At 39.7% G+C, this 124,258-nt stretch overlaps 2 protein-coding genes across 7 annotated transcripts; one reads left to right on the top strand and one right to left on the bottom strand.

The window, feature by feature from the left end:
- Positions 1 to 4,018: 4,018 nt before the first annotated feature.
- FGD6 (FYVE, RhoGEF and PH domain containing 6) lies at positions 4,019 to 75,863 on the bottom strand. 2 transcript variants are annotated; one of them, XM_054988221.1, is made up of 21 exons: positions 75,673 to 75,863; positions 54,781 to 57,127; positions 41,112 to 41,268; positions 38,044 to 38,111; positions 37,925 to 37,955; positions 30,383 to 30,534; positions 29,869 to 30,025; positions 27,831 to 27,918; positions 22,735 to 22,785; positions 22,151 to 22,209; positions 21,453 to 21,524; positions 20,552 to 20,620; positions 19,832 to 19,915; positions 18,261 to 18,340; positions 17,980 to 18,082; positions 16,744 to 16,890; positions 15,507 to 15,624; positions 14,293 to 14,423; positions 9,975 to 10,103; positions 5,152 to 5,300; positions 4,019 to 4,304 (listed from the first exon to the last, which is right to left on the bottom strand). In XM_054988221.1, the coding sequence occupies exons 1-21, from the start codon at positions 75,683 to 75,685 to the stop codon at positions 4,268 to 4,270; spliced, it is 4,242 nt and encodes a 1,413-aa protein (XP_054844196.1). In that variant the 5' UTR covers positions 75,686 to 75,863; the 3' UTR covers positions 4,019 to 4,267. The 2 variants fall into 2 exon arrangements, with proteins under 2 accessions (XP_054844196.1, XP_054844197.1); XM_054988222.1 differs by having other exon boundaries at positions 15,522 to 15,624.
- Positions 75,864 to 76,097: 234 nt separating this feature from the next.
- On the top strand, positions 76,098 to 115,021 carry VEZT (vezatin, adherens junctions transmembrane protein). Of its 5 annotated transcripts, XM_054988260.1 has the most exons (13): positions 76,125 to 76,199; positions 85,458 to 85,565; positions 87,052 to 87,181; positions 92,419 to 92,508; positions 93,448 to 93,623; positions 95,104 to 95,379; positions 99,438 to 99,587; positions 101,963 to 102,110; positions 102,721 to 103,052; positions 106,448 to 106,641; positions 109,270 to 109,370; positions 110,522 to 110,729; positions 114,041 to 115,021. In XM_054988260.1, the coding sequence occupies exons 2-13, from the start codon at positions 85,516 to 85,518 to the stop codon at positions 114,601 to 114,603; spliced, it is 2,418 nt and encodes an 805-aa protein (XP_054844235.1). In that variant the 5' UTR covers positions 76,125 to 76,199; positions 85,458 to 85,515; the 3' UTR covers positions 114,604 to 115,021. The 5 variants fall into 5 exon arrangements, with proteins under 5 accessions (XP_054844238.1, XP_054844237.1, XP_054844239.1 ...); XM_054988263.1 differs by lacking the exon at positions 87,052 to 87,181 and having other exon boundaries at positions 76,098 to 76,199; positions 85,431 to 85,565; positions 99,450 to 99,587; XM_054988262.1 differs by lacking the exon at positions 87,052 to 87,181 and having other exon boundaries at positions 76,098 to 76,199; positions 85,431 to 85,565.
- The last annotated feature ends 9,237 nt before the right edge of the window (positions 115,022 to 124,258 follow it).

Here is a 124,258-nt window from a genome sequence, read left to right as displayed (position 1 = left end):
TCCCGCGGCGCCCCGGATCCAGGCTCCCTCACTGGGAGTCCTGGGGGTTAACCCTCGCCGGTCAACTGCCCGGTCAGGCTGCTCAGACGGTTCCCCCCGGACCTGCGGAGAGGCGCGTCCAACATGGCCGGGAAAACGAAACCGAATCAACCTTGAGCCGGCTACCTGAACCCGGCTTCCACCAGGATCGAACTCAGGTTGTGAGCAGAGCTTGGGCTGCAGTACTGCAGCTTACCACTCTGTACCACAGGGCTCTTTTTTTCATCTATTTAATTACAATTGTGAAGTACTGGTTGAATATTCCTTTCTAAATGAGTCACATTAAGGATTTACTTGACAGGGAAGAACATGCTGAAACTCAGCATCTCAACGTGTTAGAACTTCCCTCAAAACAAAACCATGAAAATTATACAGACTGCAGTCCAGAAGCTACATAGCGACATCCACATGCACAGCATGGAAGCCTTAACTTACCAAACCTCTCTTGTAACATTTCAAAATGGTTCCTGATTCAGCACAAGAAGTTTCTATTAAGGGTTAAGCCCCAGAATTTTTCCACGTGCCTAAAAGGACTTCCTGGATTGCAGTCACTTTAGGGGGAATATTTTGCTCCTTAAATTAGCAATTCTCATTATTGAACTGCTTCATTTCAAATATACTTTTTTTTTTTATTAAATTTTTATTGTTATTGTAACATTAGATGTAACTAATAACCTTCAAGTAACAAACAACATTTCAAATTTGAATGAAACAAAAACCAATATACAATACGCAGTTAGACTTACATCCTTAATAGTTAACATAGAGAAAAAGTAATTCCATGTAATTACACAGTTATACTATCAGCTTAATAGAAGGAGAGGTATCCATTGTTTGTTACAACTTGTAGTATTTTCGAGTTGGGCTGCATATTGTTCTTTTCTATGTATTCCAGAAATGGGAGCCACTTTTCAATAAAATTAGTATTTTCTGTGAGTTGTACTGCATTTTGCATATCATTGCTTACTTTTTCTAGAATGAAATGATTCCAAACTTTAGAGAACCAGTTTTTGATTGTTGGTAATTTTTTTGATTTCCATACTGTCGCTATGGCACTCTTAGCTGCTACAAAAAAAGAGGCAATGAGCTCCTTTCTGATTTTGGGGACGTGTGAGTTTTCCCACAAGTCTAAAAAAATCATTTTTGGGTCAAAGGGGATTTCAAATATACTTAAGTAAATTAAGTATTGCCACCTTAATATATATAGTCTCATAATCATAACATTCTATTCACTATTAAAATATTTACATACCAACTTTTGGTCACTTTCCCATTTGGATTTTGGAAGAGAGTACTTTTGTTTTAAAGACCACGATGTAGCAGCTCTTTGTGCTTTTGTTTCCTGCAAGTGTTGAATGTATTCCGTATAAAGGAAACTGGGAAACATGTCCGTGTTTAAATGTTAAAAATCTCATTTATTCAATTTCATATATAAAATGATCAAATAAGTTGCTTACATCTGTTTAAATAGTAACAGTTCCTGCCCCCTCTATGTTCCGCTACAGTGCCAAGTGTATTGAAGAAGGTCTATGAGATCTGAAATAGCTGCTCATGTTACTGGGATACATTTTTTGCACAATTCCAATTCATATTAGTCAGGCATATACAGAAAATTTCCTGGTGGTCTGTGCCCTAGAAGTTGAACAATCACATGAAATAGAACATTTGTTTCTGATTTGACTCTGGCCACCAACTATTTTGGTTTATTTCACAGCAAGTCTATATAATCAAAACTATCATTAGTTTTCATCTTGGAAAAGCTTATTTTTTGTTACTGTTCAGAGACTCCATTTCTTCTGGAGTATGCTGAACCACAAAAGGTCCATCAGTCTTGGTACATTATATAGGCTCAGGTTGGTGCTAAAGATAACTTCGTAGAAAATCAGTTCTGGGATGAGGACAGATATATTTCGGGTTGACCACTGTACTAAAGTTTAACTATTTCTATATGCCACGAAGAAATAATTATACTTTTTAAAATTGCCTTTTAAAGCTTGGTGATGCCGGATATCTCTGGGGGAAAGTATGATAACAAAAGCTAGCAGTTTCAACCACTTCACTGGCTTCTTGCTTTCATCCTCATTTTAAAAAACCTTACCCAGGAGGAAAAATGAACTGTACAACTTAATCTGCTCATGAACAAATTTTCTTGACTAGGCTAAACAGGGGAGCGCCTTAATTCATTGAGACTTTTAAGTGCAGGTCAGACACAGCAAGTATATAACTTGCTCCTCAGTATTCAGTGAGAAAAATTCAAATACCTGGCATAGTCCTAAATAAAACAGAGAGTAGCAGCAGCATAAAACACAGAACTTTTCCCCACACAGTCCAGTCAGTATATTTATACAAACACAGTTCCAAAGAGAAAAGGCCATTTTTTGATTTTATGCTCATCTTTCGCAGCAGGACAGTTAGAATAACTAATAGGCTAATAGAACGTGTTGCTTTTGATCTTACCCTATTTGCGTTTGAAGGGAGCGGTGAAATACCATGATAGAATTATCCTCTCCCTGGGCTATATTCCTGCGCTGAAGTTGTTTAAAGTACTTCCATTTGTCTAACTGCAATCAAAGCTGAACCATAAACCCATATTTAATTGGCTGAAATTTAGGAAAAATTCAGTTACACTCTGGTTTTGACAAGATACTCAAGCACGTCACTAATCCTATTAAAACATCAGTGACAGAACTTTTTTTATCTAGGTGGAAAACAAAAATGCTAAAAGCTATTAAAGGTTAGTAAATACTTCCAGTGATTGATTATTGCCCTGTTACATACATCAAGACACACGAAGGACTTGTATAGCCTTTAAATCATTAACAAAGGATTTGAACTAGTAGACAGGGTTGAAAAACAGGGTAATCCTACTGTCAATGGGCATTGTGATATTTCAGGCTTAGGTACAATAATTATTAGTTGAATAGCCACACACTTTCCCACTGTTCTAAATGAATGTTTTCCTGATTTACTCCTATATTGTTGTAGAAAGAGTTTGTTTACTGTATAAAAATTTTCATACAAAAGCATCAAACTTCCAATAAATGCATGAAACAACCAATTGTGTGACTTTTCTCAGAGGTTAAGGGACCATATGCCAAAGACAGAAATACTGCTCAAGTAACTTATTGCAGTGTATAGCCCATCCAACTGAATGGGAAGCTAGAAGGCATGATATGCCTCATTGTTGTCATTTCCTTAAAACACTGCTTTCTTGACATGGCAATTCCAGTTTCAGCTCCTGTTATATAACAGGAAAATTTAAAGATTATTTGCTCACCACATTTTACATTGTGTATATACATTTCCTGTTGACTTCAACAGGAATGCATATTAAAGAAAACACACACTGAATTTCTTGCCTTCTTGCATGATGTTATTCATGCTTTAGAAGCGTACATGTTTGATCTCTTTTGTGCAATGTTACAGGGAAACTGGAACAATTATTCTTTCCATTTCCCATAAATAACGGAGTCATGCTAAGAAACTTCTATTTCTTCCTTATGGATTCTTACAATTTTAAGTCTGGGCTTCTTGTAAAACAGGATACCAAATTGAAAAAGAAGCACAAGCAACTTATTATTGGTATATTCCATTTTCCTTCAACAAGGCTCTACTAGTATAATCACAATCATAGTGCCATTGAGAATCTACTTGAGAAATAATTAAATGTCTACATATTGGAGTAAACAAGATGCGCCTGGCTTACGTGTTTTGCATTGACAGAGATCGTGCAGCATTTCAGTCAAATGGCTGCCAGATTATCACAAACAAGGCCTATGAAACCAGTGAAAGATATCTTGCTCCTTTAACTTTACAAGAGCAACATTAGCAGCAGAAACTCTGAAACTGGGCTGACAATAATGCTGCAGCAATCGGAGGACAAATAGTTCATTACAGCTTTCTGACAAAACAAGACTCTCGTCTTAAGGTCAAAGACACTTTGGAAATTAACAATGAATTTCAGAAATGATTCTGACCATTAAGTAAAACAGTGGCAGAGTTTAATAAATAACACTTTTTGTATCACAAAAAAGACAAGTACACACATTTCTTGCAAAGTATTCCGACTAAACAAAGAAGAGGCAATGTCTGCTAAATTTCATAAACAAGCCAACTTTGTTTAGATTGATGTTTGCAGAATTCTATCACTCTGATTAAAAAAAAGAATTGTAGTATTCACTTTGTCATTTGACATTTTTCCTTTCAACAATGGGCACCATCAGCCATGCTACAATACTGTTGCTTCTTGAAAAGCTTCTATCCACCTATTGGAAAAGAAAACATTAACTGTGAGCCAACTGAATGGTGTGTTCTAGACATGCATGACTGATACAATTTCACTAAAATGTTGCATTATTCAAATCAGTTGGTCATAGCAAAAACACCCTTCAGATTTTCACTGATTTTCAGAAAAGTACAAGTTGTCTTTGTACTATAATGCAGCCAATTTCACTGATGGAGAATAGATGCTTTACTTGTTAGGATTTGAGCACTAGTTTAGTAAGAGGGAGCTTAAGACATTTTAGATTTTTTGGAAACTTATTTTGTTATAGTCTGTAAATTAGTGCCAGGGATAATTAAATACATCTTGTATATTGCAAGTTGACTGAACATCTCTGCAAAGAAAAAAAACCCCAAATAGTGATACTGACAACAAAAGCATAACCCCGTTAAATATAGCTAGTATATCCTGTTATCACCAGATTTGCACCTTAGAAAAAGTACGCTGTATTCATCCTGTCTTGTTTTCTCTGTGAGCTACAGAGAATTCCAGTTCTCTACAGAAAAGGGTCAGATTCTCTGTTTCTTCCTAAGCTTTTGATGCAGTGGTGGCAAAGTATTGCTCAGGCTTTCTGTGAATACACAGAGAGTAAACAGTGAAAATATCTTTCCCCTGATATTTTATAGTTGACAAAGAACTCAGGAAGGATGCTGCTCAGGTACATAGGACAAGGAGAGGGACTCTTATGCTGCGAGTGGGTTTATACTCTGAATACCCAAATTATACTACTATAGTACATATCTTACAGCAGAGCCTGTAGAGTATACTTGAGTTTCTTATTAGTATATTAGATTAGATCAATAGATTAGATCAATACAATGGCCACTTACTTTTGTGTTGCATGGGTGTCATCTGCTTTGAACATGTAAAATAAGGTATTTTTGTGCAACAAATGGAATTCTTTAGATTCTACGTTTTCATCTCTGACTTCAGCAACTGTAAATCCCAGTAAAGGCTGACTTTCCAAAGCAGCTACATCCTAAGTTTACAAAGAAATCTTGAATGAGACATGGCTTTCTTATAAATTTTATCTCGTTTCTCAGACATTTAAAAAATAATCAGAAGTCTCAATGGCATACAATATGCAGATGGCATCTTTTAAAATTCTCCAAATCATTGTTTTTAGTCAGTTATTTTGTTTTTGGTTTTACACTCATCTCTGTTGTGCAATTCCTACCATAGAGAACACTACAATTCTTGGTTTTCAGATGACTCTTAATCAACAACTTGTTAGGCACAGTCTAATATCTCACAGTAAGGTAGCTCTTAAAGAGACCAACCCTGGCAATTAATATTAACAAGCATTAACAAGGTTTCCCTGAAAGACAGATAAAGATAGACTGAATACAGGTATCAGAAAACACCGCCCAAGGGACATACCTGGGGAGCTGGTTGTAGGCCATGGGGAGAGGAGGCCAAGGCGCATAGCAGCCACCATGTTTTCAGGGGTGGTGAGGCTCCTTCCAGCCTCAGTGGGTTGTCTCATGCTGCTGCAGTTCAAATACCAGGCCAGCCAATCAGGGCAGGCTGGCCTGGGCTGTGGAGGGCCGGGAAAGGGTGATGGACCTGAGAGTCCAAGTCCCCTTTTAGGTCTGCCACCAGTCCTTATTAGTGTTTGTTGGCCCCATTCCTCAGCACTTGGTTTGTGGCCAACTTGGAAATCAGGCATGGCTGGGAGAGCCAAGCGAGGCAGCAGCGGTGATGGCAAACTGTGCAGTGGTGCAAGGAGACCACTAGTACTGGGCAACACCCTGCGGTGACTTCGCAGTGGTGGCACCAGTGGAATTGATGGTGGCAGGCCCGGGTCCTGTTATACCTCTCCTGGGGCACCTCATGGGTGGGCTGGTCAGCCTGCGGGCAGGTGCATTTGATCTCCTCTCTGAGCAAGTTGAGCACTGGGGGCCTCTAGGCCTGGTTCACTGGCCACTTTTCTGGAGCCTGTTGACAGCCTCCACCATGGAGATGGTAAGGCTGCCAGGGCTGGGGAACCAGCCCGTGGGCATCAGCAAGCTTCCTCTCCCTCCAGCAGTTCCAACAGTTCGACCTGCCTGGAGTGGGAAGTGTGGCCCGCCAGAAGAGGGTCATGAAAGGATGATACCTCAGACTGCGAGGGAACTTCAAGTGAGCCCTCTTCGGAGGGCAGGTCTGGGGATGAGGAGGAGGAATATTGGGGAGTAGTTGCCTGTGTTCCAGAGCCTACTGGCCTGGGCACTGTGGAGGAAGTCTGGGGCGGAGTGGAAGGGAATGCCCCCTGGGAAGTCTGGGCTGCCAGCCACACCAGTGGTAGCTTAGACAACATCCCATCCTTCACGGATGATGAAGACCCTCCTGGCATTCACCTGGCTCACAAGGTCTGGGAGTGAATACCAAACAGGTATTATTGTGGACATTTTCACATTGATCAAGCCTGAAGTGGAGAACAGGATGTGTGCCCCCCACCATCCAAGAGGGCTAGAAAGGGGTGCAAAAAAAGAGGTGGCTGAGTGTACCTTTAGTAACTGGACGGAAGGTTATTTATGGGAGTGGTTTAGCCGGCCTACCCTAAGAGGGGCTGGCACCTAACCAATCACATGAGTAATGATTTGAGGGGCCAGGCCCTTGCTGGGGATGGAGTATGATGAGGCCTTTTGAAGGAGAACTTCTCATAACCCTCGGGTCAGTTGGGACCTCATCAGCCACAACCTGTGGCTCTGACTGGGGGGCCTCAACATTAGAGGCAGATTCAATGCCCTCAGAACTGGAAAATGGCTTGGAAGGTGTGAACAGGTGAAAAGCTTGTGTTAGGAATCAGGGAAATGACAGCACCCCTGCTGTCGATTTGATCACATTTGTGATGGCTGTTTTGGCCCCCATCTCAGGCCCTATTGGCCCCACAGCTTGGGTGCTCCGCAGCCCTTTCAAGCTGGCTGCCCTCCCACTGGCAGCTCCCAGAAGGAGGGAGGGTCCAGTGGTCCCTATTTTCTGATCATGGGTCTACAGGGTAGCTCACCTTGCTCCAATCATTTGGGAATCTTCCAGGCCCTGGCCCAGGACCTGGGGGGTCCCCCTTCACTTGGGAAAAAGCTGAGGGGTCAGCTACCAGGCTGATGTACCTCAGGATTGAGCTGGGTTCAGTATGGGGACAGTCCCGCCTCCCCCAGGACAAGCTACAGGCATTTTCCTGGCAAAAGTGCACCCTTAAGGAGCTCCAGTCTACCATAGGTCATGTAAATTTTGCATGCAGAGTGGTATCTGTGGGAAGGCCCTTCTGCAATCGCCTGGCTAGGGCCACGGGTAGGGCCTTTGCTCCCCACCACCACATTCATCTCACCAAAGGTGTTAAGGAAGACCTGGGGGTTTGTTCATATTTCTTACCGGCTTTAATGGGGTTTTGCTGTGGCAGTACCTGTGGGACTTAGGGCCTGACCTGCAGCTACATTCTGACACAGCGGGCAACATGGGTGGCCCAATGCTTGGGTTAGGTCTAACATCCTTAGGGACCTCACATTCCTGGTGCTCTCTCTCTCATCTTGGTGGCAGGAGTGGCTCAGGGATAAGCAGGTCAGGTTTTAGTGCAACAATCAGGTTGTGGTATGCACTTTTCTTGCTTTGAGCACATCATGCACTTTATGTGCAGATTTGTACTGCTCTAGCTCTCTGCTAACATCTTGTTTTCAGCCCATTATGTAGCAGGTGTGGATAACATCAGTGTCTCGATTCCAGATGGAGAGGTTCTTCAGCCTGGCCGTAGTTGCTCATTGTACTCTGGATCAATTTCCAGACGATCTGTGGGATCTTTGGAACATACCATAATGCACGGAGTACTCAACTCTGTCATCCCTTCCACTGTCCAGTCCTACTCCACTGCCACTTTCAAGTTCTTGGCATTTGACACCAATGCTGGCAGTTCACCTCACTGGGGCCATGATCCTTCGCTACTTGGCATGTTTGAAAGCACGTGGCCTAGTCCCCAAGACCATGGGGACCCATCTGGCAGTCATATTCTTTTTCAGCAAGGCCCATGGCTACCCAGACCCACGTGACTCCTTTATGGCTTGAAGAGCTCTGGTGGGCTGAAGGCAGTCAGCTCCAGCTGCCTTGGACACCCACCATCCCATAACTGTGGCAATTCTGTGGCAGCTCCCAGATATATGCTGTTCATCTTTCAAGGCACAGCTATTTCAGACAGCCTTCTTGCTGGTCTTTTACTGGGCATTTTGAGTGGGGGAGCTGGTCTTTAACTCTTGCTGGGATACTTCCAGGCATGCTATTGCAGACCGGGACATGGGACTGTCGGCAGCTGTGGTTCACATCCTCCTACAGAGATCCAAGACCAATCAGAGGGGTATGGGGGTGTGCATTTCCCTGATCGCTACTTTGGATACATCACTGTGCTCATTCCAGGCCACTAGGGCCTACCTTGCCACAGCATGCTGGTCCCTTCCTAATACATGAGAACCACTCCTCTCTGACTCAGTTTCAGTTCGCTTCCATCCTTGGGTCCTGTCTCGCAGCAGCTGGCTTGCTAGCCTCGGAGTTTTGAACTCACTCCTTTAGGATCAGGGCTGCTACACTGGTAGATGACCTCAGCCTTGCATTATCCCACATCCAGGCCATAGGGAGATGGAGGCCAGGAGCTTACAGGGTCTACATTCATCTGGGTAATGGAGCCACTAACTAGCGTGTTCTCTCTTGGAGGTCTCTGCAGGTCAGTGCAAGTTGGTCTGCATCTGCGTACACAGCATTGTGTACTGGGTTGGTTTCTATGTGTTTTTGTCTGGATGGGGCTTGCAGCTTGGCCTGGACGGCGTCATAGACATCGGCTGGATTGGCGTCAGGAGAATCTTATGAGACTTGCTACTGCTGTTGGTTCTTCACCATGCTGGTCGGTGGGGTCCCTCTGGGGCAGAATGACTTGGGTGGACAGCACGCCTTGGGCTTGAGGCACTCTGTCATGGCCAGTTTGGAACTTCTCCATGGCTGCTTTCCTTGGGCACACATTCTGTGGCTGGACTTGCTGGAATGTTGCTCATGGCACAGGTCTGCTGACACAGACAGGGTTGACCTGGCCAGGAAGATGGTCAGGAGTCGGACCTGTGGCTCTTGTGGTGGTTTGGGCATTGGGCGTGGATATCTTTGGGGGAAACTGGGCCTGTGAGTTCAGTTTCCCTATTATGGGGATCCCTTTAAGGGATCTGTGAATGAGACATGGCAGGTGCATACCCAGCTTGGGGGCTGTCAAGGCAGCCTCATTCCCAAGTGGCAGAGGATCCACACAGAGGCGTCCGTCCACGTGGTATCCCACTAACTGTCATCCATGGGTTCCCCTCCAGCAGGGGTCTGAGGGGACAAAGAGGATCGTTGGCTGGCAGGTGAGTCAGCCAGTGCTGGGATCTGTGTCTGATGCAGCATCAATGCTCTACAAGCTGTAAATCAATAAAGTTGTGGCCCCTGTCAACTCCATCACAGTTTCTGGTGTGTTCTGTTGCCGTGCCCCCTTGCCGCTTCTCCCTCATTGATGCTGGCCTGCAAACAAGGACTGTCCCTGGTAAGTCCACACAGTTGGAATATTTGGGTTAAAGTTACTTAACTGGACTTTTGGGTCCAACTCTAACATTCCACCACACCCTGTAATGTTCTACATGACTTGGCTTTTTAAGTTTTGATTTCTTACCTCACTAGCAGCATATGTGTATAGCACCTTATTTTTTATCACAAACCACAGGTGTTTCCAGGGCTTCTTGCTGCCCTTTGATCTATATAAATAGCCACTCATTGAAGAGTCTTCTGTACTTGCCGATACCTAAATTTAAAACAATCATGGTTATGTAAGAATGCATGAGAACGTAGCACAATTTGTCCAGTGATATGGAATTACCAGGCACTAATAGTCTTATATATTTCTGCTGAAAAGGGTCAAGAGTAAGCTTAAGATGTATATGAAGAAAAAATTAGTGCAACTTTTACCTACAGAGAAAACATTTAACTTCACATGAAGATAGTGTCAAGTGGGTAGTTCGTCTGCAGTAGAACAGCATGATTTGAGTCCAGTAGCACCTTAACAACCAACAAGATGCTCAGACTATACGTTTTCAAGAGTCAAAGATCCCTTCGTCATATACCTGGTATCTGACAAAGGGAGTGTTGACTCTTGAAAGCTTATAACCTGAGAAACTTCTTGGTCTTTAAGATGCTACTGGACTCAAATTGTGCCATTCAGCTTCACAGTAAGTCATCAAGTCCAACTATGATATTTTTAGCAAAGATCAAAGTAAGCAACCATGAGCTCTGCAGATTAAAGAGCGCCTTCCAGTTTCAATATAGCACTAAAAAAACCATGCCAGAAGCTCAGTGCATATTAGGCTCTAGTACCAAGTGGCCAGCAAGCCGACTGGTTTCCCTGCTGCCAACCCTTGCTCTCCCATCCTCCCTCTCAGCTGTTTCAAAAAGCTAAGAGTTTCCAGAGAAGGATCTCAGCACATCAGGGAGAGGAGAAAGAAAAATCAAAGGTATGCACCCAGAAAAGAAAAGAAAAAGTCCATCTCTAGCTGGTGAAGTCTAAAAAACCTTTTCCCACCTGGTAGAAAAAGAAACTAAAAGTAGGAGTACATGCCATCTCAGCAAATATTTTATTGTAGGGCAGGGACTTGAAGGGGAGAATGAAGCTGAATTTAACAGCAGCTTTGATGGGGATTTAGATTATTAAACACCGTCTTCCCCCAGCAATACTGTTTCAAGTCCAATACTCCACCCAAGTAAAAATTTAAAATCCCAAAGCATCATATCCATCCATAGATCTCCTGTATAACATGTAATTTGGTCTTTAGCTGGTTAGGGTTGGCACTACTTAGGCAAACTGGAAGTTTCAAATAGAGAACAATGTGCAATAAAAAAATGTACAGGGTCTCCTGATTAAGCACAAGAAAAAAAGTTATGTTTTACTAAATGTTCTCTAGATAGATTATGGTAAGAATTTTAAAACGTAGAAAGCAGCTTTAAAATATAACTTTAAACATAATTAAAGCTTTAAACTTTTCAGTATACATAAGCTTAGCATCGCAAGCATCAGACAATTTCAGCAAACATGATTAAAGATTATTAAAGCTAAGAGGTTTATATTCAACAGAAAAATCTACAGCACATATACACTATTCTAGAAAGGGATGTTTGTAACATGAACAATTAATCGGTATGTCATGCCAAAGAGTACACTGAATTCCCATGACAATGTTCTATGTTGAAAGTACTGCACGTAACATCTTTCTCAGGATACATTAAAAATTCAAATAACTCAGAACTACAGGGGGTGCTAAAACATTTTGCACAGCAACAATAATAGATAACGTGTTCATATATAAAACAAATTAAATTAGTACTTTGTGTCAGGATATTTTTTTGCTTTTCTGATTTTTCTGCCAACATGAATGCTCCATTTTAGATATTTCATGAACACATGTTTGCATATACAACTCTAAGAATATCTCCTTTTAATTGTACCTTCCACTTCTCTCACTTTTACAAAAATAACCAAAAGTCCCCTCTGGCCTCGTTAAAACTAATAAGATTTATTCTAGCTTAAGTTTTTCTTGATTTAAAGTGCTAATCTAAACAGAGTTATACCTTTTAAGTCTAGGGCTTTCAATGAGCTTAGAAAGGTGTAACTGCAGCTAGTGTGGTCCTGGAGAGCCCACTTTATCAGATGCAAGTAGTGGGTCTTCACTAGGCAGACAGTAGCATTGATGAAGTGGGCTTTAGTTAGGGTTGCCAACTCCATACTGGGAAATTTCTGGAGATTTTGGTGCTGGAGCCTCAGGAGGGCAGGACCTCAGCATAGTTACAATAATATAGAGCAGTGGTTCAATATGGTGTATCAGAAGTCCAAATTTACTTGGTACAGTGACTCATCTAGGTCAGGCCAAAGTTTTCTGGTGCCCTAGGTGAAGCATTCCATCATCTACTCCAGCATTTGATTGTCTACACTAGCAATCATATGCTTTTGATAAACCAACAAACATCACATCCTACTATGAACCTCAAGCAAGTGGCATTCCTTTGCATATGAGGCCTACAGTCGTGCCTTTTACTATGTTGTTCTTCTCCATTATTCTATATAATTCCCTTTAACATTCTAAGAAACCCATTCTAGTAATTATCAGGAGACATTTTACTTGATTCTTTATCAATCAACATGCATTTGCAGTGGGTCAGGTCTTAGTTTCCAAAATACAGGTCAAAGTCTTGCCTCAAATTAAGCAACGGACTTGGTTCTTACAGAAGCCACTTCACACATGATGACTGTCAGGCCCCACATGGGCCGGCTACACCTGTTGCCCTGCTGCCTGTCAGAGGCTTCAGGTAAGCAGACTGTCCCTGCCTCAGCTGGGGCGTAGCTGCACTTGGTCCCTCGGTGTCTTGCTGGGGCTTTAGGTAAGCGGCCTTGCGCCGCCACACGGGGCACTCTTGGGCCTGGCGGGTGCTTTGGAGAGACTGCCTTGAGGCTCGTTGTCAGCGTTGGGTTCATAGCCGGAGGGGGGGTATACATCACCCACGCACCCTCTCGTCCACTCCATCACCTTGACTGCTTGCTGCCTCCTTTCTCACTCCCTTCCATACACAGCTCCGTTCTTCTTCTTCTTCTTCTTCTTCTTCTTCTTCTCCTCCTCCTCCTCCTCCTCCTCCTCCTCCTCCCCCTCCTCCTCCTGCTTGTTCTCAACACCACACATTCGTGTCTCTCTCTATCCGCTCCTCAATTCTCCACCCCTTGCTCCCTGCTTATATAGGGCCTCCTGCTCTGCTCTCCTCCCTTCCTCTTCTGGGCTGATTGTTCCTGATCTTGGCCTCCAGGTGGCCCTCCCTGCTCTGATCTCCACCCTTCTTCTCCTGGGCTGAATGCTTCTGATCTGGGCCAGCTGGGGAGGCTCCCAGGTGTTTCTCCCCAGCTCCGGCCTCTCCCTTTTCCCTTATTCCTTACTTGGAGGATGGGGCTTGCAGGGCCTTTTCAGGCAAGGCAGCCTGGTAGTCGCCTCTCCAGGGGCGTCTGCGTGGCTAGACAGGTTCCCTGGGCAGGTGGTATTTCTATCTGCCTGACGCCCTGCTTGCCAGCTCCACCCAATGTGTGCCTGGGCGGGGGGATTTCCTGCCTGTCTATTTGGTTGTCTAGGCATGTGTTTTGCCCTTTTGTGCCTTGCGCCTGGGGAGAGGTCTGGGGCTTGTCTGCAGCTGGCTCCTGAGTCTCTTGGCACCTGCAGGCTGCCTTATTGCCCATCTGTGGCTCCCCCAGGTCCTGGCATCCCCCCGCTCTCTGCCTGCTGTGGCGGTGGTATGCCTCTTGTAGGCGCCGGGTGCTGTGGCTGTGTCATGTCCGGGGGGTGCGGACGGTTCATCCCCGGACAATGATTTTCCCTCAGAAATATTATTCTGCATAGGAAAATGTGTATAACTGTAAAGTTACTAGTTTCTGGATGGCTTCCCTCTCTCATTAATTGTCACAAACAGTGGGGGAAGCAAGAATGTGAAATGCTAGCACTGAGGAAGAAGAAAGAAAAAGAGCAATCCAAAGGGCAAGGGCAGCCATTAGGGAGTGCTGTCCTGTGATCCACTTTCAGAGGCTTCATGACCTACTTTTATGGTTTATAGTATAGTGGACCTCGGCCTGCTCTGCCTAACCTACCTCCAGGTAGGGCTCGGCTGGGGGTGGGGGGAAGAAACAATTATGATGAATGTGGGCCTGAGCTCCTTAGAAAAAACATGGGATAAAAATGTGACAGACAGAAAAACAGTCATAGTGGGGACAGATAAACTCAAGTGTCAAGGGCTGCACCTTGACTAACATAATTATAAGTAACACTACCATATCTGAATTTTGGTTCTAATCATGCCAGTGCTAAAGGAAATTTTAAAATATTATCATTGGTTTATCAGATTTTTAAAAAATTTACTGTGCCGTTTAATGAAACACACACAGCTGAATACCAATAAAGTGCCAGACATACTTCCTTGAGAGCTGCTGGGATCTTTTTCTGTTTTCTTCCAGATGGGATGCTGTGCAACACTGTAGACAAGGCACTGGATGGAGATTTGTGGTTTACTGGAGACCCGTTTTTAGAAGGAGTGCACAGATTATCTAAAATGCATAGTTTTAAACAGTTATTTTTATTTATTGCAGAATTTCTATTCCATCCTCTTTCAAAGCAATCTACAACAATATACAAAAAATAGAACAGTTATTGTTATCATTGGTTGTTGTGGATTTTCCGGGCTGTACAGCCCGGAAAATCCACAACAACCATCGTTCTCCGGCCGTGAAAGCCTTCGACAATATATTGTTATCACTGTTCTTCAGTCAAAACTAAGTTTTCTACTTTACGTAATTACAGCTTTGAACACAATGGAAACGGGACTGACAGTGTTACAGTAAGATGGACTGAATCTTTCATACACATTTTGCATCACCAACAAGCACACATCTTTTATTTTAAGTGTATTTGTCTATCCACAGTCTTTGTAGAATTGTTTCCTGTCTGGAACTGTCTGAAACATTTTCTCTTGCACTAACTGGAGAGGTGCATTGTGGGGCCTCCTACCACTTTCTGAAGATTACTGAATACTCAGATTGATTACTTTTAGGGACCTCAAAAAGTTACATACTCCTTTGCAATATTTTGGTATGTCCATTTTAAAAAAAATTTATGTTATTGTTAGAATTTGTCTACTGAAGTAGCTTCTTGCAAAGAGTAACTATGATTAATTATGAAGAACAGAACTGATATACTTATGCAAAAACATTTTCAAAACAGCAGATAGGAATTCATGGTATTGTTATACTCTCAATATTCCATCAGAAACTTTTGGTGACAGAAAACGTTAAAATCCAGATACATTTTGCTGTTCCACTTATATCATGCTTTTTTGCAGCACAGAGCTCATGGTGGCATACAGAGAGTTTTCAGGTGGTCTCCCAACCAGACACCAACCTGAGACCTGGGCTGAGACCTACTTTATAAGGCTGCTTTCCAACCATAATCAAGATTGTATGCTATGTGGTAATGCATTCGTACAGTCCTTTGAGGAATTCTGTTCCAATAATCAACCAACTGGGACAGCTTAAGTAGTCCTACTGAAATGAACACTGTCATGTCCTGGGAATCAGCAGCCCTGATCAGTAGTTTGAGACAAACAAATAAGCACAGGAAAATTAAAAACAGACCTGGGCCAAGCTTACTGTGCTTTTGCAGCTCTTTAAAGCAATGATCACATACTCTTGCAGGCTGATTTTTCATATAGTCCAATCCATGCTTATTTGATGAACAAGCTTGGCAGATTATCTGGGGGGGGAAAAGAAGTCTTTGATATATATATATGTGTATATATATATATACACATACTCACACCCGAGCTACACACGTCTCTTTTATGTTTATGTTTTAAGCAAACTCAGAGATATGCTTCAAAATAATCAAAATGCTTCAAAATAATCAAAAGCACTTTCCTAGAAGGACAAGCCAGAACTGATTTATTCTGGCTCAGTTTATGTAAATAAGATTCTTGAATATCTCTATTCATGTTGCAGTAAGAAAAGTCAGGAAAATGTGGAGAAAATACACATGAGCAGTTAAACAACAACTGACTTTACAAGAGCTTAACTTTGAAATTCCAATACATTGACAGAGCAAGAGCAAAATTCATCCTAGAGGAGCAGATACCCCTTTAGGGCATAACCAGGGATTTCATTCTTTCCATTTAGTTTGGTTCAAGTCTTATCATCTATAGTCAGTCCCCTCACCTAGGTAACATTTTGCTTATCAGCTAAACAAAGCAAACCACATATCAAGAAGCTACAACAGTTGGACAAACTGGTAATGGTATAAAAAACAGACAGCTCTGTCTTATCATTCTTTGTACCTTATTTTTTCCACTTTACTTTTCTCCAAGTCCCTTCCTTTTTTCCACAATTAAGCTGAAGCTCCAATATTCTTAAGGTTTAGATACCCAAATCAAGGGGGACAGTGAGGGACAAAGTCAGGAAAAAGTTTCATGACTTCACTTTTAAGTCAGGTAGTAATAACTATGACTTGAATTTAAAAAAAAAAATTCTGAGGACTCCAGTCTGCCACAAATTGTACTGATCAATTCATGTGTGACCATTTTAATTTTGGGGCTCATGCAAGTTTAAATGAATACTGTAACTCACATTGAACACTGTTAGATAAGAAATATTAGAATATTAGAAACCTTCAGCAGAGGTTTCTCCTTCACTCCTTGCAGTGACTTTTACTACAGTAGCAGATATTTATTACATGACTGTAGGCTGACTGGCACAGTTTGCCAACTACAGAAGGAATACTGCTTTTCCAGAGTATCGCTTTGTTGACAGGTTCCAGGAAGAGCCAAATCCAGTCCACTCACTGAGACAGATGCAAGATCAACTGTAAAACTTTCCCAACCTTTCCACATGCTCTACAGTGGTGCCTTCTCCACGTCAGTGTGAACTCGCTAGTACAGATCATACACATGGTAGCTCTTGTATCAGGAATCCAGATGGGAGCCTTTGACCCTAAAGGACTGTCATTTTCCTCTTTCTCTGGGTCTGACTAAGGAAGAAAGGGAAAGATACAAAAAGCATGACAATACCTTCACTATTTACATTGGCTATATTTATTTTTAAAAGCCACAATCTTTTTTGATTTTCTGTTTTGCTAATTAGTGCTGTATACATGCCAACTGTTCATCTATCAATGATATCAACATAATTCCTAGGACAGACTATGGATCCTGAGGCACAATTTCAGGTTTTGGGTGGGAGGAGAATGCTACCTAGGCTCTTAATTTTGGTCCTATGCCCTCTTCATATTCTAGCTTTGTTGTTGTCTTCTGCTTTATTGACTACATTTCCGTAACGGGTATGAACATGGCTTGTGGCCATACTCACTCACTCCACTTTGCCTCCTTTCTGCAGGGAGCTGATTACTACCATGTCCAAATGCAGGCATCTGGGCAGAGTGGAGTTTCCTCATCACAAACCATAGTTCTAAACTATAGCTTAACCCACTATAGAATTCCTAGTTTGCAAGGAGCAAACAAAACTGCAAGCTGCATCTAGATTTAGACCTTATGGCAAACTGGAGTTTGAATGCAGCCTTAAGAAACCAGGAAGTCTCTTATAAGGGACACGATATGGAGGTGGAGGGAGAGGGTCGAGGAAGGAGGGAGCACACAAACACAGGAGCAAACCATGTCTGTTCCTGTCACAAACAAAAGTTTGTCATAATATGTGAATGTAGCCTTAATTACTCAAATCTTTTAATGTTGTGTTTTCTGCTTTAGTCTATGTTTTAAAGATATTTTACGGCATCTAATGGTTTAGCTTTTAAAAAATATTTCGAACTGCATTGATTCTGTTCATTTAGTATTATCTTAATTGCTTGTTTTGGAAACTGCCATAGGCAAAAAAAATTGTAGCGTACAAATACCAAAATGTTTAAACAAGCAAACTACCTGGCTAGCTATAGAACTTTTATTTACTCATAAAGGAATAACTGATATAGGGAATCATTTAATAATTTATAAACAATAGTCACTCATCGTGTAGATCTAGAAATGCTCTGGAGAAATAAATCATGAGGTTTGAAACCAACTGGGATAGCATAGGGTTCCATATACTGGTGCAATAAAGAACCTACCTCTTCCAGACTTTTACTAGGGTTAAAGGTGATCCTTTTCTTTGTGTATTCTTCAATTGATCTTGAAATGGCTTCTAACCATGCATCTCTTTCTGTTGCAGAACTGTTGGTGTCAAAAACACAACATGGTTAAACTCCTAAGCAGCACTCCTGCTTATAAACACAACTTGACAGGGGTTTTTTTTTGCGTTTGTCTCAACATTTAGCTGCACATTAACACATATTTGGGGCAATATGCAGTACCTTTTGTGCTTAAGAAAACATGTGTGCCTGCGAGTTACCTGGCTGAAAGAATGAAAGATCGCTGTACACTTTCTATGTTCAGTTCATTCTGGTAAGCTTCATGGATTGGCTTTCTAACCTGAAAAAAAGCAGCAGAAAAACAATTCAAATGAATTTGTGTCAACTTCTCATCTCAAGAGGAGAAGCAAAGAGAAAACCGACTAGCACTGTACATTCAGAAGTTAGAAACTGCAAGACAAAGGAAAAGGGCAGTCATGACCAAAAAGTGGCTTTCAATCCAGGGTATTCCAGTAACAAACCAATGTAAATAGCAAACCTGTTAAGCATTATTTGCACTTTAAATACCTACATAGTGCCTCATCACTTGCTCGCTCCCTCAAAAACCATGCCTCCCCCAAAATCTTAGGCCTGATTTACACAAATGATTAAAAAAGAACTCACTTGGGGAACTTTGCACACATGCTGCAAACCCATGCAAAGCAGCTACGTATGATTGATTAGCATGCCAGCTCAACAACCATCTGGAGTACAGACCTCTAGCTTGCCAGCTAAGCATGCACAAGCAAACAGGGCAATTACGGGTTAATTGCTAATAACCAGACACTGACCCCTGTAATAAACACAATACTCAATCAATTATACACAATAACAATTCTAATAAAGTGCCAAAGGTAGGAACACTCTCCTATATGATTTCAAACCTCTAAATACATTTCATTATTCAAATACTATATTGTATCATTTCATCCTAATTGGAGCTGATAGAAATCCACAAGTTAACTGAATAACAGCTATAGCTTGATAACCAATACAGTAGTCTTGAATACAATAATGGTTATACAGAACTCATTATTCTAATTTCTCTAAGTTTCTGGAGGCAGGTGCTGGAGGTAGATGTCGCTCTTTCTTTGTAGCATATAGGCGGAAAAACTGACCGTTCATGTGATTCTCATCATAAATCCACTGAGTGTAGTGGTCACCGAAAGAACACCTCCTGAAAAATTGCCTTGTAGAAAGGGGACAACGTCAAACACCACACCTCGGGTGTGCCCCTTATTCAAAAATTCCCCGATAGGACTCCGGTTATTCTCCTGTTTCGTCACACTTCTTTCTCACGGAAAATCTTCATATTTAAATCACAGCACTTCCTATTTACGACCACAGCTGGTGCTTCTGGTCATTGGCATGGGTTGCAGCAGAGGTTAAATGAGCCTCCGGCCAAATGCAAAGTTCCTCAAACTAAAAAGCAGCTTCAGAACATGTAGCAGCATCAACACATATTCATCCTCATTAGCCTTGCCTCTGTTTACTCCCTTCTCATAGGTTGTAAGATCTTTAGGGCATGGAACTTCTTTATTTAGCTTATATTAAAGTACCATGTATATTATAGCACTTACTCCAATATCCATATATTTTAAAAGTCTTTCCTCTCTTATGAGCATTAAGTACTCAATTACCATGAGCTAATTTATTAGTGGAGCAAACCGTAACGAACATAATTATTTATATGTATATTAGAACATTTTCATATCTGTTACAGGTGAATTTGGCACAGAAGTCTAACCTATGTGTTATGAAACTCAATAGAACAAAAACGTCATTAACTCACTTTCATTCCAGCCAGTGACAGCATGTTGTTGAGTTTGTACATTCCAGACTGAACAGGAGTAGTGTATAGTAGAGCATCATTAAACTGCAATATAAATGTTTTAAAAAATGCAGTTGAAATTAGATTGCTTTAATCATACAGGAGAGGTATACATATCACATACCAAATAGAAAGGCTCACAGGAATGAGTTCAGAGGGCCACTCTGCCTTCCACTACATTGAGGATGTGCTAGGAACACAAAAATGCACAAAGGCAGACATGACCACTCAAGGTTCTCTGCTCTTGAGGGCAACCTGGATCCTATTCATCCTCCAACCCCTACATTCAGGCTGCTTAGCACAATGATTTCAGTAAACTCCATGCATGGAATGAAGCAAGAAAAGACTGTGGCTAACATTCATTGGAAGAGTGATATTAATTTAACAGTATTTGTCAATATGCTACAGACAGCAGTGTGAAATATACTAACGAAAACATTTTCTTTTTCTAGCAAAATTAATCTCAATTATGCTGGCTTTCTGAAGCTTAATCAAATTTGAATTTGCCAATTTTATTTTAGAAGTTACGGGCTTTTGTAGCTGCCATGTAAGTTAACCAAAGTACGTTGTAAGGTGTTGCACAAAGTAGTTAACCAAAGTAAGTTGGTAGCTGTTTGTAGTGGGACTGGCTGCATGGTTATGAAATTAGCCTAGCCTGCAAAAACGTCTGTGGCATCTTACCAAAAAAAACATTCGAGGCTGCATGATTTTCCTGGACAGCTTCATCAGTGTTCCTTCTTTCAAAAAGATCTGGAAATGCAAATAAATAAAGATCGCTGTTGAGTGTACAAACTGTCTCAAAAGGAGAAGAGGGAGTTTCTACCTTGAACTACAAGCCAAAAGCAAAACAAAAATAAGACACAGAAGGGCAGGAGAGAGTGCCAGAAAGGAGGTTAAACTATCACTATGGTTTGCGTGGCCAGAGCACTGATGTGGGAGACCAAGAATGAAAGAAGCTATACAATTTGTGGTATTAATCTAACAGCTAGTGTAATATGGGCTGGAAAGGGGGAGGGATGGAGGAGAAAATAATATAATAATATTTGATTTATATACAGAGTGGTTTACAAAGTGTGTTATTATTATCCTCCTGACAATCACCCTGTGAGGTGGGTGGGGCTGAGAGAGCTCTGAGAAGCTGTGACTGACCAAAGGTCACCCAGCTGGCTTCAAGCAGAGGAGTGGGGAATCAAACCCAGTTCTCCAGATTAGAGTCCTGCCGCTCTTAACCACTACATCAAACTGGCTCTCCAAAATGAACTGTCACAAACTGGTTCAACTAAGCTTGCTACTATGGGAGATGGGGTGGGCAGGTGGGGAGTAGCAAACTCTAGACTGAAGTGATCCATGGAGCAATACAGGGTGGGCTGTGACAGCATCACAGAACTCCTTTCTCCCCCCCCCCACCTTTCCCTTTGAAGAGCTCAGTTACCTCCACCACTGGCTGGTGTTGTGAGGCAAAGAAAACCTCAAGCTTTGTCCCTCTCTTGCACAGTTACAACCCACAGAGAGGCCACAATAATGACCTATAGTAACTGCCTTTTTTTTCTTTTCTTTTTTGTAGTCTCATTTCAAAACTTACCCTTCCTGGCTGTACAATCTCATGGTGACCGTTTAAACTGTACTGTATTTGCATAAGCTTCTGAAAGTTATCCTAGAGGGAGGAAGCATGAATACAGTTACTGTAAACAAATTAAGATCTGAGAATTTTCACAGACATTGGTGGCGGCGGGGGGGGGGGGGAGACAGACAATTCTTTCCAAGCACTGGAAAGTCACAATTATTGCTCAAACCAGCTGCAGGACTGTTCTGCCTTCTAAAAAATTCATCTTTTATCTTTCATATTCTATGGAATTAATCACCAGAAGCCAATTGTCAGAAGTGCAGACTGCAAGAAGATACAGGTCTTTAGGCTTAGAATTACAGGCATGGTTCCACATGCAGAGAACTTGTAATTTTTCTTTCATCCTCAATTAAGCTAGGTACATTTCTCCCTCAAACTTTCTGTAGCATCCACGGATACCATACTCGGAAGACTCAACAATTGGAAAGGTTGTAGGGTTTTTTTGCAAGAGGTTATTTACTGAATGTTGGTGATAGTATTGGAATCCATGAATGCTGAAACTTCAAATAAAACAGGAACACAACATGTCTGTGCTCAAAATGGCATTTGCACAATACAGACAGATTGAAACAATGTTACTGGCATAATTTTAAAAATATTTTGTCCTTAAATTACAGTTTTAAATTTGTATGTGCTTCCAAACTTGAGATACTTACTCCTTGTTTCATTATGTCATTTGCATGGTTGGCCACTTCTATGACAACAGCAAGAGCATCTTAAAAGTAAAAAACAACATTTGGTTGTACAGACTAGATGGTCAGTAATGAAACAAATACTGATTCTGGAAAAGTGGAGATATGAACCAACTGGATGCCTGACTGGGCTATTCCTGGACATGTCAAACTTGTACATAAATCATGAATCATAGAATTTAGGAAGCACTGGTATTGCTTTCTGGCTAGCTTTTTTAAAAACCAACTTTTTCATTGGGTTCTGCCCACTGACCTGCCCACACCCACCAGGCTCTGAGCTCTGCCCTGGCTACTCCATAAAGTCCTCACTGCGCCCATGAGCCCTGACCAATTTTTCTTTTAATTTCAATAGTTTGTAATGCTACATAACATTGCTGTGGCCAGCCAGTCTTGGAGCACAGGCAAATTTTTTTGGTCAAAAAAAATCTGCATACCTATTTGCATAAATTCATAATTGGGCTGATATTAACTGAATCAACACAAACTGAAATTATACATTACTAAGGAGAAGGTTTTCCATTAAAGGATAACTTTAAAAAGGCCATTACCCTGAGTATCTTTGAAATCAGCTGAATCTTCTAAAAGGTTCTTTAAATAATCTGGAGAAAGAAAGTATATTAAAGAAGAAAGCACAACGGAGAACGAGAATGAAACAATCACAATGTGAAGAATATCTACAGTACTCTACAAGAAACATTTGGACATGCACTTGATTTTGAAACTAGGAAGAAAAAGTCAGCAGCAGTCTGAACACACTTGAAGCTGTCTTGTATATCAAGGTCAGTATTGTCCACTTTCAACCGGCAACAGCTCCCTAGGGTTACAGGCAGAGCACCTGCTCCCTAATCCTTTCAACTGAAGATGTAGGGAACCAAACCTGGATTCGACTTTCTGCATTCGAGGCAGATGTTCTACTACTGAACCACAGCCCTTTTCCAGTTCTGAACAGAACGGTGTATAAAAAATTCTGCATTTCTTAGATCAAGAATTCAGCAGGGGATAAGATACGTTAAATAAATTATTCTACACAGGAAGGGCAAATCTACACAACATTAATTGGCTTTTTAGAGGTAAATTATTGATTTAAAGAAATGCTTCTTCTGATAGGAACCATTTGTTCCATTAAGATCTTTTGTAGAGGTGCTGCTGCAGCTTCAGAGGCCAAATGAGCAGCTGGTAGAGACAGGACCTTTCCTGGTGCAGGATCTTCTCCCTGGAACTTCCCTCTCACAGTGCTTGTCTGATGACCTGCTTATCAAGATTTAGGTGCCAAGTGAAGACTTTTCTGTCCTGTTCCTTCAGGCTTTTGACTCATTTTCTTTTATATGTTGCATTGTTTTCTTTCCTTGTTTTGGTTTTGTTTGTTGTCTACGCCATTGATGATTTTTTGCCTTTTCCACTTATTGCTTTATTAAATATCTGTTGTTATGTTTTATATGATTTTATGTAACTAGCCTGCTTACTTAATTATCTTTATTGGAAGCTGCTCCAGAAGCCATTCGACTGAGAATTTTTGCATGATATAAATCAAATAAATTCTACATAGGGACATTACTGAAAAATAATTAAAAGCTGGACGCAGTCCAATCAAAACTTTGGTTCCTGCTGGAAAAGAACATGCTTGGCTCCCACTGTACCTTCAGTAGGATGCCTAAAATACATATTCTAGTTATTTGGCTGAGTGCATCATGGATTTGATTTATACAAATCAAACAAGAACTATAACAGTGCAATCCTAAGAGTTACTCCAGTCTAAAGGTAAAGGTAGTCCCTGTGCAAGCACCTAGTCATTACTGACACATGAGGGGATGTCATATCACGATGTTTTCTTGGCAGACTTTTGTTACGGGGCGGTTTGCCATTTCCTTCCCCAGTCATCTACACTTTACCCCCCGGAAACTAGGTACTCATTTTACCGACCTCGGAAGGATGAAAGGCTGAGTTAACCTTGAGCCAGCTACCTGAACCCGGCTTCTGCCAGGATCGAACTCAGGTCATGAGCAGAGCTTGGGCTGCAGTACTGCAGCTTACCACTCTGCGCCACGGGGCTTCTTACTCCAGTCTAATCCCATTGAAATCAATGGGCTTAGACCAGAGTAACTTTGCTTAAGATTTCACTGTAAGTTTATTTGGTCTATGAATAATGTTGGATTTGGTCACTAGGTGGCCCAGTTGAACTACAAAAATCATCCTGTTATTTAGAAAGGGCTTAAACTTTTAAGAAAACTAAAATTAGACTGATTTTTTTCCCAAATCCATTTAGACCCATTGATTTCAATGCTTAACTTTACCTAAGTTGTGTTCTACATGATTAACATGCATTTGGCAACTGATCCTAGAGCATATGGAGATCAGATGATGTGCAAAAATGGAGCATTTTCCCACTGCTCCTGGGTAGCAAGAATCACAATAATGTATCATAGATGGAGTCTGAATAAGAGATTGTGTATGCTTAACAGCTATTAAAAATCTAGCTGAAAGCTATCCATAAAGTAGCATAGACTTGAAACATAGATAAGAGAGGCAGAAGCAGAACTGGGCCAAATAGACAGACTATATATCCTTTTAAATGAATAATCATTACATAAAGTCATCTAAAAATTATCCTCCTTCAAAAATGAAAACTGAAAACTAAAAATGTAGAGATAGCAGCAGACTATGATAGTTTATGCTCATGCAGATCTTAGATATAGGGACAGTGCTGACTGCTATTATTAACTGTGGTTCTCAGTGCTTATAGTACAGTATTAATTTCTGTCTTCTACATTCACAAGCACTAAAAATGACAAAGCAGAAAACTTAGAGCTAAGCTACAAGAGACAAATTACATGACGACACACACGTGAAGGGAGTCGTAATGTTAACTGGAAAGCTGAGTTTTAAAAGAGACAAGAATTTTAAGATTTAGCTAGAAATATTTTTTTCTTATTTCTTTTTAGCTTCACTGGTATGACAGTTAACATTTTACAACTTTTGGGGATAAGGACAATTTTAATGAACTAATTAATATATTCTAATCCTGCATGTCCAATAAATGGTTAACAATCATTCAGAGACAGTACGCACCTATCCTTTAATGGTTAATCATCAATGATGTCTCCTAGCCAATTCATAAACTGAAAGCAAAGGGGCAATCATGACCTTTCACTGTCCAACACATTTGGGTTGCTGTGTCTTAAGCAAGGCATTAACCAATACCGTTATGTTCCAAAGGACAAGATTCCTTCCACTTCTGAATAAAATGTGTGACATAAAACCGAACAATGAACACTTGCTTCCAAATCCTTCCTTTCAATTAATTCCAAGTGGGAAGTTTGTGTTTACAAGTCTCCTTGTGGCTAACAGATTAGGCCACAATCTTGCATCTGGTTATTATACAATATATTGCAATAATTTAAGTAGGGTAACAATAAGAGTATCTAGAAAAACATGATATATTCCAAGACACATTTCCTATTTTAATCAAGAAACCACTAAATGTGTTTACCAAAAGAACACATCCACATGGACCATCCTGCTAGATGGAAAGAGGAGTATGTTTGTGTGTACATGTGCATTTGCCACACACGTCCTCAGACCCATGGAAATGATCATCATACGTCTATAAATTATTCCTAGAAGAAGCTAAATATGTTTATCAACTAGTGTGTACACATCTGTCCTACTCAATTTTTGTAGCACAACCTTTTGTTTATTCATGTTTTGGGCATTGTATAAAGAGCCATTAAAAGAGTTCCAAGACCCATTAAAGAGCAATTGGGAAGTTATGAAATGTTTTCCTTCTTCATGTCACTTCATGGTCTCTTAAACTTTTCTGAAGACTAACAACATCAAAACTAACATCTGCATTTCTTGACTTGCCAGCACACTAGTGATTAAAAAAAAAAGATTAAGGAAGCCTGAGTAGCACAAAATTGACTAAATCAGCATAAATAATGTTCAGGGCACTTTGGCAAGCAATTTAACTTTTCTGCAGCAAATATCCAGAAATAAAAAGCAATGGAAAGTTTCACATTTCAGGAAGGCAGAAATCATTCGCCTCTATGATGAATAGAAGATCACAGCACTAGCAAGGCAGTCTTCTTCCTCCATCTCCTCCCACAGTTTGCACTACACAGCCAAAGAAAAGCACCAAAACAGAAGGATAACCATATCCTACTGAAGAATGTCCAACCTCCTTCCCCAAAGAAGGAGGTAGATTACTGTGTCTCCTCTCTATTACTAGGAGAAATAGCATCCCAGTTTTCCCTAGGTGCTTTCAAGATCTACTACCTCAAGGATCTCTAAGCACAGAGTTCATTCAATTACTAGAGCTTATTGCCATTGACAGATCTACCCTTTATGATCTTGCTTAATCCCGTTCAAGTCTTTTCAAAGTTATCTATTGTGTGGGATCCTACCTTACAGTCAAGATCTTCAAACAGTGCAGGAGAGCCATATGTTGCATCAACTCACAGGCTCTTAGTTGTTCCTTTTGATGCTCCCTAAATCTGACCTTGGGGCCAGGGAGGAGCTGAAACTGCCTATTGCATGTATAGTATCTTATGCAATGTTCCCTGCATGGGGACAGTTGCTGGATTTTTTTAGATATATTCTACCATGTATTATTGTCAATTACTCAGATCTTGCTAGAAAACCATTTAGAATGCTTACAGGTCCAAACAAGGATCACTTGTATATTTTTCTTGAGAAACAGGAATTAAAGAGAAAAAATATGGGTAGTCCAAAAAAATTAAATATTGATTATATTTAAAATATTTAATAGACGACCTCTCCCAACAAGATTGGGAGGCAGTTTACAATATGCAGATAGCAAAAAGCAATCAATAAACCCCAAATTCATAACCGCACAACAATTGATAGCTTATAAAAAGACACATCCTTCATACACAGATGTGTAAAGATTCTTCTAAGCTAAACTTCCTTAAGAGCTCTATGAAAAAGTGGCAAGGAGAGAACAGTTCCCACTTCTATTGGAAGCCTATTGCGGAACATCAGAGCAACCACTGACTGCATCTCCTTAAAGGGGGGGAAAGAAGAATGATCTGTATATAATGCATTAAATGTCTACTTCTCTATTCATTTAAGAAAAGGTGTCAGAAATTTGGGACGAACAGATATATTACTGTTGTTAGATATTATTTAGATATTATATATATATGTTAGATATTATATATATATATATATATATATATATATATATATAAATCTAACAGCAGTGAAGTTTTTAATATATATATATTCAAAGATCTGTAGTTAACCTTAGGAATGAGGTCAGAACTATAGAATATTCATGGTATAAGCATTTGGTATAGGACAAATATTTGTATTATATCAGTCTGCAAAGCCTCATTCTCTTTGAAATCAATACTGCTCTATTCCAAACAACACGACCAGGCTGAACAGCTGTGGAAACATAGTACAATATCACAGGCATGATGCTTATCACCATCAGCATTTCACAAACAGAAAATGAAATAGAATCAACAGCATATTTCCTGTGCATAGTTTATCAGCCCTAGAGTAGGAACCAGAAGAATTTTACCACACATCTGATTTTACCACACATCTGAATTCAGGTAAATAATAAGCAGCAATTGCTACATGGATGAAACAGTTTTTAGCTTGCCAACTTTATTCTTACCTGTCAAAAGCAACCTGTATTGAGGGATCCTCTGAACTGGCTTGAGCAAATAGTGTTTGAGTGCCAAGCTAGCACAGCGGGGGCTCATCTAAAATACAAAAAACACCTCAGGACACTAAGAGGAAAGCCAACATTTTTTTAATAGACCAAAGCACAATGACATGTCAAGCTGTTCACTCTTGCTACTGTGCATTGGAAAGGTAAGCACTGTACAACTGGCTCCAATTTAGTAGCCTTCTTTAACTCAGAGCAATCCTAAACAGATCTACTCAGATGTAAATCTAATGTTATTCAATAGGGCTTACCCCTAGGATTGCAGCCGCACTCAACTAAAATTTACCTAGCTAGTCAACATGCTTGGCCATTAGCAGCTTCATGCTACTGATCCTTCCTACCCAGGCCTCTCAGCCCAGATGCCAAGCAGAATTGCTTATAGTTCTATGCTACATGCTAGGCAGACAGGCAGCTGCAAAGCATTACAAAACACAACAATTTTCTGCCTAAAAAATTCAGGATCCCATGCCTCTCAGTCAATTTACGTTAATAACTCTACATAAAGTAAACTAGGCAACTTCTAATAAGAATGCACAGAGGCCTTGAATTTGCATTTTGGCAGAAGATTTAATTCCAAAGGAACACAGCATTAGCCAACAGCTTGACCTGCTTCTAACGTTCCATTAACTTCAAAATTGTGGATGCAGGACTTTCAGGCCAACACTTCCGAATGGGGAAAAAATGGCCTCTCCAGTGTACTTTTATTTTCTTTGTTTTTGTTGCACATTATTACTGTAGGCTTATAACTTGCCTTTCTGTTCCATAGGGACACCCAAGACAGCTAATAGTATTGATCAAACTTCCAATAACATAGTAATAAATGATTGACTCAGCTGTCAGAGTGCACTAGATGCACATATGGATACTCCAGAGTTACCCAGCTGTACCTGACATAATTCTACTTGCTAACGACACGGCCAGGCCCACTGTGATTAAAATATATATGTTTTCCATGTCAGTTTCAACAATTCATTAATACTGAAGGAAACAGAAGCTGTTCACTAGTGTCTTAACAGTTTTGATTCTGAGTTAATGTTTTGAACTTGTCTTGAATCAGCTTTCAAAGATGTTAAGATTTACTGTGTTCAAGAATCTGATTCAGAAATTTTCACATTAGGCTTTTTTAAAAAAAAATCTGAATTGGTATCCACCTCCATCCTGGAAGTTTAAGTGAAGTTACCAAATGTAAATAATATTAAATATACATATGTGTGCTTTGATTTATTATTTCCCATTTGTTAGCAAAGCATGGTATGTTTTTGCAAATGATAAACTCAATAACCAAAATGAATGATAATATCTATTTAATACACACAGGCTTGAATTTTGTAGTAAACCTCCACTGAGGAAAGGGATTTCCATCAGCAGAGTGGATCTTCCTCACTCCCCCTGCCTCAAAATGTTGCTTCTGGGAGATAGAGTACACCCGGGATTCATAAGAGGGAGGAGATGAAGATATGCAGCAAGTGGAGGAAGGGGGAGAAGCAGCAAACATTACACAGACAGGTTCCAAGAAAAGTTGCTTCTAATATTGGTCCTTTGAAAAGTTAATCATTCATAGTACTTTGCTTTAGTTTGAATTTTCACTGAATGGTTTTAGATTTCCCTCCTTTTCAGCTCTGTATTTCTCTAGTAGGCAACCTCATACTTGTAAGTCACCTTAAGGAGAGGGGAAATAAATATATAAAGATAATATTTTGGTTTTAACCTTACGTATGATATTAGAATGCAAGATATTCATGCTATTTATCAGATGCAAAGTACAAATACATTTTTTCTTGACCTCTCGTCCCTTAAAAAAATGAATTCCTACATGAGATGAACGAGGCCCCACTTCCTTACATTTTATAACAAGTGAAAAATGTTTATCCATACAAAGGCAGACATTGTACTCTGATACTGTACCCACATACATATCTTTTGTATAAAGCAACCCTTAGAAAGAGCTCTCTTTGAAATGCAAAACTACAAAGAATTTTATTACCTCAAAATCTCGAACGACTGCAGCAAAACTGGGGTTCTTCTTGCATTGTTCATCTAGAAGGGCTACATTCTTATCAAATTCTTTGATATAAGTTGAATACATCTTTAAGTAAGGTCCTTTTTTAACAAAAATATCAGCAATTCTCTGATGGTCAACCCTAGAATTTAATACAGTGAACAATTAAACTTGCACCTTACCCTCCATTTCTCTACTACTAGAAATCCGCCCCCCCGCCGCCAAGTAAGAAAGTTTATATCACAGTTCTGCAGAGAGAGAAACACTGTTGAGTACCAGTGCAAACACACGTGGATTCGCACAAACACACACTTCTGATGAAATATTCTAATTATGTAATGTGGTCATTTGTAAGATACCAGATGCCTCAGAAACTAAATTTGAAGTAAAAAATAAAATAAAAAAGAATATGCATTACTAGAGCTCTAGTTAATTTTAGGACAGATATTACACTTCAGCTTAAAAAATGAACAAGAATATATTTTTCATGTAGAACTACCAGTGTGCCAGCCGTTCTTCTAGTTCTTTCAAGAGATCCCGATTAAGCTCATACAGCTGAGGTAGGTAGTAAAGGATCTGATTCAGGATCCTGTCTTCAATTACTGGCTTTCCAAGTTGCCTGGAAGCATGTGCCACTGAATCTCGGAAATCCTATGACAATACAAATGGGAAACACACAAGTTCTCTAAGAAAATGACCTCGAAACAACAGTATTTCCCTGATATATATGCCGCATACCGATTTGTTAATTTCCCTATGACTGGACTAAGCCCAAGACTAAGATGGCTCTCTTCTGAACTTAGGAAAAGGGAAGTTCACATTGGATGATTTTATGCTTATCTGGAGACCATGGGCTCTACTTAGGGCTATGTCGACCTAGAAAAAACTGGCGCTAGCTAAGATCTGTTTTTCTTTTCTACTGAATAAACCTAGAGTTCTATTTCCACCTAGAATGTCTGTACTGATGTCTGTACTGGAGTGATGCGGAAGACTTAAAACAGAGACTGTCCATCTGAAGTGACCATTGTGTTTGGCACAAAAACAGCCAAAGCAACCGAGAGAAGTGTTGGGAACTACACATAGCTAAAGGCTTTAAGAGTTACCTGTGTCGTGCCTGGATGCTGCTATTCTGAGTAGATGGTGTAGCATTCACACAGATAATTAATTTGTTTTGGATATTTAGAGTTACCACATCCCCACAAATACACACAACACAGGAGAAAATGTGTGTATGCAAACAAATGCACATGTGACAGACAGTTTGTCCAATCGTTGCTCTCTGCCAAGCATATACCAACACATGCAGGGCTTTTTTTCTGGGAAAAGAGGTGGTAGAACTCAGTGGGTTGTCAGCACAGGGGGCAACTCTTGGTGGGAGATAGTGCTCCTGGTACCACATGCGCAAAGAGAGAGCATGCTCCCGGGACCGCTTAATGATGTCACTTTGGGTCAGCTGGAACAAGGGGGGAGTTTTTTAAAGTTTAAATCACCATCGGCGAAAATGGTCACATGGCTGGTGGCCCCGCCCCCTGATCTCCAGACAGAGGGGAGTTTAGATTGCCCTCCACACCGCTCAGCAGCACGGAGGTCAATCTAAACTCCCCTCTGTCTGGAGATCAGGGGGCAGGGCCACCAGCCATGTGACCATTTTCAAGAGGTGCCGGAACTCCGTTCCACCGCGTTCCAACTGAAAAAAAGCCCTGAACACATGTATTGGTAAACAAATGTATATTACTCTGATTAGTTCACAAGGCTCCTGATAATATATGTCCATGTCATATGTATACCAGGACTAACTGAGGAAGTCAGTAAGGCCCCCACACTTTTATCATTCCACAGAATGTACAAAACAATAATATTCAAAAAGGCATTTTAAAAAAGCAATTATAACTGTAGTAAAATAAAACAACTCAGAAGGGTATGATATATTGTCGAAGGAGGGTACCTTTACAATGGAAAAGAATTGTAGCCTTATTATAGTAGGCATCACCTTGCTTTTACTGCATTGTCTTGTAATCCACTTTCTGTATTGTTTATACTAATACACCCTTGCCATAATAGTTCGTTGGCCACACTGTTCTCTAATTCTGTAATCCTAGTCCTATTACATTGCTTATTAGTTGTTTATGCTGCCTGATTGCACTGCTTTATCCTTGATTCTCAGTAGGAAAGATAGGCTATAAATAAATAAATTCCTATGCAAATTAAAATCCAGCGAAAAGAAAGTACTGATGCATTAATACTCCTCTTCCCCTTTTTTGTTCACACAGTCCTAGGGCTGGAAAGAGGGAGAACATCTCTGTACACCAGATCAGAAAAGGTGGCATTCCCTTTGCACTTAAGAAAAGGCCTTTATTGCAACACAACCCCTGTTCCTTACATACATTCATTAAGGCAAATAAGCTGTTTTCGCGTTAGCCGAAAATGTTGTAAAGCTGTGTCATACAACTGTGTAGATACAACTGAGACACAGTTCTGTTAATGCTTGCACTGCTCTACTGCAATAGGGGTTCATATGCTAACCCCATTCACCTTCACCCCCTTGCCACCGGGGCAGGGAAAGCACATTTCAGTCCATGCTTTCTTATTTTCATGTACCTCTTTCAAGATTGTGTGACTTAAGGAGGTGGTTTTTGACACTGGAGACTTGCTGTGCTGGATTTCAGTGAATACAGATGGTGTCATTCATATGGAAATGCTATTTTATACTTTTTGAAACAACTGGTAACACAAAGCTTAACTACCATCTTTATATCCTGGGGTTTTGTGACCTTAAAACACTGCCTTCACACACCCAGAACTAAAGTCAAGGAATGACTATAGTTAATAGAGCCCAGATGGAACATAGCGGTTCTACAGAGGCACTTTAGGCAAAATACAACAATTTGAACAGAAGAACTATGCTGGGAATTTGTGCACACTTAACTTGCACAAGCCAAATCAGGATTTCTGCCCCAATTCTGAATATACTTATTCATGAGTACACAGCAGTTAAAAACTAAAAATGGAGAGCTCTCTTTGGCTTAAACCTTACAACTCTTTCTTTTCTTCCCTGCCAGAAACACCTCCCTCCCCACAAAGAAAACAAAAACAGGCAGTTGCTGCATACCATGTGAAACAGCAGAAGTTCCGTCTGAACAAGTGTAGATCAACTAATTGAATACTCCAAGGTTAGTAAGCCATACAACATGGGCTTTTCCTCAGAGTAAAATCAATTTATAATACAAGTAGGTGGGACACAGAATTTATGTGATAAGCTGCACTCAAGAGTGGACAACTTGTAACCACAGAGGTTTTTGATAATAAGTGGACTCTCACACTGATAAGATGTGCTAGAGGCTCAAAGACAAAGAGTCCTAGAAAATGTTGCACTGTTTTTTTAAAAATTATTACATATCTAGAGTGCCTTCTCTCTTTGAAAGAGCTTCAGCTGCCCATTTCTACACAGATGCAGAGGAGTTAGCCGTGTTAGTCTGTAGTAGCAAAATCAAAAAGAGTCCAGTAGCACCTTTAAGACTAACCAACTTTATTGTAGCATAAGCTTTCGAGAATCACAGTTCTCTGCCTTCACACAGATGCATCTGACGAAGAGAACTGTGATTCTCGAAAGCTTATGCTACAATAAATTTGGTTAATCTTAAAGGTGCTACTGGACTCTTTTTGATATCATTTCTACACACTAATCCTCTATTAAAAGGACAGGTCATTTTTTCTCCAAATCAGTTGGGAATCCTAATCAACAAGTGCACACAGGCCTGCATGCACACACACTCAAGCATGCATGCACACACATACAATGTAAGTTGCTTAGCTGGGTAAGAGGAAATTCTGGATGCAACTTGTATCAGCATTAAAAAGCACTTTTAATTGCTCTGTGTGTGTGTGTGTGTGTGTGTGTGTTGTGTTCTGTCAAGTTGCTTCCAACTTATAGCGACCCTATCAATTAATGTCCTCCAAAACATCCTATCATTAGCAGCCTTATACTTAATAAAAATACCTATCACAGGCAATTACTTCAAAAGAAGTTAATTACTTTCTTGCTTGAGTGATAAGCTGTTGATCTCTAGTAGTCACAGCTTAGTCACATCAAATTCTAATATGTACATATGGCTTTCAGGTAATTCCTAGGAAAGGCTTAATCACTCTAATAAATTTTAATGGTGTCCAGGTGCCTCATTCTTGAATTACAAACTATCAATGTACAGTTTCAGGTACTGCCTATTGAAAAAACAATTCTGTATCTCTTAAAATACATTAGAACTGTTTTGGTAAAATACAGCCTTTTTTTGTCTTTAAAAGTACTATTTATCAAAGGAAGTTTGCTTATATATACAAATACCTGACATCTTCCACCTACCCATACCTTTACCCATCATTTAAAAGTCCTTCTGCCCTCAGTCAGAAGAAGCCTTGTAATTTTAGAGGAATCAACCACTGTAATCAGTAACCAGGTTGACCTAGAGTCCATTTATCCCAGAGAAGACATTTCAGTCTATGACAAAGTTCTGAAGTAACAGGTCTATAGCTAACTTAGGCTAAAAGACCTGTTTCACCCATTCACATGTACATGTTGTAAAATGCTGCACATTTTGCAATTTCTGCCAGTAAGGCAGTAGTGTTAGATGGGTAACAAGGGAGACAAAGAAGACAGTGAATGGGAAAAATGTTAGGAAAAGTGTATGGAACAAAAAAAGTCTATGAAGTTGAAAACAGGTATCGTGAATAGAGATGGGCACGATCCACATTACGATCCAAAAAAACCCACGATAATGGCGATCGCGCAATCGTGACTCAGCGGATCGTGATCGGCCACGGCCAACGATCCAGCAATCGGGAGGGGGCTGGATCGGGGCTGGATCGTGCTTGGATCGGGAAGCCAGACACTCAGGCGCCAGTAATCTATTCCCAGGGCAACGGAGCCAGGGGAATGCCTGAGCTGTGTTCCCCCTCCTTCTGTCACCCTGGAAACCCGAATGGAAGCCCAGCTTTCCTTGATCAGCAGGGCTTCCTTCCAACCACGGAGCAGCAAAGCAGTCACCAGTTGGGAGAAGACACCCAGGGGAGGGAGGGGGAAGGGGGTGTTCTGTAGCCATGGGCACTCCAATCTCATCCCTGCAAACCCTGACAGGAAGCTCTGACAGCCAAACACAGTCGACCAAACACAAACACAGATGCTGCTGGTATCACCCACCGTTCTTTTTTCGCCAGCACGCTCCTTTTTGGCCTGGCGGGCGAGCACATGAGGGGTGCCACCAGCGAGCGGACAGACCCCCTGCCCCCTGAGGGGAGGCAGCTCATCACCGTCTCCCCGTGCCCGCCGTGCCCGGTGGCCACCGCCAACACCCACCTTCCCACATAGCTGGGAATAGCAGCACGCCCCGCTTTGGCCTCCACGATCCATGGATCGGGAACGGGAGATGATCGGTGTGGATCGTTTAGTTGGGATCGTCACCAGTGCCGATCCACGATCAGCTGGATCGGTAATTTTTTTTGGATCGTGCCCATCTCTAATCGTGAACCCAGGGCTGTTAATAGCCTCTTAGGAGTGGGGGGAATACAGTGTTCTGACCTTTGTAGTTTACAATGGTAGCCTAGTTAGTGACTTCTCTTATTCACATTACTTTCAAGACCAATAAAACTGGGGTTATCCAAGAAGCCACCCACCCAGCCACACCACCCTCTCCACAATTCCTAAAGCTGCCTTTTAATTTCATATGAGAATATGAACTTTGGAATCTTTGTTTTGATTTATATTCGTAAAATTGCACATGGTCAAACTTTAGAAATACACACAGTGAAACTGTGAAGCCCTCGTCTAAAAAGCAATCCTTAGCCTTTGAACTTTGGTTGCCAAAGAAATGGCAAAACCTGGTCAGATTCAAACTTGGCTGTCCAGTAAGTCAAACTCACATACTTTTTGTAATACTTGGAAACAAAACCAGAAAAAACTGTGTTCCGTTAAAGCCCAGCTAAATAGGAGCACACCCAAATAATTTGAGTATCGTTTTCCCTTACTTGGATGCTTTTCAAAGTACACAAATATAAGCCTTCACATTCTAAGCAAAGGTAAAGCATGTAACAAGAGTGAAAATGTCACCAGCTTGAAGCTGTAACAACTCTCATTTGTGTACAGCAATTTCTTTCGGTACCTCACAGAACAGTTTCTAAAAGGCGATGGTGTTCTTGTCCACCTCAGTTACTTAAAAGTATGTCACCGAGCAACATTTCAGTCATATAAAGCTGAGAGTGCACATTATTTTCTTTCCCAGCACAACAGGACATTGATGGTGACAGCCACAAACCAATTACATGTGTTATACCAGACTTCTATTTTCTTAGTTTGTGAAGTTTCACCTGTGTACACAGTGAAGAAATGGATGAAAAACAAACCACAAAAGGACACTCTCCTGCTCTACTGCATTCTGACTTATCTGGGAAAGTACATGAATTCCTAATGCGCAGTCTAGTGCTTAATTTCAGTGTTTCTCTCTCTATTGATACTGATCCAGGCCTACATAAGAAAGCTCAGTATATCTAGTCTGAAGCTTCCACTGAACCAAGTCAATTTTCCCTTCCATTTCAGCAAGAATATAGCCTCAAACATCACTCGCACTGTACATTATCATCAAAAGTTCAGAAGTTTGGAGCATTTTATTGCTGCTTAATTAGGTTATTAAGTTAATTAAGGTTATTAAGAGACCCATGGCGCAGAGTGGTAAGCTGCAGTACTGCAGCCCAAGCTCTGCTCACAACCTGAGTTTGATCCTGGCAGAAGCCATCCTGGCAGGTAGCCATCTCAAGGTTGACTCAGCCTTCCATCCTTCCGAGGTCAGTAAAATGAGTACCCAGTTTCCCGGGGGTAAAGTGTAGATGACTGGGGAAGGCAATGGCAAACCACCCTGTAAAAAGTGCCAAGAAAACGTTGTGATGCAACGTCCCCCCATAGGTCAGTAATGACTCGGTGTTTGCACCTTTACCTTTTAACCTTTAATTAGGTTATTAAGCTTATTTTAGAAGAAAACACTTGGGGTGTGCAATACAGAGCCAGGAACTGGCAAAAAAAGCTGGATTTATGCGATTCCAGCATAATCAAGCTATGCCAGTTCCCCATGACAAACCCTGGATCTGATCTGGATAGCAAGACTTCTGGGCTGAATTATTCAGCCATAGGCAGCCAACTGCAGGCAGCTGCAGCATTGCTGAGCAGCTCAGAGCAAGAAGGCAGTGGCGCAAATGGAGCCAAGTTCCTTGGATTGAATCCAAGCTCCAGGCCACTGCAAGAGGCCTGGCATAAGGCTGGTAGGGCATGAGTGACATGAGGCTGGTAGGGCTAGAGAGGAGGCAGCAGGGAGAGTGGATTCCCATCCCATTCTGCCCCTCCTCCTGCCTGAGCTCCAAAAGAACCCTTCAAGCTGCTTCCACCATTAGCTGCCTTTTAAACTCCATGGCTCAAAAAGCTTCCCTCTCCCCTTGCTTCAGTAAAAGGATTCTTGGGATTCTTTGATTTGACATTGGGGATTCTCACATCTGACATTGGTCCCCTTGCTATAGTTTGTTTCTGTTGGGTTTTGTTGGTGAAGCTTGCAAGGGAGTTAATGTCAAACCAGAGACAAGTGTGGGGGACAAGCTGCAGAGTTTAAAAGCCTTGGAAATGTTTCCTCCATTGAAAACAATGGAATGGCCAGGGACAGCTGGTTCAAGGGCCCATAGAATTAAACCCTGGAGTCCAATACTCCTGAAATTTGGGGGTTCTTTAATGGACAGTCAGGAGTAGGTTCCCTGTGCATTTTTAGTGGAGTTTGCTTTAAAAATACCTCCCCAGTCCCCATGACATTTTAAATTTGGGATTCTCTAACCCAGATCAGAGAATCTGACTCTGATTTCAAGGAATATCACTTTTTTAAATTCCTGAAACCCAGACCCAGATAATTCAGATCTTTTTTTTGGGGGGGGGTGCACACCCCTAGAAGACATTAACAACTTGATTTAATACAACTTCTGTAAGAAATTCTCAAACCAAGCATATGAACAGAATACTTACAATATGCAGGAGCTTCAGCACATCTACAAACCTGTTATAAAAAAAAGAGTAAACAGATGTTTTTTCAAATGTAATAAGAAATACATGCATAGATGAATTAATTCAGAATGGATACTTACACTTTCTCTGAGCTCATGATTTCTTTAGCAATATGGTGAACCTTTGTTTTTTTCCCAGCTGCTTTAACCTGCAAACAAAATTATAAACTTCATAGAATGAAACACAGACAAGAGATCATTTTAAAAAATAGTTTTGAAATCTTATTCATAAACTCTACTACAATACTATTTCATACACTTCTAACATCCATTTGTATTCAAGGGTTGAAAAAGCAAGCCGGCTCATGCTTAGACTATAATTAGGCAAAGTTCCATTTAAATGCTAATGTTGTGTTAATTGCCAGTTGCCTCCATTTCTACCTCCTTGGGAAAGCAGTGGAGCCTGCCTTAAAAATGGCATCTGTCATCTGTTGAAAGAAGTGGAGTTAGGATAATGTTATATGTTGGTTCTCCAATTATGGCTCAATAAGGAGAACACAGACATTCCTTTTTTGGTTTCTAAAAGCTGATTGGAAGACGACAAACACTGCTGACTCTTTCAAAGGCAGCTTTATCAGACAGGACATGCGAGGATACAAATCTTCAAATTATTTTATTGCATTTTTTTGCTTTTCAACAGGCAAAAGGAAATCTTGTATCCTCCCCTTTAACAAACAGAAATAAACCCTTACTATAAACTGAAGCATCAGAAGATGTTTGTAAAACCAAACCAATCTCCAAGATGTTTGTTAAACCAAAAAGGGGGGCAAAAAAATTCCAAATCCAAATAGTTAACCATCTATACATGGTTTTGATTTCCTCCGCAGCGGCAGATGGCTTTTTGTAAATGTTTAGGAAGGAGCAGATTGTTAGTATATTTGATCCACTCGCCTTGGATTCCAACTGCAGCAAGGGCTAGCTGAACAAGAGGAACAAAAGACTTTCCCCATGAATTCATGTAGTTGAATAGATGAGGCCTTGTGGGGAAATTGACCACTTTTGCTTTCTGGGGATGCTTTACAGAAACTAAAAAGAAAGAAACTTCTGATCATAGAAAATATAGGCTAGGTACAAAAGATAACCAACTTATGGAGGAATCTTTGATTTAAGGAAGGACTCTTTCTATGAGTGGAAGATAACTTTAAACACAGTTGATTAATTTTCAAATGAAATAGGCACCTGTCAAGGAAAGGGCCACTATCTTCAAAGAAGAGGTGGGTTGGTGACCAGAGAAAGGGCCTTTTCAGCGGTGGTGCACCTCACCTGTAGAATGCCCTCTCCCTTGAGGCTCTCCCAGCACCTATCCTATTCTCTTTTAGGCACCAGGCTAAAACATTTCTTTTTACCCAGGCAGTTAACTAGGGGTCAATCTTCCATATTGTTTTTTACAATCTATTTCCATCCTAAGGATTGTTAAGATTATTTTTTAGGCTGCTAGACTATTTTTTAGGCTGCTAAGATTATTTTTTAGGCTGCTGTTTTACAATCTGGATTTTTAATGTTTTGATTTCGATGTTTATGTTCTTGTGACTTTACCTTTTTTTCAATTTTGTGAGCCACCTTGAGCAGGTTTCCAAAGAGATGGCATATAAATGTTTTAAATAAACTCATTTAGTATTGTGGGATATTTATATAATATATGAAGCCTTTACAGGACGAGAATCAAGATACAAGTAGGCAAGAATGGGTCAAGAGAAAAAATGCAAAAAATAGTAAGAAATGTTAAAGCAGGAGCTAAGACAGTACAACTCAGCAGGGGAGGCAGGACGTGGGGCAAAACATTTAAACTGTAGCAAGTATATTTTTTAAAAAATAAGCTCTTTTAAAATAAAATCTGAATTTAATACAGACTTTAAAAGCCAACATCAAGTGGATAAACGTTCAGTGATTTAAATCAGGATGGGGCAGGATGATGAAAGAACACGAGAATACTAACATTCTTCTTAAGATATAGGTCTTACACATAGAATGCAGCCCCAGGGCTTGCAATCAGATTAGTTCCAAGGTTACCTCTGCCATTCCGAAGATGCAGACTAGTAGAAGTATTGGCTTGCTTCCAGACTAGTGTTTTTACAGGTGCAAGGATTCCCATTCACAAATTATGGCTTTCTTGTCTCCCCCGCTCCCATAGCAGCCTGAAATGTCCACTGAAATCCTGTGAGGGTGGGTGTGGGTGGGTGGGACCTCTTTTCCTTCTGGTGCAGGAGTTGGGGGGGCAGTTTGGATTGCTGTGGGAGGGGGAAGCTGAGAAAGTGGAACTCTTTGGACTGCACTGGATCCATGCCACTGTAACAGAATGACCACTAATCCCTTGATAAGGATCAGAACTGCACTCTATGAATTTTTAATGGCTAAGGAAAAAAGAAAACAAATAACTGGTTAAACCAAGGGCCTAGCCCCATCTCTGATTATGTTGGCTCACAGATCCATAATAATGCTGAGCTTTTTGTTACCAGTATATAAGTAAACTGTGCACTGTATTAAATGAACAGACACATCTGCAAGTAGATATGTTACAGGGACATCAAACATGTGTAAAGATGACTAGTAGAACTCAAAAGTGCTTTCAGTCCCAGAGGATGGTCATTGTTAATGAAAATAATTCAGACTGGAAATCTGATAAGGTACTTTCCCATGGTTAAGTTGGGACTTGAATTCACATCTTCCAGGTTAAAATCCACTATTTTTCAGGAGTACACATGCTAACAATAGGACAGACCAATTTTAAGTGATTAATTCTGTATTTTAGTTTAATTTATTGGTATACAAACATTAGGGCTGACCAATGGACCTTTCAAAAATGTGAGACTCCTCATTGACAGGGAATTCATAATGAAGGCCACAGATACACAGGAAATGTATTTTGTGTTCTATACAACAGATACATTCTGAAAGGAGGAGCTTCCTTTTAAATAAGGGATATCTCTGGTCTTTACATACAACCACAAGTAACTGACTGTGTTTACATCCAGGAATTCCCAATTAAGTGGAAATGTTACGAAGTAGAAAACAGAAGACATTATTAGCCTCAAGAGCAAACAGAGCTCATGACAAAGTCTCAGAAAAACATACTCACTAAAGAAAAAATTCCTGACCTTAGAAAAAAATTAAACCTTTCAAAACTTGGCAAATTAATAATACACCCCTACCTGATTATTTTCTTGTATATCGAGTTCCCCTTTGCTGGAGTCTGAATTGGTATCATCATCTTCATCTGAACTGTTGACATCTCTTGATATAATCTCTTCATCAGAGTGAAGCTCTCCATGTACCAAACCAGAATCATAATGATCCTCTGCTGAAGGCCTACAGAACACAAGTTCACATTCACTTAATTTTGAAAGAGAAATGCACTGCTGCTCATTACTCCTGGAATTATAACTTATCTGTAGACTACAGAGATCAGTTCTCTTAGAGCAAATGGCCGCTTTGGAGAGCAAACTCAATGGTATCACATCACAGCTGAGTTCCCTCAACAAACTCTACCCTCCCCAGGCATTGCCCCCAAATCTCTGGGAATTTTCCAAAGCAAAGTTGACAGTAAGGTTGCCAGGCCAATCTCGCAACCAGCAGAATGGTTGGGGATGGGGATACGGGGAGTGGGGAGCAGAATCGTGAGTGTGATGGTCAATTCCAGGGATATCTTGGAAGTGATGGATATTCCAGCAATTCTTAGAGCTACTACTGCTGCTTCTGGATTTTCCCCAGAAGTGATATCATCATGTTTCAGACACCACTGTGTTTTTAAAAAATGTTACTCTTGCTGTAAGCAGCAGTAAGCAAAGGAAGCTCAGGACAGGGGATCCCTCCACTCCAACTGCAGGCTTGGTGGCCCTAGTTTACAATCCTGGCCAAATCATAACCATTTGGTGTAGTGGTTAAGAGCGCGAGACTCTAATCTGGAGAACTGAGTTTGATTCTCCACTCCTCCACTTGAAGCCAGCTGGGTGACCTTGGGTCAGTCACAGCTTCTAGGAGCTCTCTCAGTCCCACCCATCTCACAGGGTGTTTGTTTGTTGTGGGGATAATAATAACATTGTAAACTACTCTGAGTGGGCATTCAGTTGTCCGGAAGGGCAGTATATCATCATCATCAACAACAACAACAACATCATCATTAATGCCAGTCAATTTTCTTACAAATCAGAAAATTCTGTAAGTTTCTTCATAACACTCAGCCATCATAAAGTGCCAAAATCAGTCTTCATGATGAAGCAAGACAGAGATATTTTCCTTAATGCTGTTTTATTTGCTGAGACACAGCAATTTCTTGATTCCAAATGCTCATTTTTATGAGGTCATCAAAAAGCAACTTGATACTGTAAAGTTAAGAATTAAGATAAATTCTTCAAAACATGATAGAGACATGTAGATAGGTCATATCCAGAAAACAGCAAATGGAGCTTTGCTTATGGGATTGAACCTCCTCTTCCCTTGCAGTCCGCTGTGCCCTTGACCTGCTGCTCCTGGGTTCAGGGGACCCCAAGAAGTCTGTGAGCGTATACATGAGAAGTTGCACACCACTTCCACTGGCAGAAGCATTTTGCCCATGGAACATTACCACTGGATACAGCTCCTTCCCTGTTTCATACTATTATTATTATATACAAGTCAGTCAACCAAAGCCTACAAACATAAGAATCTCTGACAGCTGCTATAGAAGAGGCTTTGCTTATGGGACATGGTATGCTATCAGTTTGTATGAGACAAACCTATCTTGCCATGACGACCAAGCAGGCATACTGACCTTGTAAACAGGCTTCCTCCAGACACTCACTATCCTATAATGAACGTTATAGAACACAAGCAAACACACACAATGCGTAGGAATGAATTTACCAAATATTTTGGAGACAGATTACACATTATCTTACAAAGTAATTTATCTTCACATTGAACATGCTGTAACTAATTGTCAGTGTATATTTACATGGGGTACAGAACAGAATAGTGAAAACTAGCTGGACCACACTGATAGTATCAGCAAAAACTGCTTTGCTAGTTCTGTACAATCTAAGACTAGTCTGAGCCGTGACAACAGAAAAAGGTTACTCCAGGGCCCTTTTCAATCTAATAAACCATTATGCATCTCCAGACTCCCACAATATCAGGTTTATAGAATGATTCTGATAAATGGAAGAAACACCCTGGCTACAATCCGCAGAGGTAAAGTACCTGTCAAATCTTATGTCCTTTTGAATCAGTATAAAACTTCATGTGCTAGTGCAGACACTCATCTGTCTTGGAACAGGACCAATCTCAGCAAGAGACCAGGCTGGACCCATCTTGCAAGGATAACAAAAGGAAACTCAAGAAGATATTTGCCAAGGGCACCCCAGCCCTAAAAAAGGGACACACAACATACAGGAGTTGGCTGGTGGCCAATAGGGACAACGGTCTCATTGAATCTATGCCTGACATCTGTATACTGGATGCAGAAATCATAAATATGAAGTTGTCTTTTCTAGAGTACTGTTTTTGACTGCTGTTTTTGTGTCCTAGTTTTTATTTGTAGCTTGAGGGGCAATATTGCTTACTTGGTAGGCAGTAGTTGAACAGTGGTTTAGAACCACTTCTCTAGGGCATTTTGATCAGTTTCCCATTATCATGGTCCCAGAAGATAAATAACTGGGTAACTTTCTAAAGAGAGGAGTTTGCAACAGAAATCGGAGTGATCTGTCCAGCATGAGGAAACACTCAGACACCACTCCAGGAATGGACTGAACAACATGCTTTTATCCCACAGCCTAGCTTTAAAATATCTCATAGCTTTACCTCTCCACAGCACTATCATGCAGGTGGCACATCTGTGGCTCATGTAGAAGCTGCTGATAGTTGAACAGGGTTGACATCAAGGCACCTGTCAATGTCCATCACCCAGCAAGGGACCCACCATTAACCAGAGATGCTTGACCCATCTGCTCCCACCATAAATGGGAGACTCCTCCAAAGGCCCCCGTAGATGTCCCAAGAGTCCCTCCAGCAGTCCCCCATTTTCTGTTGGAAGTTGTGCCTGGAAACAGTGGAGTGTGGCACTGCACTTTGCTATTCCACATTTGCTCCTCTCTGACCAGGCAAGGGGAGATCACTAAAGGCCTCTGTCATAGGCCCTGTGAGAAAAATCTCCCATTTGCTTCTGAGCATGGTTGCTGCTGGAGGAAGGAGCACAACACAGCTCTCGTGCTCTTTTAAGCCCCATCAATGCTGGCAACTGGGAAAGAGGGGGGAGCACGTTGGAGAGGGCGCTGGAGGGCATCTTGCACAGGACTCCCACAAAACTCGAAGCCAGTCTTGCTACTGAACCCATCCAACAACTTTAACATTCTCAGTATAAAATCTGAGGCTAAAATGTTTGGCTGTATGCCAGTTTTTAATGAGAAACCCTTTCCTTAATCCCAATTATACACATGCTGTCTCTTTCCTCACATCAATATATCCCAATTATAGATATGCTCAAACATGTTACAAAAATTCTTGAGATAGGCTACGGAAATCCTGTTTGCATTCAAAACTCTGGACTCCCATGTTTTTTATATCAAGGATTGCTACACTAAGCATTTTTGGAAGATAAACTTCTGCATTAGCAATCATGTGAAACAAGTCACCAATAAGTCACCACATTAATTCTGTGAGGAAGAATACCGTCAGATCATGTGAGCCAGCTGTTGCTCAGATACACAATGACATTTCTAGTTTGCTACAGGAATCTGAAGGTCTCTAATAACACATTGGCTTAACAACAGAACAACAACAGTACTGTTCTATGTCCTTCTTTAATATTAGCTTATAGCAGGTAATAAAAATGAAAAATGCCTATTGCATTGCATATGGTTTTTATTCTGTAATCTGTCTTTGAGTGATAGCAAGGAAAGCAGACTATTAAGGTAAGTAAGTAGTTTATTAATAAATAAACTAATACACACATATAACTAGACTTCATTGTTCCCCAAGCATGACCTATTCAGTTTTCTTTTGAAGAGTTGACCAGTTAGCACTCATTTTCCACTGATGGTTCTGTTATTTTTCTCCTGCTAAATCCAAAGATTTCTTCTAAGGACAGTACTAGGCTTGGGGGTGGGTTGCACAAGAACAGAGACTCTGTTCTTGGAGCTGTAAGTGCATGGTCCCCTCTTCTTCATGGATTCACATAACCTTTATGGACAAGAAAGTAGAATGTAACTCTTTCATATTCACTTAAACTCTGTCCACTGCTTAAAAAAGCATTTAATAGTTGCACAATTCCCTTCAGCAGGAAATTAACCCAAGAGACTATCTCAGAAGACTCTGTGACGCTCTTCTATTTCCTGTGGAAAAACAGATGGGAGAGGAAGTAAAGCTTGGCTCTCATCTTTCTTTATGATAACTGCATCACCAGGGCTTAAATGAATGTGAAAGTTGCATTCTGCTGTCCCCCCATGCCATCCTCACAGTAAATGGAAAACCACTTAAGAGACCTCTGAGGCACTGTGGTGACCTGTCCTGCAATCTCCCATTTCTGGTGGGAGCAGATGGACCAATCCTTATCCAGTTGGTAGCATGCCCTCTCTTGGGCTTAAGGAGCTGATCTTGATGCTAGCCCCAATTTCTTCCCTCATTCGTCAGTGGTACATAGATACAGGTAACAATAGCCATTTTCTGTGCTTCACAATAATGAATCAAAGGGACGCCCTAACATAACCCTCTCCCTTCATGTCTGAGTGTACTAATCTACACAGGCTTGATGGTACGCAATACTTCGGACCACTAAGTACTCATATGATTATTAGATTTTCATATTATTATGATAAAGTAGTATTGGCATGCATTAGAAAGCAGTTATTGCAGCTTAATTTCAGAAGTACAAATCTGTGTATTAGAAGGTTGTGGTCTCTTTCCTATTATGGATTAAAGCCCCAGGTAGCCCTCCCTGCATATTTAAATTCTTTAACTATCCCTAGATATTGTAATATTTTTTTTGGCTGCTCAATTAAATGCTATACTGTCGCCTGAATTAAAAGGTCATTTTGCAGAACTTCCTTTTTCAGAACGTTCATGCTTTTGTAACATGTGGAAGATAGATATTGGCTCATTTAATCCCTGAATGCCCTTTATTTAGTGAAGATGATGAATACCTCCATTGTTAGAGTAGAATAGATCTATGCTTAGTGATCAAAGTTTCTCTATTCTTCATGATACTGATCCATATACTACTATGTCTTTTGCTTCTTTTTTGCTAGTAATCTAGCATAAAATTAAAACTAAAAATCTTCTACAATTAGAGTGGGCCATATAGGTTTTGTTGTTATTGTTTGTTGTTGGTTTTAATTTTTTTTTTATTTCAGTTAATAAACAACCACATTGGGCATAAGCTACAATCATATAATCATCTAAGTCATACCTTTACACAATTGATCCACTACTACAGTCATCAATAATCATCTAAATCATACATTAAAACTGAAACATGTCATCTAAATTATTTAAGGAAAAAGCCCACAATTAATATACTACTATCATTTAAATCATATTGTCATCAATTAAATAAAATATCTATATAGAATTTGCTTATATATATTAATTTTTCACTTCTATGTAAATAGCTTTCTATCTGTCTTCACATCTAATAGTAATTATTATTAATTATTCTTAATTTTCAACTAGATAATTAAAAAAAACTTTCTATTTTTTTCTTGAAATTCTGAAATTGGGTTTTTGTATATATGTTAGTTTTGCATTCATTTGTATATATGTTAGTATTGCATTCATATACCTTATTCTTCCATGCCATCAGATCTGGACATTTTCTGTCTTCCATTTTGCTGCAAACACTACTTTTGCCACCATCACCATATACTTAAATGCATTTATACTTACATGCACTATGCATTTTTGTAATATTACTTGGTAAAATATTTAGTAACGTATTTTTGGGAATCATCACAAACTTAAAATTTTAATATCTTTTGCATTTCTTCATGTACTTCTATCCAATTTTCTTTACAATGGGCATCAAAGCACCGGCAGGCCTTGTAGGGACGTGTACTCAGATATTTTGGGCTATATTTTTTTTCTGGTCCAAAAATATACTCTCTAAATACCTTATTGGTATTTTGGGGTAAATTCTGATCAAGGAAAAAAGTATTCAGGATTCCAGAATACTGAATATTGATTCCCCCCAAGTCCCAGAAATAGTACAGGAATATTTGGAGGCACCATTTTAAGGCTCTCAGTACTGGGTTTCTCCCATTTCTCAGGGTCCCCTGGCAATGGGAGGGAGTAGGAGAGGAAGGCAGCTGCCCCAGGCAACAGAATCAGATTTTAAAAGGGAGCACTTGAACTGTCTCCCCCCACCCCTGCACAAAAACAGTGCTGGCAGGGAATTTATTCCCCCCCCCCTTCCATTTTTTGCTGCTCCGCATGGAACATTCTATGCATGTACAAAAAAGGATTAAAGCAGCTTGAATCCCTTTTCAGAAATGGATTTTTGGAGTGTGCTGCTGCTGCTCTGCTTTAGATTTCTACTGCCCGCCTAGGTAAACCTTCTTGTGTGCTGGAATTTGTTTCAAAATATTATTTCAAGTTTTTTCTGGGGTTTTTGTTTTGCTAGGGGGAGTCAAACCCCCCTTCCCTTTCTGGTTCTTTATAAAATGGTTTTCCTTGGTTTGGTTTTATGACTTTATGGATTTTCAGGGTGTTTCTGTTGTTTAAATATATAATTATTGCAGCAGATTCAGAAGAAAATTCTGGTGATGTTTTCATACCCATTATTCTGTTGCTTCTGTTATGCGTGTTCAGTTTGCAATGGAGACTTCCAGCCAGTGGTTGCTCTTGTGTGTTTGGCTATTGACTTTTTAATTTTTTTTTCCTGCCAGGACACAATAGAGACAAGCAGAATGGCTGGGAACATCTTGTACTGGGGGCATGCAGCACTGGGCCACCTTGGTACACTTCACTTGATTTGGAGGGAAGGCATTAGTAAGCAGCTAGTACTAGGTCCTTTGAAAATTTGGTGTCATTTGGTTGAAAAACAGCTGCCACTGCTCTCCCCCCAAATAATGGAACCTAAATAACTCCAGAATCCCAGAAAAACACTGAACCCAAATCCTGAAAGGATATCGGGGGATCTCTTCCCCCCAAAAAAGGTGTTTTTAAGGTATACATTCCCAAGGCTTTGTCAAGGAAGGTCAAAATAGCCCAGGAAAAGGCCTTGCCCCCTCTCCCTGCCCTTTACTGTCCAAAACCAAGGCTTGAAGTCAGGCAGTACTGTTGCGGGTCACTGAAAGCACTTGTTTCTTAAACTACAGATGCTGTTTTTGGTTGTTGTTTTTTAAACTTCCCCTGCTTTTTTTTAATTTCAGAGTTTTCTGAAAACCTGGGGCATTTTTCAGGCTTGTTGAAAGACCTCTATTCATGGCTCCAGTCTCTGGCTTTAAGTATCCACAGATTTAGCCATGTTGAGAATTGGATATATTGATAAGGACGTAGTTGCCAGTAAAAAGTTCCTGAAATTATGCTACAGAGAATTTAACATGCAGATCTATTTACTTAGCACTTTTTAAACCCATCCTTCCTTCTCCATTTTATCTTCACAACCATCCTGTGAGGTAGAGTGAGCGTGACTGGCCCACGGTCACCCAGCAAGTTTCATGGCAGAGTGGTGATTTGATCCAGGATGTCCAAAATACTAGCCTAACACTATAATACGCTAATTCTGAAAAATGTTCTGACTTTTTGCAGACTGCAGAGCAATCCTACAGAACACTTACATAGAAATGACTAACTGAATTCTGCAGGACTTACTTCCAAGTAGGTGTCTACAGGATGCCAGCCTAAGTGTCCCATAAAACTGTAGATTGCTGTGTTGTGTTTTTGCTTCATGTACTTAAGTGTGATCTGCCCTTAGATAATCCTGCCCAGACACAGGAGTGGTTATCTCAGCAGCCCACCATACCTTCAGAGGTGAGGTGGGCGGCCATGAAGGTCAAGGCTTTCTCAGAGGTCACTCCCCAGATGTGGAATGTCCATCACTTCCCCCTGCCTTGTTAACATCCTTGGATGGCTTTGGGTATGGTAGTTTCCCCCTCCTGTTGCTGTTTTCCAGTAGTACTATGGTTTCAATTGTTTGTTTTTTAAAGAGATGACTGCGGTTTTTAGTTGTCACAGTTCATTTGGTTAGTTTCTTATTCTAGATTTTGTTTATTGATTATAGGTTAGTTTTATAATTTAATTGCATATGACACAAACTGCTGTGAGTACATGCCTGTGCAGAGGTAGCATACAAGTATTTTAAATAAACTAACAACCAGTTAGGTCCACTGGACAGTCTATTTAAAACTAACATTGGTAAGTATTAGCTCTTTAACCATCATTGTATAAATAAATGTTATGGCGGCACCTCCCAACCAGAATGCCAGAGACCTACATCCCACGCAAGTTTTCTTTACAATTGCCATGTACTTCTTGCAATGGTACAGTCCTCTTCCTAAACATTTTAACAGTCTTGTAATCTTCAGCAGAACTTGGCACATTCATATGCAGTCATGCTGAATCCACTCTCATGTTACCACACGTCACAGCAGGGAAAATGGTAATGTAATAAAGGTAACAAGTCTGAACAGAACAGAGATTTTGCCCGTTTCAGGTAGCTTGTTATATAGCTTTGTGATTTTCTATAAGCTTCTGATAATGTACCCTGTCTTGGCACATACCTTTCCTAGCACCCACACTTTCACTTAATATAGCCTCAATTCAATCCCCTCCCAAACTACTGAATTGCATTATAAAGAAGTGCAATATCTAAACCTTGACTGAGAGTTAGAGTAGTTTGAGTTCCCTAAAAGTCTCCAGCCACACCACTCCTCATGGAACAAAACTACAACTTGGATAGTTTGTTTTCTGACTACAGGTGAAATATTACATGATCCTATACGCTGACAATCAATATGGTGTAGCAGTTAGAGGATTAAACTAGGATCCAGGCGACCCAGAATTAAATCCCCACTTTACCATGGAAGCTTGCTGGCTGACTTTGGGCCAGTCACCAACACTCACAGCCTAAATTACCTCACAGAGTTGTTGTGAGGATAAAATGGGAGAGAGAGAGAGAATTATGTAAACCATTTTGGGTCCCCACTGGCAAGAAAGGCAGAGTATAAATGAAGTTAACAAAACACAAATACAACAGGAGGGAGAAGTCTGGTCAGAACAGTCTTCCCAGGTACTTGCTTTCCAGTACAGGGATTTTTTTTAAAGCCACAAAAAAGGAACCATTCAAATAGAACAGTCTATAAACAGTTTTACCATATGATGACTTGCTTGTCTAGAAAGCTTCCTACTTGCACTAGTTAGTCATAGCTACGGTTCACTAATTCCTTTTGTGTTTATTATATAAGAATACAACTGTATTCTTACAGTTCACTTCTTACCACTACCTTTTCTTTCCATGTTTTATAATATCCTTTTCCAGAAGCAGATTATACAAGCTACTTAAAAAAATACTAGTCCTCCTGAGCTTGGAATCTCACTGTGGTGGGAGGAGGGAGAGATTCTCATACTGATTTCAAAAAGAGTCCCGTAGCACCTTTAAGACTAACCAACTTTATTGTAGCATAAGCTTTCGAGAATCACAGATCTCTTCGTCAGATGCATGGAGGGCAAGAAGAAATTGGTCAGATATATAGGTGGAGAGGGGAGGGAGGAGTTGATGCAAACAGTAGCTTTTGATATGGAGATCAGTTTGCTTCTGTTAAGGAAGTCAGTTACTTCTGATAATGGGATAACCATTCATAGTCTCTATTCAATCCCAGCCTGACGGAGTCAAATTTACATATGAATTCCAATTCAGCAGCTTCCCATTGGATTTTGTTTTTGAAAGGTTTCTGTTGAACTACAGTGACCTTTAAGTCCTTGAGGGAATGTCCTGGTAGATTGAAGTGTTCTCCCACTGGTTTCTCGAAAGCTTATGCTACAATAAAGTTGGTTAGTCTTAAAGGTGCTACTGGACTCTTTTTGATTTTGCTACTACAGACTAACACGGCTAACTCCTCTGCATCTATTCTCATACTGAGGTATTTCCTGAGGTAGTAAGTGCCGAGAATAATATACAGGAAAAGGCTGCATGCAGGAAAAGGCTGTTATCCAGTCATACCAATAGGCCTTTCATTCTGATTTTATGTTTCTTTCCAATCCTCTTAAGTTATACTTCTATGTAATTATATACCTTTGGCACTGCTGTTACAGGAAAACAGGGAGGGGGGGGGGCGTGAAACTGTTCCAGTCCTCCTTCCAGTACTCTTTTGATGTGATCTCATATATTGCACTAAAAGCATCCCCATATTCTGGTCTTATTATTCTATAAAACCCGTCTGCTTTGATAGCAATTGGTCATTACATGGAAACATTAAGTTACTTACTACATGGAATATGACAAAAAAACTGGACAAAAACTTGAGAAAGGCAGGTAAGAAGGAAGAACGGCTGTCTTTTCTTGTAATATAAAACTAAAGGTGCAAACCAATTAAATATTTAAATTAATCATTTGGTTTTTAATTGATTGATTAAATTAAAATATGTTTGCATACTACTACCGTCTCACTGTTGGTGTCCTTGGGGATGTTGTTTCATTTAACATGCATGATAATAAATTATCCAAAATGCCATTGCTTTTTAGAAAAATGGTCCATCACTGATATTTTCTTTTACAATAGTTTGGGAATCTGGATGAATCAAAGGACTATTTTTTAAATTATTGCTAGAATGGATTATGCTACCAAGTCACTCAATTAAATCTTGCAGTACTGTATATAAAAGTCAAGTGGATTTTCAAAAAGAATGCTTTATTAAAAGCAGAATTACACTGTCAATTGAAATCAATGGCTTAGAAGAATCTAACATCTGTCTAATTGTAATTACTAAGAAGGGTTAAGAGGATAGTTTTTATTGAGTCTTATGAATCCACACGTGCGAATAACACTTAAAGAGTTTTTTTGGTTCATTACTCTCACCAATAAAAGTGCTCGAAGCGGCTAACCTAAATGTGTGTAAACTGCTGTCAAGTCACAGCCCTCATGGGGTTTTCAAGTCAAGAGATGAACAGAGATGGCTTGTCATTGCCTTCCCCTGCACAGCAACCCTGGGCATCGTTGGTGGTCTCCCATCCCAGTACTAACTAGGGCCAGCCCTGCTTAGTTTCAAATATCTGATGATACTGGGCTAGCCTGGGCCATCTAGGTCAGGGCTTGCTAATATCTATCTTAAAACATAATTAATCAACCAATATAAGCATTACTTAGAATACTGTTTCAGAAAAAAACTGCACCAGTTTAAATAACCTTAGGAGAAAACAGCATCTAAACTCTAACAGGATGACATGAGCGTCTTAGCCAAATGTTGGGAGAAAGTAACATCAAGTCACAGCCGACTTACAGCAACCCCATGAAATTTCACCTCAGAGTTTTAAAGTCAAGAGTCATTCAGAGGTGTTTGCCATTGCCTGCCTCTGCACAGCAACCCCAGTCTTTAGTGGTCTCTCATCCAAATACTAACCAGGGTCAACTACTTAACTTTTGAGGTCTGACAAGATCAGGCTAGCCTAGGCCACCTAGTCAGGTCCTTAGTCAGACAGGCACCCCCCAAGCCACACCCACTCACCAATCTTGTACCTAAAATTTAACAGGCTTAATGTCATATGAACCACTGTATGGTACATATTCCACAATTAAGAGTTTCACAGAAAGGCATAATCTCTAGCCTTCAATCAGTTTCTCTGAAACAGGCACTTACAAAAGAAGGGCCTTTGGTATAGATCTTAATTGGTGAGCTGGTTTTATGAGAACAGCCTGTCCTATACCTGTTGCTATACTTTAAAAAAATGCCTTAGTTGGTGGCTAAGTCATGCCTCAGCCCTTCCTCTTGAAAAATGTAGACTTAGGTTAACTAAATCCTGAAGAGGAAAAACTGACTTATGTTTGAAGGTGCTAAAAAGACAAATGGCTCGGCCAGGCACACCACTGCTGCCCAACAAAACTAAACAAAAAGAAGGAAAGCGGAGAAGGACTGGAGTTAAACAACATTCTTTTCTCTCTGGGGAGTTGTGCATGAATCAACAATTCCTAAGTCATTTAAAGAACAAAGCTTGTTAGTCTCTGGGCTGTACTTGGTACAAATTAATTTAAAAGGGTATGGGTCGAGATAGTTAGAAAACACAAAATGCCAGTGGTACCTACATTCTTCAAACATCTGGGAACTCAGTGTATGGCAAGGATGTATCACCCACATTTACAAGTGGCTTGGGAAAACACCAACCAGAGCATGTATGCTAGGTTGCCACATACAGCCATCCAAGTTTGAGGGCCACTTTCATCAGCCTTTCTTCTCTAATGATCTAAAAGGACTGACTATGAATGACTTGGTAGAATTAAGTATTGGACTGTGTTCTACAGCAAACACAAGACTGGGTCAAAGCCAGTATTTGGTCATAAAGACAATATTTAAAGCAACAGACAACAAAAAAGCTAGCTCTTATACAACATGTCAAATGTTTTTCTGGCAGAGAACTTCTGTATATAAAACACCACTCTAAACAATGTCACAAACAGAAACATGTATGTTCTATGTGTTACTGTTCTCTTCATGTTTGTTCATGTACAAAACTTTAACGACTTTTAAAAAAAAACAGAAATATGAAGAAAGATCAACGTTAAGTGTCTACACTGAACATGTCTGGAGATTCCAAAATAACATGCTTTGCTATATTCCATGCCAATCACATATGGATACAACCATGTGGGAAATCAATGCTAACATAATTTAAGGAATATTGTACTTTAACACATGAAAACTTGGACATAGACAATAACAGCCTGAAACACAACTCAATTTATACAAGCACTGTTACCCACCCCCCAAAAAAACCTATGAACATACTAAAATTCAAATCATTGTATGTTGTCACATCACATACACTTTGGATCAAAGAATTGTCCTTTGGGTTTCTTAACTGAATAGGTGTTACAACATTATTATGAAGTCTATAAAGAGAAATTAAAAGGTATAATGTTTTCACCACAACCATGGCCAGCAACAGAGCACATACTTTATAAGGAAGTCTAGGCTTCAATCACTGGCACATCTACTAGGGTACTGGGAAAGACCATTTTCTGCCTAAAACCCAAGATCTGTGGCTGGTCACAGTGCTCAGCTAAATGGACCCACTGGTCTGACTTGGTATAATATAGCACTGCATGTTCACTGGACATCAGACCTTCACTGTTCCTGTACAATGATAGAATCTCAAGTCACTCAGTGCTGGGAGTCACAATAGTCATCCATCACTGAATTCTATTTTGCTCCATTCAGCTGGTTATAGTTTCTTCTTGCTTCCATAATAACTACACACAGCTATTACATGTGAACAAAACAATTATCTGCAAAATAATTAGCATATACTGGTAGTTCAAAAATTTGAACCTTTAACAAAAAAAAATATCCATATGAAATGACACTAATCCAGCAGCAAGCCGTCTGAGTTCTACCTGCTACATTTTCTAGTCAGGAACTAGATGCGTCAACATATTACAAAGAAAATATAATGATATTAAAACAAGACCATATTTGCAAATAGTATTTTTGGTGTTAATTGCTAAGGCTATGTGACCCAGCCAATGCAATAAAGCTTATGATGATAGTAGGTTAGAACTGTAAGGCATTTCCAGAACAAAGAGATTATACAATCATGTCATCCAAATACTATTTGTAGAAAATGAATTGTTCTCTAGAACACATGTTCTACAATCATTATACAAAGTTCTACGTGTACTTTGTGCGTTCCCAATATATTACCTGTCAAGCTTTGAATAGCTCCTTGTAGTTTCATATACTTGCTCCACCTCATATATATTAGAGTCATGGTCTTCATAACTGCTGGAATTCTGCCACTCAAAACATACATTTTTTTCAGTGGATGCAAAAGGCAAGTTTTCATAGTCTGGAATTTCCTCATAATGGCTTACGTTTTCATATTCTGGTGTAAAGTCAAGGGAAAAAGAATGCAAATGTCCTTGTAACATGGAGGGTTGTTCATCTAAAGACAATATCTGACCAGCTGGTATTTCATACTGACTTCTTGATCTTTGCTTTTTGTTTTGTGAGGATGGACTGCATTTTTCTATAGAATGTGCCTTTGAGGGTTTAGTTTTTTTCCCACCAGTTGCACAAGTTACATTCCAGTTTTTGCCATGTCCTTCCCTGCTAGAAAAAGCAACAGCAGTATTATCTGCAGATTGGCAGCCTTTGGCCAAAAACCTCTGAAAGTCACTTTTTAGCATACAAACAGACAGCTTCATGTTTAGGAATTTCTTTAATGAATTTTTCTTTTGAGTTTCTCTTTGTGGCTTGTTTATTTTGTCCATATCTACGGAAGACAAAGATTTGGCTCGAGGTTTTGTCACCACACTTGGAAGTTCATAGCTTTTGGAACTCTTTGTGTTTTTTAAGGCTTCCGGGTTGCCTAAAAATGGAAGGATGGGATGAGGTAATTTCCAGACAGGTTTCTCCAAAGATGGTTTGGGAATATCACAGGATAGCAAAGTACTTTGTTCTTTGGCAGATAAATGTCTTGATCGCGGTCCGTCCAGGGGGGTCTTGGAGTGTGCCTCTTCATTAAGATAAGCCCTTTTCTCTACAAATTCATCTGAGGCAGCCTTTTTTAACAGCCCAGCTGCAGGAAGGCTGTGCCTTTGAGGTTTTTTAGGAATGATTTTTGGTGAACTCTCACCTTTTAAATGTGCATCTTTATCTTCTTTCCTTTGTGCAGAATCACGGCTGTTAAAGGCAGGTAAAGGTTGATTGCATGATAGTTTTAATTGCTTAGGCAAACTCATAGAAAGATTACTACACCTTATAAAGCTAGTCTTGTTATCGTTAGCAGTAAATATACCAGTATCTTCTACTATATTTTTGGCAGAATGTACAGCATTACAATGTTCAACATTCTCTACCATAATTGAGGTTTCATGTAGGACCTGAGGCAAAAGGTTTTGTGGGATCAGTTCTTTGGAACCAGAAGATTCCTTTGCTGGGAACATTATCTCTGTAGCAGTAGTAGTAATATCAGACCTATCAGCTATAGGCATAATTTCTTGATTGTTATAGGAAACACTTTGAACGAGAACATTAATTTTTGCTGTTTTTCTAAATCCATCCTCAGAAAGCCCAGCAGAATCGCACTTAGAAGCATCACCTGGGATATCTACACCATCTTGTCGAACAAGACATGGAACACGTAGCTTTCTTGGCTTGGGAACTGGGAGAGCTTTAGCTGATGGAAGAACATCTGTCCCAAAGGAAGGGAGAGATTCATCACCTCCTTTTGTGTAGGTATCTGGGCACGAACCACCAGTATCCACTTTTTCTGGAGGAGTTTGAACAAATGAGCAAAAGCAACTGTTGGTTCTTTCAGTGAAAGGAAAAGAAGTTTCTGACACTTCAGATGCAACCTCACTTATATTTGTATGGGCATTTGAACTGACTGTAATTGCTTCCAAACTGGGTGAAGACTGGACAAGGTCTGCCAATTCTATTTTAATGCCATTGTTTTCAAGTTTATTCAAGGGTTTCTGCTTCAAATGGCCATTATTGGGCGAAACGTTATGCGTTAGTACACCTTTGAGTTTTTCTTCTGTAAAATTAGCCTTTAAGATTACCCTGGTTTTATTTATATTTTTTTCATTATGGTTATCAAGTAATGTTCTAGGTTTTAGAGATGATGCTGGTTTTTCACCTATATCAATATTCTCTAGGTTTTCCAACTGTTCAAGAATGGTAGGATTTTTACATGTATTGTCCCCAAATTTATGTATGCATTCAAAATTGCATGAACATACTGATATAATATAAGCAGTATTATCACTTGGGGCTCCATTTTTGTAATTCAAATGAACTAGATATTCAGAAGCGTCTGCTTCTAAACTCTTAGAATTTTTTGTTAAAGATGGTGGTGCTGTTTTAACATCAGGAAAAGACGAACACTTGAGAACTTTTGGCTTTGGTGCTACTGCTGGTTTTGTTTTCTTTGTAGGTTGTAAGATGTCTGCAAGAACAACGTCTGGCTTAGGTGCGACAGGAGGTGGCACTAGTTTGTGTCCTACCACAAATTTTGGTTTCGGGGCCACTGGTGGCTTCTTAATTTCTAAAAGTGAAGGGAAAGAGAACAAAAAGGGGAGGGGAAGAGAAAAATTAGTTTAGTCATTATGGTTCTAATTAATTTACTCTATATAACAGAAGTACAAGATAAAACAGAAGTCCAGTGACATGTTAAATATTCATAAAATTTATTCCAGCACAAGCTTTTGTAAGTCAGAGCTCACTTCATCAGATTAACTCCTTAGCAGGTTTTTTAAGTTTCAGTTGACAAAAAAAAAAAAAAAGATGGGTGGATGTTGGGAGCTGTTACAAAGAGAGACCAATCATATAAATCAATACATAGAGAGTGCATGGATACGGTTCCCAATAGTAGAAGACAGCCAGAGTAAGATAAACATAAAATCTAATCAAGGAAGGTACAGTGTGAAGATAAGATAGGCAGAACTAATTAACAACTGTAAAGAGTGGGTCAGACTGAGATATTAACAGCTAGAGTGAGGGAGGGGACCAAAGTCAGGGAGACGTTGTCCCTGAATCTCTTGATTGTTTTCATGTAACAGTCTAACATGGTTATCACTCTAGGATAAGAATATCTACGTAAGCTTCTCTGAATTCCATGTAGAAAGGGAAAGATAAAAGCATAATAAGAGCATAACTTAAGTGACAAACAAAATTTAAATTAACTATATTCTTGAAGCATCATAAATTTCATTTAAGGAGATAATACAATTCCAGAAAAAGTGGCAATAGAAACGCAAAATGTTAAAATTAGAAATGAACAACCAAAATCAAAGATTCAACATGACTTGATAATTGTTTAAAGTTGACCCACATTTACATGGCCCAGAACCAAAAATAATTTCTATTTCACATGCAGCCAGAATTATCTGAGCAACACCAAAGAACTGTCTATTAAGAAATATTCCCCAGTAAGGGGTTAAGCTATTCAGTATTTTGAGCACCCAGAGTTCTGCTGCTTATACTTAACCACTCAGTCACGAGCCAGAACATTCACATCTTCTACACCAACTCAAGAATTCATTTATTTTTATTTAAATATTTATGTCTACTTTTTTCCTGAGCATCAACAATACAAAAACAGCTGATAAAACCTTAAAACAGACATAAATACATAACCAATCTAAAAATATTCTTCCTTTGCTCATGATCAGCCTGCCATAAAAGCTCTGCTTCTTCTGGGAGGCTGTTCAGAGACATGGAGCAGCCACTAAAAAGGCTTAGACAAGAGAGGCATAGCACACTCTGCTAGGAAGAACAAAACTGCTGCATGAGAAATACGCAGGGGAGGCAGTCCTTCCAAGTACGTGGGCCCCAAGTCACACATAAAGATGAGCACCAGCATGTCAAATTGGACCTGGAAACTAATCAACAGCCAGTGAAGAGACCTTAGAATAGGAGTGACATGTACCTGCCAACTAGCCTGAGATAACCAACAGGCTGTCACAATTTGCACCAGCTGTAGTTTTTGGATTGTCTTCAAGAGCAGCCCCATGTAGAGCATGCTACAGTAATCTATCCTAAAGGTTACTTAAGCATGAACCAACGAGGCCAGATCAGATGCCTACAAGTAAGGAGCCAGCTTACTGACTAGACATAGCTGAAAAAAAGCATGGACACCTGGGTCTCCAACAGAATTCCTTGCAAGAGCAAGACTACCAACTATTTAATAACTGACCACCTCCTTTCCCTTGGCATGTTTTGAAAAGCATCTATAAACATTGAAGGTCTATGAGGTATGGAAATCAAATAAAAATGTAAACACACAATTGTTCTGCCCCTCGCTCTGTACATGACACAGCTGATTAACTTAGAACTTAGAGTTCTAAAATTTTCCCATTACTTTAGAATATTAGCCTGTTACATGTGGCAATGGTGGCCATCAAGACAGAGCTCTCGTGTGAGAGCAGCCAAGATGGACTTGGAAAAAAACAGGCCCCTCTCCCTCAACGTCGAGGGAGTTTCTCTCTTCTGTTTTCCCATCCCCTTGTTTTTTTTTTTTTTATTAAATTTTATTGCAACATATAACTTACAATCATAAACATCATTTCAAGTCAGATCAGAAGTTTAGTTTACAATACATTATTAACCTTGTGTTCTTGAGAATTAACAATAATATCTCTTTATGTTGACTCAAATATACAGTTAGTTTAGTAGAACGAGAGGTAACCATTGTTTGTTATAACTTGGAAAATTTTTGAGTTGGGCTGCAAATTGTGTTCTTCTATATATTCCAAGAAAGGGAGCCATTTATCAATAAAACCGGTATTTTCTGTAAAACGCTCTGCATTTTGTATATCGTTGCTTATTTTTTCTAAAATAAAGTGATTCCAAACTTTGGAGAACCAAGTCTCAATTGTTGGTAGTCTCTTTGATTTCCAGACTGTTGCAATAGTACTTTTAGCTGCAATAAAGAGTGATGCAATGAGTTCCTTTCTGATTTTAGGGATGTGCAAATTTCCCCATAGGTCTAGAAAAATCATTTTCGGGTCAAAAGGAAGTTCATAATTAGTAATGTCTTTAATTTTCATTAATATCTCCTCCCAAAATTGTCTAATTTTTTTACATTCCCACCAACAGTGGGCAAAGGTTCCCTTTTCCCCGCAATTTTTCCAACATTTAGGGGACGATTTATTAGATATTAATGCTAACTTTTGGGGGGTTAGGTACCATCTATGTATCACTTTGAATGTTTGAAGTTTTGTTACAATAACTTTTGAGGTAAATATGCCAGATGACCATACCTCATTCCAAGCCTCTGAGGATTTCTCAATCGAGCAGTCCTTGCTCCAGCTATTTTGGCAACTTAATTGTTTGTTCTCCGTTGCGTTTAATAGTATTTTGTATAGACGAGCTATCATCCCTTTTTTTTGTTGTGAAGAGGAGTTTAAAATTTGTTCAAATTCTGTCAGAGGTTCTTTCATGATGTTCCTTAGTTTTATTTTCTCTGTCATGTGCAAAAGTTGTAGATAGCTAAACCATTGTAGTTTACTTTTTAGTTTTCTCTCTATATCTACCTTCTCTAATAGTCCTGACTGTGTGGTGATGTCAATTAGTCTGGTTACTTTTGCCTGTCGCAGTGTTAGAATGAGGGACCGGTCCCACCCCGGTGAGAACCATTCTTGATTTATAAATGATGAAAATCTGGATAGTTTTGGGACTAATTTGCTCTTAATTTGGTCCCACGTCTTTAAAATAGACGATATCACAAGACCGTTTTTAATATTTTTTGGTCTATTAATTGGTTTATTCCAAATTATGTCTGTGATGTCATAATGCCTTAAAGAGGGTTGCGTAATCTTAATCCAATCCGGCAGAGTTGAATTAGATGTTATTTGCAAGAGGTTGGCCAGTCTTGCTGCTGATTGGTATAGTGATAAATCTGGATAGTTGAAACCTCCATTTATTGATTTCCTCCTCATAGTATTAAACGCAATTCTCGGATGTTTGTTTTGCCATAGGAATTTATTGATCAGTATTTGCCATTGTACTATTAGCGATCTGTGTATGGTAAGAGGGATCGCTCTAAACATATAGAGAAATTTTGGTAGTATAAAAGCCTTTATTAAATGAAATCTGTCATACCACGTGAGTTTTAATTTATTCCAGTTAGTAATGTCTGTTTTAATTTGATTTGTTAATTTAAGATGATTCAATTTTACCAGTTCATTTAGGTTAGGAGAGATATTAACACCTAAATAAGTTATGTGTGATGGAGACCACTGATAATTATATAATTTATTTATTTGTTGGATCATTTTGCTATGGATATTAATGGCAAGGTAATAAGATTTTGTTTGGTTAATTGTTAATCCTGATATTGCTCCAAAATTTGTAAGTAGGGTTGAGAGATAGGGCAGCGAATTTAATGGGTCAGTTATGTATAACAACATATCGTCTGCGAACAAGCTAATTTTGAATTCTGTGGAATTAACCTTTATTCCCTTTACTTGATCATTTTCTCTGAGGGCAGCCGCGAAGGGTTCAAGGGCAAGAGCAAATAATAGGGGAGATAGGGGACATCCTTGTCTTGTGCCTCTTTTAATATATATGTTTTCTGAGTACAAAGCATTTACTTTAATATTTGCTATTGGTTGATGATAAATTGCACTAATTATATTTAAAAATTTTTCTCCAAATTCCATGTATGACAGTGTTTTTAAGAGGTATGGTAGTTCTACCGAATCGAAAGCTTTTTCGACATCTAATGATAACAAAATAGCTTCCATGCTGTTGTGTGTACAATGATCTATAAGGTTTAGTGATTTATAAATGTTATCTGTAATGTCTCTTTTTGGTATGAATCCTGATTGATCTGTATGTATGTAGTTAGATATAAATGTGTTTAAACGGTTCACTATGATAGAAGTGAAAATTTTATAATCGTGGTTGAGCAACGATATAGGACGGTAGGATGCTGATTTCAAAGGGTCTTTTCCCTGTTTGTGAATCACAATAATGTCAGCTCTCTCCCAGGTAGGAGGCATTTTACCTATATCTAGAATTGAGTTGGCCAAATTAGTCAGGTGTATTGCTAATAGATTCATATATTTTTTATAAAATTCTGCCGGATAGCCATCCGGTCCTGTTGCTTTATTATTTTTAGCATTTTTTATTGCATTTATTGTTTCTTGTATAGTGATGGGTTTGTCAAGCAGCGTTCTGTGTACTTCCTCTAATTTCTTGAGACTTTTTAGTGATTTTAGAAAATAGGCTATTTTCTTTGGGTCAGGATTATTTGAAGAATATAGTTGTGTGTAGTAGTCTTTGAAGACCTTGAGGATTGATTCTGATTTATATTGTATTACATTTTTGCTGTTATAAATTCTGTTAATATTATTTTGTGACCTTCTTTGTTTTACTTTGTATGCTAAAATGCGAAGAGTTTTGGGAGAGTTGGACCAGTGTGTCTGCTTAGCAGCCAGCAGTTGTTTATATATTGTATGACTTTCCAAGGTTTCTAAGATTTTCCTTTGCGTTAGGAGCTCACTATATGTTTTTTTACTACCTGTTGACTTGTGTTTGATTTCTAGAGCCTTAATATTATTTATTAACTCTTGCTTTTGTTTCAATTTTTCTCGATTGATTTTTGCTGTAAGAGCTATTATGTGACCTCTGGTCACTGTTTTTATTGTGTCCCAAAGTATGTGCGCCCCAATTTCATTAGATAGGTTTTCTGCAATAGCTGTTTCTATTATTTTCCCAATTTCCTTAGTTGCGTATTGATTAAATAATAAGTGTTTTGGTAGGCACCATTGATTGCTTTTCTGTGTCTTGTCATCTAGGTTGAGTGTCATTGTTACCCATGCATGGTCTGAGATTGTATTATTTCCAATTTCTATTTCCTCTACCTTGTCTATAATAGTATTGGAGCTTAATATGTAATCTATTCTTGTATATGTGTTATGTCTTTGTGAAAAATATGTAAAATCTTTCTCTCCTTCATGATAGTGTCTCCAAGTGTCTATTAAATGATGTTTCTTTAAAATAGCTGCTAATTTTGTTGTTTTGTGTATATTTTTTGTGTTTTGGTTATTGAAGTTCGATTTGTCTAATTGCTGATTTATTATGTAGTTTAAGTCACACCCGATTATTAAGTCTCCTTCCTGAAATGTAGTTAATTTCTGCAATGCTTCCTCTATAAAGTCTAATTGGTGTATATTGGGAGCATATAACGAGGCTAGTGTAAGTTTGTGTTCCCCTATTTTCCCTTTAACAAAGATGTATCTACCTTTTTTGTCTTTAAGAGTTTTTGTTTGTTGAAATTGTATATGTTTTGCAATTAGGATGGCTACTCCTCTTGATTTGGAATTACCAGGTGCATGGTATTGTGCTTGTAGCCACCTAGCTTTCAATGAATCAGTATTATTATACCGCAGGTGGGTCTCTTGTAGGAAAATTATTTGTGCTTTAGTATGAGCTAAATTCGAGATCACTCTCCTTCTTTTAACAGGATTTCCCAACCCTCTAACATTGAAAGATAAAGTTTTGATTTTAGAACACATTTCTATCCTAGATTGTAGTAATTACTCGAGTTCTACTCTTGTTTTACTATATTGTTGTTGACTCACTCTATGTTTTCCGACTTGGCTTATATTTTATAGTCTGAAGTATAAACTACTACTGCAAGTTGAATTTTCCCAATTATAAGCAGGCATACATTATAATACCGGTTTTTTTGATTAATCCTTCTCAAAATGAAAAAAAAAGGGGAAGTTATTTAAAAAGGTGTTGCTATTATCACAATATTTTCCCTAATATGCTGTTTCAAAGATATTCTGTTTAAACCACTCTCTTCAAATCAATGTATATATATTATTAATACAATTCTTCTTTATTCTCCTTGTATCATAAACTTTTCAAATTATTTAGAGTTCAGTCCAATGAAACTATTTATATCTCTTCAGCTCTTAGTACTGTTTCAATTCCTCTCTGTGTAAGTACTTCGTAGTGTTGTTCTTTCTCCCTTTTATGACCTTTCCTTCTCTTGGTTTCCTATCTTCGTTGCAAACTTTGAACTGCTTGTATTTGTCTTTTTTTCCCTCCCCCTCCCTATAACCCCCCTAACCCCCCTCCCTTTCCTATACCCCCTCTCTCCCCTTCTATACTAATGAACTGTATCGATGAACTATAGAATATAAATTTTTATTACTTTTTTTTTTAAATTATTGTTATTATTTTTTTTTATTTATTGTTATTTTTTGTTTATTGATTTTTGTAATATTTATATATAAATATTCTTTTTTTTAAATTATTTTTATTTATTTTTTTTAACAAATATTGTTTTTTGTTATAAAGATTGCTAACTATATAAATCTATATGACTGATATATGCAACTAATTAACTATTCCAACACCCTCCCTTTTCCCCCCCTTTTCTTCCCTCCCACCCTCACTCCCACCCTCACTCCCTCCCTATGACCACCTTGTACCGTGATGAACTAAACGTATCACTTCGTTAATTATATTATCAATGTACTATATTCCTATAAAAATTTATTCAAGTTTAGCTCTCTCAAACTGATGAGTTAACTTCACTCACCGGTTGTGGAGATCAACCTCCCTCCTTATCCACTTATGAGAGCTAAACAAATCTATATGAGCTATGTTAAGAGCCCCCCCCCCTCCCCCAAAAACCTCTGAGTTTGTTCTTCTATCTACAGTTACACTACTTCTTATTTAATCCGGCTATCATACTAACAATCATTTTACCAATACTTTGAGAGACAATGATAGGATAATTCAAGTGTCTCTGATGGGGATCTTGCTCCCTTTCTGAGGGGATAGTAGTTCAGAAGATTTCCTTTTTTGGTTTTGCTTGTTCGTCTCCATCGGCGTTTCCAGCCCGACTGCGTTTAGTAACTCCAGTCCCGTGTCGATATCTGTTGCTGTATACCTTTTGCCTTGATGAAAGACCATAAGTTTGCATTGATCCAGCCATTTATATCTTCTGTTCGCTCTTTGCAAAGTCTCAGAAATTGGCTTGAGTTCTCTTCTTTTGGCAAGTACTTCCTTTGGTAGATCAGCAAAAATATATACCAATTTGCCTTCACATTTGAATGATCCTCGTGTTCTGGCTTCTTCCATTATCTTTCTTCTTGTTCTTTGATCTGGTATCTCGATAATTATATCTCTCGGGCGGTCTTTATTTTTATTTTGGTGATAGGGTCCCACACGATAGGCTTTTGTGATGTAGGGATAGACTCCTTCCTCAAGCTTTAATTGCTTAGCTAGCCAGTTGGCAATAAAGCTTGTGAGATCAGTGTTATACGTATGCAGTTCATCTATCCCCCTTATCTTAACCTGATTTTGTCTGGCATTTAGTTCGAGTTTCATTAGTCTGTCTTGTTGTTCTGTAATTATTCTTTGCATGTCTGTGACGTCCTGTTGAGCTTTCACACTCACTTCCATAGCTTTATCAGCTTTATGATTAACTGTTTGTAAGTCGTGTTTTATGTCCGCGAGTTGTGTTGTGATCGGATTAATGAGTTTGGCCATTTGGTCTATAATGTCCTGCTTTAATTGTGCTAGCTGGGGGTCCAAATATTTTTCTGGTTGATTTACCTCAGTCGCGCCGTTTTTTACAATGAGTTCCGCCATTTTAGTTTCCTCCGTCTTGCCGCGTTCCTTCCCCTTCGGCTCTCCCGGGGTCGCGAAGAATGCTTGTAAGTTTTTCACCGCCTTCGTGTTGTTTTTCTTTTTCTTGATGGGGTTTGTAAGCATTATTTTCTTTTACTTTTTTCTTCTTGTAGTGTTTATTGACAGGGTTTGGGATCGGGAGGGTCGGAGCGCTCTTAACATGCGTCCATTCCTCTCCGCTGCGACGCCACGCCCCCCCCCCCATCCCCTTGTTGATCAAACAATCTCTTCTTGAAATCTCTGGGAAGATACAGTCGAGCCCCTCTCAGTCCAAGTTTCTTGTGTCAGGTGTAAGTACTTGGTAAAGCTTGGGAGCAACTGACTTCCCCTTTACCGCCTGTTTTCAGCTAACAGAGAAACTTTTAAAACTCAATGTGGAGGTTTATCAAGCCCAAACCTCTTAATAAAATGTATTTTTCCACAGTGCCTATAACAGGTGATAAATTATCAACTGAAGAGAAAGTCACCCAGGGAAGTAAGTTGCAGGGAGGAAAACCTTAAGGAGCAGGAGGGGGTGTCTGCTTTCCCCACCCCCTTATTTCTACATGACTTTTAAATGTATCAGACTGTTGCCATGATGGCTAGTTTGACGCCAAACACATCTTAGTTGCTAAGATCTAAAATCTTACTATCCTCTTCTTCAGAAGATATTCTTTCCAGTTTCAACCACAGGGCATCATGACGAACAAACCTGAAGGAGTCTCTTATTTTAATAACCTCAAACCTTCTAGCATTGGGTAGGGTGGTTTTCTTAATGTATGGACCAAACAAGTTCAGACATGGCAATATTTCATCCATCTGTTGGAAGAGTATTTGCCTTCCAGACTACTCTCTCTCTCTCAGTCAAAGTACTGACATAAATCACAGTGTCTACAGCAGCCTAGTCAAGAATCCAAACTGAACACACTACAATGCACACTCAGAGCTTCCTTCCCAATTATCTGTAAGATTCAGCTTCTGTACAGCTCCAGGCTGGGCAAGGCAAAGGCAGAGAGGGAGTAAAATGACGTCTATAGAGCTTGCAGGAGCAGGACTGCAACTGTTCAGAACAGCAAGAAAGCCTGAAATAGAACTTTTATACTCAAAGAGTTTTCTTGGCTGATACCACCAGTCTCCCTGCTTTCTCTATTCTAGCCACAACTGGTGGTACACCGGTATGCCAGTTCAGAAAATATTCTGGATTCAAATGTTGTTAATAACTGTCTTGATATACATCTCTTATAGGAAAGAAACCCATTTTCTGGTTGTTGGGCTTTTTTGCACACTGCACTCTTTACAGATATAACATAAAGAACCCGTGTTGCTTTTATGCATGTCTGTATTACATCAAACTTCAATGGTCACCACATATTTCAGCAATATGTATAAACACTCCTACTGCATTTGAATCAAACCATTATATTTTTAACAACAAGATGGAAAGTCTGCAGTAGCCCTTCTACAAATATTAATATCTAAATCAATTCAACAAACCCACTAGCTGGTCTCTATATTTCAAAGAAAAATTGGCTTCTCCCAGCCAACCCTATTTTGCAGAAGCCTGCATAATTGTAATAACCTTCACTGTTCTATCAATACAAGGTGAGCTCCAAACCAATATACATTCACTCAGTTTTCCACTGAGGGAAACCCTCAACTGCATGTTTAGAATGCAGTTGTGGGTAACTCGCCATCATTATCTTGGTTCTTCAGCAACGATTAAGAACAGTAATCATCAAAGATCTCACAGCACATCATGTCACTTTTTGGGGGAAATTCCTTTAGGTTTTTTTTAAGTAGTCTCAGACAATTCCATTTAATTCAGGTATAAACTTGCCTTTTGCTTTGTTTATATTAAGAGGTGCACTTCCCGCACACAGCTTTATTTAGCATGAATCACACTCGGCCTGGGTTTAATATGCCCAACCCATCTTCCTATCACAGCACTTCAGATGCCTTTTCACAGTCAGAGTACATTGTCAAATTCTGTTTCAGTTACTCCTCAGACACAAATGTGCCCATGGGTTTTTGCAAAGTGAAAGCACCTTTTCATAAACAAAGAGAACCCCCATGAATGCCTGCCTCAGTAGCCTTCGTCAATCTCTGGACTTAAATCACCATACTTCTTATTCATTGCATTGCAATAAGAAACAGGCGTTGCCCTCATTCTTTAGCTCTAACTTGCTATCTCCTTCAGACTCCCACTTAAAATGTGCAACTCTCCCCATTCCTCTTAACAGTGCAACTCTTTGAATAGTTCTCCAGGAATTGATTTAAGTCTACAGAACATGCATACTATGCAAAAAATACATACAATTATTCGAACTTCCCACAGATTTATGCTAAAATTTCTGCAAACGTTCTTCTTCCATGTTGCACACCAGGGTTGTGCAGTGGATGTGATTTTTTCCAGGTGCACAAGCATTCAATGTAAAATACAAGAGGAAATGTCTCATAACATCCTGGAAGATTATGACAGTCATTCTTGGGTGGGGGTGGGGAGATAGTTACCAAGTGCTGCTTCAGAAAAGAGCCCAATTGCACCTGAAATTCAAAAGTAAAACATTAATTGAAAAGGTTAACTAATTTAACTTCATGTGGAAAGAAAAAAACAGGAACATTAAGAATAACTTTGACGTGGATACAAAACAGATGAACAACTTCCTTAGCCCAGATGGTATAGGTGTAGAGGAGGAAACAGGTTATTTTAAAGAACCAGAAGGCCACCACTTGGGAGCAAGACTCACTGAACTTAGTGGAAGTTACTTCCAAGCAAACAAACACAGAATCAACCTGTTACAGCTTTATAGAACTTTGTCTTAGAATATTTGTAAACAGCATCTAATTCACAGCAACAACTGACGTTTCACTAACCTCTGCATACCATGTATCAATCACTAAACATGCAAGTAAACTTTCCAATATGATACGTTTACACATGTTGTTTCTGGCATGTAAGAACATAAGAAGAGCCTGCTGGATCAGACCAGTGGTCTACTTCTAGCCTGAATGCTTTGTAAATGGTCTTGAGCAGGTCTTTGAAGAGGTGGCCTTTTCTAAATTAAATGGGCAGATCTTTCAGTGTTTCTTTGTCATGTCTGTAGTAGCTTCCCTGTAGACCAAAAATCACTGAAGTTGGCATGCTAGATTGCAGTTAAGCTGACCCAAGTGCCAAATTGCTTAACTTCCTACATCAGCAATAAGAAAGGCAAGGACAGCAGCTATACTGCCATAGGATTACAAAACAAGGCATTAAGATGTTATACTGGTTCTGCAGCAACATTGACAATATGGGAAGTAGCATGTGGTATCATGCCTCCTCCAATGCTAAAGATCCCTAGCATGGTTGAAGAACAGGGTTACATTAACCTGAATCTTACTCATTTGTTTTATAATCTTCCAGGCTGAGAACACAAGTTTGTCTAGTGCCAGCAATTCAGTTACAACCGAGACAGTACAGTCATTTAGAATGCTCTCTAAGCAAACATACACCATGGATTCCCTAATACTACACTAACAATAAAATACTTTGTTTCAATGATGCCAAAAAAAATGCAGATTCAAGAGGAAAAAAAAAAGACTGCCCTAGAATTGGAAGAAGTGGCCTTTCTACCAAGTAGTGATTGAGTCCCACCACTCCCCCTCCAATTACTAGGTGACACTTCTCAGTTTGGCATCTACTGACTTTATACCTAGTGAACCACCCAAAATCAATCTAAGGTTCTCCAAGAACTACTATGATTTTCAGTACTTCTGCTCTCTGCCCCACAAGAGACTTGTGCGCTGCAGTTAGTACTGGGTAGAACTGAAAAACTACAGAACATTTTATTTTCAAAGGAGAACAAGTACACCTTCCAATCCTTGTAACCTCGGGTATAACACCTAAGATGCTTCTGGACCAAGCATGGTGGTAGAGAGTGCCCTAAAGTCACAGCTCCCCCCCCCGGTGGGGTTTTCATGACAAGAAGTGGGCCATTTTCACATGTCCGCTAAACTCACAGAATGAGGGCATCTTCATGACGTGATTTCTAATGTCATCACGCCACAAAAACAGAATTGTGGTGTGATGACATCAGAAATCATGCCACGAAGATGCCCTCATTCTGTGAGTTTAGCGCTATGTCGAGACGTGTGAAAATGGCTATGGCTTGCCAATACCTGCTTCTGCAACCGTGGCCTTCATTGGGCGGCGGGATGGAGTCTCCCATCCAATTACTAACCACGGCTGACCATGCTTAGCTTCTGAGATCAGGCTTACCTGGGCTATCCACGTCAGGGCACACCAAGCATACTCTATCTGATTTAAGTCTGTGAAGCTCCTACAACTTTCCATATAGGGTTCTCTCATCATGCCCTGCAACATCCTTTTTTCTCCTTCTCCTTTTTTTTTCAAAAGCTTGCTTACCTTTTTATTTGTTAGGTGACTCTAATAAAGATATTTAAAAATGAGAAAAACTCAAGATAGCTGAAAATATTTTTTTTACTAAAACAAGAATTCAAGGTGACTTACAACATGATATTTAAAAGGGGAGGCTGTGGCTCAGTAGCAGAACACCTGCTTGGCATGCAGAAGATTTCAGGTTCAATCCCTGGCATCCCCAGTTAAAAGGATCAGAGAGGAGGTGATGTGAAACACCTCCGCCTGAGACCCTGGAGAGCCACTGCCAGTCCAAGTAGACACTAGACTATACAGACCCTGATGGGCCGATGCGTTGATCCAGTATAAGACAGCTTCATGTATTCACGTGTCCAAAACCAAGGGATCAGCAACAGGAAAATAAAGCAAGCCTGTACCAGGGGATTAATTATATAACTGCCACATACTCTCTGGAATAAAACAGCTTTAATAAGAAGGTAAGGGGAGGTTGAGTTTCCTTGGACAGGGAATTCTAGAGCCTGAAAGCGACAGCCAAAAACGCCTTCTGAAACATGCCTACCAATCTCATCTCAGTTAACGAAGAGCATGGCAAGAGAAGCAGGTATCTAGTCACTGACAAACTTTATTCAAAATTCTGCTATGTATATCCTGTTGTATTGTTTACCGAATGTCCCAGCTGTTAACTGCATAGCATTACAGTGTGCAATCCGCCTTGGGTCTCAGTGAGAAGGGTGGACTATAAAACAAACCAACAAACGGAAACGGCCTTCATGTATGTATTCTTGCCCTATGCCATTTAGAGCTTTAAAAGCCAGTAGTCATGGCTTAAACTGGGTTCAGTAACAAATCAGCAGCCAATGCAGTAGACTGGTTAAATATCTTCTTGCCAACAGGATTCTTATTAAATACCTACTTTGTGACAGTTGAAGTTTCCAAGCATTCCTCAGCACCAGATATAGCTTGCAGTTGTGTGTGGATATTGCTAAGGAAAGTTTAATGGTGGCCAGAACAGCCATACAAGGTAAACCAGTCTAAATCTGGTAAAAAGCACTCTTGGTCACTTCCGCAAATCTGATCTTCAAGAACCAGAATTGGATCCCAAAGTACTATCAGACTGCAAACTCTGATCCTTCAGGGAAAGTGCAGCCTTGAACGAAATAAAATAATTCCAGGGTTAGGGTACCATTTAGTTACTTGCAATTCTGTAGCATGTGAAGATGCACAAGAAAAAACAGGAGCCAGTACACAACAGTGCCACCAATCCCATCCTAGCTAGGCAGTTCATAAAAATGTTGGCAGAATCAAAAGCTGCAGAGAAGCCAATGTGGCAGCGCATTCCAGAACAATCAAAACCACTGTCTCTGTTTGTTTCCTTATTTCAAGGCTCCATCAGGGATTTGACAGGAAAACTAGTCATGTTAGGCAGAAACTAGCTCCCACAGACTGCCAGGAAATCAATTGGATCCATAATTTTCAGAGAATTGAACTTTTTAATAAGCTCCTACCAACACTCGCAGGGTTCTAGGTCTCAAAACTTCACCTGTGATTTGGTCCACAATAATGTGAACCTACAGGTTACCTTTACTCTACCCAGACAGAACTCCAAACCTAACTCATTTCCTGCCTTATGCATTGGTGTTGACTAATAACTGAGAAGGTCCCATAGGTGCCATCACCACCATGAAGTCTCGGGTTGCCCTAGTTAAGGCACCCTTGGAATGGATGTTGGTCCTCCAGAACCACAAATCAGACACAGCTGTCATGTCTCCTCTACCATGTCAGAGTTAAGCATGGTGCAACATTATGTGAGGGCTCAGCAAGGGATACCACCTGAGACTGCTGCCTCTGACCCCTCCCCCCCACACCCCTCTGCCTGCTATTCATTACCACTGTCCAGAGTATCTGGCACCCGTTCTCTCCCCCATTCTGCAGGCAGCTTTAAACACAACACAATGCACATACCTGAAGAATTCTTCTTTTGAAATTTCTCAAATTCCTACTGGACATGCATAGCTTGCTGTGTTGTGTTTAAAGATGACTGGGGGGCAAGGAGAGAAGGTACACTACTGTTCCAGCTCCTGGTCAGAGAATGAGGAAGAAGCAAAGGAAGCAGTAGTGACAAATGAGGGTGAGGCAGGGAGGGTGATGCTCCACCCCCCCAATCAGCCACCTGACACTACCACTTCACTTCATTATAGAACCAGATATGACCAATAATAACCTGGGTTAATGCTAGTCAGGGTTAGCTTTTAACCAAGGTACCAACCTTGATTCAACTGTATTTGCACTAAGTAGCATCACAGCATATAATACATTATCAAGGGCATATTATGTGGGACCATATAATACGTTATCAAGAATTAAAGTATGACTGTTTTTTAAAAAAGCAATTCTGCTCTTATTAACCTGGCAAATGAAGTAGCACAGAAACTTAACAAGTTTAAGGCTGTTGCTCCACAGTGGCAATATTTTTATAGAGTAATTACATGGTCAGCACCGAGTTGCAGCTTTCACAGCTGTGTGTTTTTTTCCTGACCACTACTAACTGGAGCCTGTCCTTATAACACAGAAACAGACATTTTCAACCATGGCTATTTTCACACATCTTACCAGCTCCAGTATGTCACACAAAGCTCCCGCAAGGACAGCATCTTTCTGGCATGATTTCCCAGTTCTCGCGCGAAATCATGCCAGGAAGATGCTGTCCTTGCAAGAGCTTTGCGCGACATACCAGAGCTGGTAAGACGTGTGAAAACGGCCCATAAGAGGTTTCCTATATCTGTTCTCCAAAGCTACTGTAAAGTTGATGATCTGCATGATATATCCACTATTTTAACTGAATAAAGACTGCACTTATGTAGGTGTAAGAAGGGCGGGCAACAATATAGACAACGTATCTCTGTAAGATTCTGAAAAACCCATAAGCATGCAAACGTCTAATTTAAAATCCCAAATTTACTTAGCATAGCTGAAGTGAATTACAGTGCAATCCTAAACACAGTTAGCCCTTCTAAAGCCTACTGACTTTAAGTTAACTTAGAGGGGTGTAACTCTGCTTAGAGGTGCATTGGTGAGAAAAAGGTATTTATTATCAGTCATTTTGAAGTAACAAATTTAATTACATTTTCTGTTATATATGTAATCTTGAGCAAAACCGCATATGCTTTTGGAAAATAAAAGATAGTCAAGAGCTCTGTTAAGGCTATATAATGCAACAAAAGGCAGCAAAGCAAGTATTTATTTTGCACTAAAGCACAAGTATTTGGGGCTGCATTCCACACAAGAGGGGACTATTCTCAAAAACAAGCTTAAAGGTTACAGTGCTGCTCAACAGCCCCACCCCCCACCAAACAAACCCAGACTTCTGCTGTGCACTACAAGAACTTAATGGCAGTTTACAAAGTCCAGAGCTCAGTCAAATAGTAAAACTATGTGTCACCTAAAGGACAACAGATAAGACCAGCCACTTGGTATTCATTTCTGCAGAGACCCAATCATGAGAGTATTTTAAATACCATCACACATGATAACACTGGACCCAGATAGCCTCATTCTGGGGGAGGGGTACATACAACACGAAGGACAAAACATGGCTCAGTAAAATGATGGTTGGAGTTGTAGCTCCCCCAGTCCCTTAGCCTAAGAGGTGTGCTTTCCACGTCAACTGGCGTGTTACATTTACTTTTAGCTCCATGACTTTCCTGTTATCATTCCTGGACTGTTTAATTCTTTGGCTTGTGTATACAACATGTCACCAGCATTAACCCCACTATTACGACCACCATCTGGACTGAAGATGTATATACCACAGAGTGGTGTGGAAATAGCAACAACTAGTCCTTTTAACATATAAAGAAATACTTATGACTATTCCACACATTTCCAGCATAGAAGCAACAGCGTATATACCTGCCCTGCATCACAGAACATAAGCTTGCCTCCATCTTGCCTCCTAAGACACAAGCTATGTCTTGGGTTCAACTTCATGGCCACTTCTGTGCTGTGTTCTGTAAACCACCCCATGTCTCAATGAGAAAGGCAGACTATAAATAAAGTAAAACAAGCTAGAAGATGCCACGGATTTACATCCTCCTGCAAATTATACATAGCGATTATATATAATGTCAAAGTGATACACAGTATAACTAAGAATACAAAGAATAGAGAGGGGTTTTTGCTGCTTCACTAATAGCAATTTGACGCTACACATAATGTTTTTCAGTCACCCTAACTGTTGCCATGCTGGCCCAGGGAACAGAAACAGCTAAAATGACACCTCTCTTTAGGCCAGTCGCTGATGGAGCACCTTGAACAGATTAACCAATACTGTCACACAAATATTTCAGCCAGGCTGAAATAAGTGAAGTTCCATGTACATTACAGTGAAGTCAGTGCAGCCTTGAACGAAATAAAATAATTCCAGGGTTAGGGTACCGTTTAGTTACTTGCAATTCTGTAGCATGTAATACATAATTTTGACCATGAGAAATAGCTCAGAACAAAGGTATCAAAATAAAAAGTGTATTAACAAGTAGCCCTCATATAACAATCATTTAAGCAATCAAACAATTAGATTTTTCAGATAGATGCAAACAAAAAAAACTAAGACATGCAACCCAATCAACACGTTCCACACAGCATATTATAATTTGACACAAAGCTGACTTGATTCTTCCTGATTTAGCCCCTGACATTAAAATAATATATTACTTCATTCTTTTTTTTAAGTTGACATAGATAATTAGGGTTAAACTGTAGCAAAAAGCATGCAAAAAAGTTAGGAACCCAAATAAGAAAACTTTTATTATGAAAAGAACTTCTATATTGCTCACTACAGCCAATTTTGAATAAAAAACAAGCCCATCTTCCAAGGATCATTTAGTGATAAAATGATAGCTATGCAGACCTCTGCTCAAAGTACCAAAATCCAAATCAATTTAAATCCAAACAAAACCTTCCACAGAGTACCAGAAACACGCTCTATCACTGAGCAGCTGTTATCATGATGCATTGTATTTCACATCCTGCTAGTGACTCTTATTACTCTTTCTATTGGATCTTGTTTTAAACCAGCCTTTCTTTGTAATGTCTCTCTTCCCACACACATTTTCTCTTAAGCATCAGTCTAATGGATGTATACTTCAATACATCTAATGAAGTGAGCATTGAATCATAAGCGCTTATGCTGGAGTACATTTTGTTGTCTTTAAGATGCCACTGGGCTCCTGATTTACAAGCACTTCACATAAATCAAACGCTCAATGCATATTCTTTCAACAGCAATGGTGAATCCTGTAGAAATAATTCCCTTACCTATTTGTGAGCCTTATAAAACAAACAGAATGTAAACATAGAAGTTTTTTTAAAAACCACCCACTAAGCTTCTTGCCCTGAGAACAACTAGAAAAGTTCTATTTAGTCTGATTTGGCTTTCCAGGTATCATCTTTCAGATCGCCACTGCAAATTAAAAAATGGGGTTTTGTTCCTCCCTTCTTAGAAGTAGCAATAGGCCCTAATTCCATCTACATCAGGCAGGAAACGGGGGCTTTGTTTGCTAATTTCAGCGAAAATAGCCCAACTCCACATACAAGCAGACGCACAAGAGCTCTTCGGTTCACTCTGTAGTCTAGTCCTTACAAGGGCAATCAGACTGGGGAGGGAAAAAACTCTCAATAACGCCGACTCTAGGGAAAAGAAACCTGGGGGCGAAAAGGGAAATAAGAAAAGAGATTCTGAGATATTACAAAAACCTGGAGGCGTTTGCCCCCTTCCAGAAGCTAGACTCACTCTCTTCTGTACTGGGGGGAGAGAAGTTTAAACAACAGCAGAAGCCGCAAGGGACTGGGCGCTCTCCGAGTCAGAAGACCCCTCGAAAGAAAGAAAGCAAACCCAGACCAATCTCCCTCCCTCCCCGGGGTTGAAAAGAAAAGAAAGAATAAGCCGGGGAGAGGAGAAGAAGCCATTTCCTTCTATTGTGCAGTTAGCTGGCTGAGGCTGAACTGCCCCCGTCCTGTTGCTACACCTTCAACCAGCTGCGTTTACAGAAAGTTCCCAGCGACTTCCCTTGGGCACTCACCAGCTGAACTCATGGTGCCTCCCTCCCATGCGCCTTTTTCCCCCCGCCGGCCCCCTTTCTTTTAAGGCATGGCGGCTCTTCTCGGGTTGGCTGCGGAGAAGAAAAACGCCCCGGTGGCTGCCGAAAAGCGCCGCTCGCGCCTTCGGCTCCCGTGTAACATTCCCGCAGCTGAGCGAACGACGGACTGGCTGAGCCAGCCGGGACAGCCGCTACCCTCGCCGAAGCCCGGCGAATCCCGCAGGCTGCGCCACAGAGCCCCCTACAGGCTCAGAGAGAAACTCCAGGGGCCGCTGACTCTCCTTCTTCGCCTCCCGCGGTAAACCTCCAATCCACAAACTGGGAGGCCCTCGCCTCCTTTAGCGCGGAGGCTGCTGGGAGTTGTAGTTTTTTCCTGTCGGCGGTCGGGCCCTACGGCGGGATTATACCGCGGGGGCTCGGCGGACTCGTTTTCCCAGAGTGCCTGAAGAGAGCGGCACGAATGGCGGAGAAGGATGACACCGGAGTTTGACGACGAAGTGGTGTTTGAGGTGGGTGCGGGGGGGGGAAAAGGGGCCCGGGTGACTCGTTTGCCTGCCCGCAGGGGCTCAGCGGCCCTTTCCTCAGGGCCTCGGGCGACAGAAGTGGGTGGGGCCGCCGGTGGACTGGTCAGGCGGCGCTCCGGTATGTGAAATGGGGGGCAAGAGAGAGATGAGCCTGAGGTGTCCCAGGCTTGATAGCTCACCTCTTAGACTAGGGGGTAAATACAAGTCTTAGGGCGGTAATTTACACACACAGCATAAAAAAGTGAGACAAAAGGAGTGGCTGGGACAAGGGGAAGGTGGCTGTCCCACGTTCCTGGCAGTCGTTCTCTTTAACTTCAAGTCAAATAATTCTTTGTGCCCCTAACAAAGAACACAACTTTAACTCTCAAGGATAATTTGAGAAGGGTGATAGGTAGGGATAACCCTTCCCAAAGGCAAATGATGGTGGCGTGGAAAGAAACGAAGGCTGGGCTGGTCCGTTAGAAAAAATAAAATCCAAGAACAATAGCACTATCATATTTTAAGACCGATTGAAATGCAGAGCAAGGAGCCGTGTGTTTCGAGGTCCCCCAAACTCTTCTTAGATGTTCAGTTTTTAAAGTGCAGGAGAGTGGGAGTGGGAGAGGAACCTGCAGACTTCTTGAAAAACATCAATAGAGATTTCAAAATCTCTATTTCAAAAACTTTTTGAGACCCCCCCCCCCATGGTTGTAATAAAGGCTGCTGCACTACTGTGTTGTGAATTATGAAAATACTATGTATGTGGTTTTTAATGCATCTCTTCTTGGAGAGGTATTTTTTTTTTATTTGGGACAATCTTAGTAAAAAAAATTGCTCTCCTCATAAATTTGTCCACACACAAAGATAAAAAGCTGGCTTTTTTAAAAAATCCACATGATTTATGTGTTAGTTTTAAGGCCTGCTTTGCCCCACTCTGTGGATGGTAGGGGTGGTTGTATGTGGTGATCTATTTCCATATAATCAGACAGATTCTTAAATTAGCTGTGATCTTTAAAAAAGGGTTTAAAAATCCTTTGAATAAAGTCTGAAAATGTAGGAAAATATCTTTCTTGCATGTTGGTGCATGCTGTTGCCAATAGTAAACGGAAAGTGTATATTTTTCAGGTATGAAAGTCTTATAGAAGGGTTATAATGGGTAAATAGTCATTCATGCTTACTTCCTTGTAAGATATTCCAAACTCAAGCTGTCCCATGATCAGATTTCTTGCAAAGATAGTCAAAATTATGGTGCTTTTGTAATGGCTGTTTACTTTAAATGTACACATTGAGCATAGGGTAGGCACTAAAGCAGCATAAGTTCTACAAAACCAGTAATGTACTCTTGGGCCTCCCCCGCTCTGTTTTTCTTGTATTACAAAAATGCCTTGCTCCTTCACCAGCTTTCTTTAAAGTTGCTAAAGTGTTTCCTTGATCCTTATCTCAAGAAAATGGAGTATTACTGGTAGCCAATAACCACCATTTCTCAAGGCCATTAAGCAATTGCCTTCTACTAGGAAAGAATACAAAATCCTTGAAATTATTTTGCTTGGCCTAAGAAAGCGCTTGCAATAATATGCGTGTCACAACAGTCCATATCAATTCACTTTTTCCTTCAGTTATGCTGTTCAATTTGCATCTGATGATAATTTTTTTATTTAGTCATAGGACATGGTCTTGAAAGCATGTACAACCTTACTGATGCTCTCATGAGACCCAGGTTGGAATCCTCTCTGTCATGGAAACTTGCTGGGTGATCTTGGGCCAGTCACACACGCTTAGCCTTACGTAGCTCACAGGATTCTTGTGCGGATGAAATGAAGGAGAGGAGAATGATGTATGCTGCTGTGCATTCTGACTGGGAAGGAAGGTGTGGTATAAGTGGAGTAAAGTGCAGTTCCTGAGCTGGGGGGGCTGCCTGGGTACTTTAAATTCTGTAATAAGAAAAAAAACCCAAATAAATATAATGAGATGTTCGTCATTTATTTTATCAACCCAGTCCTTGGCTCTAGCCAGGATGGCTAGAGCATTCCTACCTGTATCAAGCAAGCTAGTTGATAACTTATTCTTTGGCCTCCTTATTTGGCATGGTATCATTTATTCTGTATGGTACGTTTGGCTGCATATCACCTAAATGCAAAATAAAATCCATACATTACTCTTGGTCAGTTGCTTCTAGGAGTTAGTGTATGTGTGGTACCTTCTCATATTGTACCCATTTTCCTCCAATGTGGGATTTGTGCTAGGTTTTCTGTAATTTGTAATTCAATTCCATGCTCCAGTGCAGGGAGCAATCCTTTTGGCTCTGTTAATTCTGTCATTGGCAGAAGACCTCTGTGTTGCTATCCTATCCAGCCGCTATGTTTCTTGATCTGAATGCTCTGTGAATCAGAACTCAGGTTGAAAGGGGATGCATGGAACTAACCAAACATGAATAAACACTTATGTTAAAATACTTTTTCAGTTTTAATGTAATAAGCATTTGTTCGTGTTTGGTTTTAGAAATTTAAAATAAAAATAATAGATGACCAAAGAGTTATATAGATGGAAATATAGTCTCTGCCTGATCTAAGCTGCTCACATTATCCTACTTATTTCAGTTAGCCTTGCTTCCAGATAAGTAGACTCAGTTACAGTGCTATACTTGTTTTGAGCATAAGCTGTACTGAGTTATATTTATAAAATATGCAAAGAACTATTTGTATTACCTTAGTGGCTTGTGTATAAATCTTTGTCACAAGTCATTGGCTCAGTTCAAACTTCGCAGCCAAACTAGAGTTGATTTGGGCTGTACGCCCATATTTCCCACCCCCCAAATTAGTCTCTGATTGGAATATAGTTTGCCCAGTTAGACTTCTTGGCAAACTGTGATTACCACACACATCCGTGAGTGGATCTGCAAGTGCAAGAGGACAAGGGAAGTATGTTAGCTCACAGCACATAGACAAATTCAGTGAATTGGACCTTTATCTAAATGCTGGTCCAGAACATTGTGATTGATGGAACCTCACTAAAGGGCAAGTAACACTCTTTTTGAAGTTACTGCAAGATTCCAAATAATGCTTATAAAGTATTACGTAAAGTGAATAATAAATATATAGTATTAAAGGTTCTCATTAGCTCAGTTTCCTTACTGCAGTCACAACCTTTTTTCTTAGTTATCATTTATTAATGAAGCATGTGTATTACTAGAAACATTGTTCAAGTACACTTAGTAGCATTTTTGACGATGTTCATTGAATATATATTAGAGGTAATGGAAGCATTCGGAAGTAAACAGGATATCTGAGCCACTAGAATTAAACACATTTCACAAAACTCTCAGTGGTGTATTTCTCCTTTCCTTTGTCTTTGAAGGATTATCTGAGATGTTTCAACATGAACCATTTAAACTGGAATTCTCATTTATTTATTTGTTCATTTTTAGTGGAGAATTCAGATAACATTGTTGGCAGCCCATTGCACTCCAGAAATTTCTGTCTTGTATTTCTCTTTTTCTTTGAGTCCTCATGTGCAGGATATTTTTAAAATGCATCTGTAGTGCTAGGTTACACATTCTGTTTATCCCATCAAGAGTAGCTTCTTATAAGCCAGGTTCTGATAGCTGTGAATTCTTAAACTTCTCCAGATAGAAGCAGAGATGTCTGGAAAGGATCTTAGTTAAACACATGAAAGCTATGGGTCACCTTTCTTTCACCCTTTTTTATTCTCTCTCTCCTTTGGGCAAATTGTGCTTGTGCTTCCTCCCCCCTCTAAACCCTTAGGGACACAAGAAGTAAAGGTGAACAGGAAAGTGACTCTTACTTCCTTGTGTGTTTGCCATCTGTCCTTTCCACTCTTCTCTACCAGTCTCTAGAGAAGCTTCAGTATTCTCAGGTGTCAGCATCTGAATTGCACATGTCTATTGTTGAGGTGATGAATGTCATGTATGACCAAGCTGTTAGTCAAATATCCCTTGCTTACTCGCTTTCATTGTTTTCCACTATTTTTTTTTGCAGCCTATTTATGGCGACCCCATAGGGTTTTCAAAGCAAGAGCTAAACAGAGGTGGTTTGTCATTGTCTGCCTCTGCATAGTAACCCTTGATTTCCTTGGTGGTCTCCAATCCAAGTACTAATCAGGGCCAACCCTGCTTAGCTTCTAAGATCTGATGAAATCAGGCTTGCCAGTAAGCCCCTTAAAATAAATTTATTATGCTTTACAAGTATGTGAGTAGGTGTGTGAGAAATTTATTTGTAAAATGTAGAAGTTAGTCTGGAATATATGTTTTAATGAATCTTTGGAATCATATACTATATCATTAAATGAAGAAAGAAATGTCAATCAAATTAAATGACCCTAAAACATTATATTTATGGTTTTGTGATTTGGTTATGAGAAGGATTTTGAAAGACATTACCTGTTTGACTACCTTTGAAGAATTGATTACCTTTGAAAACACTATTTTGAGTGAAGCTCAAAGGGAAGCAAACTGATTTTTTACATTAAAATCATGGATCGTGTAAATTTCCAGAACTGCTTCCCTGTACTCATCTGAGATTAGATTTGTGAGTAATTTACTGGATGATAAGCAGGATAAGATGATCATGAGCCAAGGGAATATGACTTAAGACCTTTCAGATACAATTGCTTTGAAAGCCTTTGCAAGGGATTTTATATAATATTGATGCACATTATTTCTTTTAAGCAGTAGCTTCTAAAAGCCTTTAAGAATTCATTGTCTGATTCTCTGTTCCTCCTGTCATACAGTAGCAAGAGTAATTGCAAAGCCCTGCTGAGTTGCCAGCTGTGTCTGCTGCTGATGCTAGAAAAATGCTACTGTATAAGAGCACAGGTGTGGTTTCCTTGGCTGATACAGTATACTAATTTTCTGCTCCAGTCATCCTGGAGACACAAGTAGAAAAAAATGGGGAAGTGGGAGAAATTCTTTCAGATGTGCTGGGGGATTATCTGAGAGAGAGGTGGAATCACATTTTCCAGGAGACAAGGATTACACTGCCTGTAAGTCTTTTTATTTTTAAAGTATACTTTGCCTTGGTTTCAGTCACTGGCTAAGTTCATATCAACGTAATTGTTTCACAAGGATAAAGTGTTTTAATAGACCAGTTTAAGGCTACTGTTGGTAGTTGTCATCTTTGGTTTACCTTGCTTCTAATCAGCATTTTTTAGCTTTGCAGTGGTTTAAAGCAAGGGTATTGTGGTATGTTAATCTGTAGGCTCTTTAAAAAAAAAGCTGTACTATTTGTTTACTTGATTTAATCAAAAGTTAGTTCCTCCAAAGGTATTGAGGTGGAAAGGAAGGAAATATGAGAGACCCAATGAAGAAATCCATAGTCATTTCCTTCTTAATGCATCAGCAGAAATGTTTAGGTGTGGCCTTGATTTTGGAGCTGTGTCATGTGCTAGGAAAGTATTCACATTTATAGTAATAAGTAAATTGATTTAATTTAAATCTTAATATTTTTCTATAAATACCATCTTTGCAAAAAGTTTTGTTTGCTATCTATCATATGTTGAAGGCTTACTGTGTATTATAGAACTGATTATTTTTTCTTCCTTGATAAGAATTGCTTGATTTTTTTCCCAGCAGATTAGCCAACTAGACTCTAGTGGATTTGTAACATGTATAGCACAGTGTAACTGCAAATGGGAGAACAAGGCTAGAGCTGGGGCTGGGGCATGTGCTGTTACTATCCTCAATAACTTGCATAGTATTTTTCACTGTACATTTTGTTGTAATAGTAAATGAAATATTAATTATACCCGTTCCAAGGCAGTATTATACATGATATGTAGCTCAGAGTCTTTGGTAACAGGAGAAGAGGCTGGAGGGAAAAGGTTAAAGTTATCCTTCATCTTACAGAGGTGGTCAAGTTTTCTGAGGGTGTTTCTCCCCCTCCCACCCACCCCCTTTGGTTTGGAAGGTTTTATGCCAGCATATATAATATCATATCTTTGGGAGACCTCAAATAATGGCTAGGAGAAAGCCCTTCCCTTCAACTAGGAGCCACATATCCAGTAGGTTAGAAAATTGCTCAGGGAATTTTCACCTAGCCATTATCCCTACTACTAGGTTATAACTGCGAGAGCCATGTAGTGTCAGAGGTCTCCTAGGATCTGAGCTCTTAACCAAAACAATCTCTAGGAAAGGAGTAGCTTATTGAAGCTAAAGGGAATGTTTGGACTGGCTGTTTTTGGAGTTATGCATGCAATATATGACATTAACTTCCACCTTGCTATCCATGTAAGATTGCACGGTTGCGGTACTATGGTGGTGAGATGAGCCAGAATATTCACTTCTCAGCAGCACCTAAATGCAGAGAAGCCCTCTTGGAATCCAGACATGGCAATCTTATGCCCCTTTGACCTATAGTATTTCAGTGTTCAAAACTCCTTTGCCCATTTCCTTCAAGCTAATTCCATACACTCCATCACTCTTCCTATCCCATGACCCAGAATGATGTTTTGCTCTAGCTCCATTTTGGCCTTTCTGTTTTTCAGCTCTGTTCTTGTACTAGCCACTGTTTTCTCAGGCATCTTCTTTTCAGCAGACTTTCCAGTTTCTCTCATCCTTCAGCCACCCACTATTACTCTTGGCTAGTTTTTCTGCCTACTCACTGGTCCCATGTTTTCTTTCTGCCTACCAGCAGCATTTGTCCTGTCTTTAGATGCTGAAAAGTTTTCTGTCATTGACACTTGCTTAGCTTTCCGTTCTGTCTCCTCTGTTTCTTGGTCATCTGTTTCTTTCACACACAGCTCACTGAAATTCCTTTTCAGTTCATTGCCTGCTGTGCCCTGACTTTGATTCCTCTTCTGCTGTATGAGCTCTCTGCTCTTTCATTTCACTATTTCCTGAAATCTCTTCCATTCAGTTTTTCAGTCTGTTCTACACAGCTCTCATTGCTCCTATGTGGTTCTTTCCTCTTTGCACTTCAAGTATTCTGATGGCTCCATTCCCTGAGAGTTGAAGTGTTTGTGAATATTCCACCTTATTACACCAATTGGCCGGTTGTTCCCTGGGACTTCCCCATAAAATTCTGCAGTGTATTACAATTAGATTAATCCAATTATTGTAAGTCCAATTGAAAAACATTATTCCAGTGTGCTGCTATGAGACCCCGTTAAGTAAGCAGATATGGCATAAATTGTACTGGTACTTATCCTGCCACTATGTTCCAGTAGAAGCAAATTATTTTGAAATGACACAAATTATCAAGTTTCAGGTGAGTAACTGTGGTGGTCTGCAGTAGAACAGCAAGGCTCAAGTCTAGTAGCACCTTAAAGACCAACAAGATGTTCAGGGTATAAGCTTCCTTCTTCAGATATTCTCAAAAGCTTATATCCTGAACATTTTTTAGGATGTAAGTTTTTTTATCTTACAAAATAACAATAGGATCAACTGTGTGCAAAGATACCCCTAGCTATGACAAAGCAAAACTATACATATAACAAGCTGTTAATAAATAGGAGTCGGAGAGCTCCATACTGAGGGACCTTGTAGAATTGTTCAAACTTGCTACGGACCTACATGGCATTACAGGCTCTTTAGCTCAGTGTCGCTAGCTGAGATATCTATATTTTGTCTCAAAGCAAATATATACCATAGCCTTTAACTGGTTTAGTTGTGATTCTCTTAACCTAGGGAAACTGGAATGAAACTTTGAAAGGAAGGGGGTACATTTTACAGAATTTTCAGCATTTTCACTAAGCTGCTGTCAAGTTGGGATGCACGAATACACTCTTGCCTTGCCCCTAATGAATATAATTTTAAATCTGATGAGAGCCCCTGCCCTGAACCCAGAGATACTTTGTTACTTTCCAGACCTCAGAGATCCTTCAGTTTGGAGCTGGGTCGGAAGTATATTTCCTTTGGGTTTTTTTAAAGGTAGTAAAGAAATACATTTCAGCTTACAGAATGCATAACTAACTATGGACAGTTTCTGGCAGGACTTCATAAAGTTAACTAATAAACATTTAGAGTGGATGATAACGTTGTTCTGTCTACTTTCTGTACTTTGCGAAGAAACCCCCAAACAAACAGAAAAGCAGCTGATTCATATGTTCTCGCTGTTGCTAAAGACAGAGGAGCAGGGCCAAAGGAGCCAACTGGTAAACATACAAGCCAGGAGGTTTGGAATCCACAGATATGATAAAATCTAGCATCGCTACAACCAAACTCAGGAAGATTCGTGTATCTTTTAGATATGAGTAGAAGAAGTGTGTCTTCTTGAAAACCCTATGGGGTTGCCTTAAGTTGGCTGTGACTTGACTGTATTTTATACATATAGAAGGGAATATTCTACGAATGTAGCTTCTTCAGCCATTCCAACATTAGGATGGGAGAAGTCACAGGTAACACAATGAAACCCGAGATCTAGTATAGCACAGTGTCTACGAAATTGAGATACAGTGCAGAAAGTTTCAGGCTTAAAGCATCTCTGCCATGAAATCGGATGGCATTACCCCATCCCTCCCAGCCATAAACAAAGCCATACCTGTGGTTCAAACCACGACATTTAAATACATAAACATGTATGCTGTGAATTGATTGTTAAGGCAGATTTTCTTTTGTGTTAGCCACTTCAAAAGCTTCTTTCAGTGGCAGATTCCAGGGACAGTGCTATTTCCTTGCTTCCAGACTCCTGGATGGTAAGTGGAAGAACAGAAAGCACCAGAAGAGCTGAACTGAGAGAAGCCCATGCAGAGTGCTTTGAGAACTTGACAGTGTTTTCTGAACAATGCAGCAGCAATTTGAGTGGCTCTATCTGGAATAAGATGAGACCTTCTCCCCTATAGTGGAACAAGTGTTTTTCTTGTGGTAGAGTTAGAATCCCTTTACCAATCCTGCATCATGCTTTTATTGCAGACATACATCCTGCCACTCAGTAGCATTGCCGATGTGATTTCTTAACATTACTACCTGATACATACAGGAAGCATTTGTCTAATGTTGTATAGAAGCGTGGATATTGGGTTGTTCAGTTGTTCAGCCAGTTGTTCAGTTAATTAAAAGGAAGAAGTGATCACCTTTGATCACTCAGAGAAACTATGGTGAGGACCATGAGACCTGCAAGAACAAAAGCTGTGTGGGATGGAGGCAGTAATAAGGATGGGAATTAGGGTGAGTTTGAGTGAAAAAGTTGACTGGATCCAACGCATTGTATCTTACATTAATTGAAATCATTGGGAATCCAGACATTTTAAAAAGAAGCCTGTTAACTGTATTTTTTTTTTATTTAGAATTCACCACTTTATCAATACCTACAGGACTTGGGGCACACTGACTTTGAAATATGTTCACCATTGCTGGAAAAACCAGAAGAGCATGCATCCGAAGAGGAGCAAAAAGAGCTGGATACAAATGCTATTCTCAAGGTAAGCACTGAGTTTTGTGATTCAACTGCTATATAATCTCTCAGTTTAAAAATTCACTGCCCCATTTCTCAGTGTGTGTCAGTAGCATTATTTCCATAGTGAGCACATTAATAAAACTGTAAATGGTAGGTGCTGTCTTGTCAAGACTATGGAGGAGCAGTTTTACTTTGGGGTCTTTTGTGTCAGTTGTCCAGAATTTTAGCTCTTGAGGGACAACTGAAATGAGGTGATGAGTGGGGCTGCCTTTTTTGTGCTGTTAGTGTAAGATCCAACTCTGTATGCCTCTTCAGTTATGAAATCAATGCTTTGACCCAGTTGGCCATGTTGTAACTTGGATAAACATTTTGCAGTTATCTAAAAAATGTCCTTCAGAATCTGTGTTGTGGAACAGATCTTGTTGGTTTCTATTGCTTTCTCCTCTGGAAACAGCCATGGAGGGATACAGATAAATCTGTACAGACTTCCTTTATCTAGTTAGTGTCTGCCTGCAATATTATATTATTATATTAGCAATAATATAACAATCTTAAATCTACTTGATATGGTGGGTCAGCATTATTGAGATGGAAAATATCCAGTTATTTACTACTTTAGGGTAGATACACAAATATGTTTTAAAAATTACATAATTGTCAAGCTTTTAAAATGAATTAATCCACTAAATTCTGTTTAGTCAGTTCAGAAAGATCTTTTGCAGGCAAGGACCTTTTTCTTTTGCCAGTGATGAATAATTTGCATTATATCATACAGAGTATGCCTGTATTCATTTGGACTTGCATAAGGTGCACTAAAGCCTTAAATAATTGACTACACTCACTTCTAAGCGATCTGGAATGGTTTCACAGAAATAATTGCTAAAAGATGAATTGCTAAAGATTCAGTGAATTGCTAAAAGATTCAAGCTGCTTAACTTCCTTAGGAATTTTGCCTCATCATTAATATTTCTTGCACTCCAAAGCAGCCTTAAACCATTAGAAAGTTTAGTTTAGAATGTTTAAAAGTTAAAGAATAAATATCTTCAAGATAAAAAAATGATTCAGAGGAACTGTCAAAGTTAGTAAATGCTGATAATCAGTAGATATGAGGAAAAGAAACTTCATTTTTAATATAAGGACTCCAAAGGGCAGATCACACAAACTGCATTGTTCTAGGGAAAGATACATATTTTCCAAACTGAGGCCAAATTTTTAGCCCCCTCTCTGTCTGTCTGTGTGTGTGTGGGGGGGGGGGTATGTTTGCTTGTAGTAATTCATGCATGTTCAGGGCTGAATTTGCACTGCATCCATCTCTCTAGCAGACTGGGACAAAAACAGAGCTTGCACAGGAACCAATCTATCAAGTTTCCATTACAAGGCAACTACTACATACTGTATGCAAATCCCATGAATTCTTTTTGGAAATTCATCCTTTTTATGATTTCCCCTTAGCAACTAGTTGGAGCATGTTCAGTGCAGTTATTTTCTGCCTACCTCTTTCTTCTCCACAGTGGAGAATTCTGTTTTCAGTGGACATGCTCCAGCTATATGCTAAACCAGATCCTGGAGGAGAAGGAGGCTTCTGTGCAGACTTCCTTGTCCATGACACTACAAGCTGGAGGCCTTTCCAATGCCCAGAAGGTAAGGACATGAAAAGCATCTTGCCAAACTGCAAAGGTGTGGTATTTTTTACTCTCTTGTAGTCATATCATGATGGAGTAGAATTGCTCATATAAGCCAACTACACTAGCTAAAATAAAACTAATTGGAAAAACAGTAAGGAAAATAATAAAAGTAGAAGAGCATTAAAAATGTACACAAGAAACAGCCTGACTTGTGCGTTGTTTTGCCAGAACTTTCATTTGGTGCCTGGCTCTGCAGGATGTTTGTGGTTGAGTGTGATTATGAGAAGCACAAACACAGAGTTCTTGTTCTGAGAGAAACACGAGGCTTTCTTGCAGATGCATATAGCTATAGGAAAGATTTCCACTTTGGGAACTAGCGATTCAGAATTAAGATACTAATGTGCATGCTTACTGCCAACTGACTAAGGAGGTTCAGATCCTATGTTGTTTCTTGTTGAGTTGTAGTGAATTGTTTCGAGCCACTGCTTGGAAATTATTTTCAACAATGCAGAGTTAAAACAGCATGTAATTTTATCATGTTAAAGCTTTTCCAAACATCCAAGCATATAAGGTTCCCATGATGCAACTGCTGACTAGGCTCTGTCTCCATAAGGTTTATTAACGTTACTACATCAGACCATGTTGCCATATTGTTGCCTCAGTGTTTAAATGGAATTCATTTAGTTTTTGCATGAATATATGTGCTGATACTTTAAATGTGTCAAATGACTCTTAATCACAGGTAAATGACTTTGTTGGAATATCTGACAGATATTCATACAATTTAAGTGACAGGATAAACTACAGGTCACAGTATGAAAAACATAGTACATGCCATTCAAACATATGAAGCTATGATTTATGAAGAGTTGGTGTCCAATGAATCATAATATATAGGGATTATAATATTATTGCGGATAGGCTTATGAGATTCAGGATATAACAAAAAAAAGTCGGTACCTACCATCTGAATCAAAATAGCTATTTTTAGTTCTTTTGCTTCTGAGTTTTTTTGTCCCTTATACAGGAACTAAACTTTCTGAAGGGCCACCCATGATTCATTGACACTATACTAAGGATAAAATTATACATTCTAGTGAAACATGGGGTTCCCAACTTCATGTTTCCTTTTTCATACATAGGGCAAGGACAAAGCAGTTGAAAAGTAAGGGCTTGTTCCCCTTCCTAACTCTCCTCTGCCATTGTACCATATCTGATAAGGGTAGTTTTATTCTTTTCCACCAATTGAGCTCTAAGATTGGAAGAAGCCTGGGTGTTAGGAAAGGTGATAGTGTGGGGAGGTGGATACTTGCGAGGGAGAACTTGCAGATGGAGAGTTATGTACTCGCCCTCTTGCCAATAATTTTCAGCATATGTTTCTCTCTTTCCATGACTTTTTATTAGTGAGAAGGCACAGGATTATAAATTAATGCATTTTTACAAGTATATATATATATATAAGTTCCCTATGGAAAATATGGAAACAAAAAAGGGGGGCTTAAAAAACAAATGATAAAAGGAGCACCTGTAGCTTATCCACAATAGTTTTGTAAGCATTCCAGGCTTAGTTTCTATCAGTAAAAGGCAGGGGAAGGGGGCAGGGCCCTTTCAGGGGCTGCTTTGGCCTTTGAGGGAGAACTCATTGGGGCCAGGCCCCATAGCAACTACTAGGTGACTTGCTACCACCTGACTTCCATGACTCATCCAGGCCCAGCTGCTTACTGTTGCTGAACAGCAGCCAGCCCACAAAAGCCAATGTGGTGTAGCGGTTAGAGTTTCAGACTAGGATCTGGGAGACCCAGGTTCAAATACCCACTCTGCTATGAAACTTAACCTACCTCACAGGATTGTTGGGAGGATAAAATAAAGGAGAGGAATATGCTTTTAAGTCTTCATTGTGGAGAAATATGGGGGTATAAATGAAGTAAGTAAATAATAAATATAGGAGAAGGTGAGAGTAGATAAAAGTTAGGTTGGTGGGTGGGTAGGAAGGAGAGAAGAAAGCAGGGAAAGATGAGGTTGTACTTCTGTCAGGAGGAAGGGAAGAGGAAATAGTGTGGGGAAGGGGATACAGGGGAAAACTAAATGCCCTTTGCAAGTTCTTGCAGGTTCTCCACTGTACAACTGAGTGCAGCCTGGCAATTGACACCACGCAAGTGGGTTACAGTTTTCCCAGATAGAGGCTGTCAAGTGTAGGGAAGGAGGGAAAACTGAAGATGGGGGAAATAACGGTAGGTTGGCTGGTGAGTGGAAAGGAAAGGAGGCAGGGAAAGGAGAGAGGTTATGGAGGCTTTCAGGAAAGGGGAAGAAGAAATAGTGGGGAAGGGAGGAAATGAGATTTATTTTTATTTATTTGTTGGATTTATATCCCGCCCTCCCCGCAACGAGCTCAGGGCAGGTCACAACATCATAAAACCATAGTTTAAAATACAATAAATAACAGTTAAAATTATTAAAACAATAACAATAACATCATAAAACAATAACATCAGTAGATCTCATTGGACAGTGGAGCGGATCAAAACAAAATAGACAAGGGACCAGCAGGATAGTTCACCAGCTCCTCAACCACTCTCATAGGCTTGGCAGATGCTTCCCTGCATGTCCTTGCAGGTTCTCACTTGTAATGTCTATTCTCACTCTAAGTAGAGTAACTTTGTGGTGGGCATTCTTTACTAGAATTAAGAATTCCTAGGTTCTGTCCTACATTTGAAAGTGATTGTCAAGTGAGCAATGTTGCTAGTTTTCAGAATTCACTTTCTGATGTAATCTTTTCTCTGATAAAGGGTAATTGCAATTCTAGCTTCATTATGAGTTGTAGTATCCATCCTGACAGAGGCTTTGCAACAGTTTTCATGCTTTTGCAGTTTTGCTTAGGGCACCAAACTGGAGGGCCTTCCGGTGGTTATGATCAAAGAGAAAAATATATTTAGCATACTCTATGTAGTGAAACAGTACCAAAATTAGAACTGAAATGTAGTTCCTGTATTTATAAGGATACACAGCAAGCTACTTCCTTTTCAGCCTGAATTGGGATGGAATAATTCTGTTTAGGATTAAACTGACAGTTCAGTAATGAATATCTAGTATGATATGATGGCATTTTTAGGATAGCTAGAGATTCTCTACCCAAGTCTGGTATATATTACCTAACAGTGAAGAATTCACTTCACATTATATCTAATTTGCTCATTGAATGATCTCCCAGAGCATATCAGAAAGGCTCCTACTTTGTTTTCAGAAACAGTGTTAAGGCAAATTCATTTTATAATGCTTTCTAAACTGACGATTAAACTTCATGATTGAAGGTTTGACAATTTGATCTTTAATGGTGTTTCCTGTTTTGAAATGCATTTTGTTCATTATTTTATGAGATGGTTTTAGTATATTATTGTCAACAGTGTCTATCATTGGAGAAAGTTGGGATTAAAAAGTTGTAAATAAAATAGTATTTTTAGTGTGAAAAATTCCCCACGATTTTACTTTTCATTTTTGGATGAAGAATCGGTCTGATCAACTGTAAAATTTTCCAAAAATGTGGTAAATACCAGTATACAGATGGTTTTGATGTTTGATAACTACTTTTGCCTTCTAGGGGCCAGTTTGCACATGGAGGCATCACTAAATCATTTTCTGACTGCATAGAACTGTTTCCAGATTGTAGGTGCTTGTGTGCAGGGCCCAGTCATTTGCGTGATCCATCTCCTTCACATAAAGCATATGCATGGTAGCTTAGATTTCCACCACTACCATGAAAATTTGTTTACAAGTACATCCCTCCATGGAGGCTCTGGCTGACAGTAATGATGCCACCACGCAAGCAAAACCTGACTCTAAGCTAAGCAGTAAACTCATATGCTTCTGAGGTGGACCACTCAGGACTAGAGGTGGGCACGAATCACAATACAAAGAAAAAAAATACACGAACCAGGCCAATTTGTGGTTCGTGAAAATGTGGTTCGTGGGACCGCATTTTCCACAAACTCCATGGCTTTTTTTACCTGGTTTGTGTAAGTCGGCAGCGGTTTGTAAAGCCAGACTGGCACTGTAAAGCAGGCTGGCACTGCTGATCGTGTGTGAAACTGATAACCCCGTTCTGGCTGTCAGTTTCACAGACACCGCGCTGGGTTCAGCCAATGGGCTGAAGCCGGTGCAGGGTGAGTGAAGCTGACAGCCCTGTTCTCCTGCTGCCCGGGTGGCAGAGGAAGGGGGCGGTCAGTTTCACAGACCCCCGCGCTGGGTTCAGCTGATGGGCTGAAGCTGGTGTGGGGTGAGTGAAGCTGACAGGTCCAAGTCTCGGAACTACAATTCATCTTCAAGCAACAGAGATCACTTCCCCTGGAGAAAATGGCTACCTCAGAGGTGGACTCTACATCACTATGCCTCATTGAGGTCCCTCCCCTCGCCAAACCTCCAGACTGCACTTCCGAGATATCCAGGAATTTCCCAACCTGGAATTGACAACCCTAGTTGCAGACTACCTCATTTTTTTGTACAACTTAGATGCATCCAATAATGCTCATTGCTGAAATCAGGTACTAGGCTAGATGGATCCTTAGTTTGTTCCATTGTAATCCTTATGTTCTTAAAATAGACTATTGCTTGTCGCTGCCCTTTGGAAACAATGCTATCTTCTCTGCATAAAAGAGAATTAAAGCATAGCTGCACAGGAGACTATTCTTCTGACTGAGCCCACATTTCTGCCCTTTTAATCAGAAATGGAGGTTAGAACTAGCATTATACCACTTTTTAAAGTACTTTTCAGTTGTAACCAACTTTCCTTAAACCCACTAAGGGTTAAGTAATCTTCCCCTAAAGTTAGCATCATGACTGTTTTTTTTTTGTTAAAAAGAATGCATGTGTATGATTTAAAAGAGAGAGAGGTAATTTGGGGAAAATGTACAGATTTGTATCCTTGCTGCCTTCTCTTTCAAGCTTGTTAAAATTTCAGAGGTCTTCTAATACTTTCTACTGGATTTCTGTGAGCCAGTTCATGCTTCCATTATTGTCCTATAGTAATAGATAGTTTTACAGAGAAGATAGCAGAGACATACCAGTTTTGCGAATCCAAAATCAATCTAAATGTGTAGAGTAATAAAATCCTTGTCTTGCATAAAAACCTTCCTGAAGCAGTTTAGTAGGCATCATCTTAGCAGGGAATAAATAGAGGAATAAATAAAGCCTTTTCTCATATTTTTAGGATAATTGTTTTATTTATAAATGACAATAGCATTTCTTTCTTATTCTTTATAGCAAGACATCCTGTCAAAACTAGCTGAGAGATTTAAAAGCTGGCTTCCTTTTTTACCATATAAGAAAAAAGATGATATACTCCACCAAATGGTAAGCCTACTTTAGTTCAACCCTTGCTTTTCCTCCCAATAATTTTTATTACGTTTCTTAATAAAACTATTCCTTAATTTTTTAAAAGCAAGGTCAGTGAGACACTACCTGTTCTGCAAACTGTACAGTGTGTTTGTGTGTTATATTGATATGCTGACATTCAACACAAATAATTTCTTGCTGGTTTATGGTAAAGCACTTAAAATATAATCAAACAGCATCTCCATTCAAGAAGGTGGGTCCAGGCATGGTGTATGGTCCTGTCAGTTTTGGCTGAAGTGTGCCCTTCCTTTGATTATCTTTTGTAATGTCAGCAGTAGAGACCTAAGCCTCAGAGCCTACAACAGTTTTGCCTTTCCTCATCTGTTCAGCTACAAAATTGATGGCTTAAGCACACAGCATAAGCAATTGTGTTTGTGTTGCAAAGGTGTGTCAGAGAGGGGCTGGAGGTGGATGAGAGATGGAACGGTGTAACCAAGAGCTGTCAACCAACAAAGTATCTGATGTTTAAATCTACATAACAGGAATTATACATTAGGGCAATGTAGCTCAAAATTAGAGCACGTGCTTTGCATACGTAATGTTGTGGGTTCAGTTGAGTTCTCCTCACTCCCCAAAAATCATCAGGGATGATTTGAGTGCTATAGTAATTTTATAATGCTTTGTGTTTTATGATTGATACAGCAGGAGAGATAGTTGCTGCCTAGTGGCATAGTCCTAATAGGATAGATAATATGTTAGATAACTTTTAGATAGATTACACAATCATGTTTTAGAAAATAAGACACAAGCTTGTAAGAACACCCTCAATCAAACTGCATAAAACTCTATGGTGTTGGTGACCAAAAAAAATTATAATAAGACAAGCATTTTTCAAATTAAAACTGCTGTGTTGAACGGGCTCAACTGATATTGTTTTCCTCATTTCTTCATGTTAAGGATGTTGGTTTTCGATCGGAGGCTCTCTGCACCATCCTGCAACAGGAAGTTCTGCTGCAGGAGGATGTTGAACTGATTGAGCTACTTGACCCCAGTATCCTGTCTGCAGGGCAGCCCAAGCAACAGGAACATGGACATCTTCCAACATTACACTCCCTAACAACTCCTAATATTTGGTATTGACATCAGCCATGTGCATCCTATGTGTAGTTGTTACACTGTTGGAGAAAGTGTCATGAACTTTTCATATGTAGTCTCCCAATTCATAGAAATATTTTTTCTTATTATTTTGAATGTATTCCCTGCCCTTTCGCATGGGTTCAAGGCTGTGTGACCTTGGCTTCCCATACATGCATTCTTTGCTAACTTCCTAGGGATATATTTTATATTAAATTGTCCAGCATGCTACAGGACTACTTGAGATTTTTGGAAGACTGCTGAGAAAATTGGGAGAGGTTTGCCCATGAGCATATAAAACCATTTTATCACAATTAATACTGGCGCTTTTCTTTGGTCATGCATAATTAAAGCAGTGGTTTTCAAAGAATGAGGCAGGGGTCACAATGAACTTCATGCTGACCTTTTACGGTATGTCCACATTAATTTAGCCAAGAGATTATATTGACATAGCATTTCCCATTTGGAGTCCTGAGGATTGTATGCAACCATATGGTAGGGTATACATTCCAAAATAAATACAATGGGTTTTGTGTTCCATGACTTACTGGTGATATGGGATAATTGAACCACTCTGAAATTTTTCTTCATGAATCTTTTTCTCCGGAAGTAATAAGTGTTCTAGAACCAGATGAACATGCCCACTCCCCTATCCTTCCTTTGATCTGCTAGTTTTAGAGGCTAAGAACAATCATGAACAATGCCGTACAAAAACCTGACAGAACGAGTATGGTCTTGTCTTAGGGGATGATCACTACACAAATCTGAGGCCTTTGTGAAAGATTATGTAGTACTTCAGTATTTCTCTTTTTTTGATAATTCTGTTCCTTTTCTGTTACTGGGATCACAGATTAAATGTTATTGTAAAGACCTTCTTTTTTAGATTCACCTTGTTTAAAAACATTGGCATGTTCAGGTTAAATGAGTCAGACTCTGGAAAAACAAAACTATCATTACTGTAGGGTTTGGTTACGCTAAAGAAACATGCCCTTTTTCTACTGTCCCTTGAACCTGGAAAAATAGTAAGTTCTCACCCTTTTTTGCTGAACAATCACTCTGTAGGTCATGTATTTGAAGGAATAATCTTTTTTCAGTTCATTAGTACAAAATCCAATGAAGTTAACACTCTGTAGCTCTACAGCTGCCATTTGGTTAAAACCATGTTATTGCTTGTTAATATGTATAAGCAATTGTTAATTAAACTTTAATTGATTGTAGAAGAGACAATTTGAATTTGTGTGACTACCAGTTAAGGTAATATGCCAATTTATTTAGATATAAACTGTTAGTTAATGGACAATTCATTAATAAACTTATTTAACTGACAGTCTTGCTGATGGTAATTTTAGAAGTGATTTTGCATGGTACCTGTCCACATTCCTGCTAATTGGAATGTCAACTGTTAATGTTAATTGTACAGCTTTCATTATTAGTTAACTATAAAAATGTGTAGCTCATGTTGGTCAATTTGTTTTGCAGGGATATCTCATTATTTCTTGCCTTCAGCAGTACACTGATTATGCTTCCTTCTTGGTGGAGTGGCTCTCTGGGTCTAGTGTGGGGAATAGGCATATTTGTTTACACATCTGTGCGAATTTTGGACACTTTGAGGACAGCCAAACTGCAGATGTCTCTGAGAAAATGCCAACTTCAGTTAGAAGATACAGCGGTGAATTGCCGAGCTTTTACCAATCTTGTGAGGAAAGCGTTACGACTCATTCAAGAAACAGAAGTCATTTCCAGAGGATTCACTCTGTGAGTCTAAATTTTAGGTTATTTTATGCTTTGATTTAGATATACCTGTTGGATATTAGCTCATATTCGCTCAATATACAGTCAAGAAATCTTAGCTTTAAATGTTCTACCCAGAGTAGAAACAAAAGTTTGGGAACAAGCAATATCACTCTGGCTAAAAATTCACTACAAGCCGAAGGGCCTAATACCCTTCCTTCTGGCCTCGGACCCCTATCCCATTTGGTCTACACAAATTCTTAATAAGATTAAACAGAATGGTTTAGTCCCAGAAGATCTCTTTCATGGAAGCCTACAAATGGCAAGAACTCCCATCACGCAGAGACTTCTTGATATTAAATTACAAAATGAAGAAGCTCTGCTGCCCAAGAACTTCAAATGCCTAAAATCCAGCCCCAGTTTTACTGCTGCTCCTTACCTTTCCAATATCACTCATGAGCCTTACAGATGGGCATTCTCCAGAGCCCGATTTGAGGCACTTCCTTCTGCCGTATTGCACGGTAAATTTGCTTGTGTGCCAATGCATGAACGCTTAGGCCCATGCATGACCAACATGGTGGAATCGGTCACTCATGTTCTCTTATTTCTGCAAACTGTATCAAGAGGAAAGGGCTTGTCTTATACTGCCTCTCTTGTCTAAACTGAACCCCTTGCAGTCCTATCTCGACTTCAGACCAGAAATCTTGCGCAACTTCCTTTTAGAAGACACTCAGAGCTCAGTGACTTATGCTGTGGCCAGATTCTGTTCCTTAGCCATTAGGAAACACAGATTCCTTTTAGCTGAAAATGTGGTATAATTGCTTTTGCCATTTTTTATCTTCATTGTTTTTATTTCATCAATTCTTCCAGCACTAATGCTCTGATCTTATTGTTATGCCCTGATGTAATAACTTATTTTTTATTGCAGATTTATTTTGTTTTACTGGCTTTTGCTGTAATAATAAATGACTGAAATGTTCACATCTCATAGAGTATATGTTTATCATGATAGATGAATCTCTGGCACTGAACAACACCAGATTTGTAGAGGGCGTTGCAGGTAATAAGGGCCTGAACAGGATTTAGGTCGTGTTTGTTGTCATGACTTTTGTCATACTCTTCCAATGTCTGAAGCAGAGCAGTCTAGTAGATCTGGTATTTGAGGAAGGAAGGAAGGAAGAAAAAGAGTTTAAGTCTGTTTATCAAGCAACCCTTCAAGCCAGTTCTGACTTTTCCTTTTTGGACTTGGGTACCTCAGCCCCAAAGGTCATATTAATTTATTTCCTGAATATTCATTTTCATTATTGAAAACCATATTTTCTGCCTATTTATTTATTCTTATATAGAAAACTATATAGTTTTGTATAAAATTACATGGGTGTTATAGAAAATCTTCCCCTTCCCCCATTGTTGACAATTCAGAAGTTGAAAATCCAATGTAATTAACAACTTGTTTACCTTTGGATGTTTAAGAGATGGTTTTGTTTCTGACTTGCTGATGATAAATTACATAAATGATTACAGTGTGTTGTAAAAATCAGAATAGTGGTAGATGTGTATACTCTGTTCTTTTCCCATCAAACATTTCTTGCAATATATTCCACACAGTTAATAGAATGGAAAAGGCAAAGAACCAGCACATTTGAGTTGCTAAAAATCGTGCCATTATACATCGAACTCTTTGATCTCTACTTGCAGAGCATGTGCTTTTAGTAACAAGTCACTGGGAAGCTTGTAAATGCAAGCTGCTACATGCAAAACTGAAACTCTTATCTATCTGATAGAGAACAAATTTCCTAATCATGAATGATGAAAAGTCTGAGTTGTTTTTTGGCAAAACCTCTTACAATGCAATTCTAAGAAGAGTTACTCAAGCCCATTGATTTCAATGGGCTTAGACTGGAGTAAGTCTTCTTAGGATTGCACTGTTAGTCTTTTTTAGAATGTTTAGGCATGTTAGAAGGCAGTCTAGGTCTGTTCCCAACAAGCAGGTGTACAATTAAGAGTACATAATTTTATAGTTAAAGATGTTTTTGAAGAAGAGCTTAGAGTTCGTTTTAGTCTGGGCAAAATCCAAAGCAAATAATTTCCCCTTAATTTAGCAGATAAACTTCCAGTTGTGAATAGAATTGTCTAACTTTCCAGCTATGAAAACAAGCAAGTAGGTTTTAAATTTGCTGCTTTGTACTTACTCCCTTTTAAAAATAATTTAGTTATGGTCAAAATAACTATTTCGTTGGTGGTGCAATAACATGACTGTGGCAGTTAACCTCTTGTGTTTTGTTACAAATTTCTAGAATTCTTCAGTCTCTTGGAATAAATATACTTGAGATACTATGTTATTTTCAGTAGTAGCTTGGCTTACTGTTAATAAATTTTGGGCTAGGAATCTATTTAAAACATAACCTGTTATTAACACAGTAAAACTTCTCTAATGCTTACTTGAGGACCTTTCAGACTTCGCATATTTCAAACCACTGGTGCTTTGGGGCTTGAAGTGATATAGAAGATATAGGTCTGGGCAAGATTTTGTGCTAGTGTTGCATTCTGTTTATGATGTAGTGTCTCCTTTATAACTATCCTTAATCTTTTGAACACCCTAGACAAAATGTGAGTCCAAAAGCAACAGTGCTTGCCATTTCAAAAAAAATAAAAAATAACAATCATTTCTATTTCTTGAGGGTCTCACCCACTCTTACTTTACCTCCTTAGCTCCACCTGAGCTTCTGAGTGCTCATCATTGGTGGAATTATTTTGCAGACAGCCTATCATGGGTTAAATCATTTGATCCCCACTCCTCTGCTTGAAGCCATCTGGGTGACCTTGGGTCAATCACAGCTTCTTGAAGCTCTCTCAGCCCCACCCACCTCACAGGGTGATTGTCATGAGGATAATAATAATACACTTTATAAACCACTCTGAGTGGGTGTTAAATTGTCCGGCAGGGCGATATATTATTATTATTATTATTATTATTATTATTATTATTATTATTATTATTATTATTATTATTATAAGCCAAAAGCAACTGTGATGGGAGTGTAAGAAGTACATTTATAGTGTACATTACTAAACATGTACCATTTGTGTGAAAATGAAGTCCTTCAGTAGGCAAAGGCTGAACTAATAAGATATTAATCCTATAATTTTAACTCTGTCAATTCATGCTGTTGGATCCTTGTCGATCTCAGAAGAACTTCCACAAACGCCTGTTTTTCCATTGACTAAAATCCATCTTATTTCATAATGGATCTCATCTTAACTTGAATTCTCCACATTTCTTGAGGCAGGATTAGCATGTTGCTAGGGTGACATTAACATTGTGCCAGTAGCAAGCAGAGATTGATGAGCTTGCCAAATAAAATTGGAGACCAAAAGGGACATGTGCTATTTTAATATATCTATATCTATGCTAATTTGCCCCACATTGTCAGAGCCAAATTGGTACACAAGAGAACTGTCATCCCCCTCCTAAAGAATTATATATCCCCTTCCCCCATTTTAGCCTCGGTACAGTTTTCCCTGAACTCTTGATTGTGATAAATAGAAGTCTCTTATTTAGGGTACAGTATAGTATGTTTAACTATATAAAAGACCACCATAATCTTATGCTTTCCTTATTTACCACTCTGCCATCTTCAGATGGGAAGCAACTTCTTTTAAAGTTGGTGAATTTGGGATGAAGTTCTCATAGGATTATAAAGAAGCATTCTTACAATGGAAGTAGAAAGCAGGTTATAAATTATATATAAAATTTTGAACCAATCCAGAGACATGCATTTGCATGTGTTTTTTTCCTTTGATTTTATTTATAGTGGGCTACACATTAAAATTAGCATTGGATTTTTTCCTTTATCACTAACTTAATATTGCTATTGCCTCTGCTGGTAGTAAGTCCTTTCTTATTTAACAACATTAATGGAGTATACTGTTTATGTCTGGATGATAAAGGCTTCCTTGTGTTTTTTTTCAATTTGCATCTAGGTGACTTTCATTAAGAGAGAAAATTTAAGCTAATAGTGTTGTAATTTTTATTATTCTGTAGGACATCTGTACAGTTGTATCACATTTTACTTTTCAAGTTTGCTTGACAGGGTCAGTGCTGCTTGCCCATTTAATAAAGCTGGACAGCATCCTTGTCAACATCTTATTGGTCTTCGGAAAGCCGTATACCGGTCAGTAAGAGCCAATTTCAGAGCTTCAAGACTAGCTACCTTGTACATGCTGAAACAATATCCTTTCTCAAACAGGTTACTTAGAGAAATGAGAGATTGCTGAATTGGTTCTTAATTCATTTTGTCTGTGTTTAATTCATGAAAACTGACAAGCCTTTATGTTCACTGAGCCAGCATGGCTACAACCTGAATATCCTTCACAGTTAGACTTGATTCTGTTTATTTTACTACATTTTCCCTGACTTTCTCCAAGGAACCTAGGGTGTGGTTGTTTCATGACCCATTATGTTCCATAAGCCCTTTGTGTTAGGTTAGGCTAATAGGTGGCCCGTGGCAACCCACTAAGTGCATAACTAAGTGGAAGTTTGAACCCGAATCTTCCAAGTCCAGTACTGTGACAACTACACCATAACAGGAAGATCACAAGAATTGGGACTAAGAATTGGTGAAAAAATTTTTTCCTCATGAACTCAGCCCACTAGTGTTCTTTCCACTGTTCCTTCTCCCACTATTTCTTTCTACCCTCACTAATCTCTTTATTTCCAAGTCATCATTTCTTCTGCATACAGACAAATATTAGGTATGTTTAATCAGAAGGTCTCCTTTAAAGGGGGGGGGGCTAGCTAGGTCAGTCCTGTGCATGCATAATCAGAAGTAATGGATCTTTGCTTCCTGTTATGTGAGCATAGGACTGCAGCCCTACAGTACAATCCTGAGAAGTTGAAGTCCATCAAACTAAGTGGGCTTATAAGGTTGTAACTTTGCTTAGAATTGTGCTTTCAGTCACTTACATCCTTTTTCTGTTTTTGCCCTTGCCATAGCTCTTCCAGTCTTCCTTGTGCCATCCATTCTTCCTGTCTCTATAGCTGTTCCCAGGTGGTCTGTCTTTTTCTTCCTGCATTGACGAGGCACCAAATTTGAGTACAATTTATGTTCAGCTGAGCCTAAAGAAAGAGTAAGCAGGAAAGGTTACCCAAAGGTAGATTTCTGCTCCATTAAAATGGGAAGAGGGACAAAGCATTCTTTGGAAAATGGTGTTTCATCTGGTTGAACAGGAGCCAGTTTGGTGTAGTGGTTAAGAGCATGGGACTCTAATCTGGAGAACTGAGTTTGATTCCCCACTCCTCCACTTGAAGCCAGCTGGTGATCTTGAGTCAGTCACAGCTTCTAGGAGCTTACTCAGCCCCACCCACCTCACAGGGTGTTTGTTGTTGTGTGGATAATAATAAGATACTTTGTAAACCTCTCTGAGTGGGTGTTAAGTCGTCCTGAAGGGCAGTATATTAATCGAATGTTGTTGTTGTTGTTGTTGTTGTTAATAGTTTTACATCACTGAATGAGCTGAAAGTTCATGGTTCACTACAGAAGGTGCTCTCTCTTTTCTGGATTTGGCTGGAGTTTCCATCCCCTCTCTTCCTTATCAGGGTAGGGCAGTAATTCCTTTGGTTCAATTTGGAGGTTGCCTATTTTGGACAATCCATAAGGGATGTCTAGCTATATAAAGGTTTAAAGTCCCTTTTCCCCTTCAAATGCCCTGCATTTTTATATGCTACAAAAACGTTCTTTTAAAGATCATTCTGCTCAGCTGATGAATTTTTGTAGGGAATAGGTGTTTTTTAATTTTATGACAATGTAAATTCATTGTCTACTGCACTTACTGAATTAGTAGTGCTGTAGTATTTTAGCTAGCTAGGAACAGAAACGTGGGGCCTCTAAATAGGCCGTATGTAAAAACCCTGACATGGGCTTTGGGAAAGGAGAGAAACTAGGTAACATTTAAAGAACTCTCTTGATACTTGGAAGAAATTTAATTTCGGAGTCTGAAGAGCAGCCATTTAGATTGAGCGTGGAAATTCTGTATTTTGTGATCTAGATATATAATTAATGAATAATCAAGGCATTGATGAATGCAAATTAAAATTGAGAAAAGTCTGTATATGTACCAAAGAATATTCAGAATTTTATTTGCATAAAAGCTTGCTTATCAGAACTTCCTATTTATCTGAAAGAGTATTTTGTTAAAATCATTCAAACTGAGAAAGTTGTCCTTTTAGACCCCCAGTAGATTGACCACTAGGTTTAATGCTTAAGATTAGTATGAGGACTAATTTGCTTTTTATTTGTGCTTTTTATATAGCTCTTTTAGCCACTTTGTAATGATTTATAATGTGGTATATGGAAGTAAATAGATATTGGCTGCCATTATTCACAAAAACTGATAGCTTCAATTTTGTTCATAATATTTGTTTATGACCTAGTGGTAAACACAACAAGCAGCTACCAGATCTTGTTTTGCAATAAAGACACGGCTATTTCTGTGAATTTTCTGCTCAGTAACTGTATTTTAGAAATATAGCCTGTTGTTTTCCTCATGTGTTCCCGTTTCACATTATACAAATGCTTCATTGTTAATGCCTTAACCTCAACTAAACCTACCCACTGAATTCTGAGAGCGACAATGTGACAAACTACATCTGTGTGGTGCCTTTTAAGGAACTTGGCCTAGGACTGAATGAAGAACAGGTATCTGAAGAAGAAGCACACAATTTAACAGATGGCTTCAGCCTGCCTGCACTAAAGGTAACCATGCCTTTTAGTCTTGGCAGAAAACTATTTTTTTTCTTTAGAAAAATTAAATAAAAGTGAGCCACAATAATTAATAAAAAACAGTCCAAAATTGATTAAATTCTTTGAAACTTTTTAACTAATTGTAGTAATCTTTGTCTAAAACCAAACTTTCCATTGTAGACTGATTTTTATTACTGCATATGCTTATTTCACACTAAAACGAAGGCCCGTTTCAAGCAAAAAAGAGGATTATTTTTCACCATATTTTTGTAAGCCCACTTACCCAACAGTGTTAAAATGGATTACAGCAATAATATATTGATGAAATGGATCCCTGTCTCTGAAAAGTCAGCATTGGTATGGCCTTTGAAACATGCATGTAGATAAAGGTATTAAAATAATTCTTATGGAGAAAGTCATTCATATCTCTGCCATGCTTAATCCAAAATAATTTATGTTAATTTAGACCAAAATTGCTATTTACCCTATCATTTATGATGGTCTGCTTTTCTACGTATCAGATTGTTGTTGACTTACTCAAAGTACGTTGCGTGGCAGTAGAAGGAAAATGGGTTATCTTTTTAAACAGTAAAGATTATAGTGATTATTATTGTGGTTTTAGGTTTTATTCCAGCTTTGGGTAGGGCAAAGCTCAGAATTCTTCAGGCGGCTGATTCTTCTGCTGTCTCCCTCCAATGCATCCCCCAAGAATCTGATTACGCCGGAACGTTTGCCTCTTTGTGTCTTTTCTGACGTGACTCAAGGTCTGCCTCATGCTCATGCTGCCTGCTTAGAGGAACTTAAACGAAGTTATGAGTTTTATCGCTATTTTGAAACCCATCATCAATCTGGATCTGATCGTTCAGTCAAAACTGACCAGAAGTCAAGAGAACTAAACCATCTGCATGCTGCAGTGCGTAGTTTGCAGCTCCATCTGAAGGCTTTACTGAATGAGTAAGTTGATACCTGTAAGCAAACGTCTTGCTAGTAGAATAATTCTGATTGTAGTTGTCGTATAAAAATCTAAATATTTTAAATATCACAGCCATTAACTTATAAAAAAAGTTTTATGCTGATTTCTAGTGGCTGATATTGCTGTAACTTCTCCCAACCCCTTTTTAATCAAACAATTTATGTTCAATATAGAAGGAAAATAGTTGCCTTAAGATTTGTTGTACTTATACAGTAATTGAGTAAGGGTGCATGCGCACAAAAAATTGATACTATTCAGATATGGGTGTCTGGAATACCATATATATTTGGTATTTCTGAGATTCTGATCCCAAAATACCAGTATCTAGGTTTTATTTGGGAATCTGAGTATATCCATTATTCCCTATGTAGGAACCTATTAGGTGGGCTGGGGCAGGGGGGAATATTTTTTGTGTGAACTCCACCAAAAGCACAGCAAACCTACTCCTTCCTCAGTGTTTCATGAAAATTGGACCAAGCTGTCCAATTCTGTGGGCTCCTGAACAAGGTGCCTCCAGCCACTCTCCATTGTTTCCTATGGGGAGATAATTCCAAGGCTTTACAGGACAAAAAAAACTTTAACCAAACACAGAGGGGTAACTCCTGGCCAAAAGCCAGGCCCAATGTAAGCTGAACCAGAAAGCCCAACAGACCCAACACCAAACCAGAGAATCCCCGCAGAACCAATGTCAAAAAAAGTCTCAGCAGAACCTACATGAAGGATACTTTTGCAAGCCCAACAGAACCAGAACAAAGGCCCAGCAGAACCCAGGGCCAATGCAGTAACATCACAGAACAGAATGAACTACCACCACATCACCCTTTTAGCAACAGAACCACCAACCTGGCACAAGCAAAGCCAAACACTTAGCAATGACAAACAGGAACACTCACACACAGTAAGTTGTATGAGATCTCTCTCCCAAGAAAGGCCTCAAAAAGTGAGGAGGAGTGATAAGTTGGGGTGACCCAAGTTCTCCTCTTTATGCAGTCTATGCAGGCCCAGTGCAATCTGTGCAGCCTTTCACTTGCTGGCCCAGAGGAGCCTCAAGACAGAGCTGCAGCAGCTGTCCACCACTGGCCCTCCTGTTCCCTCCCGCCCCTGTAAAGAAGAAAGTACACAAGAACAACACAACCGCATTCACTAGCTTCATTTTGAGTGCCTCTGTGAGTTTGGCTTCTGATTGCTTTAAAACATCGGCAGTGTGGTAGTCTCTCTGAATCTTCCTGTTCCAGTGGCAAGATAACAATATTTTGGTGCTGCTTTTCTCAATTTTCTGCTCAGAATTGTGCCAGGGTCCAATGAGTATTCTGACTGGGCTTGATTTTGCGGGGCTGGAGGGGGGGAATATCAAGTTGGAAATGTGGATATTATACAATGTGCCAACTGGATAAACTCTCCTGCTTGTTTTCTACCTATGTTTTTTGGGAAGAGTGCTTTTCCCCTTCCCCAACACAGACTGAGGCACAAGGTGTGCTCACTTAATTCATTATCTTAAGTCTACAGCTAGGTAATTGAAGAGCAGCAAGTTGACCTTCAGGAAGACAGCTGCTCAACTCTCCAGGGCAGCAGGCAAGTGCTATGGGGGCTGACAATGTCGCCTGCATGGGAGAAGACATGCTTACTTTGCACACTTATTGGAGGGCATGAGAGGAGCTCTGAACCACAAGAGAGAGGTCTGGCCTGACCACCTCTTTCTTGGCCCAGTAGCTCAGAGAACAGGTGGTCTGCCACTTACAGGACTCTTGCCTCTGCCAATCCTGGCTCACACACGTCATGTTCCCAAAGGGGCCAAGTGCATCCCAGATGGGTTTCATCTTCAGAGACATATGAGGAATGGCTGTGGGGGAACCTTGCCAAGAAGGGGAGGTGTAGGGGCCTTGCAGAGCTGGTCTCCCCCTCCTCGCTGTCTGCTGGCAGGGTGCCTCTTGGTTTGAATACACTGCAGCTTCTGAGAGAGCTCATCTCTAAAGCTGGTGAGCTTCCCACTTAGTGATGCTGCTTTTGATGTGTGGGTCACACATGGTCGCCAGCATATAGAACTTATTATCAGTTAGCTGTTGCAGATGGGACTCAGTGCCCTCCTGCAGCCTTCTCATGAGCATGTACACTGCTGAAACTAAGTCTGCATATTCTATGCCTGGATCCAGAAAGGTGGCCACCAGCCATCTTCCTCTGAAGCATTTAGATCAAAGGAATGATCAGACCCAGGGTTGCTGTGTCAGACGAGACTGTAACAGTGAATTCCTTTAAAAGCTTCATTTCCTCCACTGTATGGGAAATGGTCAGCCCCGTCCTCTTTGTGAAGATGGGCTTCTGCTCCACCAAACGCTCAAGTATGGCATGGGTGGAGTTCCAGCAACTGCTTACATTGCTGATCAAGTGATGCTCCAACATGCCTGCTAGGACCTGCTTCTGGTACAGCTGATGGGTAGCCTTCATGCTGCTTGAGAAGTGACCTGTGATGAGTTTTGCATGCTGTGACTGAGGACATGTCTAGATACCCAATGTGAAGTGGACCCTTCTCCCAGCAGTGCAGGACAACTGTGCCTTCACATAGGCCTTGGGAGTCCTGTAGAGGGAAGGCACTACTGTCTTGTTCAGTGTAGTGAAAGCAAGGGGTATGTACTAAGGTTAGGCATCTTGGAGCAGCCTGCAGAAATCAGCATCCTCAACTACAGAAAAGGGACATCTGTCTAGAGTGATCATCATGCTGATGAAGCCAGTGACCCTCTTCCTTGTTCTCAGGATTCTCCTTCTTGGCACTTGGGGCAGACACACCATATTTAGGAGAGCAGAAAGAGATGGCCAAAGGCAAAGGGGCTGAGATGGCAGCACCCTAGAGGGGCACTTCCTCCATGCTCTCCTCTTCTCCCCCTGGCCCTCCGTGAAAGGCCTGCTGCTGGTCTTAGAGGAAACTGGGGAAGACTCACTGGTGGTGATCCTCTCCTCTAATTCCTCCAGCATCCTCTGGGTCGCTGGAGCTTGAGCTGTCAAAGGACAGCTCATGCTCCTCCTCCCCCCAGTGAGAGACTGGGAGCCATTTTGACTGTTCCCTAGCCTCTCTCTTACCCCACCTCCCAAGTTGTTCTGGTTTGCTGCCTGCCAGCTGAAGAAGCAGTGGTATCCCTTTAAGGAAGGGCAATTCCACAGCAGTATCTCCTCCGGCCTCAGCTGCTCAATGGCAAGCCTGTGGATTTCATGGTCCTGGACATACATATTTTAAAATACATAAGAAAAAAAGGATTATGCCCATTGTACGGACAGGACAAGAATAGGGCTAATTGTCATACTGCAGAAGTATAAATTATCAAGGACGTTCGCAAAATGCTTGACTTAGATGTCAATAAGATGCTAACTTTTCTCTTTTGTCCAGAGTAATTATTCTGGAAGATGAACTCGAGAAGTTTGTTAGTTCCAAGGAAAGCCAAGAGCACACTTTACAGGCCTACCAAGTTGTAGAACAAAAACTAAAGCTGATCCAGCCTCACATGCAAGCTAGCAACAGTTGCTGGGAAGAAGCCATTTCTCAGGTGGAAAAAATGATTAGAAGAAATCCTGATAAAAAAGGTATGTTTATACAGCATGATTAACCAGCAGCTGAAAATGTCCATTCATACAAAGTGGGAAGATCTGCAAGTTGGCCCTGTGTATGTAGCCAAATTCCTGGAGGCAAGGAGCCTTCACTCTGCCTTTGCTATCAGATGCCACGTAGGTGCAATCAAATAGATAGGCACCCTGCTAAATAAGGACGTTTTGATTAATTATTGATGCTAATTAATCAGATAATTAATCTGATTGATTAATTATTATGAGGAGTTTTGAATATACTGTGATCAGTTCATCTTGGACTGTGATGTCACTGCAGATACTACATTTCACATACTCATCTCATTTTAGTTATTTGAGTGGTCATCTTGTTTTCTTTACTATAGTAATATAGTCCATTAATCAAGGTGATTTGAATAGTATACCAGAGATTATAAAGTAGTATTTCTGTCCTTGAAAAATAGTTTGGAATTTTATGCAGGTTTTGTTTTCTCCAGACATAATTAGAGATGGGCACAAACTGAAATACAAAGTTTGTCACGAACCAGGCTGGTTCGTGGTTCGTGAACCAGTGGTTCATTAGAGCCCATTTCTGATGAACCACCATGAACTTTAGGGCAGTTCGTTTGGTTCATTTTTGGGTTCGTCACTGCAGACAGCCTGGTGCCCATCAATCAGTTTCCTAGGCAACGGGGGTTGGGCTTTCTGCAGACCTTATGCTGACCCAGAAGTGACCTTCTGCTGACCCGGAAGTGATGTTTTTACAAACCCAAACGGACCAGTTTGTGAACCGGGGCAGGTTCATGGAAGTTTGTGGTTTGTGAAACGTGACGAACCACAAACTGCATGGTTTGGTTTTTTTCAGGTTCGTGCCCATCTCTAAACATAATACACTATCATCACTAGGAGAACTAGGAGAGCTGGGTTTTAGCTGCCAGTTATATCTTGCTGTATTATGGTTTCTTCTCTAGCCAATTATATATCTTTTCATTACCTCGTGCCTTCACCCCCTGCCTTTCCCTCTATGCCTAATTATCCTTATGTCCTAATGTGGACAGAACTGTGTTAAAAATTTCCATATTGTGCTTCTGATGAAAGCTGCTCTTTCCTCTTGAAACCTTGTACAACAGTACAGTTGTATTAATTAGTCAAAGGACTCTGCTATAAGTTTGCTTCCTTTTGGAATTTACTCATTAGGCTTTGTTGAGTAACTGCATACTACATTAAATGGATATACATATTCACTGTAATATTTATTAAATATATTAGTTTCTCCAAAGCCTTAGAGTACTTTATAGCAACATTACCGTTACTGATACTGATACAGTAAAATCTTTGCTATCTGGCATATTTGAGGTTGCCTGTTAACCAAAAATGCTGGTTAATCAGGCTTTTACTGCAGCTGAGCCAGTGAACTCTACCTGTTCCTCCACAGCCCAAGAACAAGCAGTAGCTCTGGTGTGCTCATGGCTTGAGTGCCGCATGTTTGGCAGCAGCACATCTAGGCAGCTGCTGCTGCCAGAATGGACCTTTTGCCTCCATACTACTGATCAGCTTTCACAGAACTGAAACAATGATGAAACAAAACATAAGCAATTTAACTTTGATGTTACTGACTTAATGGGACCTACTTCCAAGTAACTGTTACTTCCAAGTAATGGTTGCATATGATTACAACCTTAGAAGTCAAACACAAAAAACAGCAGAGTTTATTGTGAGACAAGGATATTGCTACCAGTGTCACATACCAGAATAATCTTACTTTGTTGAAATGATGTGTGATGGGTGAGCTCTGATAAGGAGAGAGCACAGAATGGAGCAGATCTTTGAGGTGAGAAGCACACTTGAGAGAGTGAGGATGGGAAATGTTTGACATGAATACAGGAACTCTCCTAGAATTTGGAGGGGAAACAACTGAGGCTAAGGGATACACAGATAATAGAAACAAAGGTGGAGCATCTGCAATCTGCTTATTTGCATATGAATGGAAAAGAGAAAGTTAAACAAAACAGAGCCCTTGAACAGAGAGGGTGAAACTTTTGTCTGCTGCGAAGCAGCTGGGGATCCGTGTTCTGCCTACCCTATCAGTGAGTCATCTGTTCTAGACAATTTACTCACCAGGATAAAAAGTATCCTCATATACGGTGTGTAAGCAAGTACTTTCTGGAAGATTGCTCTCAGTTAAAGAATGTTAGGCCCACATGTTAAACTTTATCTTTGTTAATTGGATCTTGTAGTATACTATCTCAATTTTTAATAGTTATAGTGCAATTATGTCATTGAAATCTACCTTAACATAAAATGTTGCTAATTATGACTGTTATTGTGGTTGTAAGTGAAAGTGATTAAAGAATGTATTAATAAATGTGTACCCAGCCTCTTCTTTCTTGGAGCGGCAGTTAGTCTCACAAAATCCAGTGAGACACTTATTTTCCCAAAGCCATCCTGTGAGCTGAACAAGGAATATACATTCATTTCTGCTGGAAAAGGCAGGCCACTAAGTATGTATCCAAAAAGGAGCAATTTGTTTTGAAGCTGGGTTAGGAAGTCTAATTAATACATCCTAATACAGAGCACATTGGCTACAGCAATAACTGTTCCAGAGGGTTTTAATACAAATTCGACTCCTTTTAATCCTCTTTCCTGTAGACAAACCTGAAGTGTCATGTGAGAACAAACATTGCACCACGATACCTTTACTACAGCCTGCTGTACATATAGAGGACAAAGACCCAATTCCTGAGGAGCAGGTACAATCTATATTGCCTTGAAAGAATAATCTCTACAGTCAATTTTTGACTCTTTTTTCTTACGTATTTCCATATGCCACAGTCAAGTAAAACTCATTTCCTTCCGAATTGTCAAATAAGTAATTATTGAAACTGCATAGTACACACATTGTACCACATGGTGGAATTTCCAGCCTTGCTAAATAAATACAACCTGGATTTAATATAAAATATTGCATTATACGGTACTACAATATACATGACTTTTTAGAAGACAGTCTAAGCAACAGTATTAAAAAAGTACTCATAATAGTAAAACAAGGTCTGAATAAATGATACATTGTCTGAAATTAATTTAGAGGAGCCTTGTTGTGTTGGCCTATTCTATGCAATTTAGAGCAAAGTATTTAAAATACGTTCGCAAACCAGTTTTTTACTTTAAGGTATTATGCTTTGTGAAATGGTCCTGGTAGCATTGTGACATAGCCCTCTGCTTGACATGCTAGTTTTCTATGTGCAAGAAACTTCTGATTTTGAGAGGAAAACATTCATCTACAGACCCTTGAAGTAGTGGAGGTTGAGGGTTAAATCACGTTTTTCTGTTCATGTAGAATGTCTTTCAGAGGATGGTTGAAGGTGTTTAAAAGGACTGCACTTTTGTAACTATCCAATATCATATTACTGATTTTTGTCCCTTTGTCCCCCCACTTTGTACTCCTGCCATTGTCTCTGTAGTTTCTGGGGTATGCAGGGGGTTGGTGTCTCAATTCTTCTTGAGAAAGGTAGGCTATAAATGTTCATTAAATAAATGTGGAAGTACATACTTGGATTTATTAATTTTTTTTTCATTGTTCATTTTTTTTCATTCAATGGCCCTTCTCTACACAGAAGTCACTTTCCAGGTGTGGAAGGGCAACTTTGGATTCCATTTTTCGTTATACACACCTTACATGTATAGAATTGCTAGGACCCTGAGAAATAAGATACCCAGTTCTCAAGGAGGGGTGACTTTTAAAAGTATTTAAATTAAGCTCATGTAAATGTACCATAACTTATGGTGACAGTCAGTGGGGAACTTGCAGTGTCCATCAGTGGAGATCAAAAATATCAGCATCTTGTAGGACTCGGGGAGTAAGCAGATCCAACAGGATGTTTATTGCCTTTTTCCTCAGGAACTTGAAGCATATGTTGATGATACAGATATAGACAGCGAGTATAAGAGAGATGACTTTTATTACTTTTCCCTGGAAGACAGAGAGAGACAAAAGCATGAAAGAGAGGAATCCAAGAGAGTGCTGCAGGAACTAAAATCTGTGTTGGGATTTAAAGCTTCAGAGGCAGAAAGGCAGAAATGGAAGCAACTCCTATTTAGTGACCATGGTAAGCATTATTTTTACTAGATTGGGAAAATATTCATATAGCCATATTTTGACAGTAGTTTTGTTTGCTGAGATCAGACGCGTCTGTGGTTCCAGGTTGCCATACTTAACAGTATTTCTCTTCCTGTTAGTTGGAGATGTGATTTTTATGGGACAAGGATAGAGAAAAATTCCTAAGGGGAGTTGAGCACATAGGGATTGTGTGTGTGTGTGTCCTTCCATTGAGTAAGCTTTTCCCCTTTATTCTCGAGAGTAGTATCTACGCAATCTAGTCTAATTAGAATTTTTTTGACTGCTTTTATCTGGTATTCTTCTGATAATAGATACAGAAAGCTCAGAAAACTGCAGAAATGTCCATAATAACAAAAGATACACAAATGAGAGAAGGAAAAGGCATTTTGTTTTGAAATAATAAACGTATTGATGTAAAGTAAATAAGTTCACATGTTTTACAGTTGTAGGAGATTTAACAGGTTGGTTATTTATATATGTATAATTCTTATTTAAAATACCTTATGGTTGGCTTCAGGCTCGTCATTTTCAATGTATTGATTTTGTTTGCTGGGCTTGTTACAATATATTTTGGAAAATACAACATAAAAAGAAAACAAAGAGAAAGTTAACAATAACAACAAAATCCAAGCTGTAAATTGATAAGACAATTCTGGATTAGTGCTATAGCGTAAAACCTAGATGTGGGGAAACCAACTCTCTAGATATTGCTTAACTCTTGCTATAAGAACTTGGATTCATTGTTGGTCTTCTGTGCAGGCACACATTGGGACTGCGCAGCTGCAGGCTAGCCATGGAAAGAGATTCTCTGGTTCTAAAACACTGTAGTTCTAAAACAGCATGTGGGAGCATTTTCCCACCTAAACTAAGTGTTGTACATTGGTGTGCCCCCTTGTCCCTCAGTTCCTTTTTCGCCACTGTTGAGAGAGGTCTGTTCTTCACTCCTTCTTCGCTTCTGCCTTCTCCGCTCTCAGATAATTTGTCAATTTTCACTTCTAACAGTAAAGTAAAAGGAGACCACTGTGTTGCTTAAAGTGCTCTTCAAGAATGCTGTAAATGAGATACTAAGATGCTGCATACAGACAAGCATGACCTTTGCCTTCTGTGCCTGGGGGAATCACATAGCGTGTCCATCTGCTGGCATTGTCAGAGGTTTACCCCAAAGGCCAGGAGTGACCGAGCCTCCCGACTCAAAATGGCTGTGTGGGAGATGGTCCTATCAGGTTCTGACAGGCTGGCAGCTAAGGCATCTGCTGAACCCGTCAGCTGATCCAAGGCTCCTCCGGTTCCAAAGTCCTGGACTTCAGATCTGACTAAATATCACTCTCCAGATCCTACCATTCCTCCTGTGGGGCCTGGTCCGCCTAGGACATTGACACCCAGACAACACTTGAAACCACAGGGTGGGATCATCAAAGTGCTGTTCACTGAAACCATGCCGTTCCAAGCGCTCGACTTAGGAACCACCCACCAAAAAATCTAAAACGAAGACCAAACACCCCAAAAGACCTGCCTCCACTTCCTCACACCGTAGACACCATTGGTTGGCATCCTCAATGCCTTTGCTTAATGTTGAGGATGTTGAAGTCATCATTGCTCCATCAACACCTTCACCCCCACCCACCCCTATCTGACATCAGAGGAAGGAAGAGGAGACCCCAACAGAGGAATTGGCATTTATGTTTGCTACAGCCGCAGATGAGCTGATTCCGCCATGTTTAGTTCTGATGCCCTCGGTTCCATCAGTCTCCTCGATTCCGATGGCAGGCCTTTCCATTTCATTACCAACATTAAGGGCTCCACAACAGTTTATGCAGCCCGCATAGGAACCGGTGGCACTGGAACACACTTGGGCCCCGTCTCCATTACAGCGCCACCGGTTCCTATGCCTTGGACGCTTACTTCAACCTAGCTGACACAGGTTCCAAATTAGCAAGAATTTATCACTTAGTTACAGTCTGTGCCTCTCAGGGCTCCAGGCCTGAGTTCTTCGGTTCCAGCCCCATTGGTTCCAACAAAATCAATTCCAAACTCAATTGCCAACTTTATCAGAGGAAGAGGTTGCTTCCCATTCTGATACTGCATCCGAACTTGCATCTGATCCTTCTCCCCAAAAGACGGTTGGAAAAGTCGCCTCTTTATTCCCCAATTATGATTTTTTCCTTTTCTCCAAGCAAATGCTGAGGATGGCGAGAGCCCTGGAGATAGATGTCTCTACGTTGACACCAAAACCGAACAGCAAGGTTCTCCAGGCCTTGCATTCAGATGCAGCAGCATCCATAGCGTTTCCTGCAGTGGAAGACCTCTTAGACATCGTCTATGGACAACAAAAACAGGGTTGCACTTACCTGTTACTGTTCTGTCTTCTGTGCAAGCAAACATTCCCTCCTTCTTGCCCTGCTGTGAGTGTGCTTCCTTTAATTCCTCTGGCAGCTCAGGAGAACTGAGGGACAAGGAGGCAATCCAATCTATAACACCTTCTTTAGATGGGAAAATGCTCGCACATGCACATTGAGCTGCTGGCACGCCCCCTACAATTTTAGAGCTACAAAATTGTTTCTGTGGCTTGCCTGTGGCTGCGCTGTCCAATGTGTGCCAGCACAGAAGATACTGGACGAACAACACAGGTAAGTGCAATCCTGCTTTCTAATTGTCAGCCTTAAAAATTTCAGCATCCAGTATTCCTGTATCCATTAATAAAGCTGATACTTACATTTGCAGTATTTCTGCTTTCAGCAATGAAGCTCTAGCTGTTGTCTTTTTGGTTCTGTTTGTTTTTTCCTTCTACTGATTCTTTTCAAGGACAAATTAATGTACAAAATTATCAGTCTTCTCAACGTTCAAAGAAACATATCCACTCAAATATTAAGAATGTTCTATTTTTTTTTGTTTTGACAGTCACTTCAGCGCATTACAGTTATCTAATCAAAAGCTAAATAAACTCAGCTTTACTTGTAACACGGCTCACTCTCTGAATGCATACCTATTTTACTTTTGTCTGTCTGGTATTTTGTATATCAAGAAGTAGATTACAAGATGCTACTTGTCCTTCCAGTTGTCTTATGAGAGCTGATAATTAGAATGTGACAAAATAGTTCAGATCTATGGACCGTGTAATAGCTAATTTCATTTTAATTTCCATTTTGCAATATTTCTACTTTGTCATATTCTTTTATTGCTTTGTGTATATTTTCTATATATTTAAAAAATAAAAATTTTACGTACTTTAAAAGTGATAGTTCAGTCATGATGTAGTAGGTTATTTTGAGTAGTTGTTTCATTTCCCCCTTCCTTTTTAAGCTGCAGTGAAACCCATGCCTACTGTAGAGCCAGAAGAACCTATAAATATTTCAGAATTGCCTAAGAATTCAGACTCTGGCAAGCAGGACTACAGCAGAAAAGAGGGAAACCTGGAAGAGACAGTTTCCTATACAAAATCACAGGCCACTGATGAGGAGGAAGGTAGGACGGAATACTTATCTGATAGGCCTGATGTGATGGAGGAAGACGACAGTGCTGCTAATGGCAATCCACCAGTGTTTGAGAAAAGAATATGTTATCAGTGCAATGGAGAGGGAGAAGAATCTGAGCCATCTGCTGTGGATGAAGTGAATGTGTTGCAGCCATCTGAGAGAGATTCGTTAAAATCCTCCATCAAACAAAGGCTGGCACAGCTCCATGTATCAACAGATTTCAATTTCACATCAGGTCTAGCAGCCCAGGTTGCTGCCAGGTCACTTACATTCACTTCCATGCAAGAACAGACATTTGGAGATGAGGAAGAGGAAGTACATAACAGTGAAGACTTGTTTGTAAAACAACACAAAGATGAAGTAAATGACTTGGAAAATGAAGGTTTATAGATTGTACTTGAACTTTGCCTGTTTGCATATTACAGAAGGCCAGTGGGATGACTGAAGCAGCACATGCAAAGATTCATAGTTTGAAAATAATGATTGGCAAAGATGAGGTACTACTTGTGTTTTTTTAAAATTGTTAAAACAATTTGACTTCACTAGTCTTTGGTAATATAGACACATGCAAGTATAAGCCAAGCTCAAAGTATATAGTATGGTTCTTACATGTGTCATGGATGACTATGTGGAATTGCTTTTAATATTTTGTCTTTATTTATTTATATCAGGTGGCTTTTTCCCCCCTAACAGGGAGAGCAAATTGTCTTTGTCACATCCTCAATACTCACTTCAATAGAAACAGTAACTGTAAAACTTGAAATAGTTCTTTTACAAGAATATAAATGATATCAGCTTAACTTTGTAATTTTTGTTTAACTGGAGCTTTTGTTGTTCTCTTGGTTCATCAGTCTCTTAGCCTAAAAGGAGGAATGTTTTTTTTTCATTTTTACAAATGCAAGTTATAGCTGATGTGTCTTGGAATGCTTATCTACAACTAATACAGAGTTACTGGAAAAGGGTTACAAAGGTGGGGTTAGTATTTGGCACATGGACTTAGCTTCTGGACAAAATCTTTTGAGACCCTAATATATAAATAGAGGTTTCCCCATATGCAACACACACCTAAATTATCTCTTGTGATTACCCTTCCACCCATGGGTATTTTATTTCAATAATGCCCTTGAATGGGTAGAAACAGTTTTGCTTCTGCTGCACAGAGTAAAGAGGGCAGCATCTCTCACTGCAGCATGTGAAATGGTACTTATATATTAAGCATTTAAAGTATTTGTTTTAAATATTTGTACCTTGGTCTCAACAAAACTGCTTCTTGGTGTGGCTTACAAAGAAATTCCAAACTACAAAAACTTATTGCAGTTGCCTTCAGCTTGTGCCCTTTGGGGTGTGGATTCAAATCAACTTTTCACCATGTGAAATGAGTTTGCAGGAAATCTGGCAAATACTTTAAGGGAGACAATCAGCACAGTGGTAAGAGGTACCAGAAATTAAATTTTAAAAACAAACATGAAATTCACAATGAGCTGATGACTGGAAATTAGTAGGGAATAACATTTATTTAGTTGTTTAGATTACTATTCTTTGTGGCTGCTCTAGCTGATTACTGAAGACCATCTGAGGCATATATAAATGCATCTTACTTGAAAGCATGTGGGAATCATGGAAAGGCACACTGTACACAACGTTCTTCTACTCTGAAAAAAGGAAAAAAATTGTGTTTCATCTTACCATACTAATAAAGTTTGTATCATGATCTGATATATTAATGTCAAGCAGTAGGACTGGGCAAAGTCATAATGCGTTTAGAGTTAGTCACAGATAAAACTAATATTGCATTTGCATCCCAAGAAGGAAACCCAAGAATAGATACAAGAGAAAAAAGTGCTTTTAAAATTGCAGGTCTAAGGAAAAGAATAAAAAGGAAGGATTATAGAAAGAGTCAGATTTGTGGACTGGCAGCCAGCCAACACATTCTGTGCTCACTAAGTGCTTGATGGCTGCCCCTTACCTGCTGTTTTGTAGCTCCAGATGGGGCTTTCAAATGGGACTTATCCTGCACGAGGGGCAGATTTGATAGACTGCTGCTAGTAAAATTGGGATATCCTTCTGTGCAATAACAGCCAAACCAAACAACTTTCCTACTTTTCCTTGAAGTTAAGCATAGGTCAGAAGAATGAACAAGTGGTTTTGGTGAAAAGTTATACTCAGTATACTTTTACTGAATACTAAATAGTTCTGTTGCCAGTATTCAACATCTTTGATTTTAAAGATAAACACCCTATTTCTCAATAGTCACCTTAGACCTCCAGCTCACTATAGTTATTAGATTAAGGAGCAAGACTTTTAAAAGTTGTAGAATGTGCACTTTATTAAAGTTTATTAACATTTATGTTTACTATTTAATGGATACAAATTTGGGTTTGTTGTATGTTTAAGCAGAAGTAATGCATGAAGAATTAACGTGCGCTGGCTACTGTAAAGTGACTTACCACATCAAAGATTTGGCCCTTGATTCATCACAGGAAGCATACAGTTGAGCAGCCACTTCATAGTAGTTGAGCAACTAATACAGACATTATCAGCTGGAAGTACTTTGGAAAGAATGAACGTGAATTTTCTCAGTCAGCACATTGTTTTTTCTTACCACTTGAGTTTGCAACAGAAACAACCCCACACCCACACACACTTTACTGCTTTACAAACATCAGATGTATAGAGCTGAATCTTCTGCAAATCTTCTGAAAGCAGTAGAGGTTTCACTGATGCAAGATGGGGGGTGGGCAAATACTACTGCGGCCCCCCTCCTCACTGTTTTGTGTGGCTTTCAGTCCATGCAGGTCCCCAGTCCCCAGCATCACCTTTTCTGAGCTCACTGGCAGCTGCTGGGGAAATGAGGCGGCGGCAAAAGTGATCCTCTGCCAGCACCTTATCCTGCTGCTGCAGAACATCCAATTCATTATGTATTAACTCATTAAATTTGGTATATTTATAAAATGTCTAAGCATAAATGCCTTTTGCTTTCTTCAAACATCAATTACAAGTATACAAAGTGAAAGAGATGGAGTTACATTCCAAAATATCTAAATTATTTTTGCAAGTTAGGAAAATACGAATAAAGTTTAAAAAAGAAAACAATAACGTATAGTAAACAAATGAAAAGCTTTAATATCTGTGCTTACAACTGAAAATCATAAGTCAATTTTCTGATATATTGCTAATAGGACATACTTTACATTAGTATAAACAAGATCAGAGAACCACAGTACAAGGCATTCACCAATCCCAATCCAATTAATTATCTTTTTTATCATATACTTTTTATTAATTTTCAATAAGAATACATACACATAAACCTAAACATAACATCAAGGGATATCAAACGTAACATCATAGGATATCAAAGGAGATAATATACAACAAAATATGTATTATATTCATTTTCCATCTCTACAGTTCCTTCCTCTTTATATCTTCCTTATTCTAGACCTGATTCAAATAAATATTCTCTCCTATCCTCATATCATCTACTTAATTTCTTGTTCCATATTTTGATTTGACCCATCTATAGAAGGGTGTCCATCTTTTCTGCAAGTCATATCTACTTTGTTCTTTTATCAGTTCTGTTAACGCGTCCATTTCTGCTGTTTCTAAGATTTTTTCTATCAGTTCTCCTTTCGTTGGTACCTCTGTCTTCTTCCAATATCTCGCATATGTTATTCTTGCTGCCGTAATTATATGAAGCATCAAATACTCGTTTTCCTTCTCTACCCCCTCCGGCATAATGTTCAGTAAGAACAGTTCAGGTTTGAAAGGTATGGTCATGCCTAATACTTCTTGAAGTAACCCATGTATCATCTTCCAATATTTCGCCACCTTTTCACATGACCACCACATGTGATAGAACGTACCTATCTTATCTTTACATTACCAACATTTATTGGACGTGTCCGCATACATTTTAGCCAATTTCTCCAGTGTCACATACCACCTATAGTACATTTTATACAGTCAATCTAATTAATTATCATTGTACACACTGACTGCAAAACGCCTATCATTTCCCTTCTTTATATTAGCAAGGAGAGAACTCCTGGACACGGCCAGGTTGCATGAAACCCTTAAATGAATGCTGTCACAGGCAAAAAGTACTTTGTACGTGCTTCTTTAGGATTAAAAATTAGTGAAAAATTAGAACACTCTTTTGTGACATTGTGGTTGGTCTTTTTAGAAAGATTGCATTTAACCATGCTTTGAAAAATCATTTTCTCTATTTCTATTTTTAGTTAATATCCAGACAGATAGTGACTTGCACAACACACAGACACTGTATGCTCAGAGCAATTGACCTGTATCCTAGTGTGGTGTTCAACAAAAACTGAAGTTGTCCTCAAGCCTAAGAAGCCTTCCTCCAATTTACATGGCTGTTCTGCCAATGATTTGTCTTAAAGGAAGGCTTAAAGGAAGTGTTTGTTAGGGCCATTTTTTCCACAGTTTTTTTCAGCTGTATGTTTATGAAAAGTGCAGCAACAACTGAAAATCTGGCTTGGATTCTTCCAAAAATTACCATTAACAGAGGATTCCCATCAGGACAGTGCAACTTTCTTGTCTCCCCTCTCTTCATCCTGCAGTCCAAAATGAGAGAACCCCAGGAACAGCATGAGGGGGGAACCTGAGGTCTGCCTTGGGAGGTGAAATTGGTAAGAATTGCCCCCCTTCTATCATTAGAAATATTTGGTGATCTAAGTAATTGAGGTTAAATAATACATTACAGCAAAATGAAAGCGGTGAATGATGGAAAATTAGGATTTGATTAATAATTTTATATTAAGCCACCAAATTAAAGAAAAAATACAGTCTCAGAAGGTGCTTCAGATACACCTATATGAATGTTCCTAGTTGGACTAAGGTTATGGACTAGGTTACATACAAATTATACCAACAGTTGAAGAAAAAGTCATCTTTTACCAAATACATAATCTAACGGGATATGCCTGTATCTTGTGATATCATATATACTGTGCTTATAACAGTATTTAGACTCGGCATTATCAGGCAGAAACGACAGGAACTGATGTTCTTACAAAACTCACCAAATAAATATCTCTACAGGGTCATAGCTACGGGGCACACAGTGGCAATGCTCCCTCATATGTCACATTCCCTGTTGAATTCCAGACTTTTGGATTTTTTTTTTTAGTATACAATTTTTGTTCAGACTGCCTGAGAAGGAATGAGAAGGAAAACTGCAAGTCTATTGGAATCGAATCAGTTAACTCCTTCCTGATCAAATTGATCTTTCTGAGAACCAGTATGGATAGCGGTTAGAATGCCAGACTAAGATCTGGGAGACCCAGGTTCAAATCTCCACTTTGCCATGGAAGCTCACTGGGTAACCTTAGGCCAGTCTCACACACACACAGCCTAACCTACCTCACAAAGTTGTGAGGATAAATGGAGGTAAGGAGAATGATGTAAGCTGTTTTAGGTCCCCATTGGGGAGAAGGGCAGAGTATAAATGATGTAAATAAAAAAAATTATTATTCTCTTTTTTTCCCATCAAACTTGCCTCAAGAGTAGGTGGGGCACAGGGGCTGTAGGAACAGAAAAATGAACACTCAATTATTCAGCCTGATTTCTCATTTTAATCATTAACTGCCAGTAACTTATAACATGCCTGTGTGAAATAATTTATACTTCTGAACATACATAATTACCTTTCACTTACCAATGAATAACCACTGTCATGCTCCTGTCCTTAACTCCCCTCAGATTTGGGATTAAGAGCTATAGAGCATAATGCTCAAGCAGGTTTAAACCCCACTGTTCTGAGTGGAGCACTAATCAGTCTAGAAGAGCAGTATATAAATTTGGTTATTATTATAAGAAGAGGAGTGTTTTACTACAGAAGGCCAAAGGACTGATGGAGCATAATATCCAGTGCAGTCTTAAGCTCATCACTACTTACTACAGAAAAATAAGATATTTTGGTGGATCTGAACTCCGTCCCAAGAATATCTGAATGCTCACACTGTAAATATTACACACATGTAAGTTAGGAATCTCCCATTATAATAAACAAGGCCACTGTTTGATTACCATCTCCCAGCTTTCTCAATCCAGTATTGAATCCTATCCTATAGTCTTGTGCCATGGAAGGTCTCTTGAGAGAAAAATGTAGGTATGCTAATTAAGTCGACAAACGGACTTCTAGTCCCACTATATAAAAGGCTAATCATATTCCTGACAACACACTTCGTATCCTGGTGTGCCTCCAGAGGATGCTACCATGGAGGCAAGCCCGGACATGGCAGCTCATCCCTCCAGAGAGCGTGCCACGATGGGAAGCCCTGGCCGGGACCAGGCATAGAGCAGGTGGCAATGCCAGCCCTCCTCCTTTACCCAGGAGCGAAGCAGGTGGCAATGCCTGCAACCTGCCTTCACCCAGCTGGGATCAGAAGCGGAGCAGGTGGCAATGCCACCCCCCCTGCCTTCAACCAGCTGGGATCAGGAGCGGAGGAGGTGGCATTGCCAGCCCCTGCTTCACCCAGCTGGGATCAGGAGCAGGGTAGGTGGCCATACTCGGCCCCTGACGAGATCAGGAGCAGAGCAGGTGGCTATGCCCGCCCCTGCTTCACCCAGCTGGGATCAGAAGCAGAGCAGGTGGTGATGGCCGCCCCCCCACCTTCATTCAGTTGGGATCAGGCATGGAGTAGGAGGCAATGCCAGCCCCCTGCCTTCACCCAATTGGGTGAAGTACTATTTAATATATACTCTATGCCATAATATATGACTCTATAATACTCTTACCCAGTGAGTATCAAGATTTAAGATGATAGTGGGCCGGCAACTTTAGCCTTCCCCTTCAGTGTACTCATCCCCCTTCACTATAAAATTTCTGGCTACAGGCCTGCATCTCCATAATATAATTAAGTAGTAGCAATTTATTAAGAATTCAGTGTTGCATAGGATCAGGGCTGGAGATGGACACGCACTCCATCTCTCATTGGATTCAAGTTCAAGCAGTCCAAATTCTCATCTGAAAAATCACAGATACATCATGTATTTTAGAGCCAGGTTATGAATGTCCTTTCTCCTTTCCTTCCAGTTCACTGGTGCTTACTCTCTCAGGGAAGTATGCATCCACTGGATTTTACAGTTTCTCTAACCGTCATATATTGGAGGAGCTAGGGCAGGCCAAGCAAAGGGAAACAACAGCATTTCCTGTCAAAGTCAAGCCTTGATCATCTTTCCCCCCATATTTCTCACTTGCCCTTCCTGCAGGATACCAAGCATGACTGAAGTCTTTCACATATTCATGCATAACAGAGATTAGGGGAAACAAATGAAAGAACCAGTCACATTTCTTGCCAGAAAGAAAATCTTCTATCTTCTGTGCATAATGTGCTGACATGAAAAAGATTGCTTTAGAATGATTTAATAGAAGAGCTCTTGAGTAAGTGTCATCTGTCATCTGTAATGCTGGAGTGTGGCAGAGCTCAGTTTCAGGCTAGAATGTAGTGATGTTCAGCAGCATCTCTGTTCATTAGACAAAATTAGCTAACATGAATCTGTATTTAATTGTTTTATTTTAATTCACTCCATCTCACCATGAGCTTCATGGACTTCAGAAAACAGATTTGCATTAATAGAAATCAACTTTTTTCATAGCAGTTTGTTCTTTGTGTTATTTTCAAGCATTTTTTCAGTTGATGCAGAAATCTGAGGCAAGCAAGATGCAAAAAGGGAGCAATAAGCTTCGGAGACTCCCAGATTGCACCAAAAATCTGCAAATGCTGTGTATTCTTTAAAATTTCAAAGTATCTTTTTGATGTCAAGTCCTAGCCATTGTATACAGGTATCCCTTTGGGTTGAAGCAGTCTTCACATTTATAGTAATTCTGTTTTGCTGAACCAGTATTGTTGCATGGCTTCATGGTCTGAGGGCAGTTATCCTTCAGGTCACCAGGTCAAGAAGGCCTCACTACTACCCAGTAATACAAAATTATGCATAGATCAAAGCAATTTACTCTGCACTGCATCTGTAGTGGCAGTTCATTTGCTACTGAAATAGTTGATTCTTCCAAGAAATAGAAGGAAACGTCATACAATCTCTACCATCTCCAAACTTTTTATAATCGTTGGCCAGCAGTTAGTTGGCTGACCCTGTCCTCCTGCTCCATACCTTGGACTAGCTGTTCAGCAGGGCAGAACAAGTGCTAGGAACCCCAAAACAAAAACAGTTTGCTATTGATAAGAGAGCATTATAAACCATCAGCTTAATTCTTCTATCATTCCTGTGGGCTGGGAGTTTTGAAAGCATAAGATACTTAAATGTGCCAAGTAGCAACTTGATTTATATTGATTATAACAGAAACTTCTGCTCTCTCAAATCGCAAAAGTCTGGATTTTATATATTAGGATAAAAGATATTATTTAATGAGCATGTTGGCTTGACTCTCAGATGCTTCTTCAGAGGCAATAAAAATGAAGATTTCAATACATTAAAAAATATACAGTATGGATCATATATATTTTCAGATCAGGTACATTCCTTTTCCTTGTCACTGGCATTACAGTCTACAAAAGCTTCTGATAGTCTTGGTTAAGTATGTTCAGGGGAACTATGCAGGTTCTTTTCAAGAGAACTGGAACACAAAAACAACCACAATGGAAGTACAGCAGTTGCAACAGCAACAGATATAGTATCAATTATGCCATACTAAAATGGCCTGCACATTTGGTGACATTGTCTTGTTACCAGAAGTGGTCTCCTTGCAATAAATATGATTTATGGGGGAATTAGCAAGCAAGGAAGACGGCTATACGAGAGGTGGTAACTGGGATCTGTCACCTTTGTATACCAGGTCCCTTCCAACAATAGCACAAGCGAGTCTGGTGCTTAATATCAAACAATAACTTTTTATTGAACACAAGAACTTCATGCACATACACACAAATTACTGGGGAAAATAATTACACACGAGCACAGAGTCCTAGGAAATGTAGCCAGAAATTGGGAGTAGAGAGAGGGAGTAAATATATCTACCTATCCTAGAGAAGGGGGTCCAGTCCGTGGTGAGGAGAGAGAGAAGCTTCAAACGTCCAGAGTCCTCAGCCAAGACAGCAAGAGGCTTAGAGCAAACCTCAAGGGAACAGCGCTTGTGGATCCGGAAACATGTTCGATTTGAATGGGGCCAGAGCTCTACCTTTATAGGTAAAATATGCCCTGAGGTGGAGGAGAGTCCTCCTAGCAGTTAGGACAAAGACTCCAATGGTCAGTTCCTGGGCTAGACAAAAGGCTTGAGTACTTTGATTGATAGCTGCCGGGGTGTGTGAATGCAGATGCAAAACTAGTTCTAGTGCTGCACAAAAAGGACAGTTTTTCTGATGAAGTACACCAGAGCTTAGGTTAAGTGTTTTTAGGGAGGGGATATATTGTGCCAGGAATGACTGTCTATACTTACGAATGTCATTTGATTAGCTCCTCAATCATGGACAGGAGATCTCATCATGGAAGGAGGGAAAGGAATGTGCTACGTGGGGGTGACTCTGCGAGTCCTTTTTTGCTCTGGGCACCGGTGGGGCCGGAGAGATAGTAAATCCAATCAAGCCGCAATCACTCCACATTCCAGGGCAGCATTCCTTGCATGCTTGGTTCACCCGGGCAGGATGTAGCAACGGCAGAGGCTCTCTGGTGGCTATTAGGGGTGTACGCTTCGGAGGTCTGATTCGGGAAAAATACCCGAATCAGATATGATTTGTAAAGATTCAGGATTCCCAAATTGGGGCTAGCATGGTGTCCCCGATTCGGGAATCCCGAATCAAAGCTTCCCCAAAGTATTCGGGTTGCTTTGGGAAGCTTCAGGGCAACTTCAAAGGGCCCCTTGTATCAGCTGTCAGGTGGTGGGGGGATCCCCCCTCCCCCTCCTGGCAGCTGGTAGCTTAAAGGGATCTGCTGCTTGCAAGCAAGTCCCTTTAAAGTATCAGCTGGCAGGCAGCAGAGGGATCTCCCCTTGCCGCCTACCAGCTGATACTTTAAAGGGCCCTGCTGCTTGCAAGTGGCAGGGCCCTTTAAACAGCCCAGTTGC

This window comes from Eublepharis macularius, chromosome 9 (assembly GCF_028583425.1).
Source record: "Eublepharis macularius isolate TG4126 chromosome 9, MPM_Emac_v1.0, whole genome shotgun sequence".
NCBI classification, from domain to species: Eukaryota; Metazoa; Chordata; class Lepidosauria; order Squamata; family Eublepharidae; genus Eublepharis; species Eublepharis macularius.
This window is presented reverse-complemented; position numbering and strand designations above follow the sequence as displayed.

Coding starts and splice junctions, on each gene's coding strand:
- FGD6 (XM_054988221.1), bottom strand. Junction 30,026..30,382: donor GAAGAACGGCTGGCACACTG/GTAGTTCTACAT, acceptor ATTAAATTCTAG/GGTTGACCATCAGAGAATTG. Junction 18,083..18,260: donor TCTTTCATTCTTTCAGCCAG/GTAACTCGCAGG, acceptor TGACACCAACAG/TTCTGCAACAGAAAGAGATG.
- VEZT (XM_054988260.1), top strand. CDS start 85,516: ATGCATCCGAAGAGGAGCAAAAAGAGCTGGATACAAATGCTATTCTCA. Junction 93,624..95,103: donor CTAACAACTCCTAATATTTG/GTATTGACATCA, acceptor TTTGTTTTGCAG/GGATATCTCATTATTTCTTG. Junction 99,588..101,962: donor ACCTTGTACATGCTGAAACA/ATATCCTTTCTC, acceptor CCTCAACTAAAC/CTACCCACTGAATTCTGAGA.